The sequence below is a fragment of the Oryza sativa genome, chromosome 7, assembly GCF_034140825.1.
Source record: "Oryza sativa Japonica Group chromosome 7, ASM3414082v1".
NCBI classification, from domain to species: Eukaryota; Viridiplantae; Streptophyta; class Magnoliopsida; order Poales; family Poaceae; genus Oryza; species Oryza sativa.
In genome coordinates this window covers 15,883,435-16,026,849 of record NC_089041.1, presented here as the reverse complement: position 1 = coordinate 16,026,849, position 143,415 = coordinate 15,883,435, and the positions used below count along the sequence as shown (strand labels likewise).

The window sequence follows — 143,415 nt, the reverse complement described above, 5'->3', positions numbered from 1 at the left end:
ACCGCGGCTAGCCGGTCTGACCGCTCAACACAATCCGGTCTGACCGGCAACCTCCGCCCGGTCGGACCGGACCACATAAAATAACAGCACCTGTGAGTCCAATCATCCAAAACCACTTCGACAGTAATCACCAAATATCAAAACCAATAATCACAGATGCCAATTGTTCATCACTAAATAAGCATCAAAACACACTTTGATCTTACATTAACCCTACCTAAAAACCTAGTTTACAAATAGAACCCTTTTTCTTGGTGCTGGGGCAATGAGTTTGAGACCATGAGGTTCAATGTCTCAACGACAGTGGTATTGGTGCTGACGCTTTCACCCCTTATAATAGTGAACTCATTGATATGAATGGGTCAGCACCAAAAACACTTACGCTGAGAACCTATTTATAAAATATTTTTTAAAAAAGAATTAAATATAAATATTTTTTACAAATAGATCCTTAGTACCTGTCTCTCTAGCATCCCTATTTTTAAGAAAAGATAATTGCATTTTAATTATTTTATAAAAAATGTTTTATAAATAGGTCCTCGACGCAATCCCTCTGTCTCAACGGTTAGGGAGACGAGGGTGTTGTCACGCCCTGAAGTTCCCCTCCTTTGCTTTAAATTCATAAAATAAATCGTCCAAAGAAATGGTTTAATTTAACCTAGAGCTAATTCCCTAATTAATAAATGCAATCAATAATTGGAAATGGCGTGGTGGAATTTTTCTTGAGTTCCCCATGTCTTAATGCATTAACAGGATTTTTAGTGAAATTTTCAGAGCCTTATAAGTAATTTTGACCAATTAAAATCATCAAAGTGCAATTTTAAATCCCAGGAATTCATTTTCCCTTTTTCCTCTTTTTCTTTTTCCTTCTTTTTCTTTCTTGGGCCGTCGGCCCGGTCCAGCTCGCCCAACCGCGCTCGACCTCCTTCTTTTGGGCTGGCCCACGCCCCTCCCTTTCTCCCTAGGGTCACCGACAAGTGGGGCCCACCTGTCGGTTGTCCCTAACCTCCCGCCGCCCGCGCCTCGGCAGCAACCGCCGCAGCCGCCCACGCCGCCTCGCCCACGCGGCTCCTCCGCGCCCATCCCGCGCCTCTCCCGCGCTCGTGCCCACTTCGCCGCCCACTCCTCCACCTCTCCCGCACGCGCGCGCGCCCCGCACCGACCGGGATTCAAATTTGAACCCCAGTCTCTCTCTCTCTCCACCCCCACGTCACCGGCGAAATCGGGGGCTTTCCCAGCCACGTCCGCCCCTCCCGTGCCCTATAAATCACTCCTCCGAGCCTCCTCTCCCTCTTTCCGCTCTCGCCGCGCCCTCCCGTGTTCTCTACCGCGCCCGCGCCGCTTGCCGCTAGCGCCGCCGCTTGCCGCCACATCCAGCCATGCGCCGCCGCCGCTAGAGCTGCCGCATCCAGCCACGCGCCGCCGCCGCTTGCTTCGTCGTCGCGTGGGTCATCTCGGCCACCGCCTCGCGTCGCCGTAACCTCACCGGAACCCTATCTCCCTCGCGAGCCAGTGAGATATCCATCCCCCTCCGTCTCCGGTCAACAATGGTGGCCGCCGTGGTCACTTACCCCACCCCTAACCCATCTCTGCTCTCTCCTAGGGTGCCGCCGCCGCACGTCCACGCCTCCGCATCGCCGGGTCGTCGTCGCCGCCTTCGCCTCCCGCTCCGGCCGTTGTGTTGCCGGTGAGGACACCCTTCTCCCCTTTTTCCTTTCCTCTCCCTCGTAGCACCGAGCCGCGCCGCCGCTTCGGCTGTGCGCCGCCTCCCGCGTCGCCGCTTGCCATCGCTGGCGGTCGTGCGCCGCCGCCGCCCCGCCATGGCAGGCCGGCCGGCTTTGAAGCCGAGCCAAGCCCGGCGGCTGCCTCTCCGCGCCGTCCAATCGGCTTTGGCCGATCTGGACCATTGGTCCCATGGACCGGCGGTGGACCACTCTCGTGGTCCCGATCCACGGTAGACCGGCCGCCCTTTGAGCCGCTGACATAGGGGGCCCGCTTGCCGGCGCCGCCCCCTCCCCCCTACTGATGTAAGCGCTGGGTTTATTGCGCAATAAAATTGATTAAAGATTTTTCTTTATTAGTAAAAACACAGAGAATCTTCTAAAATTCATAACTAATTCATCCGAGCTCCGTTTAAGTCCATTAAAGTATCAGTAAATCAAGAAAAATGCAAAGAATCCATTAAAAATGGTTTTGTTTCCTGTTTCAATAGTCTTATAGCATGTTTTTCTTGTGTGCTTTGTTTGTCGCTTAGATTTCGGCTGTTTCGTCGAGCCGCGGTTCTTCGAAGACGTTGCTGAGGTCTCATCAGTGCGAGAGCAAGGCAAGTCATGCATTACATTTGATCATATTATACCCAATTTACAAATATCCCGCATTTCTATTAAATGTTGCATTCTTTTACAATGTCATGTGGGATGGGTCCTATTACTCAGCCATTTATTGTTTACCTTATGCCATTGATAACTTGGGTATCAAAATGATTAGATGTTGGTTTAAGGAATGCTTAGCCATGCTTAATTCAACTAGTAGACAAATGTGGATCACACTATTACATGGACTTTGACTATTAGCATAGCTTTGGATTGGTGCCACCGCAATGGTGTCAGTTAATTAAAATACACTGAATGGTGGGCTGTGGGTGCATGGTTTTGCTGGTCGCACCCATGGCAATTAAGGACTGGTTCACGGGAAACCCTGGGAGACTTACCATGCTTACCACAAGCGGGGGTGGGTAACTGCTTGATCTGATGTATAGCTCGACCCTTTCCTAGGCACCGGCGGCGAGGGTGGGCGTGATGGAATTGGGTCGGCCGGGGTGTCCGGTTGTCCAGCTGCCGGATTCACCACGGCGTACGAGGGGACTGCCCACTGCCTTTTGAGGGGTGGGGGTGAAACCTTAGCGTGGTGTGGATGGTTAGGGGCGGGTTATGCGAAGGGTCTTGTCACGATTTTCCCCATTTGTAGTATCATGGTGATACTTCGGGGCATGGCGATATGTATGGAATCGTGTCTTGTGGGTACAATTGTACACCTCTGGCCAGAGTAAAACTATTCGAATAGCCATGCCCACGGTTATGGGTGATCAACCAGATTCACCGTAATTAGTCTCACCTCTAGTTTAGCTTAATGAACTGGTCTAGTTCAGGTGGTTGGTTGGGCCTGTTGCAACGTGGTGTAGCGTTGGACAGCGATTGGTTAATATTTCTTAATTACTACAACTGGTTTACTGCTTTCAACTACTATTTTTAAATGCCTGCTTTATTGCAAATGAACCCTTTAGCCTCCTTTAGTTATATCCTGCATCATATCTCCTTTTCCGGTATGACTTGCTGAGTACAGTGGGTAGTACTCAGTCTTGCTCTCTTTTCCCCCACACCAGAGCGGAAGTTCTTCCCAGTTGAAGCTGTCTCAGAAAGGTTGGTTTGTCGCTGCCATCAAGGATGCCTGTGGAGTGGAGTCGTCCGCTGTAGAAGTCAAGTTTTCCAGTTTAGCTCGTTTTATCTTTTCCGCTGCATATATAATCTTTTATATTTTTGTAAGACGTGGATCTGTATGTCAAAAATTATCGTTTGTGTACCCTGGCTGGTCCTGGACAGTGGTTTAATGCACATTCAGCTTAGAAATTCTGGTTCATGAATTTCTGGGCGTGACAGTGTTGACACCAAAATCACTGGCGTCAAGATGTTGGACCTCAGCCAGGGTCACTTGCATTGAGAAAATGATATAACCCTGACTAAGTTTATCTAGTGGTTTATTTGTAAAATATGTTTCAAGAAGGGCCAAATGTAAAAAGTGCAGCACACATGAAACATGACACGCACATTTTAGTATAGTTAGCAGCTATAGCGTCCACATGCTCGCCATCAGTCCGCCATTTTGACTTTCACCAGGCTTGTAAGTACAACAAACGCCGTCGTTGTCCTTAGGAGCAAATATACGGCCATAGCGATGTAAACAATGAAAACCACCGTATATAAAAAAACTGACAAACAGCGGAGAGAAAAATTAAAAACAGGAATAATGCTTTATATTTATAATTTATTAATTTTATAACTCGCAAACGAAGTTGACTTTGTTATAATTGTCTTTTTTTTTGGGGAACTTTTTTTTATGACTTTGTTATATTTATCTTTCCCGCATATGCGATTTTCTTTAGAATGTTTTTGAGAACTTCTAAAAAAAACTTTCATAATATGTTTTTCTTGGGATCGGCCACTACAGGATGCCACCTAGATATGGATATCGAGTTAGCTCGGCTCGATTCGGCTTATGTCAACTCGTGAAGATACATACAAAGCTGGTTTGGCTGGTGCATGATTCGGGCTTTGTTTCATAGCAATTGTGGTTCGCAATCGTATGGGTTATCACTTTTTTGTCGGTCCAATGCTATTGAATCTCAGACTTCATGCCGAAACCCGAAAGAGAGAGTTGGAAAGGTGGAGTCATGGTGAAAGAGTGTCAAAGTTGTACTCTCATCGACTCAACCACACCGATTTCAAGAGGGTTCTCAGGACCTCCCCGCTCCGTGAGGGTTCACCGGCATCTTACCTTCCATTGGCATTGGTTGTCTAGCTGTCCGGCGCCTAGAGGTGCGTTATCATCTAGTCTCAAGAAAAAAAAAATCTCGCATATAGCAAAGGTGATATTATACATGTAAATTTAGAAGAATAAACTCAACTACATTTGTTAAATACAAATTTGACAAACAATGGAGAAAATAATAAAAAAGGGAATAATTCTTTATATTTTCAATTTGTTAATTTTACAAACGAAGTTATATATGTTTGTTCTTACAACTTTTGTTGCCTATTTACATCTTCCTTGCATACGCGATTTTCTTTAGATTGTTTTTTAAATTTCTTAAAAAAAGTTCGTATCATATATATTTCCCATGGGATCGGCCACTACAAGATGGTACCTACTAAGGGATAGATATCGAGCATTCGAGCCAGCTAGCTTGACTCAATGAACAAACAAGCTAAACAGCTAGTAGCTCATCTCGGCTCTTCAATAGCTCCAGTAGAGTGAGTAGGTAAGAATAGAATCAACAGCTTACTTTTTTAAAAAAAAAGCTTTGTCTCGTCCAGCAAATGTTATCTCATACAGAGTAGTACTACCACCAGGTACAAAATCAAATCGAGCCGTTGATTGTGGAGGGAGCGGGGTACATTGGCATCGTTCGTCAGCACGAAATCAAGTTTAGCGAGACCTTTGTGGGAGTGCCTGACTGAGCCCACTCCACCACATGTCCACATTCGATTTTTTTTTATTTTTTGAACTTTTTCAATTTTTAATTTTTTTGGGAAACTTTTAATTTAAAAATAAGCACTTTCAAAACTTATTTTCAAAATTTGAATCTTTTGGCGTGGCTGGTGCAATAAAATAACGCTGTAACGTGTAGTCTGGCTAGATTGACAAACGTTATATATTTAGTCACGTCGATCTGGCTGGCGTGATGGTGTTATTTAGCCCGTTATATGTGATGTGTCAATATTGTTTTGCTAGCCAGACGAGCTGATGTGGTCAAAATGTTTAGATTCTAAAAATAAGTTTTAGAAATATTTATTTTTAAAATCTCTACTATTATAAAAATTAAAGATGTTTTTGCTGGTACTTTGGTATGTCATCCGTGTATGAGTCGAATTTTAAGTTTGTTCGTTTTTGGAAATACATATCCGTATTTGAGTCGGGTTTTATATTTGTTCGCTTTTGAAAATACAGGAGTAATCATATATATAAGAAATCTCTTTAAAAAAACTTATATGCTAACTTGAGATGATCGGACTCCTAATTGCAACTCATGATTTTCTAGAAAAAATATATATCCAAGCGAATCTCACAATGAATTGTAGAAAAAAAAACAATAACAGAATTAAAATAGCCTTCACCGTAGCAACACATAGGTATTTTTTCTAGTAAATAAAAGTTCAAAAAAAAAAAAATTCCACCACATCCTCACCTCCCAGCGCAGATTATACTGAATCCGCAGTTCTCTCTCCCCACGGCGATGGGGGAGGGGGCGGAGGCGGATGCATGGTACGCAACGGCGGCGGCTGCATAGATGCACGGCCATGGCGACACACACTCGCGCGGCGCGGCGGCGGTGGAGGGGGAGACTGCGTCACTCGTCGAAATCGGTGGCGTCAGCGGAGCTAGGATGCACAGATACGGTGCGCATGCAGGTCACGTATCCCGTATCGGATACGTGTAGGATACGGATACGTATCCGATACGCACGGATACGTATCCCGTACGTATCGCCGATTAACAAGATTTTCAAATAAAAAAAATAATTCCGGATACTTCCCGATACGTCCAAGCCCTAGCATCGATCTTCTCCAGACAACCTCGTGCGCCGCCGTCGTTCACCCTCACGAAGTGCAGCGAGGCCCAGCAGCAGCTAGCCCCATTCCCAGCTCCAGGATACGTGAGGGAGCGTGTATGCCGAGCGAACGACGGAGCTGCTGTCTGACGCGATGCCTCCGCCGTCCACCTGCTGGTGCCGCAGCTTCGCTCTCCGGCGCGCAGCGCCTCCGCGGGCCGCTGGGTGCCGTAGCCCGCAGCCAGCAGCTTCGCTGCCGGGCACGCCGCCATGGCCGCCAGTAACCCTCTCACCACCCTGTCACTTGTTCGTCCACTCCAGTTCAAGCCTCTTCAAATCTTCAATGATCTTTTATGTGCCCCCATTCTGCTAGTATGACTGCTAACGCAACTGCAACTTCATAGCGTTGGTGGAGATAGCTGTGAGAATTATTGAGATGTTTCATTTTCCTGTTGATTTTCTCTGGCTTTGCGAACTCCAACTCTCAATCACAGTAAGTGTGTATAACCTTAAGACAGTCCTAGAAGATCTTGCAGCGTTTGATCTATCTGATGATGCAAGCAACAATTAAATTGATCTAGCTCTCTAGATATTGAGTTGAACATGAAGTTCTGAACAAGTCTATTCTAATTTGTCATTGATTTTTTTTCTGCACTATACGTAGTCTTGCACTTATATGATTTTCTGTATGTGTTATATATATATATACATATATATATATATATATGTATATATATGTATATATATATATGTATGTATATATATATACACACACACATATCCCTGTATCAAGGTAACGTAGCATCGGAGTGCTCGCGTCGCGGCGTTGGCCAAGCGTGAAAAGACACCTCTTCCCATCCCATCCAATGTGAAAATACAATATGAGGTGTTCAATTATATGGCACCACCTCAATGACACAAATGGTACTCACTGTACTAACCTCCAACCGTTGGATCCGATTGTACCACCGGTTGAGATTTGGTACCACCCTACTGTGTTGGGCGATAAAAAATCTAAAAAGAAAAAACTAAATCAACAGCATGCAAATTAAGGTTTAGTTATGAAAAATAAAACAAAGAAAATACTCTCATATTGAAAAACACATAACTTCTTTTAGAACTGATTTATTGAAGGGCGTACATATATAAAACTGATACAAAACAGACGAAAACTGAAGTCGCAGTAATAATATCAACGCAACATTTACTGGTACTATATTACAAACACTATAATCGTGGCAAGGCTCGATCCGTCGGCTTGCCGTTGCCGGCCGCGCCGCGCCGTCGAGCAAGCTAGTCTTCAAACAGCAGTGGCACCGGCCGGCGGCGCAGCAGCTTCAGGGTCACGGTCGAGGATGCCGGCGTGCGTGAGCAGCGCCCAGATGTGCGTCATGAACTCGCCGCCGCGGGCGAGGCTCTCGGCGTGGGCGTCGGCGTTCTCCGACGGCGCCAGGAAGAGCACCAGCTCGGCCCAGACCTCCGCGAGCAGCTTCCACCGCCGGCGGGTGTCGTAGCTGGCGGCCATCAGCTGGCTCCCCAGCCTCGCTCCGTCCATCAGTATCCCGTCGCGGCCTCCGCCGCTGCTCTCGCCGAGGACACGCAGCTTCTTGCACTTGTTCGCCATGGCCGTGGCGTCGACGAGGTGTTTCCGGGCCTCCTGCACGGCGGCGTCCAGGACCAGCGTGGCCATGTAGCTGTGGTCCGGCAGCATCTCCGGGACGAAAGCCAGCAGGTAGGCGCAGTACCCTGACAGGCGGGTCGCGACGAGGCGGTCGGCGCCGTTCTCGTCGTCGTCTGCGGCGGCGGCGGCGTCCAGGTGGTCGCACATCGTGGTGGCGATGTGCCACACGAGGACGGTGTGCGTGTGAGCTCGCGTCTTCCAGTGCGTGTCGCTCTGCAGCTGCGTCGACGGCGGCAGGAAGCGGTCGCACGCCCACCGCAACCGGCTGTCCAGCGACCGGCCGACGGCGAGACGGCCGCCGCTCTCCTTGAACGAACGGAGGACTGCCACCTTCACCTCGCGCGGAAGCCTGACGACCTTCGGCTCCAGCAGGCGCCCGGTCAGCCATGACAGGCAGTTGCCAGCTGACGAATGGTAGAGGAGAGAGTACTGGCCGAGCTTGTTCTGCCAGTGCCTCGACGTCCTCGCCCGGCGAGTCGCCAACCGCTTGATCACCGCTTGCCGGAAGCCGAAGCCGCCGCCGTGCCGCTTCTTGTTGTTCTTGTCGACGCGCCTGACGTAGTCGCAGACGAAGTGGACGACCGCCCAGTCGGAGTATCCGGTGGACAGCTGCTGCATGACCTCGACGCCGAGGATCATGGAGATGAAGAGGAAGTCGTTGAAGGAGGAGAAGATGCCGACGGCGCTTATGTCTTTGAAAATCTTAGCTGTGTAGCTGGCCGTGTAGGTGAAGTCGTAGAAGAGCTTGAGGAAGGCGAGGAGGGAGACGAAGCGGGCGACGTGGAGCACGGCGCTGGTGGGGAACAGCGCCGGGTACTTGGTGTAGAAGAAGTCGTGGGCGAACGACAGCTCGAGCTCCACGACGCGGAACGCGCGCTCTTAGTCGTCGCCGGCGAGGAGGCCGGCGACGACGAAGTCCCTCGCCTTCTGGTGCCCCGTCTCCGCGACCTCGAGCCCGCAGAACCGCCGCTTCAGCAGCTTGAACAGCGCGAAGGAGAGGCACGTGTCCTTGAGCGCCCGCGCACGCGCCCGCCGCTTGTCGCCGACGACGCCGTCGCCGGAGCTCACCAGCAGCTCGCCGTCGCAGCGCCAGATCTTGTCAATGGTGACGACAGTGCCGTCTTCTGGAACACGTGTCCGGTAGTCCGTCTGCTCCGACGGCGGCGTGGAGCGCCCTTCCTCGCCGTGGACCAGATACTTGTACGGGCCCATGTCCACGGAGTCGAGGTCACGAGCGGCGGTCCCGCCGTCGCCGCCATGGCCGCAGTCGCGGTCCCACGCGTCGACGGTGTCGTGCATGTAGTCGGCGACCACCTTGGCGGCGCGCACGAGGCCGTGCGAGGAGCTCGCCATGCGCATCGCCTTGATCCGCTGCCCCATCTTGACGATGCTGTAGAGCCAGCAGACGGAGAGCGTGATGGTCCACTCCCAGTTGACGCCGCGGGGAGGAGGATTCGAGCAGGATGGCGTTGTTGGCCCGGGTGACGAGCACCCAGAGCACGAGCACGGTCTGCACGGCGTGCTGGGCCATCATCCCCTTGCTCTGCTCGGCGTCGCCGCGGGTGAAGGCGGACATGGTGTCGGCGCTGCCGAGGAGGAGGAGCAGCCCGACGGCCCACCACTGCTGCACGCTGTAGCGGTCGGGCTCGGCGACGGACTGGACGAGGCCGACGGTGTAGGAGACGACGTTGGAGGAGACGGTGTAGGCGGCCCAGAGCAGGACGAGGAAGAGCTTGTTGCTGCTGCGCCGGCGCCGGTAGCCCAGCAGCGCCTGGAAGCCGAGCAGCGCGCCGCCCACCGTGGCGAGGATCTGGATGTGCGTCGTGCGGTCGCTGCCGATCTGGTTGAGAAGGTACCGGACGCTCATGGAGTCCATGGTCGTGTTGGGAGGAGGGCCTAGCTCCAGCTCGAACGCCATGGTTCACACTAGCTAGTTGAGGCCTCGGAGGCTAGCAGCAGGTTGTGTACTGCGCTGCGCAGTTTCCACGGGGGCTTTTAACAGGCCCGCCCGGAACCTACATGGCTTGACTCAGCTCAGGCGGTCAATATTAACAATAGTTTCTGCATAGTGCTAAGGCATACTCCCTCTCCCTGTGTCAAAAAAAAAAATCAAATTATAGTGGTAAATCTCAATGCAGAAGAATAAGACTGTAGGAATGAGTCTGGAACTGTTGCACTACTGGAGAATGCATCTTCTATCCCGGCTCATAACCCATGTAGTCTCGGTTGCAGACCGAGAGAAGAAATTCAAGACTAAAGATGACGATCTTTAGTTCCAATTTAAATACCCGAGAGTAAAGATGCTTGTGGATCATTGTTTTTATCTATTTGCACTTTTTTCAGTTGAACTCATCCACGGTTCATCTCCCAACATCCCAAGTCATCCACAATCCCAAATTATTCATAACAACAAAATCATCATCCATAATCCCAAATCATTCACAACAACAAAATCATCATCCACAAAACATATATAGTCAAAAAAAATCATCCACAAATTAAGAGGGAAAAAAGGGGGGAAAAAAAAGAAAAACATTGGCCGGCCGACCCTCCGCGTGCGCCCGGCCGCCTGCCGCCACGCCCCTCCGCGCCGCCCGCCACCGAGCGCCGCTGCCCGCCGCGCCTCCCCGCGTCCACTGCACGCTCACCCACTGCCGCAATCGTGCGTGAGAGGATAGGATAGAGAGAGAGACAGAGAGAGGAAAGGGATAGGATAAGGGAAGATATGGTTGCTAGAGGATAAGTGCGAGGGATTATATATACTATGCATCGATTTTTAGTCCCGGTTGGTGTTTTCAACCGGGAATAAAAAGAGTAGGGGGCGGACACTTTTTCAACCGGGTTGGTGTTACCAACCAGGACTAAAGATCATAGAATGGCTGTGTGGTTTTTAACCGGGGCTAAAGATGATTTTTAGTCCCGGTTCTTTTTGGAACCGGGACTATTGTGGTTTTCGGCCAACCTAGCAAAGATCAGTTCTCCAGTAGTGTTGGTTTTTCTTAACGACGATACTAGAAATATAATTCCCAGCAATAGCGTCGAGATAATCTCGGAATATTTTACTATTACAAATATAATCCAAAAGCACACAGATATACCGATGTAGCATTTCACCTAGAAGTATTCCAACGGTATCGTATTTATTTAATCCCAATGGAACATATGATAAGAGAGTACTTTGCTAATAATTTATATCACTTATATAGATCGAAGTCTATGCAGAGGTTAGGCAATATTTATGGGTAGAGATATGTGACACAAAGAAGTAACCTTATTACTCTCATTAAAATAAAGTCTAAGCTAAGTGGAGAAAGAAAAAGAAAAGAATCATTTTTGTACTTTTAGTATATAGCCATTTTAATATACACTTGCTAGTATATAATAATGCAACCAAATTTCCCTAACTATGCCTTCCTGGTGTTTCGAGAGACTACCCCTGATTGCCGAGTTTCTTACGGCAACCCATCATGGCCATTCATCGGTAATGAATACGGAGGAGTACCCATACCAGAAAATTGTCTTAATACTATATACCCACGTAGAGGAATACCCGTAACGAGCTGTCACCATCAGCAGCTCACCTCTACCAAGGTTGTCAGGATCGGGATACTACATAGTATCATTTTGTTTAAAGTAATATCGTATCGTAGTATCAGGATACTATGATATTTTCTTTTTTAAGTTTAATTAATATTTATATTAATTATATATAGCCATTCTATATAAAAAAGTAGTAATTATATATGTCATGCAAATAGAGACATTTATCAAGAGAAACCACGTTGGTTTTGATATATTTAACTGATTTTTATATAAATTTGAGCATTTTATTTACATTATTTTCAAACCATGTTATTTTAAATAATATTTTGTAGTATCGTAGAATCGGGATACCACCTAAAATTTCATAGGATCGTGTAGTAATGAATATTAGGATCGAGATACTATAAAAAATAGGATACTAGGTGGGATCGGTATCATTTCGGCTTGGTAGGATCGTAGTATCGTAAGATACTAGGATACGAATCAGGATACTGACAACCTTGACCTCTACTGCCTCGTGGCATATAATACCAATTAATGATATGTAATAATTTAAGCACCACACTGACATTACTAAATAGTACTCCATATCGCTGCAGCAGACGTAGAGCAATCATCGAAATGAATATTAAACCACACCATTGCATATCTCTGGTAAGTTAGCCACATCATTATATCGAGACAAGTATAATATAAAGTTGGTACTTAGATAATATAAATGAAGTAAAGGATCGAAGCTATATAAAGAAGAATATTTCACTAATAATAGTATAAGTCTTACAAAAGAAGGAAGAGCTACTAGAGCCATACCTGAAATCTCCTGAAGATTCAAGGAAAATATTCTATTCCTACTCCACTAGCAATAGAACAGATAACTAAACTTGAGAGAGCTCTTGATTCTTCTTCTTGAGTGTGTGTTGGAGTGGAGTGAGGCCTACTCCTTAAATAGGTTGCCAATGACAGTTGTGGCGGTTGAAATTGTCGGAAATGGCCCGCAACCGTCATTGGGGAGCAATCCTGGACATCCACGTGGAAGGCCGGGATGAGAGGCCTCGGCTAAGGTTCGACCAAACCTGGTCCAGCCCCTCTGGCCTCCAATTTTGGCCGAGGACTTCCTTGTTAGGACTTATTCTTCGTGACATGGCAGTTGGGCTTATTTGCAGATGTTAAATAAGTTTTGTAAGCCCAAGCATCATAAGTCTACCAGTCGGCGGTCATTGATTATTTCCTGCTGATTTTCCTCCGTTTATGTAGAGGTCGTTGTGTTCAAATAAAATTTCAAGCACAAGTGGAAATAGATTATTTCTAACAAATTATGCATTGCAAGCATAGCTAGTTCTCCTTTATTCCGGTTATATTGACAGTCAAAATTGGTCTATAACGACCGTCAACAGGCATAGGACAAGTTTGATTCTTTCTGGGCAGAAAGATTAGTTTTTTATTCAACTCAAAACTTTAACTTACTCCTTAATTTTCTGTTAGTATGTTTTTTAAACTGTTAAATGATGTTAAATGATGTGTTTGTTGCAAAAAGTTTATGTATAGAAGTTATTTTTAAAAATAAAATAATTTCATTTTTTAAGTTTGTAATAATTAATACTTAATTAATCATGTGCTAATCATCTTTCTCGTTTCATGTTTTTCCTCCAAAATCACTATGTTTTTCCTCCAAATCAAAGGGGCCTAAGTGTGTAAATAAAATTCGAGCTTGCCTCGTTTGAGCTCGTTATCTTAACGAGCCAGTTCGGCTCAGATTGTTAACCTCCATAGGAGTAAAAACTTAGAGCGTGTTCTAGGGGATGAAAAAGGAGAATATTAAGAAGAAACTTAAAACGATGTGAGCCATTAATACAAGATTAAATAAGTACCACCTTTGTTTGTTATAACCTCCTTATCTTTTCGTATGACGTTTGACCATTTGTTTTATTAAAAATTATTATAAATATGTAAAATTATGAGTTAAGATTATAGTTTCCGTGATGGTAAACAATTCACAACAAAATAAATGATATTTATATAATTTTTTGAAATAAAATCTAGGGTCAAACGTCACATCAAAAGTCAACGGCATCATACATTGAAAATGAGGGAGTATTAATTACTTCAAACTTAAAAATAGATTATATGACTTTTTTAAAGCAAATTTTCTATAAATATATATTTTTTAAAAAACCATTTAATAGTTCGGGAATCGTGCCAGTAGAAAACAAGCAAGTTTTTTCACTCTTTGTGCTGCTTCCGAACGCAGCCTTTGATTTATGAGTATAATCTTGGGCTCTTGGGCTGGTTCTTTAAGCTCTAATTTATTTATATAATCTTAACAATTTAATAATTTATCAATTTATTATATACTAACATAATATTTCCTTTGTTTTACACTATGAGACATTTTGAGTTTTAAATAGATTCATAGAGGGATCTATGTATGTACTTCATATATGTCAAAATTCATATAGATATTAGTAAATCTAAGACGAGAGATGAAGAGGCTAAAAGAAGTCACCAAATATAAATAATCACCAAATGTGAAATAGATCGAGGGAGTAATAAACATAACCAAATATAAGTAGTTTGGATGCTACTAAAAGATTAAGCATTAGTGAAGAAGCAATAAGAATATGAAGATATAGCGATCTTTTGTATTAGCAAGCTAGAGTCGTTCGTGAGTTAAAAGGTCAACTTGGCTCGGCTCATTGAGATTACTAGTTCGAGTAGATCCAAGTCATGAGCTTCAATGTCGCTAATTAATCGTACTGCTGGATGTTCTCTGGTTACCTAAAATTTAAGAAGTTACCGAGTTTATCTCAATAGTTTATTGGAAATAGCCTTGCCTTCTAATTTGATGTCAGGCACAAAATTACCTATGTAATCATCCACCTAATGGCCCACATTTTTGCTACATTTCCATAGCTACCTCTTGTTATATATCGTCAGATTACAAGCGATCAATGGATATAATGCCTCTCAAGCACCTTAGAAAATCTCAATATTATAATTTCTGGACCGTTCAATCACTTTAAGATTCATTATCTTCTTATTGTCCCTCTCCTCATTGTCCGATACCCCTCCCCCCCTCCCCCTCCTCTTCCCCGTCGTCATATCCCTCACCACCAGTTGTCGCCTTCTAACCTCTCGCTCCACTTTGCCGCCATTGCCAACACCCGTTTCATTGCTGACCAACGATCCACCACCTCCCACGGCCATCCTCTACCCTTTTTTTCTTTCCTTCGCCCCCCTCCCCCAGACCGTAACCCTGATTTCAAAACCTTAACTCGTCATGCTATTGTTAGTCGCTGGAGCTAGAGGAGTTTTGAGCATGATATCTTCAAACAAATCAAGTGATTCTAATCTATAAGAAATCTCCCTGATTTTAATTGAATGCCATTTAGACCTAGCAGGTCGTTTGGAAAGACGGAGGGAGGGAGAATAAGGTTATTGTTCACATACAAATCTCCATAACAACGCTAGTTGTCAAAAGGTGACCGGATATGAGGGTTCTGTCAAACATGTTATGAGCAGTAAAAAAGCTGATATGCTCACCCTCCCTGATATATATCCTCACCCAACGATATCTCAGTAATCATATGGAAATAAAACTTTTCGTCCTTATTTTTGTTCTTAAGAAACACAGTACAAATAAAGAAGCTTACAACACCCTATGAACACACGCGCACACCTACCCCTATGAGTATCTCTGAAAAACTAGATGGATATATCTTTAGATTTAATGAAGTCATCACGAATACCTCGCTGCTAACGGATACTCCCTCCGTCCCATAAAAAACTAACATACTACCGGATGTGACACATCCTAGTCTATGTCCAGATTCATAGTACTAGAATATACCATATCCGGTCATAGATTCGTTTTTTATGGGACGAAGGGAGTACGTTGCCTACCATTGAAAAAATAATTAGCTATAAATACGAACCACATATCAAGTCTAGAATTTAAACCGGATAGGCTGCTTCCATTACAAAGAATCTAACTAATTGTGCTATGCTTACTTCGTATCATCCCTTTCTATACACACATCGTCCGATACATCGCTCAACACACTGTTGGTCGGGTGAGTAAACAAATTAACGACAGCTAGGAAGATGCTGAGGCTTGCTTCCTTCTCATGTTGTATGGTAAAAATAAGGACTTGGCATGTCAGACTCACGTCAAGTGATCACAGAGTGTGCACACAACAAGCATATCATTAATTCTGTCACTCTACATACAATATATCACGTTGAGTGGTTGAGGTACGACTACACACCTTGTCTGAGTACTGGCGTGGTAGTGATCCCACCACCTCTACGAGTGATCGAGGTATGACAACACAACTGGTCCGAGTACCAGCGTGTGTTGACGAGAAACACAGCGGCATAGGAGATTTGCTTTACTCCAGTGTAGGTCCAAGGCTTGCCTCGAGTGTCAAGAGCGTGCCAGATGGTTTGATCTTGCAACAACAAGAAAGACAAAAAAATCGTAATTAGATGAACGATAGCCGATTGGCTGACAGAGCCGATGACGTATCGTCAGAATCCCGCCGATACGGTTAAACCAAATCGGTTGCGGCTTTGAGATGGATAAATAAAACAGAACCCTAAATATGTCTTATCGTCTGTAACGCTATCTCTTTTATTTTTGTCAATCACTTTTAGAAATATTATAGAAATAACCGATAATCTAATATTTAGAGCCAGAATAGATAATGTATTGGCTATTACTCCAATAGAGACTTACATAAACAGATTAATCTAGATAAATATACCAAATAATGATCAATCTCAGATACAATGATTTGATCCAGATTGATTAAGACTTGATATATATAGAGTGATCTATCTGTATAAGTGGCAAATATACATAAAAATAGATTATGAGACGTGCACTATTATGTATATTAGGTAAGATCGACTGAAACTCTGATACTATCATTAATTATAATTAATTCCAGGTTAGTATCTAAGATTCTAAACAAGACTAGGGTTGATGCAACTCAAAGTATGTAAAGAAATCTAAAGTCTAAACAATCAAGTTATTAACTACTTTTCAAGATGGTAAATACCTAACTAATCTAATCTTGTAAAGCGATTGAGCCGATACCGGCATAAACCCTAAAGCAAGAATCAGCCGATATAACTAAATCAAAATACTAACTAGATTAACTAAGATATATGATAGTGATGACCACAATAAAAAGACTAATACATCTAAAATGACGTAATAGCCCCGATAGTGCAAACTATTGAGACAAGGTACCTCTTGTCGAGAGATCGCAACCGATACCCGACTCAAAGCAAGAACTCGTCGAAAAAAATAAAAGAAAAGGGTAGCGATACGCCAAAAGTTGTATTGATTGGATTGTCGTTCCTTATTACAATGATCTGGGGTTTATATTTATACCCGGAGTACAAAATTCTTCCATTATGGACACGACTCAAACCTTCCTAAAGATAAAAACAAACAAGTCTACATGACAGACTCTTACCATATCTCTAATTCAAAACGACATTAAAATCCTAATTAATAGATACAGTTGCCTTAAATAAGCTCTATCTCTATACAACAATGATGGTTATCTCAATCGAGGCCCAAACCGAGCCCAAGTTGAGCTATATCGGCTGCTTTCCATATCGGCTCAATCAAACTCCGAATATGTTTCTAGCCGATGCACAATCTGTTTTGGCAAGATTCAATCTCCTTCAAATCCGCTTCGGTATCCAACTCCAAATCCTAGTCTATCTTGCCAAATTTCACTGTTAACAGCGTGGTAGCGATCCCACCGCTCTACGAGTCCTCTACGAGTGGTAGAGGTACGACTACACACCTGGTCCGAGTACCAGCGTGATAGCGATCTCACCTCCTCTATGAGTTCTTTACGAGTGGTCAAGGTACAACTACACACCTGGATTGAGTACTGGTGTGGTATCGACCCCACCACCTCTATGAGTCCTCTATAAGTGGACAAGGTACCACTACACACCTGGTCTGAGTACCAGTGTAGTAGCGATCCCGTCGCCTCTATTAGTGGTCGAGGTACAACTACACGTCTGGTTCGAGTACCAGCGTTGTAGTGATCTTCGAGCCGCCTCTATGAGTGGTCGGGTTGTAGAGGGTACGACTACAACCTGGTCCTCGACTAGCGTTGTAGCGATCCTCGAGCCGCCTTCACGAGCGGTCGAGTATGACTACAACCTGATCCTCGACTAGCATTGTAGCAATCCTCGAGTCGCCTCCATGAGTGGTTGGGTACGACTACAACTTTGTCCTCGACAGCGTTGTAATGATTCTCGACCCGCCTCTATGAGTGGTCGGGTACAACTACGTACACCTTGTCCTTGGCCAGTGGTTGTAGTGATTCTCCCACCACATCTACAAGTGGTCGGGTATGACTACACTAGTTCTCGGCTAGTGGTTATAGCGATCAGCCCACCACTTCTACGAGTGGCCGAGTACAACTACACATATGGTCCTCGCTCGACCAGTATGTGTAGCGATCCTACTACCCCCATGAATTAATCCATGTAAGTTTTTATACATATCAAATGTGCAATATTTGTCAGAGTATCATGTTTTCTCATATCGCTACTGGTTGGATTCAATTCTTATACTCGTATTATGTTAAGTCCGACAAGTCATCGGGTTCCCTAAACCTTGGCCGAGGATGCTCGGTGCTATTGGACTAGTCGGGTTGCTAAGGGTCAGACAACCAGTGAAATGTGTAGTGGCTTGATTTTTTGTTGTAAGATAGCCAATGATGAGTAATGTTGCTGATTATTTGTGATGCTTATGAACATATTTTTCCTGCTGATTTGTGTTATGCCATTGTATCTATGGCTACAAATAGAAGTTATTGATAAGGCCAGATACAATAGTGCGTTCTTTTAAATTGATACTGACAGATACACACTTGATTAATAGTGCTTATTTGTGATGCATAAGAACAGATATGCCTGCACTTGACCCTTATTCGATATGGTCAGGCAACCAAACATGTTTCTGTCTTTCTGTGATTTTTCTCAGTATTTTATAGTTCAAATGATCTCAGCGGAACTGAGGCCACCTCTACACTTGAACTGAGCAGAATTTATGTGAGTACATGAACATATTTTTCTACACTTGTTTTTTTGCTTGCTGTTAGGCTGGGTAAGACAGCAAATGATGATATATGCTGCTGTTTGTGATGCATGTGAATAGATTTTGTTCTACACTTGTTCTCTTTTTCTTGCTGTTTCTTTTTTCCTGCGCTTGGTCTTATTTTCCTTTTCCTAGCTTGTACCTTTTCTTTTGCTACATTTGATAGATACTGGTAAGAACAGATACAAATGATAGTAGCTACTTCCTCCGTTTCACAGTGTAAGTCATTCTAGCATTTCCCACATTCATATTAATGTTGATAAATCTAGACATATATATCTATCTAGATTCATTAACATCAATATGAATGTGGGAAATGCTAGAATGACTTATATTGTGAAACGGAGGAAGTAATTCACATTCTTCATATATCTGAGGCCATTGTTCTGCATTTATTTACTTGTTGGAAATGAGGCTCAATGATGTCAAATTTCTGCGCATATTTGCTACATTTTCGAGTTATTGATGTTAGGAAAATACTATCAAGTTCCTTGTTCATCTTTTCATATCAACATATGTACTCATTTCTTTTAGTAACCACACTTGATTTTGACATGATCAAGTTTTTGATAAGAAACCGATATACTCTGCACTTGCTCTTTTTGGTAAAGATCATACTACTATTAAGTGTTGATGCTCTTGCACCCTGATCTCTGCAACTCAGATCCTGTATTATTTCAAAGGTACAGGTTATCCTGTTTACTTTTACTATGTTTCAGGAAAATGTGATAATGGAAAAACTTGTGAGACCAAGTGTAGATATACTAAGGTTGATGTGTTTGAAGCAATCTGTACAAAAGCTTGCAAGCAGAACATAGCTGAAACAGATGGTTTTAGTTTTGTATGCGGTTACTAATTTGCTTATCAAATTGGTTCCTTGTTTTAAAAAACTTGCCATGGGCACGTATATTTGTATGTTTGTTTTGAATTGTCAAATGTACCAGTGTTGTCAATGAAATTATGTACATGATTTTTGCTATAATAATCACTCTCTTGCGTGTTCATCTAGTAAGCCAGGCCATTCCGTAACATTTGTTAAAAAAAAATGATCATCAGTGCTGCTCATTGGTTTTAAAAAATGACAATATCATTAAAACGTACATACACATTACATCGATTCTCCATGAGAAAAATGAGCTCCGAAGTATTAGTAGGTGGGCATACCCACAGAGTGACACAATTTAATCTATAACCTCTACTACAGATTAACTTTACCACACATAAATAGATTTAGGGACTTAGAAAAAACCTCGCATCACAAACTTTATGGGGTAACCTCACCACCCACAAGAATAGGTATTGTCATAATACCACATACCTAATAGTAGTTAACTAAGCTCGGCAGGGCCCACCATGTAACAAGTCTTATACGAAATCATACCTCGTATATAGAAGGAGTTCCGGATAAGGAAGGACAAATAGAGTTCTATATTAAAACTATAAGGACTACTCGGATTATATCCATATTGGTCTCTCTAGTTCTACTTGTATAAGGGGACACCTATGGGTATAAATAGACCCCCTAGGAGGAGGGGGAGGAAACAACAACAACAACAGATCGACACACAATACACACGCCAAGACAAGCCGCCGGTTATCGACATCAGAGATAAGCCTAGACAAACCCAATATGGTGTCTGTGGAGGCCAACAAGAGGGATCTAGCGCTATATCTGATCTTGCTGAGTTTGGATTCAAGGAAGACTACCCCATTGTCGACTACGTGATAGTATTTCAGGCAGTCAAGTCGACAACGGTTAGATAGGTTATCCCAAATATTATACTAGTGTGATTATGATGAATAAGAGCAACACCGGCTTTGGCCAATAGGAGTATTACTGTCAGATAAGGGACCCGAACATGTATAAAAATCCTTGTCTCCATCTCTTTTACTTCAATCTCGTATATACCCTGGTACCAACGATCCCCATACTATGCAAAATACCATAGTTGCGATCTCAAACGTCGACAGGTATTTGCACACAAGATGTATCCATCCAACCAAACAACATCTCCTGCATGCTACCGTTTCATCCGCCCCTTGCTGCAACCAACCAAACAACATCTCATCATATCCAGGTTTATCTCATGCAAGCAACCAAACACATGCATGTGTATCCCCTAAACCAGGCTAAACTTAGCCTGGATGAGAGAGATGAGCCAGACTAGAGGGATAAGAGCAACCAAACACACCCGTAATATTGTACGTGAGATAGAGAAAGAAAAGTCTATTGTGCGAATATGAGCATGCATTCTTATCACAAGAATGCCCCACTCTTTCCTTTCTTGGCACCATGTTTTTTCTTTCTTGGTAAGTTTGTACGGTGAAAGTTTATGTCCGATTCAGAATGGAAAGTTTTACAAACCAAAAGTTTTGTATGTATGATTCTGATTTGGAGTAAAAAAAATATGTATAATGTTTCTCTATAAAAAAAATTGCATGTATAAATTTTCTACGTATAAATTTTTATGATGGGATAACGCTCACGATAGATCAGAAGCACGTGAGCTAGCCTGAGCCTTTGGGTTCTTTTTTATAGATCCGCCCCTATAGGCAACCAAACACGGAATTCCTGTTTGGCGGGTGATCGCTGCTCCATCCACCCAGCGATCACCCCCTGCCTCCTTCCTATACTATATACTCCTCCCTCCTCTCCTCCCTTCCTCCTCTCCTTCTTCTCTTTCTACTAGAGTACACCACACAAAATATTTTAAAAAACAAAAGTTAGAAAAATTTATGTATAGAAATACTATATAAAAAAAATTTGAATTCAAATTTAAATTTGAATTGGGCATGTAATTTTTTGACTTATAAACTTTGGATTTATAAACTTTAGGTGTATAAACTTTAGATGTATAGAAATACTATATATAGAAAATATTTGAATTCAAATTTTGAATATAATTCAAATTCAAATTTGAATCGGGTATATAAACTTTAGGTCTTTAAATTTAGGTGTATAAACTTTAGATGTATAGAAATACTATATATGAAAAATATTTGAATTCAAATTCAAATTTGAATCGGATATTTGAATTCAAATTCAAATTCAAATTTAAATCGGATATAATTCAAATTTAAATTTGAATAGGATATATAAACTTTTAACTTATAAACTTTAGGTCTATAAACTTTAGGTGTATAAACTTTAGATGTACAAAAATACTATATATATAAAAAAATATTTAAATTTAAATTCAAATTTGAATCGGATATATAAACTTTTGACTTATAAACTTTTGGTCTCTAAACTTTAGATGTGTAAACTTGAGATGTATAAACTTTAGATGCATAAATTTACTAAAATAGAAAAGTAATACGGTAAAAAAAAGGAAACCAGGTGGAGGGAGGGAGGGGGAGGAGGGGACCTACCCGATCGCTACCAGGTAGGTAGGGCGATCGATCGCCCATTAGAACTACCCAACCAAACATGTCCTACGTGATTTGAGGCCGAAGGGGTGGCGAGAATGAAATTGAGCTTTTTATTAAAGTAGATATTTTTGATTCGTTTTACAATTCAGATGCAACAGCTGTATCACTGACATACAATTTGACTTACAAAGTCTCTTTTATAAGATGCATCATGGAAAGAAAATAGCGCATTTGGGACCGTATGGAGTATGATGCAATATATATGCTTGTTTGTCCAAGCATTCGGGACCAATTGACCAGATCAAGTCTTTATGTACTTCAGCTGCATAGTCCAATTATAACACATGTTTTATTAAGGGACTTTCTAGACAAAGGTCAGTTTTTTTTTGAAGTCCCTCAAGCTGCGCGTGCGCAGCAACTACTCTTACTCAAATACTTGGTTCTCTAGGGTCCAATCTTCTATTGATTTTTTTTCATTCATTTCAGCGCTTGTAGCGGTAATCCTTCGGATAATCTTGAAGAGCCTTTATATATAGTATATATATATTCACTCTGTCCTAAAATATAAAATATAAGTACTTTTAGACTCTAACGCGGTCTCCGAAATACTACTTTGACCAATAATATCTATAAAAATAAATAAAATAAGTTATATATTACGATAGTTTATTTAACGATAAATCTAGTAACATCAATTTCACATAATTGATTATTTTCTTTTTGCTATTAATAGTTAAAGTTGAAAATGTTTGAACTTGTCACTATGCTAAAAATGTTTATATTTCGTAACGGAGGGATTAAAAAAAAACAACGGACGGAAGGTTCTCGTTGTCTAATCATGTGCCGCGTAGTAACACATATATAGTCACTCACTGACATCTCTAAAATTCAGCCCTCGAATCATATGGAAACATATGGAAACCACATGACTTTCCATCGTTGTCTGCTCAACACACCGTTGGTTGGGAGAGTATAATACGTACGACTCCTGAGACTTTGCTTCCGACCTGCTACGCGATAACACCAAAAACAATTACTTTGGGCTCGTTTGGTTTGGAGTTAATTTTTGCCCTATCAAAATCTTGTTAGTGTCAAAATATTGACAAATATTGACACTACCAAATTAAGTAGTATTCAATTTAAATTATTATGAGTAAAATTTGATAGCAAACCAAACATGCTACTATTGAAATTAGTAAAATTTTGGTATGGTAATAATTTAGAATCAAACCAAACAGGCCCTTCATTTCCATGTCGAGTCTCATGCTCACTTAACCCACAAGTGAAGTAGATCCCAAAATATTACTAGGAGAAAATTTAACCCATCGTAGAATAACGAATATGGATAGACCTCTGTCTAGATTCATGGTTCTAGGATAGATTAAATCTCATCATAAATTGTAAAATTTTGGGATGAACAAAATAACTACATAGCCGAAAGTTCAACTGATAGAAAACTAATATAATTGCAATAAAACCGAGCAATCAAATGGGTAGGGAGTAGGGATGGACAGAAAGGTCATGACTTTTGTTAGCTCGCTCAGTTTAGCTCGACTCGTTTCATTTTCTTAAAGAGCTAAGCTGACATTTAAGCTCGGTATAGACAACGAGCCAGCTCAGCTCGTGAGTCTTAATGAGCTAGGGTAGACAACACCTCAGCATGCCACAGGTGGGTTGTTTCTGCTTCTGGGCTGTCGGCCCAAACAAAGAGTAACAAAACACGCTCAACCCAAGCCACTAGGCACCAGCGCCGCTCGTCGCCCGCTCATTACGCTGGCAATGCCGCTCACGAATTTTTTTTATTAAAAGTTTTACAAAAAATAATTTTCTATTTTAAAAATTAATAAAAGTGGTCGCCCGCCGCCCTCTGGATCGCCCTTCCAGAGGGCGGCAAATGTGACATGGCAGACGGCCATCGCCCTTTGCAGGCGGCCCCCTTACCGCCCTCCGCAAGGGCGATTTTACACTATGCGGGGGGCCGCCTGCAAATAGGCGGCGAGGGGGCCTGGAATTTTGCAGGCGGCCCTCTTGCCGTCCTGGGGAAGGGCGATTTTACACTGTGCATTGGATATTTTTATAATTATTAATAGGTATACAATCTTTTATATTGAAAACTCAATACAAGATTTTAGTCTCCAAGATTGGTGAAATCTGTAGCGCCCGTTCCGTCGTGGCGCCTAGCTGGAAAATTATCTCTTAAAAACCCTAATTGCGAAATTGTTTCCTTGCTTGTTGTTTAGTGTCTGTGCCATCTCAGATCTCAAATCCCCGATCTATCGTCGAGTTCAATCCCGAATCCAAATACTTCCAAATCAAATCCCTCCGCAAAAGTCTATTTTGCCTCCCCGGGGTCGATGGGCCGAATTTCTCTCGGCCCATCTCCCCCTCCCTCCCGGCGCTCGCTCTATTTCTCTCTCGCTCTCTCTCCCTCCTCTTCCTCCGCTCCGCTCCGCTCCGCTCCGCTCCGCCCGCGCGCTGCACGCGCGAGCGCCCCTCCTCCGCTCCCTCCGCTCTGTCCGCGCGTGCGTGAGCCGCCGCGCCGAGCGCCTCCCTCCCCCCTCCGCTCTGCCCGCGCGCGAGCGCGTGAGCCGCCCGCGCCGAGCCGAGCCCTCCTTTCTGCTCCCTCGCTGCCGCTCCCCGCGCGTCGTTCGCGTGCGCGCCCGCGTGGTCGTCGCCCGCGTCGCGTCTGCGCCGCCCGGCCCCGCTGCCCTGCCGCGCCTGCAGCCGCTCGGCCCCGCAGCCAGCGCGCGTGCCCGAGCCGCGCCACTCCATCCGCCGCGCCTCCCGTTGCAAGCCGCGCGCGCGTGCCGAGTGGCCGACCGCCTGGTCACCGCCATCGTCAGCGCCTGCCCGCGCCTGTCGCCCGTGTCGCCGTTCCGCTCCACACCGCCCCGCCGTCATCGCCGTCGTCATCGCCTCGGCCCCGCCACTCCGCGCGCAAGCCGCCAAGGGACGGAGGCAGAGCCCTCCTCCCTCTGCCGCGACGCCCCCGCTCCCCTCCTCCTTTTCCCAAAGTGGCAAGGAGGCAAGCCCCCTTTCTCTCCCTCCTTTTCCCCTTTTTCCTCCCGCCGGCGTCATCCTCCCTCCGCCCTGTCGCCGATTTGGACGCGAGCGCCGAGCGCCAGCTCGCGCCTTGACCGCCCAAAGTCGGTTTCCAAAACCGACATTGCCGCCCTTTAAAGCCCCGGGCGCCCTCCCTCTCTTCTTCTCTCGTTGTCCCATCACCTCCACTCCATTGTTGCCGCCCCTCTGTTTCGCCGTCGCCGTTCGTCGTTGCGCGTGTCGGAGGAGCCGGCACGAGCGAGGACGCGGAAGGGGACTCCGGGCGCTCGTCTTCCTCCTCTTCCCCGGCCCGAGGCCGGAGAGATTACTCCCGCGCCGTCGGCCTCTCGTCACAGCGCCCCTCCTCATCTCGGTAGTGCCTCCCTCCGTTCTTCCTCCTCGCTCCATCTCCTCCCCTTAGTTTTCGGTAGTAGCTCGAGTAGCCTCCCCGTAGCTAGCCGGCACCGCCCCGACCGTTGCCGCCGCTTGCCGTGTGCTCGCCGCCGTCGCCGCCCGTGTTCCGTAGCACCCGCTCGTCGCCGGCCTCGCTCGGGGTAGCTCCGCTCAATCCGACGCTAGCAACGAATTCCCGTGGCCGCGTAGATACTCTCACCGCCGGGAATTGGCCCCTCGTGACCTCGTCGCCGTTTTCCCCTTTTGCTCTCCGCCGGTTACCGCCGCCGAAATCCGCCGCCGACGGACTCCCTCCGGCGAATCCAAGCCGTTGGCTCGCTCCCTCTCATTCTTCCTCGTCATCCCGGTGTACGCCCCGTCGCCCCTCATCGTCGCAAGGCGCCCCGGAGAAACCGCCGCCGCCCGCCGTCCATTCGCGGCCGGCGCCTTCGTCTTCCTCCCTCCAGCCCACGTGGCAGCCACGTAGGCGCCACGTCGGCGCCAGCTCGGCCGAAATCGGGTCGGGCCGACCCCGGTCAGCCCCTCCCGTGCGCGCGTTCCACCGCGAGCCGTGAGGCTGCGCGTGGGCCCGCCGCATCCTTTCCACCGCGAACCGCGCGCGTGCACCGCGTCCCTCCCCCGCCCGCGCGCGTACGCCGCGTGCTCACTCCGCACGGTGAACCGAGTCACCGTCAAGCGGGTCCCACTCGGGACCGCGCGTGGTGAGCCCGGTCCACCGGCTCTCTCTCTCCTCCCTCCCGCGCGCGCGCGCCTTGGGCCGCCTTGGGCCGGCCGGCCCATTTAGCTCGGCCGGACCGCTCCATTTCTCTCGGGCCGCGCCCTAGCCGCCTGAGGAAAAGTCTATTTTCCCTCCCTCTTTTCTTTTCTTTTCTTTTTTTTTTCAAAAAGGATTTAATTAAATCCTTTTTCTTTAGACCAAAAATCCAATAATCTTAGAAATTCAATATCTTCCCAACCGTAAATCCGTTTGACTCCGTTCAACTTCCAAAATTCCTCAAATCTCGAGATCTATCTAATGGCACGCTTAGAGGTCATTAATAGGGCTTTATTTTCGCCGTTTGTTGAGTTGTCCCGTTTCGCGTGTAGTTTCGGAGCCCGAAGACCCGCAGTGCGAGGATTTCGAGGATCAAGCTCCAGATCTCGAGCAAGGCAAGCCACCTTTGAACATATTGAGCCTATATTTGAAATTTAATTATGTTACTTGAAAAATATTATGCATTGATAGGATCGCACTTAATCTGTTGTCCCGTCTGCAAGGCAGATTGGCGGACCTACCTAGTTTGTTGCATTTGATCCTTGTTAATTGTTATGTCATGTCCCCTTGTAACCATCTAGTTGCGTCTCGATATTCGTGCATCCTGTGCGAGTATCGACGGACGCCTCCAAACTTAAAATCTGAATAACAACTTGGGTAAAACTTGGGTTTTACAAAAGACTTGGAAAACCCGACACCTGGGTCGGTGCTTGCGAACTAAATGATGTTCCAAAACCGCGGACCGGGGAACGTACCGGGTGTACGGTTTCCCGCTCTTGCACTTAAGGACCGTTTCCTTGGAATTTCATTCAAACATAAGACAAGTACAACCACATGGGTGGAATGGGACACCCCTGGCTGAGTAACTAGCTTATCAGGGGAGCCTTGATGCCGAGAGACATGTGGATTCGCCGGGGTGGTGTCGGGGAGGACCCCTGGGCTTCCTGGCACAGTATGGTCTGGGACCTAACCTGTTGTTGGTCTGGGACCCCTCTCGTCGGCATATGGTAAACCTGTGTCGGCTTTGGAAATGCCTTGTCATGAAAGCTTGGAGGTCTCCCGACGTGGCTGATCCCCACGGGCTGGGTGATCCGGGTTAGTAATGTCGTGTGGGTAAAGTGTACCCCCTCTGTAGAGGTTAACAATCTGTTCGAACAGCCGTGCCCACGGTCATGGGCGGATGTGAGGTGATTCCTAGCGTAGTTTTGGTTGACTACTGCTTGTGAAATTGCTGTTGTGGAAAGGAGTTCGATGTTTGAAAAATCTGCAGCTGATGGGATCAGCTAGGCCCGGGTGGCCGTTTGAAAGTTGTTGGCTCGGGTGGCCGTTTGAAAAGCTATTGGCCGGGTGCCAACCTTGTTTCAATTCTAAAGACTGATACATTGCACATACTCCGACCGGACGAGACGCCCTGTCTCATCCGCGTCGTTTGAGAAGCACTCACTTAGTTGTTTTTAGAAAAGAGTTTAAATAAAATCAATTGCAAAAACAACAGCCTTTCTTTGAAGCCTGCATTAAACACTTATTCCCCATGGCTTGCTGAGTACTCTCGTACTCACCCTTACTCTATATAAATAATTCCCCCCTAGTTGCTGAAGAAGATGAAGCGGATCCTGCTGTTGAGGAGTTCTTCCAGGAGCAAGCCGGCTACGATGAGTTTTAGGGTTTCGACCTAGTTCCCAAGTCGCGCCTGTGTTGTTTGGTCCAAGTCCTGGCTTCCGTTTCCCTTTTGTAATGCAGTTGTGAGCTCGGGATCTGTCCGCAGCCCAAAATGACTGTACCTCTACTCTATAATAAAGAGACCTCTGTTGCTGTGATATCCTGTCTCCCTGTGATACCAGCACTGTTTCCTGGGACTGGTATCGATTAACAGGTTAATTTGGAGCGTCACGAGCTAGTTCCGGTCGGGACTAGTTCGGGGCGTGACAAAATCCAATTTTATCAATTTTTTATTCTTATGCATACAAAAATACACCATCATAATTAAACATTGTAATGATAAGATAGTTAAGAAGTGCCATCGATACACGATACAAATTTAACATTGTGCCTGATGAAAACAATATCTGAAATCGCCCTCCCCCAGGGCGACAAGGGGGCCGCCTGCAAAATTCCAGGCCCCTCGCTGCCCATTTGCAGGCGGCCCCCCGCACAGTATAAAATCGCCCTTGCGGAGGGCGGCAAGGGGGCCGCCTGCAAATTTGCTTGACGGCCGTCGCCCGAGAGCGAACGGCCGTCTGCCACGTCACATTTGCCGTCCTATGTGAGGACGATTTGTGGGCGACTACTTTTGTCAATTTTTGAAATAGAAAATTGTTTTTTAAAACTTTTAATAAAAAAAATTAAAAATAAAAAAAATTCTGCCGCTCACTGCCTGTGATGCACGTCTTCGGCCCACCGCACGCCTCTCTCTCTCATCAAACTGTCACGGCGTGCTCCTGTCTCTCATCTCGAACTTTCACGCAACGCCTCTCTCTCTCATCTCGAACCGCTGGCCCACCACCCCCACCGTGCCATTCACGGCCCGCCGCTGGTTGTGTGGCCGCGCCATTCACACGGATTGCTCCAGACAAGGTTGGCCGTAGTCGACGATCCGTACTGCTAGTGGGGCAATAGCAATGCTCACTTTTAGGGAAACCATCTTTCCTTCCGATTTGTAACCCTCATTTAGTCCCGGTTATTCAACTAGCACTATGAATCCGAGATTAAAAATAATGATCTTTAGTCCCGGGTAAAATAACTAGAACTAAAGATCGATCTTAACACCAACCTAAACAAAAAGATCCCTATCTTTAGTCCCGGTTGGAGTTACCAACCGGGACTAAAGAGAGGATAACAGCAGTCCAGATGATCCCATTTCTTCTTTTTTTTTTATTTTCTCCTGAATCAAGTGGCATGCATATCTCCAAATCCCAAATCAAAGTAGCATCCCAAATCCACATCACAAATCTTAAAGTTATTTATACACATAAATCAAATACATCGCATATCCTAAAAAAAAATTACATACAAATCAAATTACATCACAAGTTCTATAAAATTCATTGTAAATACATCACAAATTCATATCGCACACAAATCAAATACATCACAGGATCATGCAATAAATCATAAATTCTAAAAAAAAAAACCACAGAGGCGCCGCCCGGCTGGCCGCTGCCGCCTTCTCTCCGCGCCGGCCGGCCACTGCCGTGCAGCGTCGCCCGCCACTGCGTCACCGCCCGCTGCCGCGCTGCCGCGTCGGCCGCCGCCCCACCGTGCGGCCCTGCGCGCTGCCGCCCGCTGCCGCGCCATCCGCCCCCCGGCCGACCCGCTCTCTCGCTCGATCCAAAAAAAAGAGGAAGGAAGAAAGAGATAAGGCAGGAGTTAGAGAGGAAGAAAGAAAGAAAGAGATAGAGTTTGTTGTGTGGACGAGAGAGAGGATAAGTAATAGGGATTATATAGTACGTGATGATTTTTATTCCCGTTAGTAACACCAACAGGACTAAAGTTAAATCTTTAGTCCCGGTTGGTGTTATAAACCGGGACTAAAGATCCTAGGCGCCTGACACGGTCTGACATGGAACCAACTAGGACTAAAAATAATCTTTAGTCCCGGTTGGTTTTACCAATCGGGACTAAAGATCATTTTTAGTCCTGGTTGGTAACACCAACCGGGAATAAAGATCATCTAGTCCTGTTGTTCTTATAAACCGGGACTAAAAATCATTTTTAGTCCCGATTTTTAATAGAACCGGGACTATTGTAGATTTGGGTCGACCGACCAAAGATGGTTTCTCCACCAGTGGGTGGCTTCAGTATCACGAGTTAATGCCTCCATGTCCTTGGTGTGATATCCGAATTCCATAATCACTTTCCTTTATGGTTTATCCAAGTATCCTAGACTTTTAGTCTCTTAGATTTGTGCAGTACCACTCATGTAGTGATGTACTCATGTGAACTCAATCTGAAATTATTTAGCTTTGAATTAATATCACTTTACCTAGGCACCTAGCACTCCACCAGCTAATAATTAGTTTATCTGTGTATGAATTTGGGCATGAAATGGTGGTCGTGTCAAATGGGGGGAGGGGGAGGATGAAGAGAACAACTTTGAGATGGACGAAAGATGTCAGTAAGCCTACCTTCTTAGCGTAAGTGAGGGAGAGAATGGAGATAAGAAGTCAAAGGCTCATAGATTAGGAGTAAAAAGGCCAAAGGGAGGTATTTCACTGTCTCCTTCCAAGTGCAAAGTAACGAGAGGAAAGCGGGCTGGTTGTTGGAAATAATTTAAGGTGATCAATGTTCCCTACAAGAAGGAGAATGGGAAAATGGAAACAAAGGCAAAGTGCATGTTTTGTCATCATGCTATGCTTGTCACGTCCCGACTTTCGTTCGGGATTAAAAATCAATTAATAATGTATTTCTAGAAATTAAATTAAAAGTTTAAGCAATTTAATCAAGTGAAAGATTGGGAGAATTAAAGATTTTCCTCTAAAAATCATGGCCAGGAGTATTTTGAAATATTCTTTGTGCCCTAAAAATACTCTCCAGATTTTTCCGTGAATTTTCGGAGCTCAAGAAGTAATTATAATAATAAAAAGTTCATTTAATCAATTTAAATAAAAAGAAAACAAATTAAACCGGCCTCCTCTCCCCGAGCCACCGACAGGTGGGCCCCACCCGTCGGGGCCATCCCCTACCTCCGGCTACCCCTCAACCGCCGCCATGGTCTCCCCACGTCGCCGCCGATTCCGCCCTCTCCTCCACCCGCGCGCTCACCCTCATCGCGGGGCCACGTCGCCCCACCTCCTCCACACTCCTTCCCCCACTTGCCCCCAAAATCCGGCACCTAATCGCCGCCGCCACCCCTCGATGTCGCCCCACTTCCTCGCCGGTTGTTGCCGCCCTTCCCCGGCCATGCCCGTGACTCCCGAGCGCTATAAAAAGCTTCCCTGTGCCATCCTCTCTCTTTTTCCCCATTCGCCCGAGCTCCCATCGCGCCCTCTCGAGCTCCCCGTGTCGCTCCTCTCTCTCCGCCGTTGCTGGTGATCTCCAGCCACCACTCGCCGCCATCCTAGCCATCGTCGCGTCGCGCGGCCACCACCACCGGCTTCGCCGCCGCGAGATCAAGCTTGGCCACCACATTTCCTCCCCAAACCGCCGCCCGAACGCCGCTCCCACTGCCGACCCGAGCCCCACCACCACCCGCCGTCTCCGGCCGCCTATTGCCGCCATCCCCGTCCACCTCAGGCTGTGCCACCATGTTGACGACCAAATTTGGAAATATCAGTATCGGAGATGAAGATTAGATCGAAGCGGAATCAAAGATAAGGGTTATCGCGGAAACAGAGTAAGAATCGGCTGGAGTCCGGATCGGCTACGATTGGGATCGGCTAAGTCCGAGTCAGACTGGGTTAGGTGATGCAGCCGATTCTGACAATACGACTTGTGTACAACATCGGGTTGAGTTGATATGCTTCAAGATGATTGCCACGCATGGATAGAGTCCTGAGAAGACAATTATATCTATTAATTAGGATATTTTATGTAATTTCCTTAGAGATAAGTGTCACGCCCAGAAATTCACGAACCAGAATTTCTAAGCTGAATGTGCATTAAATCCCTGTCCAGGACTAGCCAGGGTACACAAACGACAATTGTTGACATACAGATCCATGTCTTACAAAAATATAAAAGTTTACAAATGCAGCGGAAAAGATAAAACGAAGTAAACTCGGAAGCTTGACTTCAGCAGAGGGGCGACTCCATTCCACAGGCAATCCTTGACGACAGCGACGAAACCAACCTCTCTGAGACGGCTCCAACTAGAAAGATCTTCAGCTCTGGTGTGGGGGAAAAGAGAGCAAGACTGAGTACTACCCACTGTACTCAGCAAGTCATACCGGAAGAGGAGGTATAATGCAGGATATAACCAAAGGAAGCTAGGGGTTCTTTTGCATAAAGCAGGCATTTCAAAGCAGTAGTTGAAAGCAGTACAACAGTTGTAGTAATTAATCAATATTAACCAATCACTGTCCAACGCTACACCACGTTGCAACAGGCCCAACCAACCACCTGAACTACACCAGTTCATTAAGCTAAACTAGGGGTGAGACTAATCACGGTGAATCTGGTTGATCACCTATAACCGCGGGCACGGCTATTCGAATAGTTTTACTCTGGCCAGAGGTGTACAACTGTACCCACAAGACACGATTCCACACATGTCGCCATGCCCCGAAGTATCACCATGATATTGCAAAGGGGGAAATCGTGACAAAACCCTCCACATAACCCTCCCCTAACCATCCACACCACGCTAAGGTTTCACCCCCACCCCTCAAAAGGCAGTGGGCGGTCCCCTCTTGCGCCGCGGTGAATCCGGTAGCTGGATAACCGGACACCCCGGCCGACCCAACTCCATCACGCCCACCCTCGCCACCGGTGCCTAGGAAAGGGTCGAGCTATACTTCAGATCAAGCAGTTACCCACTCCCGCTTGTGGTAAGCACGGTAAGTCTCCCAGGGTTTCCCGTGAACCGGTCCTTAACTGCCATGGGTGCGACCAGCAAAACCATGCACCCACAACCCACCATTCAGTGTATTTTAATTAACTAACACCATTGCGGTGGCACCAATCCAAAACTATGCTCATAGCCAAAGTCTATGTAATAATGTGATCTCCATTTGTGTACTAGTTGAGCTAAGCATGGCTAAGCATTTCCTAAACCAACATCTAATCATTTTGATACCCAAGTTATCAATGGCATATGGTAAACAATAAATGGCTGAGTAATAGGACCCATCCCACATTACATTGTAAAAGAATGCAACATTTAATAGAAATGCGGGATATTTGTAAATTGGGTACAATATGATCAATTGTAATGCATGACTTGCCTTGCTCTCGCACTGATGAGACCACAGCAACGTCTTCGAGAAACCGCGGATCGACGAAATGGCCGAAAACTACGCGACAAACAAAGCACACAAGCAAAACATGCTATAAGACTACTGAAACAGGAAACAAAACCATTTTTAATGGATTCTTTGTATTTTTCTTGATTTACTGAGACTTGAATGGACTTAAACGGAGCTCGGATGAATTACTTATGAATTTTAGAAGATAAACTGTGTTTTTACTAATAAAGAAAAAGTCTTTAATTAATTATTGCGCAATAACACCCAGGGCTGACGTCATCCAAGGGGGGGCGGTGCCGACAGGTGGGGCCCACGGGTCAGCGGCTCAAAGGGGGTCGGTCCACCGTGGACCGGGACCACGCGGGTGGTCCACCGCCGGTCCACTGGACCGACGGTCCAGATCGGCCGGGAGGCCGATCGGACGGCACGGCGGCGGCTAGGCACGGCTCGGCTCGGCTTCAAAACCGGCCGGCCGGCCATGACAACCGGCGGCGACGCGCACGGTCGCCGGCGATGGCAATCGGCGGCGCGGGAAGCGACGGCGGACGGGGTACAGGACTGCGGCATCGACCAAAGGCGACGGCGAGCGCGTGGAGAGAGGCGGCGCAAACGAGAGAGAGGGGAAGAGGTAGGAGGGGGGATCCTCACCGGCGAGTATGTCGGCCGGAGCGGAGGATGAAGGTGGCGGCGACGACCCAGCGATGTGGAGGGGCGGACGGGCGGCGGCGGCACCTACGGAGGGAGTTGAGAAGGATTAGGAGTAGAGAGAGTGACCACGGTGGCCACCATTGTTGGCCGGAGACGAAGGAGAATGGATAGCTCACCGTCGTGCGAGGAGAACCGGGCTCCGGTGGGGTTTAGCGGAAACCGAGCGGCGACCGAGGTGGCTCACGCGGCGGCAATGCTAATGGCGGCAGCGGCTTGGCGCGGCGGCGGCTCTAGCGGCTACGGCGCGCGACCGGATGTGGCGGCAAGCGGCGGCGCTAGTGGCGAGCGGCGCGGCGGCGGTAGGAGGCACGGGAGAGCGCGGCGAAAAAAGGAAAAGGGAGAGGGGGATGCAGGGAAGCTTTATAGGGGCTCGAGAGGGGCGGACTTGGCCGGGAAACCCCCCGATTTGGCCGGCGACGTGGGGGAAGAGAGAGAGAGAGTGGGGGGTGGGAATTCAAATCGAATCCCACCCATTTGCGGGCGCGCGCGCGGGCGAGAATGGCGGGGAGGGCGGCGACGTGGGGACGTGGAGTGGGGGCGTGGCGTGGAGCAGAGAAGGCGGCGACGCGGACGGTTTCGGCGGCGGTTGCCGTCGTGGGGCGGGCGGCTAGAGGAAGGGGACGACCTGACAGGTGGGCCCCACCTGTCAGCGTCCCGGAGAGAGGGGAAAGGGGAACGGGCCGGCCCAAAGGAAGGAGGCCGAGCGCGGGAGGGAGTGGGCCGACGGCCCAATAGAGAAAAAAGAAGGAAAAGAAAAAGAAAAAGAAGAAAGGATTTTTCCTGGGATTTAAAATTGCACTTTGGTGATTTTTAATTGGTTAAAATTATTTTCAAGGCTCTGAAAATTCCACTAAAAATCCTGTTAATATATTGGAGCATGGGGGAACTCAAGAAAAATTCCACCACGCTATTTCCGATTATTAATTGCATTTATTAATTATGGAATTAGCTCTAGGTTAATTAAACAATTTCTTTGCGCAATTTATTTAACCAATTCTTAAAGCAAGAAAAAGGGGAAACTTCTGGGCGTGACAATAAGTGTGGGCAAAAGTCTGCCGTAAAGACTTATGGTATCTTAGAGTTTGTTTGAGATAATAGTTGTGTCCGATATGGACATATCTTGTAATTCTCGGGTATAAATAGACCCCGAACCCCATGTATCAATTAATTGACGTTCAATACAATCTCGGCGCATCACCACCCTTTTTACTTTCGTTTTGTTTCGACGAGTTTTTGTTTTCAGGTTGAGCTGCATCGGTTTCAATCTTCAACAAGAGGTAAAACTTGTTATGGCGGCTTGCGTTCTCGAGATTAGTGCTTCCATCTTAATGATAATCTAATCTTGTCTATGTAATTCGTCGAGTTATCATATATCTTATATAATCTTTGATAATATCGTCATCTAACCTATAATCGGCTAACATCTGTTAGTAGAAGGCAGCCGATTAGGTTAAATAGCGACGTTAGCTTAGATTATGTAGGATATCTACCACTCTATGAAACTTCCAATGGCTTGATTGTCTAGATATCGTCCTTCTTTTCATACTTATAGCTACATCAGTTGAGTTTGATCTTATAAGTCGTGATTAGAATCTCAATCTCTAGCCTGCTTCTTGGTTGCCGATTAGGGTATTATCGGGGTTTCAGCCGATCTTACCTGATTTAACTATAATTATTCTATATGCTTGATTGACATGTTAAATCTGCCCTTTATATTAAGATCTTGTTGCATTTAAGTATATTAGGCCATCATTTAATATATTCTATCCGCTTTAATATCTTAATATAGAGTGGTATCGGAGTATTAGCCGATACATGCTAGATCTATCTGATCGGCTATGCTATGAATGTATATAATCTCATTATTAATATATATTTTGATCTAAGTGATTCATACTCTCTCAGCAAGGTGACCGATCTATCCCAATCACTTGATTTAAGTATATGTCGATATAAGGATTATATATCGTTAATATCTACAGCCGATCGTGTAGATTTAGTTCTGATTTGTTTATTAATGCTTGCCGATCGATGTATATATGACATCGGCCCAAAGGTGAATGATATGTCATCGGCACCTAGCCGATCGGCTATCATTTATGGATTTAACCGCTGTTTCTTTGTTTTTGTTTCTTGTTGATTGCAGGATCAAATCAACTGGCACGCTAGCATATCCGAAGGCGAGTTTTGGACCTGCACTGGAGTTAAGCAGATCTCCTAGGCCTCATGTTTTCTGTCAACACGCTTTTGGCACGCCCGGTGGGACCGATTAGAAGTCAGAGTCACAACAGCAATTTTCTCCATGGCCGAGAAGCAACCAGGATCGCCATCGCCGAACTCGGCTAGTCCTGGCTCTTTTAAAGAGAAGATCTAGAAGCTGGGCTTATCTGAGTTGATGAAGCTAACATTGTGACCATCACTCTGGATAAATTGACACCTGAGCAGCAAAAAGATCTTGATACGATGATGCAGCAAGCGCGAAATCAGTTCTTGGGCTCATTCACAGAGACCTGCTTGGGAACACTTGTTTAGAAATACAAAGTGAAGGTAGTTGCTGATGTTCCTGGGACCAGTTCTTCTAAAGATGGAGAAGGGAAACAAGCTCCAAATGGCTCGGCTCAGTCGAGTGATAAAGGTGCTATAGATGGTTCTCAAGGAGACCAAGGTGACGGCTCTCAAGGAGTGCAAGGTGTTCAAGGTGATGGTGCTCAGGGAGTTCAAGGTGAAGGCCTTAATCAAGGCAGCAATGTGGCACAGTTGCAGTTCAATAACTTCCAAGATCAGGTTGACTATGTTGTGCACCATGCTTTGATCAATCAGTCTGGAATATTAGTCAACACTTTGTCAAACATGGTGAAGTCGATGGTTGATGGTTCAATAGCTGAATATCAAGCTACGGGACCAGTTTATCTGCAAGGAGGTACTTTCCCGAATTATCAGCTCTTAATCACTGATAATCAGCAAGCCGTTCAGTCGGTTCCCCCTAATGCACCATCGGCTCAGCCGACGGCACAAGCATCGGCTCCCGCACCTGCTGCACCATCATCGGCACCGGGCCAGTTAGTCAATCCCCGGTTGTTGGTTAGAGATCAACCACAGCATAGTGGACAGAATGTGAATCGGCTAACGCAAGATCAGATTGCGGCTTTGTTCTTACCTCCTCAATCTACTGTTGACCCACCCCAGCAACAGTAGATTCAGCAAACGCCACCAAGGCAACAGGTTGTACAGCCGATTCAGCAAACACCTCCGATCCAACAGGTTGTGCAGCCAATTCAGTAGACGCCACCAGGACGACAGGTTTTGCAACCAATTCAGCAAGCGCCATTAAGGCAACAGGTCATTCAGCCGATTCAACAGCAAGGCTTGATGAATGCATCGGCTGGGTTCGCAACACCTGGTGGTCAGCCTAGGCAACATGATGCGAATCAAGTTGTCTCCGAGCATTTGGTTCATCACGTACAACCAGATCAAACGGTGATACCTCAAATTGTTCCCGAGCATTTGGTGCACAATATTCAATAAGACTTTCAAAATTACCAAGGGGGCAATTTGAATTATCAGTATCAACCTCCGTCACCGCAAGTTCAATATCAGCAGGGAGGGTCGGCTCAGCCTCAGTTTGTTCCTCAATACAATCAATTCGAGCCCATGCCACAACAACCTCAAGTTGCACCTCAGCAACGACCATGGGCCGATATGATTGTGGATGTGATGAAGGAGCAGTTTGGGCTTAGGCCGAAGGATGTTGGAAATTTGTAGCGACAGCCTTATCATGAATGGTTTGAGAGAGTTCCTTTGCCTACTCGGTTTAAGGTTCCAGACTTTTCAAAGTTCTCAAGGCAAGATAGTACATCGACTTATGAAGACATCAACCGATTTTTGGCCAAGTGCGGTGAAGCATCGGCTGTGGACGCCTTAAGGGTTAGGTTGTTCCAATTATCCTTGTCTGGATCGGCCTTTACTTGGTTTTCCTCTTTACCATATGGATCAATTAATAGTTGGGCCGATTTAGAGAAGCAATTTCATAGCTATTTCTACAGTGGGATTCATGAGATGAAATTGTCTGATCTAATAGCGATCAAGCAAAGATATGATGAGCCTGTGCATGAGTATATTCAGAGGTTTCGAGAGATGAGGAATAAGTGCTACAGCTTGAGTTTGACTGATGCCCAATTAGCCGATTTGGCTTTTCAGGGTATGATTCTTCCGATCAGGGAGAAGTTCTCATCTGAAGACTTTGATAGCTTGTCGCATCTTACACAGAAGGTAACCTTGCATGAACAGAGGTTTGCAGAAGCCATGAAGAACTCAAGAAGGTTAACCATGTCTGTCCTTACATATATGGGTCGGATAATGATGATGATGATGATTCTGAAATAGCAGCAGCCGAGTGGGTAAGAAGCAAAAAAGTTATACCATGCCAATGGGTGAAGAATTCTGGAAAAGAGGAGAGGTATGACTTTGATATTACCAAGGCTGACAAGATTTTTGATTTGCTACTCCGAGAGAAGCAGATTCAACTTCCCGCTGGTCACACAATTCCGTCGGCTGAAGAATTGGGCAAGAAGAGGTACTGCAAATGGCATAATTCCGGGTCTCATACTACCAACGATTGCAAAGTCTTTAGGCAGCAGATTCAAGCGGCTATTGAGGGAGGCAAGATCAAATTTGATGATTCTAAGAAGCCGATGAAGGTTGATGGCAATCCTTTTCCTGTCAATATGGTGCATACAGCTGGCCGAACAGCCGATGGAGGTCGTGCAAGAGGTTTTCAGGTGAATTCGACTAAAATTATTAATAAATATCAGAGGAAGTATAACAAATAGCAGGAAAAACATTATGGAGAAGATGATGATGGCTTTGATCCTCATTAGGGTTGGGAGTTCCTTAGATTTTGTTGGAATGAAGGTATGAGACTGCCATCTATCGAGGACTGTCCCGGATGCAGTGATATTGCGGAGAGCTCGAGCCGATCGTATAGTACGGGCAATCGGCTGAGGCAAACAAGAGTTCCTGTTCATCAAAGATTGGGTCCCGTGAACCAAGATCGTGGCCAGGAGGACAATGAAAACATGAAAACTCAATTGTGTCCTTCTGGTATCTTTACAAAGAATCAGAAGAGGAGGGTTGAAAGATTGAGGAACAGGGAGCGCTTTCAGGAGGTCGAACAAGAAATCAATCATCGGCTGAAGAAGACAAAGCCGAGGCAGGAATGAAGCGTTAAGAATCAAGCTCCTGAAGCCGATGAGGCAAAGAAGTTGGCAAAAGGGAAAAGTGTTGTAATGGCATCAGTTAACATGGTTTTTACCTTGTCAGCTGAATTTGGGATCAAGCAAGCCGATGTTGACGAAGTGGAAGAAGAATGGCTAAGTTGGTTCTATCACCAGAACAAGCAGTCTTTGAGAAGCCTCAGGGGACAGAGAATCGGCATCTTAAACCATTGTATATAAATGGCTATGTCAATGGGAAGCCGATGTCTAAGATGATGGTCGATGGTGGGGCTGCGGTAAATTTGATGCCTTATGCTACGTTCAGGAAGTTGGGCAGAAACGCTGAAGATCTCATCAAGACAAAAATGGTGCTCAAAGACTTTGGTGGCAATCCATCGGAAACCAAAGGGGTTCTAAATGTGGAGCTGACAGTCGGCAGCAAAACTATCCCTACCACATTTTTTGTCGTCGATGGGAAGGGTTCTTACAGTTTGTTGCATGGAAGGGATTGGATTCATGCCAATTGTGGTATTCCTTCAACCATGCATCAATGCTTGATTCAATGGCAAGGCGACAAGATTGAGATCGTGCCAGCCGACAGGCCAGTCAATGTTGCCAGTGCCGATTTAGCTCTTTGGGAGATGGATGGTCTCAATTGCTTATCTGGAAAAGTTTGGGATGGAGATTTTTTAAAAGTGTCCGATTCCGATATACAGCCAATTGAAGATGGAAAACCCAAGCTATTATTTTGAGGATGTCATGGAGGGTTCAAATGTCTACACCAAGGACAAAGTAGATGATCTCGATGACAAACAAGGACAGGGCTTCATGTCGGCCGATGATTTGGAAGAAATTGATATAGGTCCAGGTGATCGACCGAGGCCGACATTTATTAGTAAGAATTTATCTTCAGAATTCAGAACCAAGTTGATAGAACTGTTGAAAGAATTCAGAGATTGCTTCGCTTGAGATAACTCAAAGGAGTGTTAATGCAATCAAGAAGATTCAGCCTCCGGTGAACAAGACAGAACTACAAGAGATGATCGGCAAGATAAATTTTGTTAGAAGGTTTATTTCTAATTTGTCTGGACGGTTAGAGCCTTTTACACCATTGTTGAGATTGAAAGCCGATCAACAGTTTACTTGGGGGGCAGAGCAACAGAAAGCCTTGGACAATATTAAGGGATATCTTAGCTCTCCTCCGGTTTTGATTCCTCCGCAGAAAGGGATACCTTTTCAGTTATATTTGTCGGCCGGTGAGAAGTCAATCGGCTCGGTCTTGATTCAGGAGCTTGAAGGGAAAGAAAGAGTTGTATTCTGCTTGAGTCGTCGGCTCTTGGACGTAGAAACTAGATATTCCCCTGTGGAGAAGTTGTGCTTGTGCTTATATTTTTCATGTACAAGGTTAATGCATTATCTATTGTCCAATGAATGCACTGTCATATGCAAAGCCGATGTTGTTAAATATATGTTATCGGCTCCAATTTTGAAAGGAAGGGTTGGAAAATGGATATTTTCCTTAACTGAGTTTGATCTTCGGTATGAGTCACCGAAGGCGATCAAAGGGCAAGCTATAGCCGATTTCATTGTTGATCATCATGATGATTCAATCGGCTCAGTTGAGATTGTGCCATGGACTTTATTCTTTGATGGATCAGTATGTACTCATGGTTGCGGTATCGGCTTAGTTATAATTTCCCCTCGGGGGGCATGTTTTGAGTTTGCTTATACTATTAAATCTTATGTGACCAATAATTAAGCTGAGTATGAAGCAGTTCTCAAAGGGTTGCAGTTGTTCAAGGAAGTTGAAGCCGATGCTATTGAAATCATGGGGGATTCTTTGCTAGTAATCAGTCAATTGGCAGGAGAATATGAGTGCAAGAATGATACATTGATGGTTTATAATGAAAAGTGCCAAGAACTGATGAAGGGATTTCGGCTGGTTACTTTGAAGCATGTATCTCGAGAGCAGAATATTGAAGCTAATGATTTGGCTCAAGGGGCATCAGGGTATAAGCCGATGATCAAACACGTTAAGGTTGAGGTTGCTACAATAACAGCCGATGATTGGAGATATAATGTACATTGATATTTGCAGAATCAATCTCAATCGGCTTCTCGGAAGTTAAGATATAAAGCGTTGAAGTATACTTTGTTGGATGATGAGCTCTATTATCGGACGATTGATGGGGTGTTGCTTAAATGTTTGAGTGCCAATCAGGCTAAGGTTGCAATCGGAGAGGTTTATGAGGGAACTTGTGGCACTCATCAATCGGCTCATAAGATGAAGTGGTTGCTTCGGCGTGCAGGGTATTTTTGGCCGACGATGCTAGACGATTGTTTCAGGTATTACAAAGGATGTCAAGATTGTCAGAAATTTGAAGCGATTCAGCGAGCACCGGCGTCGGCTATGAATCCTATCATTAAACCATGGCCATTTAGAGGTTGGGGAATTGATATGATCAGGATGATTAATCCACCATCAAGTAAAGGACATAAGTTTATATTGGTGGCAACCGATTATTTCACCAAGTGGGTAGAGGCAATTCCTTTGAAGAAGGTTGATTCTGGGGATGCTATACAATTTGTTCAAGAGCATATAATCTATCGATTTGGTATTCCTCAAACCATTACAACTGATCAAGGTTCGATTTTCATGTCCGATGAGTTTGTTCAGTTTGCCGATAGCATGGGTATCAAATTGTTGAATTCTTCACCATATTATGCGCAAACTAATGGGCAAGCCGAGGCTTCTAATAAGAGCTTGATTAAGTTGATTAAGAGAAAAATTCCTGATTATCCTCGGCAATGGCATACTCGTCTAGCCGAAGCATATCGGATGGCTTGTCATGGATCGATCCAAGTCCCTCCCTATAAGCCTATTTATGGACATGAGGCTGTCTTGCCATGGGAAGTTAGAATCGGCTCGAGAAGAACGGAGTTGCAAGATGATTTGACAGCCGATGAGTATTATAATCTTATGGCTGATGAAATAGAGGATTTGGTTCAATCACGGATGCGAGCCCTTGCAAAGGTTACTAGGGATAAGGAACGAATTACTCGGCATTATAATAAGAAAGTGGTGCCCAAAGATTTTTCGGAAGGAGAACTTGTGTGGAAGTTGATTTTGCCGATTGGGACTCGGGATAGCAAATTCAGCAAGTGGTCGCCGAATTGGGAAGGACCGTTCCAAATCTATAAAGTTGTATCTAAGGGAGCTTACATGTTGCAAGGACTCGATGGAGAAGTTTATGGCAGAGCGCTAAATGGCAAGTACTTGAAGAAATATTACCCAAGTGTTTGGGTTAATGCATGATCGGCTGATGTTGCCGATACATGATAGCCGATGTATTTGCATCGCCTTGAGATGGCCGATATTGTCATATCGCCCTTAGTTGTTTTTCTATTGTAATCGGTTGTGGTTTGCCGATGTACAAATGGCCGATATTGTTGTATTGCCCTTAGTTGTTTTTATAATTTTATCAATGCTTTTGACATTGTAAAATTAGGGGTGCACATATATAAAATTGCAAAGTACCAGAGTATCTTTGCTGATTAAAAAAATTTCTAAGGCCTATTACACAGAGAGTCACCGAGACAAATATTGCTGGATAGCAGAAATAGCCCTTTGTCTGATTTGTTCTACTTCTTCAATGGCTTGGGCATCTTGAGCATCGGTTCCAGGAATTACTTTTAAAGACTTGTGAGCTCGGCAACATTCTTGGTAGCTGATTTTAGTCTTGCCTTCTGCTCTTCGACGAATTTTGGGAGGTCGGCCAGCTTCTTATGTTCTATATCTAGCTCAGCATTGCATTCTTCAAGTTGTGCCAAGAGCTCAATCTTGCGAGTCTCGAGCCGATCAATGTTGGATTTGATCGGACCCTCAGATAGCTGATCAAGCTTGGACTTCTCGTCGTGCACAAGTTGTCGATTGGCTTGGATTGTGGCTTCAATATCCTTGCGCTCCCGACGTTCGGCTAGTCTTAGCCTAGCTTTCTCCAGCTTGAATTGATGCTGCTCAAGATAAACGGCTGGAGTAAGGATATCGGCTAGCTCATCTGGGATTAGAGCTTGGATCTCGTGTAACCGAGTCCTGATCGGCCCACAGTTTACCACCAAGTTGTCTAGCGATGATGCTTCTAGCCGATGAGAGAAGTCTTCAAGGGTTTTCTTTACATCATCGGACAAGGGAACTAAAGACTTGCTGGTGGTGTCTTCTTCTGTTTCTTCGTCCAGATAATCTTTAATGTCGAAAGAGAACAGATCGGCTAAGGCCTGCAAGAAGGAATTTGAGAATAGATGAGTATCAGCATGAGTTATATGGCCGATATAAATTCTTGTGTTAAAAGACAAGACTTACCGGGATTGCAGGAGCAGCTGGTTGTGTTTCTTCCTCAACATGGTGACTCCCTGTTGACAGAAAACTCCAGTGCAGGTCCAAAACTCACCTTCGGATGTATGAGCATGCCAGTTGATTTGATCCTACAATCAACAAGAAACAAAGGCAACGAAACCGTGATTAAATCCATAAATGATAGCCGATCGGCTAGGTGCCGATGACATATCATTTATCTTTAGGCCGATGTCATATGTGCATCGATCGGCAAATATTAATAAGCAAATCAGAACTAAATCTACTCAGTCGGTTGTAGATATAAATGATATATAACCCTTATATCAATATATACTTAAATCAAGTGATTGGGATAGATCGGTCACCTTGCCGAGATAGTATAAATCACTTAGATCGAAATATATATTAATGGTGGGATTATATATATTCATAGCATAGCCGATCAGATAGATCTAGCATGTATCGGCTAATACTCCGATACTACTCTATATTAAGATATTAAAGCAACCAGAATATACCAAACAGGGGCTTAATATACTTAGATGCAACAAGATCTTAATATAAATGGCAGATTTAACATATCAATTAAGCATGTAGAATAGAATTAGTTAAATCAGGTAAGATCGGCTGAAACTCCGATACTAATCTAATCAGCAACCAGAAGGCAGGCTAGATATTATGGTTCTAAGCATGACTTAATAGATCAAACTCAACTAATGCAGCATTAAGTATGAAAAGAACAACAATATCTAGACAATCAAGCCGCTGGATGTTTCATAGAGTGATAGATATATCACATAGTCTAAGTCAACATCGTTATTTAACCTAATCAGCTGCCTTCTATTGACAAATGCTAGCCGATTATAGGTTAGATCACGATATTATCAAAGATTATGTGAGATATATGATAGCTCGACGAATTACATAAACAAGATTAGAGTGTCATGAAGATGGAAGCACTAATCTCGATAACTCAAGTCGTCATAACAAGTTTTACCTCTTGTTGAAGATCGAAACCGATGCAGCTCAACCCGAAAGCAAGAACTCCTCGAAACAAAGCAAAAGTAAAAGGGTGGCGATGCGCCGAAATTGTATTGAATGTGTGTTCATATTTACATAGGGCTCGGGGTCTATTTATACCCGAGAATTACAAGATACGTCCATACCGGACACGACTATTATCTCTAACAAACTGTAAGATACCGTAAGTCTTTGCGGCAGACTTTTGCCCACATTTATCTCTAAGGAATTTACATGAAATATCCTAATTAATAGATACAATTGCCTTCTCAGGACTCTATCCATGTACGACAATCATCTTCAAGCACATCAACTCAGACCCGGCGTCATAAATGAGTCATATTGTCGTAATCGGCCGTATCACTTAACCTAGTCTGACTCTGACTTAGCCGACCTCATCCGTGGCCGATCTGGACTCAGCCGATTCATGCTCTGTTCTTGAATCGATCTTCACCTCTAACTCCGCTTCGATCCAACCACCCTTTCCGATACTGATATTACCAAATTTGGTCGTTAACACATGCCCCCCAAGTCCGGGATATTTGATAATGTTTCGGATTGGCTGTATACATACTCCGAACCGGTTTCGCACTTTGCTGTTTTCTGACCGTTATCCAAGCGCTTTAAATACTAACCGCTGCCCCTGAGTAATCTCACACCGTTACTCCCGTTTTCACCGCTCAAGCGAAGCTCTACCTTCTCTCTCTCCGGCGATTCCTCCGGCGCAAAAGCGATTTCCAAGTGACTCCATCTTCAGCGAGATCTCCGCCCGCAGCGATGTCGTCCTCTGCCAGCCCATCTGATGCGCCATCAGCCGAGTATGCTGAGGTAAGTCCCCATCGGCTCAATCCCTTTTCTTAGCAGCAAATCAATTTTATTTTGCCTTATATCGCTTTCCTCTTCTCGACCGCTTTGGATTTGTAGCATCTCTCCAACCTAGTTGTGATTCCCAGTCTATCGCATGAAATCTACTACTTTCTCGGCCCAGTCGGCAATCCTGATCCCACTGAGTTCATCATAGGTGAAACCAATAGGATTCCCTTCAGATTAACCAACCCAGATCTAAGCCACTAGAAGAACACCTTTAAATCTTGGCCGTCTCTAGAGAAAACTTCACCCGAGAAAATTTGGACTACATGGTTCAAGCGCATGTCGGCCAGCAAAAGAGTTCACTAGGACGAAATCGGAATCGGGCAAGCACTCGACCTTACCATAGCCAACTCAGCTAAGGACGAACCCCTGATGGCAGCTGCCTCTTATTTCTGGTCAAACACCATCAATGCCTTCTTGTTTAACCATGGGCCGATGACTCCAACTCTCATAGATATCAGCATGATTACGGGTTTGGACGTCACTTCATCGGCTAACGCTATGGGCTTAAACACAAAGAATCAATACGACTTCAAGACCAAGAGCATAGGCGGCTGGTCAGGCTATGTAGCAGCATACATGGGCCAGGATTCGATCACCCCTCGAGAACATGTGGCTTTCTTGTTAATGTGGCTAGAGAAATTTCTCTTTTGTGGATCCAGCTGCGGTCCTACAACCAATTGGCAGTTCGTAACCGAAGCCTTGGAAACGAAAAGACAATTTCCTTTAGGCAAAATCCTCCTCGGCTACTTGTACCAAATGCTAAATAATGCATCGGCTAAGCTAGCTGTCGGCTCAGTAGTCGGAGCAGGTGGACCATGGTGGCTACTGCAATCCTGGCTAAATCTGGTAGTCATGAAAGTTGTCAATCGGCCATCCGTGACAGAAGCAGAATTCCCAAGACTGGAGCCGATCACAGATGATGATGGAGAAGAACACACTCATCGCCGATGTATGTCATATGGAGAATATGCATCCACACCGGCCGATGCTGGAGCAAAGTTATCAGCCGAACTGCTCAAAGACTGGTTTTGCAGCTTCTATGAGGGTATTCAAAAAGATGCTCGAGTTTGTGGTTTCTTTATGGAGACTCAACAGACCTCGAGCTCCCATAGGACTTCAGATTCGAAGACATCAATCATGAAAGATACCAAAAATCCAGGGAAGTCTTCACAGTTGCAATCACTCCGTGCATCCTTCCCGTCGGCATTCATCAAGGGAGAAACATCCAAGTTTCCTATGAGTTTTATCATCCAATGAGTTCTGCCAGGCAATTTGGAATGGGCCAACTCCCAATCGGCTTATTCTTTGCCGATAAGATCCAATGCCGAGGAGAAATCTCATCAACTTTAATGATGGATCGGCTGCTCAATCTCCAAGGACCTCCTCTAGGCAGCATTGACAACATAAAGCTAGCAACCTTTAGGAGCAAAGTATTTGACAGATGGTGGGGCGAATGGAAGTTGCACTTATTCCATCAATCAACTTCTATGTATATGACAGACCTCTTTCTAGATGTTGTCCCTTAAATAAGTCTTAACTCACTTAATTTTCATTTGAATAACTGCTTAGCCGATTAATCCTTGGCTAACTTTCCTTTTGACTTGCAGACAACAGAATCCTCTCCCCCTCACCAGAGCAACAGCGGCAAGGATATTGAGTATGCCCCAGGATTGATCCCTAACGGAGGTGGGCCATCTCCCCCCGTCATCGGCTATAATGCCCCCAAGACTTCAGCTCTTCTTCAAGGGCTCATCAGAGAACCAGCCGATGCCGGCAAGAAGAGGAAAACCAGATCTTCGGCCGTAAATATTTCAGCCCTAGCTCCAAAGAAGAAAACTAAGACAAAGAAAACCACACCAGCTGATGATCTGCCTGCTCTAGATCCATCCATTGAACAAGCTCTGGATGAAGAAGTAATTGAAGATGATGTTGATGAGGCCGCAGCCGAAGTAAGTGATACAGAACAAACACCATCGGCTTCACCCAAACAGACCCCTCTAACTCCTTCTGCTCCAGTCCACTTTTCAAGAGTAAGCAGCTCTCTTTGATCCCTTTTATAATCATTTTATCTTATGGCCGATTACTTACAGATTTAGTAATTGCAGAAAAAGAAGACTGCTATGAAGAAGAAATCGGCTGCAACAACATCTAAACCAGCTCCACCAGTAAGATAGTCTCAGTTTTTCATTAGTCAATTCTCAGCCCATTTTGTCTAACACTTGTCTCTTTTTAGCCTCCTCCTCCTCCTTCCCCTTCTATACATCAATCATCAAGTGACCAGACTCCATCAGCTGTAGGAAGTCACCATGTGGAAGAAGAAGTTCAACCAACTGCTCCTGCTATCCCAGTAGGTTTTTTTTACAAAAAACATTCAAATCGGCTATGCCCATTTAATCTCTAACTCTCTTTAAATCATTGCTGCAGGTCTTAGCCGATTTTTTCTCTTTTGAAATCAGAGATTATCTTGATGAAAGAGAAGAAGACACCATAAGCAAAGCCTTAGCCCCTTTATCCGATGATGTGAAGAAAGTTCTAGAAGATATTTCTCATCGGCTAGAAGCATCATCGCTAGATAGCTTGGTAGTTGATTGTGGCTCAGTTAAGACTCGGCTTCATGAGATTCAAGCTCTAATCCCAGATGAGCTAGCCGATATCCTCACTCCAGCCGTTTACCTTGAGCAACACCAATTCAAACTGGAGAAAGCCAAGTTGAGACTGGCTGAACGACGGGAGCGCAAAGACATTGAAGCCACAATCCAAGCTAATCGGCAACTTGTGCACGAAGAGAAGTCCAAGCTTGATCAACTATCTGAGGGCCCAATCAAATCCAATATTGATCGGCTCAAGGCTCGCAAGATTGAACTCTTGGCACAACTTGAAGAATGCAACGCCGAGCTAGACATAGAGCACAAAAAACTAGCCGATCTCCCAAAGTCTATCGAAGAGCAGAAAGCAAGACTCAAATCGGCTATCAAGCATGTTGCTGATCTGACCAAGTCTTTAAAAGTCATCCCTGTAACCGATGCTCAAGACGCCCAAGCCATAGAAGAAGTAGAACAAATTAGGCGAAAATCTATATCGGCTATCCAGCGCTATCTATCTCAATGACTTTCTATGTAATAGACCTTAGAAATTTTTGTAATTGGCAAAGATACTTCTAATGTTTATCTTGACAATCCTTTGTGCCAATTAATAAAACTTCCAAATTTGCTCAAAAATTGTCAAAATGTGCAACTTGTGGATATATGTGCCCCCTAATTTTACAATGTCATAAGCATTGATAAAATTATACTTTGAACTAAGGGCGATATAACAATATCGGCCATTGTACATCGGCAAACCACAACCGATTACAATACAAAAACAACTAAGGGCGATATAACAATATCGGCCATTGTACATCGGCAAACCATAATCGATTACAATACAAAAACAACTAAGAGTGATATAACAATATCGGCCATCTCGAGGCGATATAAACACATCGGCTATCATGCATCGGCAACACTAGCCGATCATACGTTAACCCAAACACTTGGGTAATATTTCTTCAAGTATTTGCCATTGAGCGCTCGTCCATAGACCTCACCATCAAGCCCTTGCAACATATACACCCCTTTAGACACAACCTTATATATTTGGAACGGTCCTTCCCAATTCGGTGACCACTTGCCGAATTTGTTATCCCAAGTTCTAATCGGCAAAATTAACTTCCATACAAGTTCACCTTCCGAAAAGGTCTTGGGTACCACTTTCTTATTATAATGCCGAGCAACTCGTTCCTTATCTTTAGTCACCTTAGCAAGGGCTCGCAAACGCGATTGAACCAAGTCCTCCCTTTCATCGGCCATAAGGTTATAATACTCATCGGCTGTCAAACCATCTTGCAACTCTATTCGTCGTGAGCCAATTCTAACTTCCCATGGCAAAACAACCTCATGCCCATAAACAAGCTTAGAAGGAGTAACTTAGATTTATCCATGACAAGCCATCCGATAAGACCACAATGCTTCGGCTAAACGAGTATGCCATTGCCGAGGATAATCAGAAATTTTCCTCTTAATCAACTTGATTAAGCTCTTGTTAGATGCCTGGGCCTGCCCATTAGCTTGTGCATAATATGGTGAAGAATTCAACAATTTGATATCCATGCTATCGGCAAACTGAACAAACTCATCGGACACGAAGATTGAACCTTGATCGGTCGTAATGGTTTGAGCAATACCAAATCTATAAATAATATATTCTTCAACAAATTGAATAGCATCCCCAGAATCAACCTTCTTCAAAGGGATCGCCTCTACCCACTTGGTAAAATAATCGGTTGCCACCAATATAAACTTATGTCTTTTGCTCGATGGTGAATTAATCATACCGATCATATCAATTCCCCAACCTCTAAATGGCCATTGTTTAATAATAGGATTCATAGCCAATGCCGGCGCTCGCTGGATCGCCCCAAATATCTGACAATCTTGACATCCTTTATAATATTTGAAACAATCCTCCAGCATCGTCGGCAAAAAATATCCAGCACGTCGAAGCAACCACTTCATTTTATGAGCCGATTGATGAGTACCACATATCCCTTCATGGACTTCACCGATTGCAACTTTTGCTTGATCGACACTCAAACATTTGAGCAACACCCCATCAATCGTCCGATAATAAAGCTCATCATCCAATAGTGTATACTTCAATGCTTTATATCTTAACTTCCGTGAAGCCGATTGAGATGGATCCTGTAAATACCGATAGACATCATACCTCTAATCATCGGCTGTTATGGCAGCAACTTCAACCTTAACATCCTTGATCATCGGCTTATATCCCGATGCCCCTTGGGCTAAATCATTAGCTTTAATATTCTGCTCTCGAGATACATGCTTCAACGTTACCAGCCGAAATTCCTTCATCAGTTCTTGGCATTTCTCATTATAAACCATTAACGTGTCATTCTTGCACTCATATTCTCTAGCCAATTGACTGATTACCAACAAAGAATCCCCCATGATTTCGATAGCATCGGCTTCAACTTCCTTGAGTAACTGCAACCCCTTGAGAACCGCCTCATACTTAGCTTGATTATTAGTCGCATAAGGTTTAATAGTATAAGCGAACTCAAAGCATGCCCCCCGAGGGGAAATTATAACTAAGTCGATGCTGCAACCATGAGTACAAACTGACCCATCAAAGAATAAAGTCCATGGCACAATCTCAACCGAGCCGATTGAATCATCACGATGATCAACAATAAAAATCGGCTATAGCCTGCCCTTTGATCGCCTTCGGTGACTCATACCGAAGATCAAATTCCGTCAAGGAAAATATCCACTTTCCAACCCTTCCTTTCAAAATAGGAGCCGATAACATATACTTGACAACATCGGCCTTGCATATAACAGTGCATTCATTGGATAGTAAATAATGCCTTAACCTTGTACATGAAAAATATAAACACAAGCATAACTTCTCCACAGGAGAATATCTAGTTTCTGCATCCAAGAGCCGACAGCTCAAATAGAACACCACTCTCTCTTTTCCTTCTAGCTCCTGAATCAAGACCGAGCCGATTGACTTATCACCGACCGACAAATATAACCGAAAAGGAATCCCTTTTTGTGGAGGAATCAAAACTGGAGGAGAACTCAAGTATTCCTTAATATTATCCTAAGCTTTCTGTTGTTCTGCCCCCCAAGTAAATTGTTGATCGGCCTTCAATCGCAACAATGGCGTAAAAGGTCCTAACTTTCCAAACAAATTAGAAATAAACTTTCGAACAAAATTAATCTTGCCGATCATCTCCTGCAATTCTGTCTTGTTTTCTTGAGGCTTAATCTTCTTCATCGCACTGACACTTCTCTAAGTTATCTCAATCCCCTTCTCATGAAGAAGAAATCCCAAGAACTGGCCAGTCGATACACCAAAAGCACACTTCGTCAGATTCATCTTCAAGCCATACGTACTGGTCCTCTCGAAAACTTTTCTCAAATCGGCTATGTGATCCTCTATTTCCTTAGATTTAACAACCACATCATCAATATAGACCTCAACCAGCCAGCCGATCTGATCATGATAAATGTAATTCATGGCCCTTTGATACGTGGCTCCAGCACTTTTTAATCCAAAAGTCATTACTACCCATTCAAACAAGCCAATAGCACCAGGACATCTAAAAGCCGTTTTATGAATATCTTCCTCAGCCATAAAGATCTGATTATATCCTGCATTTCCATCCATAAAACTTAATATCTTATGTCCTGAAGCAGCATCAACCAACTGATCGGCCACTGGCATTGGATATTCTTCCTTTGGGGTAGCTTTATTCAAATCTCTAAAATCAATGCATACCCTCACCTTGCCGTTCTTCTTGATGACCGGAACTATACTAGAAACCCATTCAGCATATCGGCAAGGACGAATAAAACCAGTATCATATAAACGTTCGATCTCAGCCTTGACGGGTTCGAGCATATCGGCTTTGCATCTCCTCGGGGGCTGCTGGTGCGGCCTAACCCCTGGTTTAATAGGTAGCTGATGTTCAACGATTGATCGGCTGAGCCCTGGCATCTCATAATACTCCCAAGCGAAGGAATCTCTAAACTCTTTCAAGAGCTCTATCAGCTTGGTTCTAAACTCTGGAGATAAGTTCTTACTAATAAATGTCGGCCTCCGCCGATCGCCTGGACCTATATCTATTTCTTCCAAATCATCGGCCGACATAAAACCTTGACCTTGCTTGTCATCGAGATCATCTACCGTGTCCTTGGTGTAGATGTTTGAACCCTCCACGACGCCCTCAAAATAATAGCTTGGGTTCTCCATCTTCAATTGGTTGTATATCAGAATCAGACACTTTTAGAAAATCTTCATCCCAAACTTTTCCAGATAAACAATCAAGGCCATCCATCTCCCAAAGAGCTAAATCGGCACTGGCAACATTGACTGACCTGTTGGCTGGCACGATCTCTATCTTGTCGCCTTGCCACTGAATCAAGCATTGATGCATGGTTGAAGGAATACAACAATTGGCATGAATCCAATCCCTTCCAAGCAGCAAGCTGTAAGAACCCTTCCCATCGATGACAAAAAACGTGGTAGGAATAGTCTTACTGCCGACTGTCAGCTCCACATTTAGAACACCTTTGGTTTCCGATGGATTGCCACCAAAGTCTTTGAGCACCATGTTTGTCTTGATGAGATCCTCGGCATTTCTACCCAACTTCCTGAACGTAGCATAAGGCATCAAATTTACCGCGGCCCCACCATCAACCATCATCTTAGACATCGGCTTCCCATTGACATAGCCGTTTATATACAATGGTTTAAAATGCCGATTTTCTGTCCCTTCAGGCTTTTCAAAGACTGCCTATTCTGGTGATAGAACCAACTTAGTCGATTCCCTCTCCACTTCATCGACATCGGCTTGGTCGATCCCAAAATCGGCTGGCAAGGTAAAAACCATGTTAACTGATGCCGTTACAACACTCTTCCCTTTTGCCAACCTCTTTGCTTAATCGGCTGCAACATCATCGGCTCCAGGAGCTTGATTCTTAACGCGCCACTCCTGCCTCGGTTTTGCCTTCTTCAGCCGATGATTAATTTCTTGCTCGACCTCCTGGAAGTGTTCCCTACTCCTCAACCTTTGAACCCTTCTTTTCTGATTCTTTGTAAAAATGCCAGAAGGACACCACTGAGTCTTCCTATTTTCGTCGTCCTCCGAGTCACCATGTTGGTTTACTGGGCCCAATCTTTGATGAACAGGAACTATTGTTTGCTTTGGTCGATTGCCTCCATTGTACGATCGGCTTGAACCCCCTGCAACATCACTGCATCTAGGACAATCCTCGATAGATGGTAGCCTCATACCCTCATTCCAGTAGAACCTAAAGAACTCACAGCCTTAATGAGGATCAAAACCACCACTATCTTCTTCATGACGCCTCTCCTGTTGCTTGTCATATTTTCTTTCATATTTGTTTATAATTTTAGCCAAATTCCCCTGAAAACCTCTCACACGTCCCGTATCGGCCAGCTGTGTGTACCATGTTAACAAGAAAAGGATTGCCATCGACCTTCATCGGCCTTCTGGAATCATCAAACTTAATCTAGCCTATCAATGGCCACCTGAATCTGCTGTCTGAAAACCTTGCAATCGTTAGTAGAATGAGATCCAGAATTGTGCCATTTGCAATACCTCTTTTTGCCTAATTCCTCAGCCGATGGAATCGTATGACCAGCAGGGAGTTGAATTTGCTTCTCTCGGAGTAGCAGATCAAAAATCTTGTCAGCTTTAGTAATATCAAAATTGTACTTCTCCTCTTTTCCAGAACTCTTTACCCACTGGCACGGTATGACCTTTTTACTCCCTACCCATTCCGCTGCAGCTATTTCAGAGTCATCATCATCATCATCCGACCCATACATGTAAGGACAAACATGATTAACCTTCTTAAAGTTCTTCCTAGCTTCTGCAGACCTATGCTCGAGCAAGGTTACCTTCTGTATCAGATTTGACAAGTTATCAAAGTCTTCATATGAGAATTTCTCCCTAATCGGAGCAATCATACCCTGAAAGGCCAGATCGGCTAACTGGGCGTCAGTCAAACTCAAGCTGAAGCACTTGTTCCTCATCTCCCTGAATCTCTGAATATACTCGTGCACAGGTTCATCATGCCGTTGCTTAATCGTTGTCAAGTCAGACAATTTCATCTCATGAACCCCACTGTAGAAATAGCTGTGAAATTGCTTCTCTAAATCGGCCCAACTATTGATCGACCCATATGGCAAAGAAGAAAACCAAGTAAAAGCTGATCCCGACAAGGACAACCGGAACAACCTAACCCTCAGAGCGTCCACAGCCGATGCTTCACCACACTGAGCTAAAAGTCGGCTAATGTGCTCATAAGTTGACACACCATCTTGTCCCGAAAATTTGGAGAAGTCTGGAACCTTGAACCGATTGGGAAGAGGAACTCTCTCAAACCACTCAGGGTAAGGTTGCCGATACAAGCTTCTAGTATCTTTTGGTTTAAGCCCAAATTGCTCCCTCATCACGTCAGCAATCACATCGACCCACGGTCGTTGCTGAGCTGCTCCCTGTGACTATTGTTGCATGGGCTCGAATTGACCATACTGAGAAGCTAACTTAGGTTGAGTTAGCCCCCCTTGCTTATATTGGGCTTGCGGGGAAGGAGGCTGATATTGATAATTCAAATTGCCCCCTAGTAATTCTGAAGGTTTGGCTGAATACTACGTACCAGATGCTCAGGAATAACTTGAGGCATCACTGTGCCATCTGGCTGTACGTGGTGAACCAAGTGTTCTGGGACAACTTGATTTAAAACTTGCTGCACAGGCTGACCACCAGGTGTCGCAAACCCAGCCGATGCATTCATTGAGCCTTGCTGCTGAATCGGCTGAACGACTTGCTGTCTTAATGGCGTCTGCTGAATTGGCCGCAAAGCCTGCTGCCTTGGTGGCGTTTGTTGAACTGACTGCACGACTTGTTGCTGGATTGGTTGTACAACCTGTTGGATCGGGGGTGTCTGTTGAATCAGCTACTGCTGGATTGGATCAACAGTAGGTTGAGGTGGTAGAAACATGGCAGCAACCTGATCTTGCGTCAGCCGATTCGCAATCTGCCCACTATGCTGTGGCTGCTCTCTCATCAACAGCCGAGGGTTAACCAGCTGGCCTGGTGTCGACGTTGCTGGAGCAGGTGGGGAAGTCGATACCGGCACCGTCGGCTGAGCTGGTGATGCAATGGGAGGAACTAATTGAACAGGTGGATGAATATCAGTGATCAAAGGCCGAGAATTTGGAAAAGTACCTCCTTGCAAATAAACCGGGCCTGCAGCCTGATGTTCAACTATCGAACCATCGGCTATTGATTTCATCATGTTTGACAAGGTATTGACTAACACCCCAGACTGATTGATCAAGGCATTGTGCACGGCATAGTCAACCCGGTCCTGGAAATTATTGAAAAAATCCTGTGCTGCATCACAATCTTGATTAAGATTTCCTCCTTGTGGCCCATGGGTACCATCACCTTGAACCCCATGTACCCCTTGAGAGTGATCACCCTGATTCTCCTGAGCCGATCCATCTGTAGCACCTTTGTCACTCGGCTGAGCCGAGCCATCTAGAACTTTTTTCTTTTCTCCCTCCTTAGAAGAACTGGTCTCAGGGTCATCAGGAACTACTTTCATCTTGTATTTCTGAACAAGCGTTCCCTTGCGAGTCTACATGAATGAGTTTAAGAATTGGTCTCGCGCTTGTTGCATCATTGCTTCAAAATCTTTCTTTTGATCAGGTGTGAACTTTTCTGGATCGATAGCCACAATATTTCCTTCATTGACGTCAGTCAAGCCTAGCCTCTGGATTTTTTCCTTAATGGAACCTGGGCTAGTTGAGGATGGTGATGGTTGTGGCTTCTCGGCCATAAAAAAGATTGTTTTCTGACTTCTAATCAGTCCCACCGGGCGTGCCAAAAGCGTGTTGACAGAAAACACGAGGTCTGGGAGATCTACTTAACTCCAGTGCTGGTCCAAAACTCGCCTTCGGATGTATGAGCGTGCTAGTTGATTTGATCCTACAATCAACAAGAAACAAAGACAACAAAACCGTGATTAAATCCATAAATGATAGCCGATCGGCTAGGTGCCGATGACATATCATTTATCTTTAGGCCGATGTCATATGTGCATCGATCGGCAAATATTAATAAGCAAATCAGAACTAAATCTACTCAGTCGGCTGTAGATATAAATGATATATAACCCTTATATCGATATATACTTAAATCAAGTGATTGGGATAGATCGGTCACCTTGCCGAGACAGTATAAATCACTTAGATCGAAATATATATTAATGGTGGGATTATATATATTCATAGCATAGCCGATCAGATAGATCTAGCATGTATCGGCTAATACTCCGATACTACTCTATATTAAGATATTAAAGTAACCAGAATATACCAAACAGGGGCTTAATATACTTAGATGCAACAAGATCTTAATATAAAGGGCAGATTTAACATATCAATTAAGCATGTAGAATAGAATTAGTTAAATCAGGTAAGATCGGCTGAAACTCCGATACTAATCTAATCGGCAACCAGAAGGCAGGCTAGATATTATGGTTCTAAGCATGACTTAATAGGTCAAACTCAACTGATGCAGCATTAAGTATGAAAAGAAGAACAATATCTAGACAATCAAGCCGCTGGATGTTTCATAGAGTGGTAGATATATCACATAGTCTAAGTCAACATCGTTATTTAACCTAATCGGCTGCCTTCTATTGATAAATGCTAGCCGATTATAGGTTAGATAACGATATTATCAAAGATTATGTGAGATATATGATAGCTCGACGAATTACATAAACAAGATTAGAGCCTCATGAAGATGGAAGCACTAATCTCGATAACAAGTCGTCATAACAAGTTTTACCTCTTGTTGAAGATCGAAACCGATGCAGCTCAACCCGAAAGCAAGAACTTGTAGAAACAAAGCAAAAGTAAAAGGGTGGCGATGCGCCAAGATTGTATTGAATGTGTGTTCATATTTACATAGGGCTCGGGGTCTATTTATACCCGAGAATTACAAGATACGTCCATACCGGACACGACTATTATCTCCAACAAACTCTAAGATACCGGAAGTCTTTGCGGCAGACTTTTTGCCCACATTTATCTCTAAGGAATTTACATGAAATATCCTAATTAATAGATACAATTGCCTTCTCAGGACTCTATCCATCTATGGCAATCATCTTGAAGCACATCAACTCAGACCCGGCGTCATAAACGAGTCATATTGTCGTAATCGGCCGTATCACTTAACCTAGTCTGACTCTGACTTAGCCGATCTCATCTGTGGCCGATCCGGACTCAGCCGATTCATGCTCTGTTCTTGAATCGATCTTCGCCTCTGACTCCGCTTCGATCCATCCTCCCTTTCCGATACTGATATTACCAAATTTGGTCGTTAACACTCCCCACAGCCGATGGAGTTCGGTCACTTGATGATTGTTGTACATAAGGAGAAGGAGGAGGAGGAGACTGTAAAAGAGACAAGTGTTAGACAAAATCGGTTGAGATCAACTAATAAAAGAATTAAAATATCTTACTTGTGGAGCCGGTTTGAGTGTTGCTGTTGATTTCTTCTTCACAGCAGTTTTCTTCTTCTGCAACTATAAAGTCTGTGAGTAATCGGCTGAAAAGTAAAATGATTACAGAAGGGATAAAAAAAGCTTCTTACTCTTGAAAAATGAACTGGGGCAGAAGGAGTTGGAGGAGTCCGCTTGGGCGAAGCCGATAGTGTTCTCTCTATATCGCTTACTTCGGCTGCGGCTTGATCATCATCTTCGATGTCTTCTTCATCCAGAGCTTGTTCGATGGATGGATCTAGGGCAGGCAGATCATCAACTAGCTTGATCTTCTTTGGCTTGGTTTGTTTTTTGGGAGCTGGGGCTGAAGTATCTGCAGCCGATGATCTGGTTTTTCTCTTCTTGCCGGCATCGGCTGGTTCTCTGATGAGCCCTTGAAGAAGAGTTGAAGTCTTGGGGGCATTAAAGCCAATGACAGGAGGAGATGGTCCACCCCCGTTAGGAATTAGTCCCGGAGCATATTCAATATTTCTGCCACTGTTGCTCTGGCGAGGAGGAGAGAACTCTGTTGTCTGCAAATCAAAAGGAAAATTAGTCAAGATTAGTCGGCTAAGCAACTATTCAAATGAAATTAAGTAAATCAAGACATACCTGAGGGACAACATCTGGAAAGAGGTCTGTCATGTACATAGAAGTCGATTGGTGGAATAGGTGCAGTTTCCATTCGCCCCACCATCTGTCGAATGCTTTGCTCCTGAAGGTTGCCAGCTCTATATTGTCAATGCTGCCTAGAGGGGGTCCTTGGAGATTAAGCACCCGATCCATCATTAAGGTTGATGAAATTTCCCCTCGGTACTGGATCTTGTCAGCAAAGAATAAGCCGATTGGGAGTTGGCCCATTCCTAGTTGCCTGGCTGAGCTCATTGGATGATAGAACTCATAAGAAACTTGGATATTTCTTCCTTGATGAATGCCAACTGGAAGGATGCATGGACTGATTGCAGCTGAAAAGATTTCTCTAGGTTTCTGATATCTTTCATGGTTGATATCTTCAAATCTAAAGTCCAATGGGTTCTCCAGAAGTGCTGAATCTTCATAGAGGAACCAAACTCGAGTGTCTTTTTGGAAACCCTCGTAAAAGCTGCAAAACCAGTCCTTGAGCAGCTCAGCCGATAGTTTTGCTTCTGCATCGGTTGGTGTGGAGGCATATTCTCCATAGGATGTGCATCTGCGATGAGTGCGTTCTTCTCCATCATTGTCTACAATCGGCTCTAGTCTTGAGAATTCGGCTTCTGTTACAGACGGCCGATTGACAAACTTCATGACTACTAAATTCAGCCAAGATTGTAATAGCCACCACGGTCCACCTACTCCGATTACTGAGCCGACGGCTAACTTAGCCGATGCATTGTTTAACATTTGGTACAAGTAGCCGAGGAGGATTTTGCCCAAAGGAAATTGTCTTTTTGTTTCCAAGGATTCGGCTACGAACTGCCAGTTGGTTGTAAAGCCACAGCTTGATCCACAAAAGAGGAATTTCTCTAGCCACATCAGCAGAAAGGCTACATGTTCTGGAGGAGTGACAGATCCTTGGCCCATATATGCTGCCACATAGCCTAACCAGCCGCCTATGCTCTTGGTCTTGAACTCATATTGGTTCTTCGTGTTCAAACTCATGGGGTTAGCCGATGAAGTGACATCCAGACCGGTGATTATGATGATATCTACTAGAGTTGGGGTCATCGGCCCTTAATTGAACAAGAAGGCATTGATAGTGTTGGACCAAAAATAGGAGGCAGCTACCATTAAGGGCTCGTCTTTAGCTGAGTTGGCTATGGTAAGGTCAAGTGCCTGGCCGATTCCAATTCCGTCCCAATGAGTTCTCTTGCTAGCCGACATGCGCCTGAACCATGTAATCCAACTTTTCTCGGGTGGGGTTTTCTCGAGAGATGGCAAGATTTGAAGGTGTTTTTCCAATGACCTAGATCTGGGTTGGTTAATCTGAAAGGAATCCTATTGGTTTCACCAATGATGAACTTGGTGGGATCAGGGTTACCGACTGGGCCGAGAAAGTAGTAATTTTCATGCAACAGGCTGGGAATTGCAACCAGATTGGAGAGATGCTACAAATACAAAAGGACCGAGAAGGGGAGAACAAGATGAGGAGTTGGAGAATCAATCTGATGCAAAGAAAAGGGATCTAGCCGATGAGAACTTACCTCAGCATACTCGGTTGACGGTGCAGCAGATGGGCTAGCGGAGGACGACATCGCCGCGGACGGAGATCTGGCCGGAGATGAAGTCGCTTGGAGTTCGCCGTGTGCGTCGGGGAAATCGCCAGAGAGAAAGAGGACAAGGTTGGCTTCAGCGGTGAAAACGAAAGTAACGGGGTGAAGATTTTTCAGGACGGCAGTTAGTATTTAAAGCACTGAGGATAACGGTCGGAAAACGGCAGAGTGCGAAATTTGCTCGGAGTCGATATACGGCAAATCCGAAACATTACCAAATATTCCAGACTTAGGGGGCATGTGTTGACGACCAAATTTGGTAATATCAGTATCGGAGATGAAGATTAGATCGAAGCAGAATCAAAGATAAGGGTTATCGCGGAAACATAGTAAGAATCGGCTGGAGTCCGGATCGGCTACAATTGGGATCGGCTAAGTCCGAGTCAGACTGGGTTAGGTGATGCAGCCGATTCTGACCATACGACTTGTGTACGACATCGGGTTGAGTTGATATGCTTCAAGATGATTGCCACGCATGGATAGAGTCCTGAGAAGGCAATTGTATCTATTAATTAGGATATTTTATGTAATTTCCTTAGAGATAAGTGTGGGCAAAAGTCTGCCGCAAAGACTTATGGTATCTTAGAGTTTGTTAGAGATAATAGTCGTGTCCGATATGGACATATCTTGTAATTCTCGGGTATAAATAGACCCCGAACCCCATGTATCAATTAACAGACGTTCAATATAATCTCGGCGCATCACCACCCTTTTTACTTTCATTTTGTTTCAACGAGTTCTTGCTTTCGGGTTGAGCTGCATCGGTTTCGATCTTCAACAAGAGGTAAAACTTGTTATGGCGGCTTGCGTTCTCGAGATTAGTGCTTCCATCTTTATGATACTCTAATATTGTCTATGTAATTTGTCGAGTCATCATATATCTTATATAATCTTTGATAATATCGTCATCTAACCTATAATCGGCTAACATCTGTTAGTAGAAGGCAGCCGATTAGGTTAAATAGCGACATTAGCTTAGATTATGTAGGATATCTACCACTCTATGAAACTTCCAATGGCTTGATTGTCTATACATCGTCCTTCTTTTCATACTTATAGCTGCATCAGTTGAGTTTGATCTTATAAGTCGTGATTAGAATCTCAATCTCTAGCATGCTTCTTGGTTGCCGATTAGGGTAGTGTTGACAGAAAACACGAGGCCTGGGAGATCTGCTTAACTCCAGTGCAGGTCCAAAGCTCGCCTTCGGATGTATGAGCGTACCAGTTGATTTAATCCTGCAATCAACAAGAAACAAAGACAAAGAAACCGTGGTTAAATCTATAAATGATAGCCGATCGGCTGATTGCCGATGACATATCATTTATCTCTGAGTCGATGTCATATGTGAATCAATCGGCGATCATCAATAAGTCACAAAACACCAATCCTACTAGATCGGCTGTAGATATCAACAATATATAATCTTTATATCAATATATACTTAAATCAAGTGATTGGGATAGATCGGTTGCCATACCGAGACAATATAAATCACTTAAATCGAAATATATATTAATAACGAGATTATATACATGTTTATAGCATAGCCGATCAAATTGATCTGGCATGTATCGGCTAATACTCCGATACCACTTTATATTAAGATATTGATGCAGGTAAAATACTCAAGCAGATGCCTTATATACTTAGATGCGACAGGATCTTGATATAAAGGACAGATTTAACATGTCAATGAAACATATAAAGCAAATATAGTTAAATCAGGTAAGATCAGCTGAAACTCCGATGTTACCCTAATCGGCAACTAGAAGGTAGGCTAGAGATTATAATTCTAAGCACGACTTAATAGATTCAAACTCAACTGATGCAGCATTAAGTATGAAGAGAAGAACAATATCTAGACAATCAAAGCGCTTGATGTTTCATAGGGTGGTAGATATCTTATATAATCTGAATCAACATCGAAATATAACCTAATCGACTGCCTTCCTCGATAGATGTTAGCCGATTTAGGTTAGATAGCGATATTGCAAGAGATTATGTAAGATATATGATAACTCGACGAATTACATAAACAAGATTAGAGTATCACGAGGATGGAAGCACTAATCCCGAGAACGTAAGTCATCATAACAAGTTTTACCTCTTGTTGAAGATCGAAACCGATGCAGCTCAACCCGAAAGCAAGAACTCGTCGAAATAAAACTAAAGCAAAAGGTGGCGATGCGCCGGAATTGTATTGAACGTGTGTTAAAAATTACATAGGGCTCGGGGTCTATTTATACCCGAGAATTACAAGATATGCCCATACCAGACACGACTACTATCTCTAACAAACTCTAAGATACCATAAGTCTTTGCGGCAGACTTTTGCCCACATTTATCTCTAAGGAATTTACATCAAATATCCTAATTAATAGATACAATTGCCTTCCCAGAACTCTATCCATGCGTGGCAATCATCTTGAAGCACATCAACTCGAACCCGATGTCGTACACAAGTCGTATTGCCGGAATCGGATGTCTCACTTAATCCAGTCTAACTCGGACTTAGCCGATCCCAAACATAGCCAATCCGGACTCCATCTGATCTTACTTTGTTTCCGCAACAACCTTCATCTTCGATTCCGCTTCGACCCCATCTTTATCTCCGATGCTGATATTACCAAATTCGGTCGTTAACAGGTAGTATCGGGGTTTCAGCCGATCTTACCTGATTTAACTATAATTATTCTATATGCTTGATTGACATGTTAAGTCTGCCCTTTATATTAAGATCTTGTTGCATTTAAGTATATTAGACCTTCATTTAATATATTCTATCTACTTTAATATCTTAATATAGAGTGGTATCGGAGTATTAGCCGATACATGCTAGATCTATCTGATCGGCTATGCTATGAATGTATATAATCTCATTATTAATATATATATTTCGATCTAAGTGATTCATACTGTCTAGGCAAGGTGACCGATCTATCCCAATCACTTGATTTAAGTATATGTCGATATAAGGATTATATATCGTTAATATCTACAGCCGATCGAGTAGATTTAGTTCTGATTTGTTTATTAATGCTTGCCAATCGATGTATATATGACATCGGGCCTGGTCAATGATATGTCATCGACACCTAGCCGATCAGCTATCATTTATGGATTTAACCGCGGTTTCTTTGTTTTTGTTTCTTGTTGATTGCAGGATCAAATCAACTGGCATGCTAGCACATCCGAAGGCGAGTTTTGGACCTGCACTGGAGTTAAGCAGATCTCCCAGGCCTCGTGTTTTCTGTCAACACACTGCTACCGCCGGTGTCGCCACAGCAAGGGCAAGCCCGGGCGCCGCCCATTTCCCCTTCTCCACCACCGAATCACCACTTCCACCGCAAACCCAAGGCCGTCGCCGCATTCGTCGCCCCCGTTCACCATTTGCTGCCGCTACCAACCACTCCACGCAGTGTCATCGCCTCCGTCGGCTCCACCATACCGCACAGCCCCTCGGTCACCCCTCCGCAAGCTCCAATCGCTGTCGGAACTCCGTCCTCTCCGCTCGAGGTGAGCATCCACCGTCCTCTCTAGTCTTCGGCTGGCGATTCACGTCGCCGTGAGCCTCATCTTCAAATCCTAATCCCTCCGCCATTTCGCCCAGGTCGCACCGCTTCTCGGTCACTCTTTCGTCTTCGCCGGAAGCCATCGGGCCGCCATCCGCGTCGCCTTCCCGAGGAGCGCCGCCGTCTCCCTCCGCCGGCCGTTCCCGTCGTCGCCGTGCCTCTCGGTGAGCCGCCTCCCTCCTCTTCTCTTTTTCCCCTCCTTTGCCGCCTCCCATGCCGTGCGCCACCGCTCCTTGCTTCGTCGGCCGTCGCCGCCGCTACCACGCGCTGCCCAGCACCATCGCTCGGCCGGTCGGCTTTGACTCGTGCCATGCCCAAACCACGCCGCCCATGGCTGTTGAATCGGCTTTGGGCCGATCCAGGCCGTCAGTCCCGTGGACCACTCCCGTGGTCCGGGTCCACGGTGCCGCCCCAGCCGCGGTGGACCGTGTCAACCGTGCACCCTCCCCTTGTGCCGCAGACGTGCAGGGCCCACCTGTCGGCGTGCCTATCCCCTTGATGACGTCAGCGCCCCCTTTTTCCTTTGATAAAATAATTAATAATTGTGCAATAATTCGGATTTAATTCTAGAAAATCATTTAAATGGCCCAAAAGCTTCTAAAATTCATAACTAATTCATACGAACTCCAAATTGGGCCATTCAACTTGCAAAATTCATCTAAAATTGAGCTCTACATGTTTGTTTACTTTTTATGTACTATTTACTTGGTGTTTATTAGAGTTTTTCCTCGTTTTGCGTGCTAGCGAGTAGATTCCGTTGTTTCAGAAGATCGCGGTCACGAGGAAAAGAGTACGAAAGATTATTTTGAAGAAGCAAGGCAAGTCACACATTACCCTTGAGCATTTTGATTCTAATTTACAAATGTTTTACCGTTTGCAAATAAATATGCATGTTTATCTAATTACATGGGATCAGGGTTTTCCTATCTACTTGCTTGTGCCATATTATTTGATATATGTCCTTTGTCAACCTTGGGTGATAAATCGACTAGCTTGTGTTACTTTGATGACCTAGCTAGAACTGTATGCTTAGCCATGTTTAATTACCACTAGCTCAGTTGATGGGATAATTGCAGTATTAGACCTTTTTAGTATCATAACGAGTTGCGTGCTTGAGACACCCGGCCATGTTTCATTGGTCGTAATTATCCAACTAAAATGCGACTTAAAGGTGGGTTGTGGGTACATGGTTTTGCTAGTCGCACCCATGGCAGTTAAGGACCGGTTAGCGGGATGCACTGGAAGACATACAGCGCTTGCCACAAGCGGGAATGGGTAACTGCCTGACTTGAAGTATAGCTTTCCTCGGGCTGACGCATCCAGGCAAGGGTGAGCATTATGGAGTTCGGATGGGCCCTGCGACAGCCTATGCGGCTTGCAGATTCGCCTAGGCACGAGGGGGGGCTGCTCGCTGCCTGCTGGGGGCGGGGGAGAAACCTGAGGTGTGGTGTGCTTGGTCGGAGTGGGTTATATGAAGGGTCTTGTCACAATCACTCGATATGGTGACGTGTCCGGCCAGGCGTGGTGACATGCCGGTGGATTGTGTCTTGTGGGTACAGTTGTGCACCTCTGGCCAGAGTAAAACTATTCGAATAGTCGTGCCTGCAGTTATGGGCGATCAACCATAATCAACGTGATTAGTCTTACCATAAATTGGCTTAATGAACAGATGTAGTTCAGGTGGGATGGTTGGGCCTGTTCAACATGGTGTAGCATTGCTCAGTGGAGATATATTGTTTTGCTCAATAAAATGTTTTACAACTGCCTTTATGCAAATAGCCACAAATCCCTCTTTGTATCCCCTTGCACGAATGCATCGTTTCCCCTTGCACGAATGCATCGTTGGTGTGGCTTGCTGAGTACGGTGGTTGTACTCAGTCTTGCTATTGTTCCCCCTTTTCAGAAGTGTAGTGCTTCTGAGCTGAAGACGAAGTTAGAGGACCAAGGCTCTTACCCTAGTTGAGTTTTGCCTGTGGAGTGGAGCTGAAGCCCCGCTAGGATCGCCTTTTCCGCTGCTGCCGTTCTCTTTCGGTGTGAGGACTAAGTACCTCTGCTGTAAGTATTTTACGCTCTATTTACGTTTGGAACTGTATATTACTTGTCGTTTTGTGTACCCTAGCTGATTCCTGGACAGGGATTTAATACGCAAAATAGTCTGGAAATTTAGGCTAAATTTCTGGGCGTGACAATACCGCCCTAGGGAACCATTACAACAATGAACCATCACCTAGATAAGTGCACACTACATCTGAACAAGCTTGCAAGGGCTAAAGCTCAAGGTACACTTAACTTTCCTTTAGTTGATGGTTCTATGATTGTCCATCCTAGTGAGTATGATCATGATCACGCTAAATTTTTTATTGCTCATATTATAACTCAACATGATTACTTGTTTATAGGATGGTTGAGCATAAAGGGTTTAGTGCTTTGATGAAATGGATGAACAATAACTATGAATTCATTGGCAAGAAGTCCATAAATAATGAAAGAATGAAATTTTATGGATCTGAAAAGGACCAACTCATAAAACGTCTTAGGGAGGCTGAGTCCATAAGGTTAACTATAGATATGTGGACATCCAATCAAAACCGTCAGCATATGTTTTTGGTGGCTCATTACATAAATGCTGTTTGGGTTCTGCAATATCGTGTCCTAAACTTTGTTGAGGTGGATCCTCCTCACACCAATATTGTGATAGCCCATGCTATTTTTGATTGGTTGGTTAAATGGAAAATAGAAGATAAGGTCATGACAATAACCGTTGATAATGCTTCAAACAATGACACTTTGTTTCAAATTTGAAGTTTAAGCTTGCTGGTAGAAAGAATACACATTTTGATTCTGAATATTTTCATGTTCGTTGTGCTGCCCACATAGTCAATTTGGTTGTTAATGATGGCCCGCAACCAACTCAACCTTCAATAAACAATCTTAGAAACACTGTGAAATATTGCCTCCAGCCCAAAAAGTTAGACATATTACTTTTGTCACCAATACCGAGAAGAAATTAACTCATCTTGCATGTAACAAAGATCAAGAGTGTATGCATGCATGCAACCAATGAGTATTAAGATGACTCCTCGGGTTCCGATCAAACATTTAATTTATATGTTAATTTAAGTCTTGCATACATGGAGCCTACAAATAAGACCAACTTATTTGAAAAAAAAACAAAATATGAATTAAGTCTAACACTTTTGGATAAAGAGAGTACTTTAAGAGGTCTCAAGCCCGTACGTTGGAGAAATTCAATAAATATTGGGAGAACACAAACAATATCATTCTTATTGCTACAATCCTTTACCCTAGGTTCAAAATGAGGTATATTAAATGGTGCTTTGGTCAATTTTTTCACAAGAGAAGGTGTGAAACAAAGGTTGCTATTATGACTATGAGTTGGATAAGCTCTACAACAAGTATGAGATAATATGTCGCCACAAGCAAGGTGAGAACAACCGACATAATGTTCACTTGGCCTCATCGTAAAGGGATACTAGCAGCTCATTGGCTTCAATTGTTCCAAGTGGATTCTAGTCCTTTTTGAATCAAATGCTACATAATCCTCAAATTCTGAGTTACTCACCTATCTAGATGAACCAAATGTTCCATGGATGATAACACATTCAACTAACTCAATTACTGGAAGGTAAATGCTCATAAGTTTCCTCTTGTGTCCAACATGAGAAAAATGTTCTTGGTTTGTTCCAATAGTAGTGTGTCATCAGAATCCATTGTTAGCACTGGAGGAAGAATTTTTTATGACTATAGGAGTTCTTTGAAACTAGACAATGTTTAGGCTTTGATTTGTACATCAAGTTGAATAAGAGCCTCTCAATATGACAATTATGCACCTATTCTTGTGGTATGTATTTTTTTTTGTCAAGCCTTTTTATAAATTGCTCATTTTGAACTATTTTTGTAGGAAGATGGAGATGTTGACATTGAAACAATGGAGTTCCCTAATTATGTAGTGGCAAGCAACTAGTAAGTACCTTTTATATTCAACTTAGGCACTAGCAACATAGATTAACAATGTACAGCTAGTAAGTTTTTGACTTGACCAGTTGATCAATTGTAAGTTGGAACTTGAAAGTTGGAACCTGAGTGTGAGTGTGTCTATGTGGTTGTGTACATGATGGAAGTAAGGAACATTGTTGGTTTAGCCTGTGAATATGTGATTTGTTGGCTTCATGCTTAGGTACAATTGCATTTGATTTGCATAGTTAAACTACATGTGTATGTGTTTCCATTGTAAACTTGCTGGGTTTAGTGGTTTCGATGGTGTGGCTCATGAGCCAAACGTGCTATCTCAAGCTTTCAAACGAGTTGAGCCAAGCTAGGTTTTTAGCTCATTAGGATAACAAGTTGAGCCGACCCATCTTGTTATCTTAATGAGCTAGACTGAGCCAAGCTGAGCTAGCTTGTTGTCCAACCATAGTAGGGATTATTCTAGACCTAGAGTCACCGATACACTGGCACATGGAAACTAGGCAAGAAACTCGGTTTGATGTTCTTTTCTACCTTTACAATGGTATAAACACTACCAAGCAGCGCCATGCCATGTCATATGAAAACTACTTAGATCACTATTATCCCCTATGCATATTGTCAATCCATAACTAAACATTAATTAATCACTCAAATCTCTTTCATCTCCACCCATCTTCTGCCTATCAAGAAGACATTCATAAACCTAGCGGCCCCGAAGGCCCAACCTAGATTACCCATATGAATAGAGCATCCCTAAATATGGAAACAATAAATCAGAATATTATCCCCTTTCATATAAATGTGTCTCTCTTTAATTTTTAGTATACGATCCTTTGGAGTACCTAGTATATCCTGGGGTTGTATAGCAGACACTACCCCCATCAATGCAAAATTCGATAGTGTCAGTGCATTAGTTTTTGCATTGAAATTTCTTCCTCTTTTCCTTCTCTCTCAACCAATATAATGGCACATCACCTAAAAGTCTATATGACAATATAATTTAAGGCTATAGACACCATCCTAGTTGGAGTACAAAGAAAAAGGAGATTAGCGCAATTTGCATGTTACCCTCGAATATAAGAGAAGGGGATATTTAACTATGTATCCACTATTACCGTTGTTCCTATTTCATTCCCACTAGAGCTCTATTAAATGTCCATGTTTCCCCTACTCTCCCTTTCTTCTCTATCTCTCCTTTCTTTGTGCAAAAACTGGGTGGTGGCACAACAATGGAGCTCGAGCCCAACAAGGCAACTGTGGTGGTTAGGGGTTTAGGGCCCCTGCCCTTCATTTCACAACAGACAGATGGATCACGGATGCGGCCTTGTAGTTAGCGGAAGTTGGACATGGGTGTGGAGATGAGAGGAGGTTGATGGTGTTTGTATTTATTACGATCACAAAAAAATCCGCAAGCGTACATATATTGTTGTAACTTTCACCGAAAAGTATTCTAGGGTATCGTATCCACAGGGAACGTGTGTGTATAATCTAATAATATGATTCTTCCAAGGACAACAACTAAATGGTAGGCTTGGGATAGAGACGATTCATATGGGTTAATTATCTTAATTTAAGTTTAAGATAAAACTCTATCAATTGCTTCGGGCACCAGCTTACACCTGATCTACCCGGGAGACTTCGGCCTAAAGCTCTATGATGTATCCGAACATGGAGGATTATGAAGAACGGACATGACTGTCATCACCTGCCGCCTACCTCTACAATCCGTGGATCACACAACAAACAAAGATAACCTCCAGCCTAGACATCGCGTCTATGCTATTAATTATTACCCTAATCTCGGTGCCACGCTTATAGAAGATTAAGGTACTCTACCTAGGCAGTGCGATGACCGCAACGATGAGAATACATCTTAAATAAGAAAAGTAAATACCAAAGGAGATCACGAATACTCACTTATAAAAGAAGCATCTGTTGAGGTAGAAGATCGGAGAGAGTGCCGACATCTCCGGCACTCCTCCGAAACTCCCCTAGAAGAATGTCGACATCTCTAGCACTCCTCCGGAACTTCCCGAAGAGAACTCTGACATTTGGGGCACTCCTTTTGGAGCTTCCTCTCACTCTCTTTCTATATTCTAACTCTACTAGAGAGTAGCCTAAATGTGTAAGTGAGTTGTACTCCACTTGTGCAATTTGAGTGAGAGCTTCTTCTCCTTTCGTACCTCCCAATGATGGTGGTTTAAGTCAGTAACTGCTGGGGAACCAGGCATAACCGCAATTTGGGAGGCCTAAGGAAGTGACTCATGGCATAATGTGATAAATGTCAACAAGTCAAATAGCTCAAGTACCACTACTAGTAGTAGTGATGCTTGCTTTGCTGATGTCGTTAGAGACTTGCACGCAAGACAACGGTCCATAGTAGTAGGCTAGTAGCCCCTCAACAGCAATGCTTTTGCAGACAGAGCTAGCCCAAATTTGATTCGTGTGGAGAGAAATCCTATAACCAGTTGCAATCTCAACCTGTTTGGAGAGCTTCTAACTGTTGCGGCTTCTACTAGAATTAGAAGCTTCCCCAAACATTTTAGCTTTTGGTCCAAATTCTGAGAAGCTGTAGTTGTAGATTCCAGAAAATAGACTAAAAGTCAGAAGTTGGATTCCTACCTTTTCCTGATTCCCACCAGCTAGCTTCTCACCAGTTGCTTCTCACAATCTTAAGCTCCCCCAAATAGGTCCTAGAAGTCAGAAGCGGGGAAACCCAGCTTTTTCCAGATTCTCAGAAGTTGGCTACCAATCAGCTACTTCTCAGAATCTTAAGCTCCCCAAACAAACCCTATATCAGTTTCAAGCCTTGAACCCGATGGATTGCGAGTTCGTTCGGTGAATGGTGGATCGAGCTTATAAAGGCATGGCGCCTCCTCAATGCTCCTAGAAGATGATAAGTTAAGAAATAATTAAAACATGATTATTATCCCTTTATAATGGTGATGGTTTATTTTTTAAGGGAATAATGGTTACAGTTTTTAATCTTTATCCAATGCAGATGCCCACCTCCTCATATGATGCCCTTACAGATATGGATGTTGATAATTAAGCAACAACTACAATATAACTATTATCCCTGAATTTATAATGGTGACGGTTCTCACTTTACATACTATAGATGCCCATCAGACTTCCATCTTTGTAGGAGATACTCCCTCCGTCCTTAAAAAAACTTACTTATGGGTTTGAATTTGTAACGTATATCCAAATTCAAACCCATAACTGAGTTCTTTTTAGGACGGAGGGAGTATGTGGGTTGCATCGTGGCCCATGGGGCAGGCAGTTTATTCAAATAAAAAACTAAGTCCATAGCAGGTGCCTCCAAGCAGTCTAATATGAAAGTAACTATTGCTCATTTGATACTACTTTGAAGCCTAACTACTAATTTGACCATACGTTTTTAGTTTGTTCATTTGAACTCTTTTTCAAAACTGAAGATCAAAGTTGTTCCTATTATGTGAAGACCAAATAACAGTGTTCGCTAAGGGGCAAATTGTCTGTTTTACCTTTGTTCATTTGATCATGTTATATCAAAGCTCTTTATTATTTGGAACTTTTTGAAATATTTGTAAGGAATTTGTCTTCAGTTTAACAAGTTTGTTTCAATTTGATAGATTTTTTTTTTGCAAAACTTTGATAACATATTGTCCAACAACAAATTCATCCACCACTCCCTCCCCACTCCATACAGTGGCACCGCCCCTCCCTCCCTCCATCCACGCATAGTAGCCACCGTCCTTCCTCACTCTGCGTACCGACGCTGATGCCGCTCCCTCCACCCTCTGCGTGTCGGCGCGGCCCCTTCCTCAGTCCTCACTCCACGCGCTGGCACCGTTGTCCCTCCCTCCGCGCGCCAGCACCGCCCCTTCCTCCCTCCTCACTCCGTGCATCAACACCGCCGTTCCTTCGTGTGCTGCAGCCGCTGTCGTCCCTCCCTTTTGTGCGCCGGTGCCCCCGCTCCCTCCAAGTGCTGCCCCTCCCTCCGAGCGCCGCTACTCCTTCGAGTGCAGCAACCGCCGCTGCTTCGATCTCCTTCCTCTGTGTGCCACAGCCACGGTCGTCCTTGCCTTCACGCATCGGTGCCATGCGCCGACCAACTGTATCGCCGAGAAATTGGATCGATTTTTCTGTTGGGATAGGGTTTGTATAACAAGGGGCATTTGGGTCAATTCACGCCAGCAAATTCATTTTTTTTTCTGTTTCCTAACTGAAACCCTGACGGACTAGTGAAAACAGGGTCAGATGACGGTTTTGATTTTAAACAGCAGGATCAAATGAGCAAACCTAAAAAAGTAGTGTCAGATTGGTAGTTAAACTTCAAAACAAGGTCGAATGAGCAATTGCTCCAATTTGAAACATCTGCAATCAATTCAACAACTACGATTAATTGGGATGATGTATTCTCTAGTGCTGGATAAATAGCACTAATTGTAGTTAGGGGGATGGTTTGTATAGGTACGTAGGATTCCCCTCAAAAATAATACTTGCCCAAGCAGCCCCAAACTCCCAAAGAGAATCTTCAGTGTATGTCATCCAATTTAGAGCACTTTTAGGATATGCCACTTAATTCGCAGCACTTTTAGATTGTGCCACTAAGAGTGCAAATTCCTTCTTTCCATGCCACTTCCGTCGTTTGATGTTAGTTCTCCGTCCTCGACTCGCCGGCAAGCTCATCTTTCCACCACACGTCGCCGCCGGTAGGACAGTCGACGATGAGAAGTTCATCCATCCTCCACACTGCTACCGAGGAGGGGGGGTCCTCTTCCTATCTTCCAAGCCATTGAGGAGGCTAGGATTGCCTCCACACTTCCCGGTCAACCTCTTTAACGGTTGCTCCAGCAAGGGATGGGCGAGAAGAAGTCGATGAGGCCATTCTCAAAGATGGAAACAGGAAGCAGGGCTGGGTCAACCTTGATGACGCAGCCCTCCTTGACGTCTCGGGCTGCTCTGGCGCAGGATTGGCCGGCGGACATAAGTCAAGAAGAACGTCCTCGGTGACGAAGACATGAAGCATGGGTTGGTCCAACCTCCGCTGCCTTGTGCTGCTCCGATGCTGTCGGTGAAATGGGCCCGGGGGTACGCACAGTAGAGGGAAGTATCCTTCCCGTCTAGTCGCATGGCTACGCGGCCTCGCCTTCCCCCGCCCCTCGGGTAGCGCTGAGGTGGCCAGGGGGCCTCGGGGTGCCACGTCGCACCCCTCGGGCTTTCGGGGCGTGCTACCCCGAGGCCCTCGCCCAACCACCACGTGGCAGGGAGAGCGGGCGGGGCGAAAGACACTGCTCCGCGCCTTTAATGCGGCGTGGAGGGACGTGCGGCGCCGCTCGATTGACCCATGTCAATCGAGCTTGACCAGCCTGTGATCGGTCACAGGCGACAGGACGGGGGTAGTGCCCCCACGTTCCGCCCTGTGTCAGGCGGAGTGGGGGCAGGTATGCCCTGTCCCGTCGGCACGCTGCCAGGGGCACCCTACGCGCGTGGTGAGCCGCCGAAGTCTTCATACAATTAATAGGGAATGACGGGGATGTCCCCTGTGTCAGGCAGGGGGCGGCGCTGGCCCCACCTGGAGCCAGGCGACCATGTCACTTCCGGTTGAAGCAAAAGATAGCGGTATGATTAGGGCCATGTGGGCCCCCGATGGAGGGGTAGGTGCAAACGGTGCATGTGGTATCCCCTTGGACTATAAAAGGAGGACCTCGCCCACCGAGAAAGGGGACGACTCTCAAAGAACTGGAGCTCGGAGGAAGAACAGCTAGGTTTCCCTTAGAGCTCAAAACCTATTGTAAAAATTCACCATAATCCCATACACAGGAGTAGGGTATTACGCTCAATAGCGGCCCGAACCTGTATAATCCTTGATCTCCCACATAGCCACGAGAGCGATCTAGCGATTAGACCGCAAACGGAAGTAGGCCCTTGATCATCGCGCCATTTCCCCCGGCCGAACTCACAAAGGGGGGGGTCTCACGGCCACCCGCTAGAGAGGATCGCTCCTCAACAGACGCCTCCCTCCCAGGCCTGGTTCTATGATTTTGAGGGCCCTAGGCGAACTCATCGCGATGGGCCCTCTAAGCTATATATAAAATTTATTGATATATATAGACGCTAATTTTATTTGCAAAATGAAAACAAATACATCCATATATTAAATAACATGCCTGGTAATTATCAAGAAATAAAGTCAACCAAAATAACAATATATTTGTAATTTGGAGCTAATATAATTATTCATAAACTTAATGAAGAATAGAACCCCATCATATCCATTGCTTCCTATGAAAAGATACTTCTTCGGGCATTTTTTGATGCAAAATCATCAAGAACGGTATTAAGATCAATCGTGTCCAAGATATCCTTCTCGATTGAGCACATAACCAAGCCATTTAACCTTTCTTGCGACATAGTTGATCTCAAATAGTTCTTCAACAACTTCAATTTTGAGAAACTTATTTCAACTGAAGCTCGTCACAAGTACGGTTAAGAGAATTCGATAGGCAACTGAAACATTTGGATATAAATCTGCATCCATAACAAACTTCAGAATCTCAGGCGCGGACATCGATGAATCTGGCAAACTCACTTGCAACACCTTTAATTCTGAATAAAAATAATTGATTTCAACATCGTATGAGGTACTAGACTACTAGTATTAGGTGTTGGCTCCCCACCATCATGGGCCCCCAGCGGTCGCCTCGGCTGCATAAGGCCAGGGCTGGCCTTGCTCCCTCCCATGACGTACCTTCTCCTTCCTCCCCTTCTCCATCCTCCGCATGACCGATGCCTCCCTCTTCCATGTCTCCGTGATGCTCACTGTGTCAGGCGACCGGAGAAGGCCCCTATTCTCCGTGATGATGCGATGGTCGCGGCAGACTAACGCAATGCTAAGGGCGGGTCCGGCTCGGCAATGGCGACGGGTTGGAATGGCACGGGGACGGCGGTGCTGAACAGTGGGTGAGCGGTGCTTACTGAAGGGCGGCTGGATAGGCGGGACCACAGTAGTGGAGTGGAAAGAAAAGAAGGAAATCATCACACTCTTATGCGCTGTTTAGTTCCCAAAACAAAAATTTTCACGCTATCACATCGAATGTTTGGACACATACATGGAGTATTAAATGTAGGAAAAAAACCAATTACACAGATTACGTGTAAATTGCGAGACAAATCTTTTAACCCTAATTGCCTCATGATTTGACAATGTGGTGCTACAGTAAACATTTGCTAATGACGTATTAATTAGGCTTAATAAATTTGTCTCACAGTTTCCTGGCAAAATCTGTAATTTGTTTTTTTAGACTACGTTTAATACTTCAAATGTGTCTCTGTATATCCGATATGACAATCACCCCAACTATGAATAGAGTGGCATATCCTGGAAGGGCTCGGGTTGGATGGCATATACTGAAAATTCTCATTACTCACCCAAGCGCCATTCCCTCCGTTGTGTAAAACCCTAAAGTCCTAAACCTCGCCGTCGCAGCCGTGCACCGCCATGGCGGCATCCCCGGCCCCTCCCGGCCCCACCTTCCTCCGCGAGGTCGAGCTCCGCCTCCTCCGCTGCACGCTCCCCTCCCCGGCCACCCTGCCTCCCCCGCCCTCGCCTCCCCCTCGCCACCCGCTCGCCCCGGTCGCCGCCTCCGCCGTCGCCGCCGTCGACGCCGGCGACTACGCGGCCGCCCTCGCCTCCGCCGCCCCGCACCTCCTCCCTCCCACCGCCCCCGCCGCGCCGGGGTCCGCGGCGCGGTTCTACGGCGACCTCGCCGCCGCCGCCGAGGGGTTCCTGCGCGGGGACGACGGCGGGGCGGCGGCGGCTGGCGAGGGGTTCGAGTGCAGGTGCGCCGTCGTTCTGTCGGCGGCGGTGGCCGCGATTCTCGCGTTCACGCAGCAGAACGTGACGGGGTGAGTTGGCTGGTTCCCCTCTGAATTCTTCTTGCTGAGTTGTGAGTTGTTTGTCCCCTGTTTCACCTTGTATGTGATTAGCTGAATTCAGCTTTAGAATATGTTCTCTTGCTGGAAAAATTGGTTTAAGTTCTTCAAAACGTAAAAAAAGAAATTGACACATTCATGAGAGCTTGAGCTTTAGGGGACCAAGTTATCGGAAATTTGGGTGCATGTTGAGATATGAAATGCTAAATTCAGAGTTTCCCGTTCCCTAGGATAAGCTGATGCGCAATGGCCAGGTCTTTAGAAGATATTCTTGCTATAATAGCCAAGCGCCTGTATGGCTGTATGCTGGAAATCTTCTTTTTTCTTTCTTTCTTTGTGATAAAAAAGACAGGTTATTAGGCAAATAATCTTCAAATAGTTGATTGGTTGAATCCGCTCAATTGATACACACAGTACCAGTGTGCACTCAATATGAAGTTTCCATGGTCTAATACGGAGATTCTGATGGCCCAAATAGAAAAGTCAAACAGGGGAAGAATCGTTCATACTCCCTTCATCTTAAATTATAAGGCACAACTACCCCTAAACCAAAGACAAAGAAAAAAAATTATTACCACTTCTTCGTTTGGATCACCCCAATAAATACAATGCATGCACCAATCTTGAGGATGAGGATTTTAAAAAAAAAGAATTTAGAGGAGGAGGAGCTACTAGTTAATTGCATGCACACATTATATTATGGGATATGAAAAAACGTGGTTACGCCCTATATATTGGCATGGAGGGAGTAACATGCTAATCCTCAATTGGCAAAAAAAAGAAAATAAAAAGAAAACTTGCTTCTACTGGGTCGAATTGAGCTTCTTCAGCAGAACCTTGTGTCCACCTGGTCAAGGAGCAGTGTCATGACTCGAAGGTCACCGGTATACAATAACGTGGATCAAGGGAGTGGTGCTCTTAACAAAGCAAGCATGGCTAGAGCAGCAGCGCCTCTGTCTTCCCAATCCCCTTCCCCTCTTTGGTCTTCTTAATCCATCATGAAGCAGCTTTGGAAGGAAGATATGTTTATCCATGATGAAGCAGCCTCGCTAACTTCTCAGGCTGCTTTTCCCCTCCTCTCCTCTCCTCTTGTCCCTCTCCCCTCCTCTGTTGTGCCTCTACCCAACTATCTGTGTCACACACATACCGTCTGTTCTCACCTCAGGATGCCGTCTTCTGCTGCCTCTTTACCCCTCCTGTCCTGGTCGATGAGAACGATGACCCTTTCAATGGTGATCTCCCTTGAGCTTCAGCTCCTGTAGAGCTTCCACTGCCAGTGTGCAAATTGATGACACACTGCAGCTTCTTCCATAGGTCTGGCTCTACTTCATGTTATTCAACGCCTATGGCTTCACCAACACATAGGTGATGTTCCTCATTGAGCATGCCCTGGTCTGTCATGACCTATTGAGCCACCACATTCTTCCTTGATGACACCGGCAACCCATTTTGCTGCAATTACCATGGCATGGTGGGGCGAGTTGGCCATAAGCCTGGATGCACGTGGAGTGAGGGCTGTCCAGGCCTCAGTAGGTGGGGCTTTGGGAGTGGACAGTGGTATAGACAGCAGGGTGCTCACATGTGGTGGGGCATTAAGCCACTAACCCTATGGTTCCTCCTGTTAAACACTGGCACGTTTGATGTCTGGATAGAACCTCTATCTTTCCTGACATGTTACATCCTCTTTGTGATACCGTTAACACCTACTAGTACATGTTTCTGTTAATTATGAAACACATGATGGTTGTGTTGTAAAGCAGAAAATTAACATCCAATTTGGTTCATTCTTTAGAAAATTAACATCCAATTTGGTTCATTCTTTCCTCAAAAATAGAATTGGTTTATTTTCTTTTCAATATTTTGAAATGAATGAAATTTCTTCAAAGATTTTGATGCAGCTAATATTTATGTGTAATTTTGTATTTGCTTTATATGAACTATTTGTAGGCCTCCAGGGAAGTATTCCCCTTTCCCTTTCTGGACTTCATCATTGGATGAAGGATGTTATAGTAATCTTGAAGATGAATGGGATGCATGGGCTTCTGCTCAGTTAGCTTCTATTGGTTCCCATGTTCATGGGAAATTCTCACTTATGCAGGTATGCCTTTGAGCCTTCGATTATTTTTTTGTCATGCAATTTACTATAGTGGTTTGCAAAGTATTTAAGGTGACTTACAACTTTTCTTCTTTTGAACTACTTGCACCTTATGGTCTTTCTTCACTCAGTTGATCTATGTTGAAATGACTTGTAGTGTAATGGATGGTAGGTGCCACTTATAGTTTATGATATATGTACTTTTTTGCTCCACTTAATGGACTACCAATCCAGGATACCTTGACCTGGCCAAATTTGTTAATTTTGATCATACAAGTACATAGTGCACGATTGAAATGCATGTTTAACATTGAGACATTATGTTATCTTAGGACATTAAACAATGTACAGTAATTGGATTGTGGACATTTTAAAAAAACAGAACACTGTACTTTTAAAGGGACAATATACTTTAGTCTACTGTATTGGTATAAATTTATCACAATAAATAAATGATACAAAGTTCAATAATACTAATAACGTTTGTTTCTGTTTCTTAAGGTTATAAATTTATAGTAACTGGTGGGCTGATCTCAGCTATTCATTGAATGCACGAAAGTTTAAAAGATCGAAATTTGTAACTTGTGCTTGTGTGTTTACTTATGTCAACTGTAGGTTCAATCGAGTTAAACATAGTGGTTTCATGGTTTTCTGCATATTGAGAATCATTATGGTAACAAAACAACTGACATTGTACCGATACCCCCCTTCAAAAAATTTTCTGCCAATTTACACATCAAATAATGTTGTATCAATTGCTTTGTTTCATAATCAGCACTGTGCACAAGGCTATGCTGGTTTCAGATTTTAGTCTGGCACATTTGCTCAGGTCTCCATATGTTACTTCTGACTTCAAGAGGGCAGATGAATTTGCCTTTCTTTTTGTATTTTCATTTTTCTAAATGTTGTAATGAGTTAGATTCTATCTTACTGTTTTGCAGTTCATTGTCTTTGCAGAACTTATGTTAACTTCTATAAAGAGTCTGGACCCCACAGATTGTTGTAGTGTGTCATGGTGGTTGTGTAGATTATCTATGGTCCGACAGAACATTGTAGACGAGTTATCATCCACTTTGTTTGATCAAGTACAAGAGTACAAGAATAAGACATTGGCCCACTTTGGTGAACTTGAAAATGTTTTTAGCTACTGGGGTCCTTTGTTGTGTGATGGAGAAGGCTCATATTTTGTCTCAGCTGCTTTCTTAGAAGCTGGAATTGCGGAATATAAATATGGCAGAATTGATCAATCAAGGTTGGTCTCCCTTTTACAATTCTTTATGTTAGGGCTTTTAAAAGTTTGTTAGAAGGTATTCATCATTTGTTTGTTTTCATTACAGCCTAAACAACTGATACTAAACCTTGATTGAGGCTGTTATTTAAGATCAATAGGATTAAACTCACAGTTAGTAAATAATAGAGAATTTGTATGGACATTTGCATTTGCAGATTACAAATACATGATTTCCAATTATCATTTTCTAATTGGTCTCAAGTTAATTTCTCGTCATTCGATATGTGCTGCATGGCCATACATGGTGCTCTTAAGTAACTGCAGATTGTGTTGAGCATAACTAAATTCAGTAGTTGCAGCAGTTAGATATTTGTAATGCAAATATTGATAAAAATGTTATGCCTTCTACATAGGTTTGTTTCACTTAATGAAATTAAGGTTGTCAGGAAAATCTAGTTACGATGCTGCGCATACACTTCAATAAAAAATGTGGATGCTTATTTACAATCATTATCTACTAGGGATGGATGTGGGTGACTCACGGGTACTCCATAATCCGCACCAAAAGTAAAATTGAGTTCATTTAGTTGAACTAGGACGGGACAAGGTCCAAGGAGTACCTTTCTGGTCGATCCACGCAAACCCCTATTATCTATTGTAATTTCAGCAACCTGGAGACCCTAGAGCCAAGCTGAGCATAATATCATCTTTAAATTATTTTGATTCTGTATTTGATTAGGCTGCATCTGGATAGTGCTCAAGAAGCATGTGGGCTGCATCTCTCTCTCACAGGGATGCTTGGTTTTCGAACAATACATCAGGTGGGATTTTACTTCACTACTTGTCCCTTAGCTTCTGCTATGCATATGAAACTTTTCATAGATAGATTGATAGATGAATTATTTTCATTTAGCAAAGAATGCTACTTAGATGTATTTTTTGAGTCTTGACATCTATTTTGTTTGTATCACATACTCCCTCCGTTTCATACTATAAGTCGTTTGACTTTTTTCCTTAGTCAAACATTGTTAATTTTGATCAAGTTCATAAAAAAAATTAGTAACATCTAAAATATCAATTTAGTTTCATTAAATCTAACATTGAATATATTTTGATAATATATTTGTTTTGGGTTGAAAATACTATTATATTTTTCTATAAATTGATCAAATTTAAAGAAGGTTCACTAAGAAAAAAGTCAAACGACTTATAATATGAAACGGAGGGAGTAACATATAACCCTTCTTCTGTATGCTTCTTCAATGCGTCGTTTATGAAAAATGAGAAAATTATATTGTATCTTTGTGGTACTTCAGCTACATGATTTTAATCGTGTGTCACATGCATGGGCTAGAGATGGGAGAACTTAACTTTGGAAGACAGCCGGACGAGGTTTGTTGTTGGCGGAATGATGAGATGCCTACATGTCATTGAAAAATCAGAAAACACTAGGTGCGGTAGGGCAGTATAGGACTGCTAGGGGAGATTAGGTTAATGGTTTGCGTTACTCAATATTGATCTGCTCTCCTTATATGCTGAAGAGTCCATCCCTAACATGAATATAAAAGTACCCAACTCTATTAAGAATATGTATCCTAACAGTGCCCTTACCTAGACTCAATACTTAATGTCTTGAACTCTATCCAAATACTTGATGGACTAGAACTTGCTGGCTACTGTGGGTGCTTCTTCCTGCATATGTGTGCCTCCTGATGGCCATACTGTCCCTTGGTGTAGGTGGATGCAAAGTCCCAAATGGTACTTGTTGCAAACACAAGTGGACCAGCATCTGGTGAGGGACAAGTAACAGAACTCACAGGAACTCAGGATGATGCTGCTGCTTTAAAAAATGCAAGGAGTTCCGTTCCTGGTGAAAGTGATGAATTTTGTGATATACTAAGAATGCCAAGGCTGGTTGAAAATGATAATGATTCGGGTAATGACGAGAAGAAAGATCCAAGCAAAAAGGCAGTACTGACGGCTATGCAACAAGCTGCTGTCCTAGCAGAATGTTTGCATGTGAGCCGAAGGAGTCGGCATGATGAAATGTCTGGTATGCCATATTTTCATTCATTTTGGACCAGTATTGATGAACTTTTGTCCTGTTCTGAACGTTAGAAAGGCATTAATTTTTGTATTACAAAACTCTTGGTAACCTTCTAGTTTTCAAATGCACAAGGCTACAAAGAAGGGTCATTTTCTCCATGATCGCAAAATACACAAGTTTAAAAGCATCATGTAAAGTTCATGTTCATATCTGATATCTTTGTTTTCATGATACATCATACATGTTGTAAGTAAGTACGAATGTTTTGTTTGACCTGCACATTTTAGCTTGGAAGGCATTCGTAAGTCTCAATTTACAGAAACTGCCTGTTGTGGCTAAAGCAATGTACAATATCTTGGAATAGCATTAATTTGCTCTTCTATGAAAGTTTAAAACTCGGAGCTGTGTTGCATCAACAATTCCATCTTCTGGCACTCACTTAATTCATTTCTGAATCTTTATTTTTTTATGTAATTTGCCAATATTCATATTGTTTCTCAATTGATGTGGATTGTATTTTGTACAGTGTCACTCAAATGAATTTATTCAGTGAAAATCCCTAGTGAGATATGAAGTTTCAACTAAAAATGCCTTTAAGTTTTAAACCTCTATCCAAACTTGTTTGAACTAGTTAGTGAATAAGATAAATTTGATAACCAAATAAATTCAAACTTCCATATGAGTTGTATAGGTTATAAATTTAACTTAAATGATGGTGCCTGGGCACTATATAGCCTAATAGCCCTATATAGAGTAAAATGTATATGGCCCAGACGATCTGAAAGGAAAAAAAGGTCTACCGAAAAGAAAAGTATGAAGATCTAAAACATATGTGAACTAATAACATCAAACACATTAGCAGGCATAAGAATGTTCTAAGCATTCTGCAACTAGTAAGAATGTTATACCCTGATACCCCTGCATTATGTGTAGCATAGCAGCCCCCTGATCAGATGGACATCGTGAGATATGACACGAATGTGCATGGTCAGCACTGAAGTTAATGAATTCTATAGAAATCACAACAGCAAAGAAATAATCCACAATAAAAGAGAAGATTTGGACCTCCAAAGAATACAAGGAAATCGTCTTGATCACATGGCCCTCTTGTCCCCTTTGGACCCTCAGATTCTTGCCCTATACAAGAATCTAATGCTAATGGATTTCTAAGCTCTAATCCTCTTATATGCCCTTTTTTCTTCTTTTTTTTATGACCAACCTCTCGCTTGATTTTGGCTTGGCTTCTTAGGGCCTTCTCCTTGGGTATTTATACCCCATGATAGTCCTCCAAAAGAAAGTAGGAACCCTAATCCTAATAGATTAGCTAGGAATCCTTTTGGCTTTCTTATCCCTTTTTTGCCTGAACAACGTTGGAGATCTGCTTGTTATTTATTGAGGAGGGGGAAAAGAAGTACAAAAACAGGATGTAAGCCCTGACCCAAACACATGCACGCGCACCCCTCAAACAGCATAAATAAAACACTGCACAAGCGCACATACACCCAAAAAAGGGAAACAACTGAGCTGCCTAAGGACTAAAGACCCTGAACGAGCAACCAATGCTGGAGAATTGCAAGGTCTTTAGCACCAGCCATTTCACCAAAGAGAGCCCTCATGGGCTACAGACCTCTCAACAAGATCAACACTAGTAGTCCTGTTAAACACAAAATCACATCTGTGCTTCCAAAGCTCCCATGCAACGAGAGTAACAAGGGAGTGAATCCTTTCCTGAGCTTCTTTGGGACTTGCTTGGCAGCACCACACACCAGCTAGAAAAACAGGTAGTGTCTAGCTGAGGAGCAAACACACTCAAACCCACTTTTTGCTCCAAATCCATATTTTCCTTATCCTTTTTACAATGTAAATTTCTTTGATGCTCTTTTATTCATTATATATATCACTCAAATGATATGCATAGTATTTTTCATGTGTTTTGCTATGCACATGTAAGTTATTTGGCATTTTTATTTACACAGGGTGGGAGATGGCACCGTTCATAGAGTCAATTGATTCTCAGGAGGATTCCTACTTTGTGGTATGCTTTAATTGCATCAAATGTCTTTGCTCAAAGCTTGTGCATCCTTAAAACACAGATGCATTATAAAAAATAGAACTGGCAAAGGTTGCTCTCTAACCATGTTTGTACCATTGTTCACTGAACCTTTTAACTCAATCTTACATGTGTACATAAACATGAAAAAGGCTACATTGCTGGATATTTTGCTGTGTATTGTCCAATTATGTTTATAGTTGTACCATTACCGCTCAGCTTTTGTCAAATGAAGTTCTGTTGTGCATTTATTATTTCAGGTCAGGAGCTTGTGTGATATTCTGCGTATTAGATGGGAGTCCACCCGCAATCGGACTAAGCAGAGGGCGCTATTGATGATGGAAAATATGGTAAATGCATTATTAATTACTACATTTACACAATTTTCCTATTAGGTTTCAATCATGTTTGTGTGTTAGACATGCATTTTGCTTTTAGTCTTACAAACTGATTAAAATCCATATGTCTGCTCATGCTTTAACCAAATCATCACCACAATACTACACTTTTAAGATACTTTTTTTTAACAGAATTACGTGTTCTTTGTCAATTTTCATACCCATCGCCAAGATATACTTATAATGAGCTCTAGTTAATGGGCTTCAACCAGCTGCAGCAGCGGAGCTACCTCCCTGGCAGGCACCGCTATGGTTGGCCTCAACCGCTGGAAATTTCTGTGGACTATCACTAGCTACTATGGGCCTCTTGTTGCCTGGACTCGAGATTTTCACTGGCTCCAGCACTGGTCAACTGGATGCTAGATATAAGCGTCACATGGTCTTCTGCCAATTAAAATGACTAAGATAGAGCTACTTTGTGGTCGTGTGGTCTAAGTAGTGCCTTGCTTCTACAACTCCACTGTAGAAAATCGACCAACATGTCGTACGCTTATTCGTCTAGTCCACATGGCACTCAACATGATGTGTTTGTCTTGTGGCAGCTTCCAGGATTTAATGGTCATTATAGGAAATAATGACATACTTGGATAATTGATTATAGTTTGATAGGGTATTGCAAAAACTTCCAGGATATGTTTCTTATTTGGCTGGAGGCAAAGCACAGTTCTTGCTATTCTCCACAACCCTACACTCCCAATTACACCCTGAGCCTTCTAGCTTGCAAACTGTTCACCCTCATGTAGTTAGGAGCCTTAACCATTTTTTGTTGGGTCATAAGGAAGCACTAATAGGAGTCCACCTGTTAGAACCTCGAACTTGCAGAGTTCTTTAATCTTCTGTACAGTATGGTGATCTGGTCCAGTTCTTTCTCTGCTATAGTTTTCATCCCAACATTAGCAGAATTCCTTCAAGGAAACACTCTTGAAACAATTTACCTAAAAAAAAGCGCTGTTGAAACATTAGTTTCTTCATTTACTTGATTGCTAGGCCAGTTCTTTGTTAGATCAAATTATTGTGCTGGCAATGGGTAGATGTTGCAAATATTAATCAGAACATAGTGTTTAAATCAGACAGGACAAACAACCAAATCCATGTTGCTAGTTCTGGTTGTGCATGGTGGTTGCTGTATGGATCTACAAATTTGTTTCATGGAGGAGAATCAATTTTTTTGCATGATTATCTTTAATCAGTTTATTAACTTTGTATGTTGATTGTTGAATATTTTCTTCTACTAGTAAGATGCCCATTCGTTGCAACGGGAAAAACTAAAATACTATTATGAAGGTTTAATTTTTGTGATTTGAGCCCTTTAAGAAGACATTCAGTTTACTTCAATTATTTGTGATTTAATTAGTTCATGGAGCATTTTGTGCCATGTAGATTAATTTGCAATTAACTATTTTGCACTCTACCACATGTAGCAATCATCTCTGTACCTTGTAGAATGTCCCATCGTAAGAACTGAAACAAAGATACAATTAACATTGTAGCAAGAACAGTATATCATGAGCACCAATCATCTAAATTCCGACAAACAATCAGCCCAAAGAAGTTGAATCGAATTCCAATGAACGTACAGAAACCTGCTGCTCAAGATTTCCCTGGAAATCTTTTCGACATCCAGGTCACAGGCTTGCATAGGCCTTGTGATGCAGCTTGCATAGGTCATTCTCTGCTCTGCTCTGCTCTGTCTCTCTCTCTCTCTCTCTTTGTCTCTCTCTCTCTCTCTATGTCTCTCTCTCTCTCTCTTCAAACCATCTACACACGCATGAAGAAATGGAAAGAGCAGGGTGTGCCGGAGACAGAAATCGACAAGATATGATGAAGCGGCCATTGAAGCACAACGATCACAGCTCCAAGCGCATACACGGCGAAGTGTTATCAGTCTGCCACAGCTTGTGGCCAGAGGCAGTTCACATTGAGAATTGCATAATCTAGAGTTAAAAAGTAGAGAAGGGTCTAACTATCTCTATATACCCTGACACGATCTCACTATCCAATATGTAACTATATATAGCATTAGGTATTCAGGTAGATGTGGTCATATAATTTACCATCGATTGGGAAAGCAAAAGCAAGACTATCATATGGACATGAAGATGAGCCACGATGCAACAGAATCGGATTGGAAAAGAAGACACGTTCTGGTGATGCGTGGAAGAATCCCAAAAAAGAAACAAAGCAAAATAAGCGCGGTGTATAATTAGAAACAGAATCAGAAAGAGAAAGTCACGAAGTGAATTTTTCCAACGCGGATGCGTAGTGGAAGAAACTAATCGACAGCCTATGTGGATGCATTGCAGCACAGATGACACGACTACGTGCGGGCGACGTACAAACGATCCAAAGGCCAGTTGGAAGCAGTTTTCGTTTTTTAAGTAGTAGAGATATCTAATTGATTTATCCGCATGTTTGTATGTTGAACACTTTGTGTTAGGTCAAATTGATTTACCCATTAATCATGATAATTAATTAGATCTTATTTTGACCTGATTTGGAAGCCAACAATCCTCAGCCCATCCCAGTGTTTCGGCTGGGGTTTCTGGGCTCCCAAAACAGGCCCTCAAGAAGGTTGGGGCAGGACTGGTACTTAAATTTGATCCATTTCCTTAGGTTGAAGATGTTGGCAATGATTTCCCTGTGGCTGCACAGAGAGCCAAACTGGTTTTTGGAGTTCAGATGCCAACTATCCCTGCATTAAGAAAGTATGTGCTGATAATCCTACTCCTTGCTCTCTTTTTTTTTTCTATTTATTTCTGGAAAACTAATGTGACTTGTTTTGCTACATATCAACTCAGAGAATATGGTGAGCTTTTGATAAGCTGTGGTATAGTTGGAGAAGCACTGGATATTTTTAAAGACCTTGAATTGTGGGATAATTTAATCTACTGCTATCGGTATGCATCCCATTTGAAATAGACCTGGCATACATTCAGTTAGTAGTGTACCTGTATAAGTTAACAGGTGTTGCTGTAAAAAAAGTTAACAGTTGTTCTTTTGCAGATTATTAGGTAAAGTTGCTGATGCCACTAGTCTAATAAATGCTCGAATCTCTGTTACACCCAATGACCCGAGATTATGGTAAGTAGATTTTGGAGATTTTGTTGGATTTACTTGAGATGTTCTAGGTTAGAGCTTGCAGATCCATTTTTCATGTTATTTTAGCAATTGTCTACTACTTAATAAACTCTGTAGCATATCTTCTACAGTTCCATCCACAATTCTGTATCATTTTTATTTGGAGCCAGTATGGAGCATTTATTTTTAAATAAATGTCAAAAAAATTATACACATACTTTGATCAGAATATCCTAAATTACATATTTACACTTCAAAAAAATTGCAATGTCTAACTATGACACTAGGTAGCTGACCACCCTCACAACTTTCTTGAAGGCATTCCATTTGATTTTCGTCTGACATGTTGCTGTAGCCATAAACTATACATATTATGGAATGCCTCGTTGGCTGATGGAAATTATTTTCATCTAGGTGTTCACTTGGCGATGTTACTAACAATGATGATCATTACAAAAAAGCATTGGAAGTCTCAAATAACAAATCTGCTCGAGCTCTGGTATTTTCCTTCCTCAGGCGCATTTCTCATAAACCTGTTACTAGTGCATGTTTTCATATATTGAGTATTTGTCTCAAGAGTTGTTTATCTATCGGTGTAGCGTTCACTGGCTCGCAGTGCTTACAACAGGAATGATTTCCATGCATCCAAAATGCTCTGGTATGATACTAACTTCGAGAGAATTGTTTATTTACATTTTCACTAAAAATTTTCCTAATATTTGAATTTTGGGTAGGGAATCTGCATTGGCGTTGAATTCTTTGTTTCCAGATGGCTGGTTTGCATACGGTACAGTGGCATGGAAGGTAACTTTTCAAAGTTTGTATTTATTTTGTGCATCAATTTTTTTTGAGAGGTACAGTTAATTGCCCACTAATCGATAATATTGAAACTGAAATTTGGCTGTCGGTACTATGAGCCATAATTTGTGTTGTATTTACTTCCCTTCTTTGTAAATGCATACTAAATACTATAAACATGTATTTTACTCTGGTTCAATGATACCTCCGTGTGTTTTACCAGTAGTATTAACTTTTGGGGGCATGGGCATGATAGGCGTGGATAATTTGATGAGTTGTATAACAAATGCAAAGTAATCGTCCTCCTGTATAATGTTCCTGTTCAGTGTTCACGATCTCATATCAGATGGGTATGAAAAGGAACCAGGAGAATGAAAATTGTCTGCATACCTGTCACATGTTTAGGCATTTATATGCACTTGTGAATAACCAAGAACTTATACAATTAAGTTTTCTTTTTATTGTCTTAGTGGGATGACTTTGCTACATGCAGACTTTTAGTTGCAAACATTTTTTTAAAGACCTTTCCTCTTTCACTTCCTTCCACTCTGCTTCCACTTGGATGGTTATTGGATATTTGGATGCTGTAAAAATTGTATGTATTTGGCATAAGTATGCATAAACTTGTAACTGTGACATAGTAATTCTCTTCTAACGCAGGATAAAATATCATCTAGCATTAATGTGTAAGAGAAGCTTTGCTTGCCTAAATGTTTGTTCTAGTATAATGTCTATTTCCCCATTATCATTCAACTTAGTTCACCATGATATTAATGGCCATCTGAGCTGCAACCATGACTGCATTGTAGTAGTTCTTCTGCCCGTAGCTCTGTTAACAGATTTGCTCCTTTATAACATATATGGTAGATGGACACTATTGAAAGTTATTTTCAAATAATTAAGGACTTGGAGAACTGAAATAATCTACTGTTTTGTTTTGTGCGTACAGGATAAAGATCTTGAGAAAGCTGTGGACGCTTTTACTCGTTCTGTGCAGATAGATCCTGAAAATGGAGAAGCATGGAACAACATAGCCTGCCTGTATGCTCACTTTTCATATTTATTTTCTTCATTATTGTGCCCTGATTTCATTTATTCACCTCAAAGTTTCAGTAAATTTTCCTCTGTACCGGTAATACTATTTCATTTGGAAAATTTTAAGTCGCCAGATCAACCTAATTTTGCAGAGTTTTTTTTTATTTACTTAAGAGTTATTTATTTATTTATTTCACTTTAGTCATCAATTCTTGGGTATAGATATATTTGATTAGAAACCATCACCTTAAAAACAACTGCATGGAGAGACTTGTGTACTTAAGTGTTGAGAAGTTATGGTATTGGTGTAGTAAGTATGCAAATAAGTAACTACTATGCAAGCTTTAGTCGTTAGGTGGAGTTAACATGTTCTGGAGATGGAAAAGCTAGCCTTGTTGGTCTGAGGAAGTATTTGGACATTATGTTATCACGAAGCTTGGGTTTTCTAGTGTTATAGGTTCACTCTTGGAATATATCTCTAATGTAGTTTACTATCCAGGCACATGATTAGAGGAAGGAGCCAAGCAGCAGTCCAAGCATTCAAAGAAGCTGTAAAGTTCAAGTGCGTATAACATCATATTGTACAAAATTTATTACTTTAATTCTGTAAAGTTTCTGATTAAAAATAAGTCAATTGTTTTTAGGAGGAATAGTTGGGAGGTTTGGGATAATTACAGTAAGGTTCTTTTGGACACAGGAAGTATTCAACAGGTGAGCTGTGTATTGATGTCAAAGACTCAGTTTATATTTCTTTCTTGAAGCTTGCATTTAAATTTTTAGGTGATGTTTATTTGAGACTCATCACATGCATAAGTTTCTTATATATTCGAGAGCTCATCTCCTAATTTTATACCCACTTTTATTGCTTTCACGCAATCTCCTTGTTAACAATGGTCTATTTCTTCATTTGTCTTTTTTTTGGTCTCATTCATTACGAAATGTTGATAATCATCTTTTTAAAGATAGTTTTCCATACTTTACCATACCATGAAGAAAAAAAACCCATTGGTTGTTCAATTTGTTGCAAGAAATCATGTAGGCGCCAAAGCTCTACAATTGCACTTTCTAAGTCCAAACTACATATGGTTCTATCCTACAAGCGATCTGACACCTGCCCTTGGTCCTCCAAGGTGGTCACCACCCAGTGGAGAGCAATTTACTTTGGATGCCGAAATGGCCAACATAAATCATAAACCAAAAGGACAAGGAATCCACAACAGTCAACCAACCTAATTTAGGTCTCTACTGCAGAACACCACTTTCTCGCCTTGTCTTGTCCAGATCCGAGGCACGGGAAAGCCATAAGGATAGAGAAAAGAGGCCAAAACATTGTGATGCCATGTTGGCAAGTAATATGATGCCTAAGATGTTGTGAGATGCAGCCACGTGTAATTTGGATCGTACTATAAACCCTTCAAACAAGTTTAGTTACATGTGTTTTTCCTGAGCATTTAGCTCGATGAGGATTTTTATCTCATTTGAATATCTCAGACCTATATGCGAGCTAGTATGATTTTTTTAATTTGTTTATCATGATTATTGAGATAATATGAGGTACCCTGTGCAGACACTAGAGGCTGTCAAAATGGTACTAAACCTATCCTCGAACAAACGTTTCAACATTGATTTGTTGGAAAAGGTGATGGCCATGCTTGAAGAACAACCTACACATCTCTCTGATACTCAAGAAGCTGAATCTTCCAGAAGCACCTCAGATGATGCAAATCAAGAGACCAGGAAGTACAACCAGTTGTTAGATATAATTGGTGATATCCTTCAGCAGGTTTGTAAGCTCTATGAGTTGCATTTCATCTTAATTCCAACATCTCTTTGATATTATAAGTCTGATTGGTATTGTTTGTAGATTGTACGAAGTGGGGGTAGCAATTCGGAGATATGGGGTTTATATGCGAGGTGGCATAAGACGAAGGGTAACCTTATCGCATGCTCTGAAGCTATGTTGAAGCAAGTTCGGTCTCTCCAGGTGCGTATGCTATGCTTATGCTGACAGTGATAATGCCTTTTCCTCTTGCCTATATTGGGGAGCCTTCTAGTACCAAGTACCAACAAAACAGTGTGTTGGCTCATTGTAAGACGGGGTGCCCTATCTGCTACTACCTCCGTCCAACAAAAAATGCAATCATATCTTTCAAATTTTGTCCCACAAAAAGTACAATTCTAGAGTACTACATGTCCCATCAATCATCTCTCATTCAAATTTCTCCCCATCTTACCCCTAATCTCCCTCCCACAGTCCCACTCCTAAGCACCCTTTATTTAATTAGGGACATTTAGGCCATTTCACTTTCCTACTAATTTGTCCTTCAAATGCTAGGATTGCATTCTTTGTTGGACAGAGTTTTTTTTTTTGTGTGTAATGGAGATCGCGTATCAAATTTTCACAAATCTGTCCTGAGTTATTGAGACAACATTCCAGATCTCGATTGGAAGTAGAATTTGGACCTGTCCACTGGGAAAATTGGATTCCAGTGTATCTAGTAGAGAGCATAAGTTTTATGATGCTTGGAGTTTTGGGTAGAAACCATTTGCCAGAAAAAGAAAAAAAGAAAGGTCCATTTGGACCCCTTAAATTTTTGTAGTTGTCTGATCGGAACTATCCATCGTACACCCAATACTCTAATGGACCCCTTGACCAAACCATGCTCCTTCTGATTGACCGGGATCACTATCTATCGTACATTTTTTTATATGCAAGCATTGAGCAAAAGATATGATGAATGAACAAACAAATTAAGAAAATTGTATGCCCACGTGTTATCATCTTTTTAAAATCTTCATGCACTTTGGCATTGGCTATCTCTTGCTGGCTTATCAAAAGGTACTTGAGCAAGGAGCCAACAGCCACGACCATCACATGCTACTGCTTGAGCATAGCATATTGTTTGTCTGCCTACCATTAAAAGTTTCACTGATTTCTCCTATTTCTGTGTTTCACCTCCTCATGGCCCCGAGTCCCTGACATACCTTGCTTGGATGATAGTTATGGCAGGTGGCTTAACTGTTGCTCTACTAGAAAATCTGCTTGAGCATAGCATGCTAGTGTTGTATTGTCGCAGTGATCTTGCGGTCTGTTGAGTTCATGCATGACATGCTTGAATGGACACTGGCTTTCTTTTGCTACTTTCTTTTTGCAAAAGTCAGGATGGTAATTTTACCGGATCCGGATCCTCTGCATTTTGAACTGCTAATGCAAGGTGCTACAGTGTTTTGCATTAGCACTTGAGCATTAAAAACAAACGGCTCAGATCAGTTAGGTACTGTAGCATCAGTATTTATCAGTCAGCTAGTACTATCACATTCGAGCTGTGGATGTTGACCATTGGCATAGGATTGTGAGTGGATGGTGCAGATTTCTCTTAATGCAATTTACTGTAGCATTTCTCCATTTTCTATACTCCTTTATAAGGTAGCGGTGGTGGCCCTGAATCTGCCACCCCACCTACTTCCATTGCAAATTATCCCTTGAACTTCTTAATATTAAAAAACAAACAAATCTAAATGGATGGCCACATATAAATTGAATTGAGGTGAACATTCCTTGTAGAAAAAAAAATGTGTAACACACAATTTTATACTCTAATGCAGAGGATCACTATCCAATTTTACCATGTTGACCCCTAGCAGCAAGTCTGCGGATGTAGAATGCAGATTTCTGCTTCATTTTCATCTCAGGAAATCATTTAATGCTGGCTGTTTTATATTTGATGTATATTTAATCTTGTGGTACCTTGTCCTGTCATATTATTAATTTATTATTGTACTCGCAGGGTTCTGGACTATGGCATGACCAGACGAAGTTCACTAAGTATGCTCAAGCTTCCCTGCAGCTTTGCAAGATCTATATGGAAATTTCTTCTTCGACTGGAAGCCAAAGAGAGTTATTTTCAGCTGAGATGCACCTTAAAAGCTCCTTAAAACAGGTATCTTTTTTTTTTTGCACTGTTCCTCTTCCCTGGTATGAAATTAGTAGGTTGGACATGACTTTAGGATCATTGACTAGAACAAGGGGTTATTGTGGGATGCTAAGATTACCTGCAACAAATGGCTCGGAAACAACATTATAAAAAGAAAAAATATACCATTTCTAAACCATTTAAGTCTGTTTGTTTTTAATGTTCAATTCCTCCAGATTGCTCATTGTTGGAACTTTTCTTGTCTAGGCTTCAGACTTCTTACATACCCCTGAGTATAAAGCTCTCGATGACTGCCTTGCAGAAATAAAAAACCTTATTGGCCCTGCCTAGAGTTATTAAGGTGGGTTTGAGCTATCTTAATTTTCATTTCCTTAATGAAGTTTTGACTGTGGTACTGAAATTCGATAGTAACTGCTCTAGAGACAATAGTGAATGTCTAATTTCTGTGAACCTCTGGAAGTAATTATTTCTCTCTGTAGATTGGGTAGCAGTCCAGCGAGCAGAATTATGTTTAATTACTGTAAATACCTTTTCTTCCCATTGACATATTTTGTTAGAAACATGGAAAGGTATTCATTAGAAATCACAATTAGGTAGTCCCCGGCTTACCTAGTCAAGTTATTGCTGCCATGAGCTTATTTTATGACTCGCTTAGTCTGGTGGTGTTGCCTACCATCAGTATTTGCCATCACTGCATATCTGTCGTGTGATATAAATATGCTCCAGGAAAAATGCTCAGCTTAGAGCAAGTCTAATAGTGTAGTAAGCTATTAGCTCCAAAAATGACCATGTCAGGAAAATATTTGGCTTTAAGATGGTTTATACAATAGTTGGGCTTTAGCTTGTCTATATTCACGAATTCAATTTTTTAATCAGACCATAACTGCACCATTCACTCATCCTCCTGCTGTATTGGCTGCATGCCAGTGAAAATTAATGTTGCATCTTGTAGCGCGCGAGGAGCTAGGTCACTCTTGCTCTCTCGTTCTTCTAATCTCTTTTCCAGGTCACCAGCAAAACTGAGATGGCACTCCTATCGTGGGCTGACGTCCTTCTTTAGCCCAGTCCATGATTCAGTTCCTGTTTCCTTGTAGATCTCGTCGTGAATCAAGATCACCTCGTCAGAATATTCCTGAGTTCCCATTGAAGAAATGACGACAAGCATCATCACGGGAGACGGTTCTTAACACATGCAACTTAAAAGTTATACTCCTGTGCCAGGAAACCATGGTGGAAGAGTACCTGTTGTAATCTTAATATGTAATTTTAGCAGCATATGTGGTCATATGAGGAAGAAGGTCTGCGCAATTTTGTTATAGCTATGTTTTAACTGCCAGTACTTGTTATCTGAATAGTTGCACTCTGAAGTCTGAACACCCTTTTTCTTTTGCATCAGCCATCTGATATGCTGGGAACATTTATTTTACTACCCTGGTTTCGAAGTCAAGCTAAGCGACATCAAATTCAAACAACCTATGGCCATCTGATGACTCATACTGGTGTCTCCCTTGCAGCATGCCTTATGGTGTCCACTGTGGCATACTCTGATACCCAAGCCCTGTCTTGTTTTTCTGTCACCTTGGTCTGCCTACTTTGAGTTTGAGAAAGATAACCGAGGGCACGTAGCATAGAAACCAGAATTTTGGCTCTTTTTATTTTCTTTTTAGCTACTTCATCGGATTATTATTGTCACATTATTTGCTACAAACTTTAAAAAATATGTTTCCTGAAAAAAAAAACTTGTATGGCATTTTCTTGGATCAATCTTTTTCAGACTGGGCCTTACGAGTATCTTCAAGACGAGGAATAGGTGTTGTGAGGGAACTGTCAATCTTGATGATTCGCTCAAACAAATATTGGACAATTTTCCAATGCCTGATCAGTTGGTGTGGACAAGTAACTCGAAATCTGGTTTGTCCTATATGCGAAACAACATTCCCGCTTTCATTACTCCCTTTGCCCTTAAGCCTTTGCTGGACTGCTACCGAAGGAGTACTGGAATAGGAAGGCATACTTAGTTCATAATAGTCCCACCCATACCGGTTCTCTGTTTTCCCTTTTTTTTTTCCTCCTCGGAGAGATTAACACGTGGTTGGCTGTTTTGCAAAAAACCTATCGTGTTTACACGGAATATCACAATATCATGAATATACCTCGTATTTCAGAGAAATACAACACGAAGAATTCTAGGGGTAGCATTGTAAATATAAAAAAATAAAGGGGCTTTTCCAAAACAAAACCACATCTACCCCACCTGACTGTGCCCCGCGCCGCCGCCGTCCTAAGGCTGCTGCCACCGCCATCTGCCCTCCCCTATTGCCATCATCGACCGTCCTCCCCTAGCCACCGCCGTCGTTGACTACCCTCCCCCCCTCCTCGCCGCCGCCGCGTCCCTGTTTTGTCACACCACCGTGTGTCGCCCTCCTTGCCAACGAATCCGGCCACCTAGGGAAATGGGACGGTTGCAAGCCGTTGCCGCCCCCTTCTCCCTTCTCGCCATCTCCACTCCATTATGCTAGATCTAGCTCGGGGGCGGTCGGAGTCGGTCTCCTCACCGGTGCATCCGGTCACCCAGAACCACCTTCGACCATGGGTGTCCTCGTTGGTGGATCCGGTCCCTAGAGGGCGACGCACGGGTATCTCCGCCATTATCGTCTTCTCTCCCTCTCCACCCCACCAGCGGCCCTCTCTCATTCTCCGCTCTTTTCCTCTCCCTCTCCACCTCGATACCGGATCTGGCTCAGGGGCCGTCGGATTTGTTAAGAGGAGGGTGTTTACACCCAAATTTGGCACCTATGGACGAAATAGGGGAAAATTGCCAAAGTTTGGAAAGTGACGGGTTTTTTTTATAGGGCCGGTCAGACCACAGCTGTGTGGGCGGTCTGACCGGTTAGTAGGGCCGGTCTGACCGCAGGTATGTGGGCAGTCAGACCGGCAGGGTCCGAGTCCGAGTTTGTTTCGTCAGGTCTCGGGTTTCCTTGCTCGAGAAGGCATGTTTCGTGTTTCCTTTGGTTTCTATCCCAAGTTGGGCGTGGAGAAGGGCCTGTAGAGGGCAAGACCAACCCCTATTTAAGGGACAAGGCCGGTTCATTGTAAAACCCCCGAATACAATTTACTTGAATCGTTCTTTTACTACATTTTCTATTTTACCCTAGTTTTAGTCCATATTTGTCGGTTTGCGCCGTAAACCGTCCGCCGCCGCTGCGAGAGTGCGACACCTCTTTATAGGTTTGTCCTGAAAACCTTCCGTTTTGCCCACGAGACGGGTAGTTATCCTCATATCGATCTAAATCGAACTAGAGGCTGATTTTGATCTCTAAATTGGCTCTGCTAGCCGGTTTAGCTATTTTTCTACAAAACCCATCTTGATTTGGCCCTTTGGCTAGATCGAGGTGGTTGGCGACTCTATATCACCGCAAGACGTTTAGGTGTTGTGATCATGCTTGTCGACTTGTCACAAAAAGTTGCCAACACGATTTTTGGTGACTTCGCTGGGGAACGATCTAATCGGCCATACTACGGCCAAATTTCGTTTAATCTAATAATTACTGTTTCGTCGAATCATCGAATTAGTTTCGGCTAAACAGCCGGAATTAACCTACACTGTAATTATTATTGTCGCCGACATTGGTTTTGTCTTCAAGCTTAAGCTTAATTGTTCTGTTCGATCACGGCTAGACGTTAAACTGTGTTCACACAGGGAGCAGCAGCCGGATTAGCAACATTGTTTCCTTTTTGTTCCACACGGCAACAGAAAGATTTGATTGACCAAAGCTTACTGTACACGGGTTAGAAAAGATCAGGCTATTCAAGCCGATCTATTACTATTCACATTAAAAAAAGAAAGACAAAAACCGATTCAATTTGTATCGGTTACACTGTGAAGCTTTAGATTAGTTTCCAAATTTTGCTAAGTCTACTCGGTTGATTACCAAATAAATCAAATACTTTTGCCGAGTACACCAAATAAATCAAATACTTTTGCCGAGTACAGTAGCATACAAGGAAAATTTTAAGACCGTATATTAATTTATTCGGTCAAATATTTTGGCTATGAGCTATATGGCCGAAATTAATCAAGGATTTTCTTCATCAACTATGATAAGCGGGAACGGGTTCAACAATACTATTACACAATACATTAGGACCGACCACGGCGTCGTGAGAGGAAACGCCCCGCTACCTCAAGTTGTAGTTTCACCAAAAGGTAACCTCCGATTCGCCCAACCCATACTTTGCTATTCAAAAGGTTAATGATCGTTGTGTAGATGCATATGCTACTTCTAGTTTTGCTTCTATACAATATGCTTATAATGCTATGGGGGTCAATGGGTGTTTATATGGCCAATTACACAGGAATCGGCTATATGCAAAATCTAGCTAACGGTATGACTGGTCATGGCACCGGTCTAACCGCATCCTATGCCGGTCAGACCGTGCCCACCATGGCCGGTCAGACCGTGTGCTACGCCGGTCAGACCGTGCCTACCATAGCCGGTCAGACCGTGCTCTATCCTGGCCAGATCGCGCCTCCTGTGGCCGGTCTGACCGCACCACTGACTACCGGTCAGACCGGGCTATCTATAGCCGGTCAGACCGGTTCCCTGGGAATTTCTCTAGGTTTTCATACCACGACTAGCAGTACTGATTTTAATTATTATTCATCACCTGTTAATACTGCTAGTCATGCTATTCCACATATCCCTAATGCCTACAATGATATTAATAGGGGATATCCTCCCGATACTAGGTATGGCCAATATAACAATATTGTGCCGCAACAACCACCTTCTAGGCCACCAAGTCCACCACCAGATCCACCAAGGCCTAAAACTGTGGAGGATTGGTTTAGAAATACTATCAGGGAGAATTTCGCAAAGCTAAGGAATCTTGCTAGGGAGTACCAAAAGGCGTATCCTGATTATTATGACATTATCCCATATCCTCGTGGTTATAAAATTCCTGAATTTACCAAGTTTAGTGGTGAGGATAGTAGGACCACATGGGAGCATGTAGATCAATTTTTAGCGCAATGTGGTGAGGCTAATTGGGATACATGTAAATTGCGCTTGTTTTCTTTATCTTTGTCCGGTACTGCTTTTACATGGTTTACTTCTTTACCGGTAAATTCTATTTCTACTTGGGCTCAATTAGAACAAAAAATTCATGATTATTTTCACACTAATGAAACTGAGCTTAGGTTGTCTGATTTAACATCGGTTAGGCATAAATACAATGAATCTGTTGCTGATTATATCAAGAGATTTAGGGATGTTAAAAACCGATGTTTTAGTTTGAAAATAACTGACAAAGATTTGGCCGACATTGCATATGATGGATTGCTTGATTCTATTAAAGAGAAATTGAATGGCCAGATATTTCTTGATGTTGATCATGTGTTGCATGAAGCTCTGGCTCAGGAAAGCCGAGTGGATGACAATAGCTTACGTGCTAGTATAGATGAAAGTGCAATATCATGTATAGCCGAACCAAGCAATGGTTCGGATTGTGTTAATAATTTGTGCAATGATGCCATAACAATTATAGCCGAACCAAATGTTGGTTCAAATTGTCTTGCTAGCTTGGATAATAATGCAACAACCATTATAGCCAAACCAAGCGATGGTTCGGATTGTGTTACTAGTTTAGACAAATATGGAATAGCCGAAACAAGTGATGATTCGGATTGTGTTGCTAGCTTAGAGAATAGCATCATTGAAAATATAGCTGAACTAAGTGACGGTTCGGATTGTATCACAAGCGAAAGTGAAATAGTGTTGTCACCTAAAACCGAATCACAAATCGGTCATGTGGATGTTGGAAAAGATGATGATAATGTCTTGCGGGATAGTAGTGAAATAGAATCCAAAGTAGCAATGCATACATATCAAAGGCCGTATCCTGAACACGTAGATTCGGTCCCATACCCGCAAGGATTTGAAGTGCCCAATTTCACAAAATTCACAAGTGAGGATACTAGAACAACAAAGGAGCATATCGGCCAATTCATCGATCAATGTGGTAAGGCCGGTAATGATGATTTGCTTAAGTTAAAATTGCTTCCTCTTTCTTTGTCAAACTTTTCATCTACATGGTTTAGTTCGCTTGCTCCTAATTCAATTTCTACATGGTCACAAATGGAACATGAGTTTCATGGTTATTTCAAAGATGCAAGCTTGATGGAGCAAAGACCGGTTGATACTTCATCGGTCACTTGTGAAACAATTTCGGTTACATCTATGCCATAGACCGAAATTTTTAGTAATCCTCTCCCTATTAGTCCTATTGATGTTGACAAAAAGAAAGGGAAAAGTGTTATTATTGGGGATCCTCGGCCCAAGAATAGGATCAAAAATGCGAAGGCCGAAGATCATAAAGTTGCAAAGGATGAGTCATCTAGTTTCCAAATGACCAAAAAGCCGAAGCTCACTTTTGAGATGTTTATGGCTAAGTACAAGAAAGGATTAGCCGGTCAACGATTTGATAATCAAACTAGTGATTCAAAAAGACCAAGATTATCTCGTAGGAAGAGATTTGGTCAAACATCAAACCAATCGGAGCCATCAACTATACCAACTCCATACAAACCTCCAGTTGTGATGCCATGGTATCCATATTCAATGTCACTATATGGTTATCCTTTTATGTATTATATGCCATGGATGCCTCAACCACCTATGCCGTATTATCAAGGATGGAAGGAATCACCTAAGTCAGTACCAAGTCATTCATCTAATCCAAGACAAGACCGTTTCCCACAAAAGAATCGGTCCGGTGGATCAAAGGTGGAAAAAGTGAAAAAGGTGAAGAAGGTGTGGGTGAGGAAAGAAGCCAAAGCTCCAGAGGTCGTTGATGTCAAAGAGGAGTCTCAAGATGCTCAAGTACCTACTGGAGATGCGGTGGAAACCATACAAGCAAAGGAGATCGAAGCCGACACCGTGATTGTCAAAAGTGGAGGTTTGATCGAGGCATCTAGCCGGTCTGATCGCCAACCTGTGGCCGGTCTGACCGACCCTATTGGCTGGTCTGACCGACGGCTTGTGGCCGGTCTGACCGAGGGGCATTGGAGAAGAATGGGAAAATTGAGAGCAATACGGGAGCTTCTACTTCGACCAAAAATATCAAGAGTCATTGCTTAGCTCTTGGAAAACAACCACAGCCGAAGTGGATACCTTCTGGCTTATCTCGCTCTCAAAAGAGGAGGCTACAGCGTCTTCGGGCCATAGGTCAAAAAGAAAAAGAGACCGAAGATATGGAGAACAAAACATGTGAGAATTTAGAGCCTCGAACGACACCTAAGCGAGTGTGGAGACCTTAAGAAGTAGAAGTTAAAAGATCGGTGATTTCACGGAGTAGTGATGGATTCAATTTGATGAGAGAAGAATCATCGGTCATTAGAGATAAGTCTCCTTCACATGATGCTATGGGTGTTAGTGCGGTATTCATCTTGCCTTCGAAATCGCGCAACCAAGAAAGCCGATTTTGCTTGGGGGGCAAGACATCAATATGCTTATGAGGAAATCAAGAGAGATGAACGGCGATGGATACGACATCACATCTTTGAGCTGTCGTTTGTTGGATGCTAAGGCAAGGTATGAGTTTATTGTGTTTACCGTTATATGCCTATGCCATGTTAGAACATTGCTTGCTATCTAGCACATGTGTGTTTTTGCTTATCAAATTGATATTATACATACATGTTGCAAATGCCAGTTCTAAGTAGAGGAATTGGTAGGTTGGCATATAATTTGTTTGAAGTATGATTTGGCTCATGACTCTTTGATATTTATTTAAAGCCAAATCATATGTGTTTTTATGGATCACCATATAAGATATAGATTTCATATTTATTGCAACATGAAAGTTTTGCTTACTAGTAATTCGGCTAATGTCAATGGTCAATGTGATGATTTGCTCTAGAGTGGTTTTCTTTAGGAACATTGGCATTGTTAATATTTTACATACATGCTCAAGCCGATTACTTATATTTGTAGTTTATTGGAATCTATGCATGTGACACATATGATTTTGGTGATTCATTATTGTTCATACTTCAATTGGCTAAGTGTTTTGATGACATGATGATTATTGTTTCAAAAGCCACTTGAATTAGTATTCATCTAGACATATTTGTTGGATATTATAATTTTTAATATGTCTAGAGAGGAGGAATTTTGGTCCGATAATTTGATACACCAAGCATCTGGCTATTATGTGAAGAAAACATATATACTTAAGGCCGATGCTTGATTTCAAAAGTTTGGACGAAATTGGCGAAGTCATAGACCAGGGGCGGTCTAACCGGCATTGCACGACCGGTCTGACCGGTGGTACCAGCGGTCTGACCGGGTAGGCATTGCGTCGCCGGTCTGATCGATCTCGGGGAGAGAGCCAGGGGGCACGTTACAATTGATTAAAAGGCTGAATTAATTGTGAATTCGGACATTTGTGCCCATGAGTTAGAAATAGCTTGGAGAATTCCTTTGATTAGATATTTGAAAGATCCTACACTTAAGGTTGATCGAAAGATTCGGCGGCAAGCGCTCAAATATTATATCGCCGAAAAATAGATGGAGTATTACTTAGATAATGATCAATCTAAAGTTGCTAGGAGAGTAGTACATGAAGGGATTTGTGAAATTCATCAATCAGCCCGTAAGATAAATTGGTTGCTTAGGAGAGTGGGGTTTCATTGGCCGAAAATAATTGATGATTGTTTCAAATGTTACAGAGGGAGTGAAGCTTGTTAACGGATCGGCAATGTTCAATTAGCGCCTACCGCTGTGTTGAATCCTATCATTAAACTATGGCCGTTCCGAGGTTGGGCTTTGGATTTCATTGGTCAAATTTATTCTTCGTCATCAAAAGGGCATTGGTTCATGCTAGTTGCAGTGGATTACTTCACTAAGTGGGCCGAAGCCGTGCCGCTCGAGAATATTACTTGTACGGAGATAATTGACTTTATTTTAAAGCATATTGTTCATAGATTCGGTATTCCTCAAACGTTAAAGGAGCTTCTTTTATGTCCAAAGAAGTGATAAGTTTTGCCGAATCTTATGATATTAAGTTGTTGAGTTCCTCTCTTTACTACGCTCAGGCTAATGGATAAGCCAAGTCGAGTAATAAAACATTGTTGAAATTGCCGTTTTGCCAGTTGAGGTAAATCTTGGCTCTCTTCGGTATTTCAAACAAGACGACTTGTCGGTTGAAGATTACAAGACCTTGATGGGAAGTAATTTTGAAGACGTCATCGACAAACGTTTGAAGACTTTGAAGGAGATGAAGACACTTCAAGACAGTGTTTTCGGAGAGCAATTAATGGTAAATACTTGAAGAAATACTTCGAGCATTTGGCAAGATGCTTAGGAAGTCCTATGGCCGGTAATTGGATTATCGCCCTGAGATAAAATGTTCTATGCTTTTAGGTTCACGTATGTTCACCAAAAAGGCAGGGGGGCATGTGTTTACACCCAAATTTGGCACCTAAGGACGAAATAGGAGAAAATTGCCAATGTTTGGAAAGTGACGGGTTTCCTTCACATGGCCGGTCAGACCACAGGTGTGTGGGCGGTCTGACCAGCTAGTAGGGCCGGTCTGACCGCCGGTATGTGGGCGGTCAGACCGGCAGGGTCCGAGTCCGAGTCTGTTTTCGTCGGGTCTCGGGTCTCCTTGCTCGGGAAGGCATGTTTCGTGTTTCCTTTGGTTTCTATCCCGAGTTTGGCGTGGAGAAGGGCCTGTAGAGGGCAAGACCAACCCCTATTTAAGGGACAAGGCCAGTTCATTGTAAAACCCCCCAATACAATTTACTTTGAATCGTTATTTTACTACGTTTTCTATTTTACCCTAGTTTTAGTCCATCTTTGTCGGTTTGCGCCATAAACCGTCCGCCGCCGCTGCGAGAGTGCGACACCTCTTTGTAGGTTTGTCCTGAAAACCTTCCGTTTTGCCCACGAGATGGGTAGTTATCCTCATATCGATCTAAATCGGCCTAGAGGCTGATTTTGATCTCTAAATCGGCTCTGCTAGCCGGTTTAGCTGTTTTTCTACAAAACCCATCTTGATTTGGCCCTTTGGCTAGATCGAGGTGGTTGGCGACTCTATATCACCGTAAGGCGTTTAGGTGTTGCGATCGTGCTTGTCGACTTGTCACAAAAAGTTGCCAACAGAGGGTGTAGGACCAGGGGGAAGAGTGATTGCTTGACGGCAACGATGGCGGCAAGATATAGTGACAGCGGTAGCAGTAGCTCAGTCTTTCCTGTTCTCGTCTTACTTTTCTTGTGGAGAGGCATACAATGCACATAGAAGGGAGCCAGCCATTAAGATTCTAACAATGGTATAGTGTTGATTTTATTCACTGAAGGAAATAGTGTGAACCCTCAACCCTAACCTTTACCCTTAAAATTTCAGGAGCTCCATATCAGGACCTTACTGATGCATACGATGAGGAACGATGAAATGTGGCGGGAGATCGCAGAGGTTGGCCACACGCGCCACCGGCTTCAGGCCTCCACACCACCATCGTCCGCCAACACCATTGCCCACATTTTCACCGGCATCGTCAGCCACCATTGCCCCTATCTCCGCCTCTGCATCCCTGTCAAAAACTCGTTGTTGGGCCTCCTCTCTACCAGTTACGACGAGTGCAGGTCCAGTGCAGGTCCTAAATTATCAGGTTCAGACGTGGCAGTCAGTTTGATCCTGCAAATGAAACAAGATAGATAAACTAATGATCAAAGAGCTAATCGGCCAACAAGCTAATGTAGCGATGCTAGCCGATGTCAATAGGTTTTGAAAATTCGGCTATATATTAGATATAGATTTTGACACTTAGATACACTACAACAGTCACCCACATCTCAATCAGGCAGCAACCCCATCTGTGACAGGTATGGCATCCGTCACAGCATAGAAGTCACTGATGTGAGAAGTTATCTCAATCGGGCATACGAGCATTACGAATGAAGTTATCTCAATCGGGCCCCAAGTAAAGCCCGTCACCGATAGCTTTGACCCAGACGACTAGTCAAACTAGAGCCCGTCACGGATGACCTATCTCAATTGGGCCCCAACTAGCGCCCATCACCGATGACTACTAATTTCAATCGGGCCTAGACTAAAGAATGTCATGAATGACTCTAACCTCAATCGGCCGTAGACTATAACCCGTCACGGATGACTCTAATCTCAATCGGGCCTAAACTATCGCCCGTCACGGATGACTCTAATCTCAATCGGGCCTAAACTTATGCCCTTCACGGATGACTATAACTCAAACGGACTTTAAGGTAAAGCCCGTCACCGATGAGTATAACCCACAAAAAAAATAAATTTTGTTTTTTGCTAGCCTCAGGCCTTTGCTAGCCATGCCCACTGCAAAATGGCAGGCTTTGATTGATTTCATGGGTGTAGGTAAGCCGATAGATCTATGCTCAGCGTGATGGATATAACTAATCCATTTAAAATAGCATTGTGATTGTAGAGATATATCGACTAAGATAAAAGATTGGACCTAACCGAGACAATCTCAACTAAACCGATGTGTTTCTAAACACAATACAATTAAAGATAGAATTGAAATATCAGGTAGACAAATATACCAACTGAACAAGAGCAATCCAAGATATCGAAACGATGCAGCCTTGAACAATGCCAATATAGCAGATACAATTGCCAGAGCCAGCGGAAGTTAGGGCTTGCCCCTTTGCCGGAGATCAAAGCAATGTAGAACCGCGTCGAGGTGCCAAGTTCTGCCGGTGATAAAACCTTAGGAAAGAGGGTGGCGATGCGCTGAAATTTGTATTGATCGAGAGATAGATTACAATGAACCTGCGTATAAATATTTATACCCATGGGTAGATACTAGTCCTTATTGGACATGACACATACTTTCCTAAAGATAAAGTAAAATATATAAGTCATGATCAGACTCTAAACAAGTTTTCCTAAAAGTAAAAAAAGAAACTTACTCTGTCTTGAATTGTTATGTCGCATCCTTCTTGAACTCGACCTCTTCTGAGTAAGCTTCTTCTAATTGATTAATTTCCTTAATCGAATCCACTAAAAATCCTACTGTTGGTGACCGATAATTTCCATCGGCCAATTCCAGAGGCCGATACTAACTCTATATCGATGACGACTTCGGTGCTTACCAAAATTTGGCATTAACAGTATGCTTCAGCGCCTGTACATCCATTTGTTTTCTTCATGCAACCAGTGTTTGTTGGCAGGAGAAGATAAGTCCTAGATTGCAATGAGCACACTAATTCATTTACTTGAGAAATGTAAATTTCTGGAAAAAAAAAAGAAGAAGAAGAGGATTTTATATATGGATGATCAAATAAATCACCTATTCATCCGAAACTCATTTTCGGAATTTTCGAAAATGTCTGCAAGTCAAACATGCTTCTGGAAATTTTCGGACTTATCCGAAAGCAATTTTCAAAAGTTCCAAAAGTCTACTGAAGGTGTTTTTGGTTCTAGATATTTTCGGATTTGTCCAAAAAAAATTTCGGAATTTCCGAAAATCATCGTTCGCTTCCTGTTTTGCTGTTTTGGAAATTTTTGAAAGTTCCAAAATTAATTTTCCGAAAAATGCAATTATTGTACTCTAACGGGCAGATCTGGAGCTATGGCTATAAATAGCCCACTCTCTCCTCTTGAGAGGGCTGCTGGACTGATTGGATATTTTCATGCCCTTGGCTTTGCTTCACTTGAGATTCATTTGAGCCTTGTTTTCTTGTTTCCCCTTTCCACTCGGGTTTGATTCAGATTGTGTGTGTGTGTGAGGTGTGGATTCGAGTTTGTGTGGGTGTTTCTTGTTGTCTTTGTGAAGATTTGTGAGCACTTACATCATCTCCGGGAATTTGTTGCATCATTTTTTACTCTTAGAGGTTAAGGACTCCTAAACGGCTAGGTGTCGCTCTTGAGCCACCATTTTACATGTGGTTGGCTGGGAGAAGCTTGTGCAGGTTAGATCTCACCTCCGAAAGAGAAGTGTTTTGTGCAACCTCTTGAAGAAAGGGTTAGCTAAGGCCGGCTCTTTGTGAGCCCCTCAACAGAGAGTAGAATTCTCTCAAGAATTCGAACTCCAGGAATAACTTCGTGTGTAACATCTTTGGTGATATCACTTTCTCCCTCTCCTCTAGCTTTGCTTGATTGTGCCACTATAAATCTAGTTGTTGTTTGTGCTAGCATTTTCCTGTGGTAGGCTGTTAGATCTAGAATCTACTTTGATTCACGCCTGCTCTGTTATTTTCAGAAATTCCGAAAACCATTTACGAAAATTCCGAAAATCCCTGCTTCCATGTTTACTTAAGTTTTTTAATTAGCCTATTCGACCCTCCCCCTAAAAAAAACTCTAGACCTAATTGACCCTTTCAGTCCATTTTATTTATAATGAAATACACTACCAACCCTTGGGAGTAAAAACTATAATTTGATCAGGTTGAACACATCAAGATGATATATAATCGTGCTTACTTCAAAAATCACTCCTGCGCCCCTTTTGAGTGCCATCACCACCAATTACATAAACCTGGACAACGCACAAACTTGTAATCAACGCTGATTGTAAGATGTTTCGATTAGGTAGAAGAATCTTCATACTATCCGTAAATTGATTCTTAAAACAGTGTCCGAAAAGTAATAAAATTGCATTCATTTCCTTTACCTGATTTATACCACGATCCTGGATGCTGTCAACAATCTTCATGGTATCATGGCCTCCACGTGATGTCCCAAGAACAGTTCCACCCCTTGAATGTCGTTTACACTCTTTGGAGTCTAATTCAATGGTGTTAGGGCCCCGAATCGCAGGAATGCCTATGTTTTCTCATTCCTACGATTCAAAGTGTAAAACAGAGGATTGCAAAATACAGAAAAAACAGGATTGGTCGTTTGATTGGACCGCAGAAAAAACACAGGAATTAGAGGAGAGATAAAGACTCAAAGGAAAGTTTCCAAGAGGTTTTACCTCATGTTAGAATTCCTCCAAAACATGCATGGCATTAGCCAATCCATAGGAATTTTATAGGATTCTATAAGATCTATTCCTTTGATTCAAAGGACTATATAGGAAAAAATCCTATAGGAATGAAATCCTCTAAAATTCTTATGAATTTTCTTTGAATCAAAGGGGCCTAAACCTCTATACCCAATATTAGAGGAAGACAGTGCTCCAATATTACATTTTAATTTTCTTAGCTTTTGTAATGTCATTGATCATTATTTTCCATACGACCCTTAATCGCACATACAAAAAATATTGCAGCACACAAGCGATTTTAAAGTTAAAGAATTAGTTTCGGTAGTATTCAGGATGTTATATTGAGTATAGAGATTGGTGCAAAACAAATTGCCCATTGTTCATATGTTCTCTTCAATAAGAATTCATTGCCAGATGCAAATGCAAATACGGGTGTGATGCACCTTCCTGAATTGGTTGGTGCGACTGGAAACATATAAAGTCCAAAATGGCACAAATGATACTTCAGGAATAAAGTAATTTTCAGAACTAGAAGGAATCGACTGCACACTGTATATGGACTTTGTGATGCAGTGTAATGACTTGCCTGAATTCCAAGTACCCTACTGACACCATACATGTCATATAAGCCACATACAAAGACATGGTGCGTCATGTTTTCTAAATGATTCATCGACCCAGAAGTGTGACGCGGTCCTTCTGAATGACCTGAGCCAGGTTGAGATCAAAAAGCTCACAACGAATTGGCATCTCCATCTCGTAGAATGGATTTTTCAGAACAAAATCCGTGTAGAGCTCGTATATGACTTTCAGTAGAGTCTCGATATTTTGAGCACCAGTTTCGCATACAGCAAAAAACTTTGTCCCTGATGAAACAGAAGCAAAATCATACAGATCAGCGGCAGGCAAGTGCAAACCACAAAAGGACAGTGAATTTTTTTTTGGTCTAACAATCAACAATTCGGAAAAACACCTGCCCCATGAAACAGAAGTGGGTCACTATGTTTACAATTGAACCAATTTAGCAACATTCCTTTCAGTCACCAAATAAAGTATAACTGGATAACTAACTCTAGAGATGTACCAGGGCCTACTTAAAGATCAAAAGGCACAATATAGTCAAGAAAGTATGTTCTCTAACATTCCAATTAAATTGTTTTGCATAGAAAAAGATATACTGAGCAGGACAGCATATCCCAATGCTTTCATTGTCTTTTTTGCTGTATATATCTGCACCTAGTATAGATTAAGAAATATCTCACTTCTGTCAGACATTCACACTTAAGTTCAATAAACATTGCAATCCGGCTCCATAAGCCACACTTATTATTGAAGTATCAGATTAATACTATTGTCTCACACATTAACTCCCTTGTATCAAAGTTTTCGAGAATTTTGGAAGGACAGAACTCTAGGATCTTGCTGCTGAAAAATGACTAGAAACTAGAAAACACAATACCCAATAGAATCAAGCACTAAATTTAATTAGTTTGGCCAAACTTGTTTCATCATTATTTATACTTCCCGTGAACTGAAGTCTTGGCATGGCTTGAACACATATATCAATGTAACTCGTCCAAACTTCCATTTATAGGAGTGTGCTATTGTTAGTTTGTTAGTTTAATATATTTTGTCCATCAAGCAAGCTACGAGTGAGAGTGATCATGCTCACAACGCATACAACTGAGAATGCTGCCCACTTCAAGGAACAGGCCCCAAGTACCCAACTGCCAAGCCACAAGTACAAAAACATTATTTCAGCAAATGCAAAGCCTGTAAATCACACTCAGACTATGCTTGCAACCGCAAGATAGAAGCCCATGATTATGTGCTTATAATTCATGCGACTATCTCCACAACATTCAGAAAACAGAACAACTAAAGAGTAACTTAGTGAAAGATTAGAGATAGGATGCATACTTATAGAAAAAACGACAAACTGTAATAATTGACTTCCAACCCAATAATACTAAAAACTTTGCAGTTATAAGCATCCAGGTCAGATTTTCACGCAAATTTACAACAGAGGAGGATGATAAAAGACCTGTGAGGGACTGGAAGCAATGGAGATCAAAGTTGTGGGCTTGTAGAAGGTCAATGCCTTCACAGCCAGGTGTAGGGGACAGCTGCTGGGAGATAGCATGCATGGAATGCCAAAGACTTGCCAAGCGTAGACTGTCATTGGTGTCCGTCCTCCCTGCTGAGCCATAGTCCTGGATAAATGAGAGGTGCAAGGTGTTCAGACTCCAGCTTTGAAAGAACAAAGAGAAACAGGAGTACAGTAAACAATACCTTGTAGTATATAAGGCCGCCAGATTTGTTAATGATGAAAAGGCTGTAGATTGCTGCTAACGCCATTATCACACAAGAATGCTGAGTAGAAACTAAAGTAATTTTCCTGTATTAGCTGCAGAGAAGCCTAATAAAAATTCGACACATGTAAAAGGGAAAATGGAATTAGTGAAAGGATGACCTTCCTACAAAGTGGTTAGTAGGCTATCTTGAACTAGCAAATGAGAAGATAATATGCAAGACAAATTATGGACCGATTGCCCTCTTTTCAAACTGCACATAACTTTGTTGAATGCTGATACACCATAAACTAATACTCCAAGTTTACAACCATAAATTGAAATTGGGACTTGAAGCCTTCGAATGACAAGGAATTTTCATTCCAACTAATTGAAGTGGAACATGAAGACTTAAAATTGACAAAGGGTCACCATTCTAACTAAAAGCATTCCATTTTCTTACAGGACATGTGCATTTCTAAGAAAATTGCTTATGGCCTAATCCATGCGGTGGCACATTTGAAGGTTGAAAGGCCTGAGGAGACAGACGGGAAAAATCCAGGATGGAAGGAGGGAGGAGAGGCGTCGCCAATCACGCAAAGGCTTCGTGCGCATGCGGCACGAGGGGATCGGGTGAGCAGAAGAGGGGAAGAGATCCACAATCTGAAGAAAACTATGGAATACCAATTGCCCCAACCTGAGAGCAAATTCTGGGCTATCTGCGTGGTCTCCCACTGATCTCCACACACACACACTCATCCACACACACACACACACACACACACACAGGGTCGGCGAGAGCGAGCGTCAGCCATGTACCTAGCACCACGGCGAGACGACGGCTCCGAGGCAAGGATTCCAGCAAGTGGTGGTGCGTGCATGCGGCCTGGCGAGGTCATTGCTCCCGCTCAGACTAACTATTGTCACTGGCATTTGAATTTTATTTCTAAATCCATGCACACACTAAAGGAAACAAATAAATTGACCAAACGAGGCATTCTAGTTAGATTAATGATCGTTGATTTATCTGAAACAACTCCCACCGTCCTGTGCTTAGGCGCCATAAAAAAATTTCAGTCCCTCCAAGGGGTACAATAATTGAGACCATATCAGTTACGTCAAAATTTTACATCACTTAAAAAATATTTGTTTTACTAAAAAGTACTATTCCAACAATTTAACCAAGTCGTGGCAACAATTTTGGTATGTTGTAAAGAGTCCAAAATTACTGGAACAGTAATATATTGTGGCTAGAGAAAATACACTAATTGCCATGAAAAAAAACTAAAGTATAACAACAATACTAAATTGTTGTAATATAATTTACTACTTGCCACAAGGCGACCGGACATGGCAATAGAATAATGCACTGGCCACGAATAAAAGTTTGTTGCAATATTTTTGTGGCAATAGCATAATTCTCTTGTAGTGCACATGCAGCGAGATTGATGTAAACTATCAGCATACTAATTCCTGTAGAATAAATGTAGTGCATGGAGTTTAATTCAGACCAACATATTCCAACAAGGAATACTTGAATAGAAGGCTCATGTTAGACCTCATAGCTCTTTCTCATTTGTGCTGCTCTAAAAAGAAAGGAAACGATGTGGTTTATGTTTCTTTCTTGTTAGACCTCATAGCTCTCTCATTTGTGCTATGATGGAATTACAAAATTATAGGTGAAAAATTGATTAATTGGGTTATTCAAACATCAGTCTTATAGGATCTTTTTTTTTTGCCATTGGTCAATGACATTATTAGTTGAGCTATTGATTTGCTACTATAAGTACAGAAAAAGGATGGACAATTTACATATAGGTTTCTCATTCTTCTCAAATAATGCCCAGGCAGTGCTATTGCGTCTCTTATTTCTCTACTATGAGTGAATCAAAGCCCAAAAAAATAATAATTGGAAATAGAGGATGAATTTTGCTTTGAAGATCTGTTCTCTATGAACAGAGCCAAAATTCTGTAAACAGTGCTTGTGATGCATGATTCGTTCAATTTTTGTAAATTGGCATTGTACTAATACCACAGTATTGTATGTCTTTGATCATTTTTAGGGTTTATTTGTGGCTTCACCAAAAATGAAGTGTGGTTTCTTCATACATGGACTCAAGGATTTATATCAGTTGGTTTTGTGGTTGCCAAATCAACTCCAGATTTGCATATATTTAGCTCAATGGTCTTTTAGATTGATATCATAAGCTCCAAGGTTTCCACTAAAGCTTACTTCCCTGAAGTGAATAGCAAACTCATCGTTCACAGGTTCAAACTAATGATGACACATGTGTTGAGGTGTTCCAGTCAAAGTGGAGGAGTAACTGATGTTAGCATGGGCCAAGGTAATGAATGCTCCCCTGATCGTTTTCAAAGATAGTGACTGTAGTGCTAATATTACTCCAAGCTCTAAGGAATTTCTGTTCATTATGTGTTCCATTAGCGGATTTAGTGGTCGTCCTAATTGCTCCTTTATTTCACCAACTTGATGGGGGTAATCTGTTCCAATCCTCTCCAGTATTTGATTCCGTTATGTTGATGGATTCAATATTGCACTTGAGTGTCCAGTGAATCAAAGGGATTTGGTGAGTATGAGCAAAATTATTATTTCTAAGTGCACATAACTTTGAATTCCAAATTACATGATTGTATCAGTCTCTAGAACTTGCAAGAATCAAACTGGAAAAGGAAAAGACCAGTAGGGGAGGAGGGTTTCTGCACCTCCCTGCGGAGGGGATCGGCTTGGCGACGACGAGCCCGGCGACTCAGGCCGACGGTGATCTAGGGGCGCGGAGGCGGGTGCCCAGGCGTAGATCGGGGGCGGAGGGGCGGGGACGGCAACGGAGACGAGCAGCGGGATGGCGACGGCGACAGCGGCGTGATGGGGGTGGTGGAGGCGATGCGTGGTGGGGGGGGGGGGGGTGCGGCCGGGAGATGTCTGGGACGTTGGATCTAACTCATCAGTGTCTGCATAGAATTAAAAAAAAAATTGGCATTTTTAGTGAGTCTATTCGCAAGCTGCCAACAGGTCGTGGGGGCTCTACATACTAAGAGCACCCGTAATGGTTATCTATATGCTCTCTACAAGAGATCCATGTCATCATATTTTCCTACTTGGAAGAGATTAAATGAAGAGAGAGAGTAAAACTATCTACTAACTTAGAGATAGTCTATAGAGAAAAACGAGGCAATGGATGAGAGAGCTATAGATATCCATGTAGACATACTATTGAGGTGATTTACTATTAATCTAATCTATTGCTGAGATGTACATGTTTTATAGAGAGCACCTTACTTTACCATTGCGGGTGCTCTAAGGAATTTAGAGCATTAACCAGAAATACAGCATTAACATGTGAATTTATGCACAGTAAAATTAAAATTTGAATGTAATTTGATTACATTCAATGTACAAAAGAATGGATTGCACTCTATATTCCTATATAAATTATAACTGCTTGGCGTTGGCCTGACAGTATTCCCAATTGATTGATTCTGATTAGCTGGAGACTGTAATATAGTGAGTGTAAATTTCATAGTAATTTATATAGTTTGGCAATGGCTCTTTCCTTTCAACTTTGGTGCATACATTGATTGGCTACAGCCTTATACTTGTCAACATTTGAGATAGGTAGGCTACAATAATTTTTATTATATATTTAAGTTGATTGGGTTCGAGTGTTCCATCAAGATCGTGTTCCTTCACAATGTCTATATTATGGTCTAATTACAATCTTTTTTGTTTCCAAAACCAAATTACAACACACGACACACATGATCCAGTTTGCTAACCATGTTAGTGTCTAATTTTGGCTCTGCTCTTCTCTTGCTCTCGTTGGTTAGAGTTAGGCGTGCCACTGCCTCGCCCCCTCTATCCTTGCTGCCATCACCACACTTGGCCGTCAGCCAACCACTCTCACTTTCTTAACTTCTTGATCACATGACAAGGCAAGGTCACATTAGACGAATCAAATGCACAATAACAACATGGAGCGAGTAAAAACATAGGGACAATAGAAGTTATGCCATGTTATTCATTTCAATAGTGCGGGAGTTTTTTTCCTAAATGATCTAAAGGTTATGTTACAATTTCTCGTTACTATTTTACAAGTTAAGATCCATAATAACAATATTTCTCTTAAAGGGATCGAATCACAAAGATTAACATGAATTATCTAACTTTTATTGTAATTATAGTTTCCTGTTGCAATGCACGTGCCCTTTTGCTAGTATAAGAAATAGATATAGAGTCTAGTTACAATTACAAAACGGAATTTTAACAAGTTATGTAACTAATCAAAGACTATAGATCTTAAAGGCTCATTCATCCTACACATATGCTTTGAAGTTTTGAAACCATTGATCCACCGATGGGTTGATATTATGGTAAATTCATTCCTCTGCTTCCAAATGTGCCAACATGCAATGCACATAATCTTTAGGAAACCTTTTCTTTTCAAGCCGATTCTTGGTAGAACAATCATTTGAAACAAATTTAAATTAATATTCCATCTGAATCCAGTTCTTGTCCCTTCAACTAAAAGGGCACATGAAAAAAGATGTATCAAGGTCTCCCTTATACTAGTTGAGCGCAGAACATAAGAGATGTTAGCATCTTTTGAAGCACAATTCTTTTTGTCAAGCATATCTTTGGTGTTCAATCTATCATAAAAGAGTAGCCATATGAAAACTTTGATTTTCATGACACACTTGGTTAGTTTGTTTTCCATAACAATTTAAATGGTCTTGAGGAGAACTAACAAAATTAGCCTTACAGAACTTTTGAGCTGTGTATCTTTATGCTCCCCAAATGTAGCTCCTAGAATCCCCAATTCCCCATTGGCATATGCAGAACTAACTAGATTTCCATTTGTAACAACTGAAATTCACTGTATGCTTCAGCTGTTATAAAGGCGTACTTGAAAGAATCTTCTAGAGGTTTTGCGCACATAGCCTTTACTGATTTATTTATGTTGAATGCATGATTGCATAAATGAGGGTATTTTTTTAGCTTCTGACTTCTGAATCATCCATTCCATAAATCATCCAAGAATAACACTGTATTTCTAGAGACAACAGTATGTGTAATTGCTCTATAAAAGCTAGCAAGGTTAATAATACTAGTTATAGCATGCTACTATAGGTTGCTAATAACTAAAGTTGTTACTGAATCTGTCAATCCTGAATACAGAGTAGTAACAGCTAACAAGTAGTCTTCACAAATAAAGGTGGGGCTCACTGACTTAGTGGCTTCTATATAAAGGAGATCAAGTTTCGCTACTCCTCTGTACCGTAAACCATAACATCAAATGGTAAGCTAGAAAGTCACAATGTGCAAAAATGATCATCGATCAGAGTCATCAAACAACAGATGAGTACAGATTAAGGAAATATAACTACCAGAACAAAAGTGACTTAAACTTAGTGAATTAGTAGTAAAACAACTAAAAATGCAGTTGCATTTTGTTTACGACATGAAAAAAAAACCATGTATCGTTCTAATTAATAGAAAAACAAAATTGTGCATTGAGCTAATATTGTTACCTAAGGATACTGGAAGTAAGAATATGGTCAATTGCAGTGGCAAAAGCCAAATGAATTCTAATAGCCACAACAGGAATAATGAAACGGCACCAAAGCATTCATGTGACAACTGCTTTTTTCCTGTTTGTGTAGCAGCGATGTCTTGGGATCTAAATTAACAAATTCCAATAAAATTTGCCACCGCGTGTGGCACATAAGGCAATGAATAAATTAAAGAGAGCTTATATGCCACATAAGTTTTCCCATTAAAAGCTCCCTGAAATTGCATCAATGACTAACAAATTAATGCTTTGCTGATAAACGATACTATTAAACACAAATTCGTCCACTCCACCCAGCTAAATAGGCCAACAACAGAAAGTTACCAATTTTGCCGCGGTGATTAGGTACCGGATTAGACAGAGCAAGGAGGGAGTTTCTCACCCGAGGAAAGTTAATGAAGAGGCGAGCCGCTCGACTTCGGCGTTAGGGAAGTTCGGCTCGGGCTCCCCGGCTGTGAGCTCCGAGATGGCGTGCACCGCTCTGGAGAAGACCTCTGGTGATTCGTCAAATACGCAGACCTCGACGCCGTCCTTCAGTCTGGGGCGGCGCCCTCGTCGCCTCCGGCGGCACCGCCATCACCGGCGAATCGAGCGAAGAGAGAGAGAGAGCACTATCTAGGGCTTGATGAGCGGTTGAGCCGTGCGAAACGAGAATATAGGGGGAATTGACCCAATTAGGCCTTGTTTGGGTTTTTTGGTCGAGAAGTGCAAGTTCCTTCTAGGGCTTGAGATCGGCCCAATTAAGCTCTTGTTTGGGGTGGAAGAGACGTGAAGCCAAGTAGCCAACCAATAACCGAAGAAGTAGACCACGCCAAATCCGGTGGCGAGCAACGTCGGCGGAGGCCTCCGCCATGGTCCAGGCTCTCGCGAGCCCCACACGACGGAGGCGCGGAGCAGCAGCCGCCCGCTGCTTGCGTGCGGAGCGGGAGACGACGGCGAGATGCATAGCTAGAGTTTAGGAAAGAAACGGAGAAATAGTTCGCTTCGGGGGAGCGATTCTGTCACCAGAGTTGCAGAAGAGGAGGCAACCGGCATCTGTATTCCCAGACCTCGCAGGTGGGGTTGTTCAATTGAGCCGGTGGCCCTCCATCCTCGGATATTCTGCCAGTTTCCAATTGAGATCTCTACGGGCCTGAAGTTATGGGCTGAAAGCATAATCCTATCTTACTATAAAGTTATCCCCCACTAACTGCTTAAGCTTAACATGCAAAGATACCACATCATCATCCACTAACAAGATGCCACATCATCATCCACTAATTAACAATATGCCACATTCATCATCCACTAACAACTATCGCATTTAAACATCATGCAAACATGCTATATCTTTATAGTTTTTATAATTTAAGAGCTTTTCAAATACAAACATGCTAAATTATCATCCAATATAATCGTTTCAATGTATATCTTTATTATGTTTTATGATATCCAATATACTTAGCTTTTCAAATACAAACATATTAAATTATCATCAAACATAATTTACATAATGTTTCAATGCATATCTTTATTATGTTTAAACCCATTATTGTACACTAGGGCAAAACTGTCTTTACACAGCCCCTAACACCTCTGTTATGTCTCCATCCATCCAAAATGGCACACGGGTCAACAAAAGTTGGGCTCATGGCATACAGCTAACTCAAAAAAGTTTTTGTGACACATAGTTTTTGAGATAGGGGTGGCAAATAGTTATTTGCTAAATCTAAAAGTGGCAAATAGTTATTTGCTAGGCTGTGTTTAGTTGAATCCAAAGTTTGGATTTTGGTTGAAATTAGAGATGATATGACTAAAAAGTTATGTGTGTATGACAGATTGATGTGATAGAAAAGAACTGAAGTTTGGATCCAAACTTAGGATCTGAACACAGCCTAAAAGCCCCCCAGATAATAGGGTAAAAGACTCTCGACACGTTGAGAGCGACGGAAAAACGGCGCACGCTCCTCCGCCTCCTCCAGAACGAAAACAAAAACCTGACGCCTCGACGCCCCCCAATCCGGAGAGTCACCCGCCGCCGCCGACAAAACCCTAGACCAGCGCCGCCCTCGACTGCCGCTCCCGTCGTCCCAACCCACCGCCCCCCTGCCGTCGTCCCATCCCGCCCGTCGTCGCATCTCGTCGCCCCCCCCCAATCCATCCTCCGGACTCCCCCACATAGCCACGCCGGCCCCCACATCGTCACCGTCGACCGTTGGACACCGCCGCCCTCCTCTCGCTCGCACTCACCCCGTCACCCGACGCCGCCGACTCCTCCCTCATCGCGCCTTCCTCTACTCGTACCACTGCCGAAACCCTAGACCCGCACCGCCCTCGACCGCCGCCCGTCGCGTCCCGCCTCCTCCCCGAGTCCGCGACAACTATTCCCAAGGTTGGTGTACTCCCCATCCTCTTCCTCCTAGGTCTCTAAATCTGCATATTCACATGTTAATTAGTCTCATCGACTCATCCGTATGGTAGTTTTTTTTTTTTTTTGGTTTCATTGCCGTCAACTAGTAAAGAAGATAAAGGAAGCTTACCAGCCGATTGGTTGTTCATTGCCTTGCAGAAAGTCAGAAGCTATATGGGCCTAATGCATTGTTACGCTTTCAGCCCATAACTACAGGCCCGTAGAGATCTCAATTGGAAACCGGCAGAATATTCGGGGATGGCGGGCCGCCGGCTCGATTGAACAACCCCACCTGCGAGGGCCGATTCCCCCCATTCTCGTTTTCCACGGCTCAACCGCTCTCTTCGCTCGATTCGCCGGTGATGGCGGCGCTGCCGGAGGCGACGGGGGCGCTGCCCCAGACTGAAGGAGAGGAGGTTAAGGATGGCGTCGAGGTCTGCGTATTTGACGAGTCACCGGAGGTCTTCTCCAGAGCGGTGCACGCCATCTCGGAGCTCACAGCCGGGGAGCCCGAGCCGAACTTCCCTGACGCCGAAGTAGAGCGGCTCGCCTCTTCAATAACTTTCCTCAGGTGAGAAACTCCCTTGCTCTGTCTAATCCGGTACCTAATCACCGCGGCAAAATTGGTAACTTTCTGTTGTTGGCCTATTTAGCTGGGTGGAGTGGACGAATTTGTGTTTAATAGTAGCGTTTATCAGCAAAGCATTAATTTGTTAGTCATTGATGCAATTTCACGGAGCTTTTAATGGGAAAACTTATGTGGCATATAAGCTCTCTTTAATTTATTCATTGCCTTATGTGCCACACGCGGTGGCAAATTTTATTGGAATTTGTTAATTTAGATCCCAAGACATCGCTGCCACACAAACAGGAAAAAAGCAGTTGTCACAGGAATGCTTTGGTGCCGTTTCATTATTCCTGTTGTGGCTATTAGAATTCATTTGGCTTTTGCCACTGCAATTGGCTATATTCTTACTTCCAGTGTCCTTAGGTAACAATATTAGCTCAATGCACAATTCTGTTTTTCTATTGATTAGAACGATACAAGGTTTTTTTTTTCATGTCATGAACAAAATGCAGTTGCACTGTTACTTGTTTTATTACTAATTCATTAAGTTTAAGTCACTTTTGTTCTGGTAGATGTATTTCCTTAATCTGTACTCATCTGTTGTTTGATGACTCTGATCGATGATCATTTATGCACATTGTGACTTTCTAGCTTACCATTTGATGTTATGGTTTAAGGTACAGAGGAGTAGCGAAACTTGATCCCCTTTATCTAGAAGCCACTAAGTCAGTGAGCCCCACCTTTATTTGTGAAGACTACTTGTTAGCTGTTACTTTGTATTCAGGATTGGCAGTTTCAGTAACAGCTTTAGTTATTAGCAACCTATAGTAGCATGCTATAACTAGTTAGTACTCTTTGATTTAATCACCAATTAAAGTAGAAGAAAAACTTAAGGGGCCCAGTGTTCACCAGAAAGATTTTTTTTTTTTTAAAAAAGCACCACTCACTGTGTTTTAGCACCCACCAATATAAGGCTGTTAAACTCAACTGAGATTGATCAGCTGGTACAGCCATACAAAGGCTGCTCAGAACGTTAGCTTTCTATCATCCATCTCACTGTATACTGATTTGCATCAATTGGAACTGCATATTTTCAACGTGCTGCATTGTTGGTTCTCCTTCTACATGCACCTTTTAAATTTTACTGACTAAAATTTCTACATTGTCACATATACTTGCTCCCTAAGTGCAATGATTGGTTTTTATCCAAATGTGTCAAGTGTCAACTATTAGCAGTTAACATTAGATAAATTATCTGCATTTATTATAACCATTAGCATTTTGTCCAGACAGACTATCTGCAATGATTGAATTTCTCCATGGATAGTGTTAGGCCACTTTCCTTGACATAGTATATAGTCTATAGTTGGGTCAGATTTAAGGTTTGCCATGTTCAGCTCGCTTATGCACATGAGGACGACTCCTTTCAGCATCAAGAGTAACAGATTGTGGAAAGTTCTAGCAGTCATTCTGAGCATCAATTAAATGGAATTCACAAGCTGCTTTTTCATTTGTCTAATCTGACTGCCTTCTTTTTTTTTAAAAAAAATAATATTATTTAGTACCTAATCTGCTAGTTGTTTCATATCTTTGCAGAGAATGGAGGCACCTCTCTTATGAGCCAAAAAATGTTAGTTTCACTTGTGACGCCAGATCAGCTCCATCCAGAGTTGACACACACAAGATAAACTTACCACAGTTCTCGTCTGCATCTGTTCCCCAGGTAACTTAGTTGCTGTTGGTGCCTTGTGCTAAGTTCTTGAGTCTATTTTTTGTTGTGTTCAGCTGAATGAGATTTCTTATATCATCTTTTGTTCCTTTTGGACCATATTCTCATAATTAAGTTCGGATCACACTGCAGATCACACACCTAGACGATGGGAAGGCTAAAACAGACAGTTATTGTTTATGGAGTTCTTTCTGTACTACTTTAGAATCTTGTCAATCTACTTATCTTGTTGTCTGTTTTTCCCCCATATTTGTCAATAAAGGTCATACTGTTAGTGGAGATAGGTTATGTTAAGTTTCTCAGTTGATATTAGGAATAACCCAAGATGTCTGCTTATGTATTATTTTAGCTCCTTTGGCAATTCACTAGTTGCTAATTTGCTGTAACATGACCAATAGGCTGACTAATTGGCAACATATATTGTATTCCTGCTATTGGTTAGTAGTTTTCAGGTTTCAGGGGATACCTCCTTTGATCTCTTTGAGTAGGTCTTCTATGAAACACGAGATGCGAGACTTGAATCTTATTTTGAAAACCTTCCAAACTTGTTTAAAGTCTTCAGTAGAGTCTCCAATCGACACCTGTGGCAATTGAAATATTTTTGTGCATGCTAGTTATTAAGGTTTTTTTAAATTGACTGCACACACTTCAAAACTACTAGCCACATCAACTTGGGAGTAGTGGGTCATTCTTTTGGTCCAGAAGAATAATCCTAGGGCCTGTTCACTTTGATGCCAAAAGAAATAAACCTTAGCAAATTTTGGCAATGTTGCCAAATTTTGGCAAGATAGCTATTTTGAATGTGTTCACTTTGTTGCCAACGTATATTCTACCAAATTTTGGTCATTACTGTACAGTTGCCAAATTTCTGGTGTTTTTACCAAAGTTTGGTAAGAAACCAAACATATGCACAATCTTGGCAACTTTGCCAAAAAATGGTATGGTTAGAAATGGCATCAAAGTGAACAGGCCCCTACATTGGGTTTGGCACGTTTGCCAAACCCTTCTTCCTTTTCCTTTTTGGGGTTGGGGGTTGGGGGGGGGGTGTTTTTTTTTTTTTGTGATTGATGAAAATAGATCTGATCTAATACTATTTTTGTGCCTTTGTGCTTCCCACTTTATTTAGTACCTGCCTCACAGTGTGATAAAACATTGTTAATACTTTTTACCTGCCATGTTATATATTCTTTCACTTCTCCTTGAAGCCATCTTGATTAAATTATGTTTAATAATTTTTTAGCTTTTGCAGCTCAGATTTTGTTATATTTGCCGGGGGCAATGTTTGGGCATTGGACTGGTGCCCTAGGTTGTGTGACAGGCCTCATTCTCCCATAAACTGTGAGGTTATAACTATGATAATACTGAAAGTTTTCTCTTGTTGTGGCTTCAAAATTGTTTTATATCAGCATAATTTTTGTTCCAATATCCACTACTTGCTGTGACTATGAACATGATGAGTGTTCTTTAGTTCATATGTCAATGGGAAAATTAACATGTTTCATTGAGCCACATACTTTATGGTGACATGAATTTAAAGACATCTCTTGCGGTACTCCCCACGTTTACTTATATTAGGCATATTTTGTTTTCTGTATTTGTATTTCCCATTTTAGATGCTCACAGGAATCAAAGTAAAATTTCTCATCTTTTCCAACTCTTGTTAAAGCAGTGAATCTGGTTCAACATTTCCAGTTCTATGTGCTGTGCATTGCAGGATGATAAAATGGCAGTTTACTTCTTTTTTACTTAATAAAACCTTGCGCTGAGATAAAGCATGTATAAGAAAATGACCGAAGGGAGTTCTTCCCAAGGACATCTTTGCATGCAGATTAATTGCATGATTGCATTGAATGTTCAGTGTCTATGAAAGTAGTATTATGTTCTTTTTATGGTTTATATCTTCAAGTATTTGCTGGTCTTGAAAAAAAGTATAGGACTAGGAGTAAAAGTTATTGAGAGCTGATAACCTTATTTGCACGTCTCCTATACATTGCAGTATCTTGCTGTTGCTGCTCACCCTCCTGGTTCTTCTTACCATAAAATTGGCATGCCATTAATCGGGAGAGGTATAATTCAAGTTTGGTGTCTCCTAGCACCATCTGAAGAGGGTCATCCTCATCAGTCATTGGTTGCATGCAATAAATATAATCCATCCAATCAACCAAAACGAAGGGGTAGACCAAGAAAGACCATCACAAATTCTGATCACTTGGAACCAAGTGTCAAAAGACCAAGGGGCAGACCAAGAAAATATCCGCTGCCAATTGCCAAATTGGAAGATTCATCCCAAAACGACACAAGTCAAGAGTTTGCTCTTATTGATCCTCTTGTCAGTTCAGCAGTTGTTTCATGTGACGTTGCAATAGCTTGTCCCATGCCAACTGTTAATCCTGTGGAATCAACTCCAAGAAAAGGTAGAGGGCGACCTAGGAAAAAACCTGTTGAAATAAAAGGTTTGTCTGGCATTAAACTAACAGAAGACTTGTCTACAGCTCTATCTCCAATAGCTTTAACCTGCATGGAGCCCAAGAAAAAAAGGGGGAGGCCCCGAAAGTATCCTGCTCCAAGCAACAGCAAGCATCTTCCAGGCACTGATACTGAATTAGGAAATGATTCTGTCTGTCTGTTGCCTGGTTCAATTGATTGTGGTTTGGGTCCCACTGAAAATACTGGGTCTGGTGCTAATATAACTCATGCTGCAGTTGATGCAGCCTCCCCAGTTCCATTGTCAGGTCAGAGGGGTAGAGAACAGCCAGAAAAGGAAGTAATTCATATTGATAATTCCATGCAATCTGGACAGTCTGACGTAGGATCCATGTTGCCTACGTATATTTTACCTGAATCAAGCAACAAGAGTAACTCAACTGGTCCGAGGCGGAGGGGACGACCTAGGAAGAAACCATTTCCGAGTACAACCAGTTGTGTATTTGCTCCTGGTACTGAGACCCCAAAGAAAGGTTCTACTTTGACCAATTCAAATAATCTCATGGTCTTGGCCAAGAGTAATTGTGACATTTTAGCAAATGACATTGGTCGATCAAGCTGTGCTATAGAGAACAGTGTCCATTTGAGTGTTGGAACATCTCGTGTTGCAACACCAGCACAGGGCATATGTCTTGCAAAATGCAAGGAAGAATCAAGTGCCAAGAAGGGTAGAGGCAGACCTAGAAAGCAGCCAATTTCAACGGAACGCGGTTGTTCTAAAGCATGCAGGGGTGAAGAACAAAAAACACAGACAATTCCCAAGTCAAGCGACAATGCGGCCTTAGTTGAAAATTGCAAGAAAGAATCATGTCCCGGAAAGGGCAGTGTTCAAGATAAAAAGAAATCTGTTTCAAATGAAAGAAGTTCAGTAGTGCTTAGTGTTGAAGTACAGAACATGGACGGATCTTCTGCATCAACTGCATATACTTCATGTTGTACTCCTGCTTGTAACTTTGAAAACGCAGAGAGAAATCAGGCTGTATCTGTTCCTTCTGAAAACAGTGCTCAGGTTATTGATGAACTAAAAGATACAGAAGTGGCTCGATTTAAAGAATCAACTAAAGATTATCATATGATTTGTTCTGCAGAAAAGACCCTTTCTCGTGTCCCAAAAGACATTTCTCTACCAAGGGTTGTCTTATGTTTAGCTCATAATGGAAAAGTTGCTTGGGACATAAAATGGAAACCTCCTTCAGCAAATCAGTCAGAACATAAATCATGTTTGGGTTTTCTTGCAGTACTCTTGGGGAATGGCTCGCTTGAAGTGTGAGTGTATGCTCTTGTAGATCCTTATTTATCTCATTTAAATATCTATCACCCCCTCTTATCATCTTGTAATTCATTTTTGTGCACAGATGGGAAGTTCCATCACCAAGCATGATTCAGAAAATATATTCCTCTTCTTCAAAGGAGGGTACTGACCCTCGATTTTTAAAGCTGAAGCCTGTGTTTAGCTCTGCCAAAGTAAAGTGTGGGAACAGACAAAGGTATTGGACCTGTAGACTTCTTTTTTTTTTTGCTAGTAGTAGCTCAAACTAGGTGGAAGATTTGGATATATTTCTTAATTCCTCAGCATGAACTTTAATTTTGAAGCCATTGCCTCTTTATAATGGTAAATAGCATTCCCTTGACAGTTGATTGGTCACCCTCTCATGATATGATATTGGCGGGATGTCACGATGGAACGGTACCTTTTCCTTACCCAGCAAAATTATTTTCTTAACTTAAATCCTGTGACCTTTGAGTCTTTCAAGTTGCTGTTCTGAAAGTTCTGTGATTGACTTTCTTATATTCCAGGTTGCTTTATGGAAGTTCTCAGCAAACTTGTCATTTCAAGGTATTTAGATAGTTTTGCCAACGACGTCACTCTTATCAGTTATCATTTACACTTTGCCTGACAACATGTCTGACTGTAGAACTGCTTTACTGGTTTAAAAGCAAGTTACTGGAGTTCCCAAATCTTCACATTTCTTATTCTGTTCTGTTTGCAAACAAAACTAAATCATGCGTTCTGTTGATAAACAGGTTCAAAACCTTTTATGTGTGTAACTGCTGAATCTGCTCCCATCAGAACCGTGTCGTGGACACCATCTGTGAGGTAGCCAGTTGTACCGTTACTTCTGGTCTATTCCAAAAGATAATTTTTGAGTTTTGACTCTTGTCATTCTATCAGTAAGGAAAACATGAATGCCTTTGTCACTGCTGGAGAGGATGGTCTGAAATTCTGGGATTTAAGGTAGGTGTTGGCCTTGTTGTGAACTGAAGCAATGTTTAAAACATCTTTCGAACTACTCTCTTTTCCTGCATGAATTTCTAATATTATGTATGGGTCCTCAGAGGTCTGAACATTGAGGGTAGTCTCTCCCCCTTCCTCTCTCAATTTGTGGCACCTCCCAATTTCTGAACCATTCATATTTGTTTCTGTTTGTTTCCTAATGGTAAAAATTCCGAGTTAACAAACAAAAGATAGGCACGATATGCAGAATATGTTATTATCACATGGACCAATGATGTCAGCAGGAGTTTCTTTATGAATCCAGTGCGATATACGGTTTTTTTTCTTTAGCTTTTCAATGGGCACTAAGAAACTTGTTCTAGAAGCTGCAGTGTGTTTGGCTATGGATATATTGATTGTTATGGTTAAATCACTACCTGTCACAGCCCCCTTGGATTTGCTGTTGTTTTCTACCGTTTTTGTTTTGTAATATTTGGGAATTTTAGTGCATCTCATAAGATATCTTTGCTGCAGAGATCCATATCGCCATCTTTGGGAGTTAACTACTGCTCGAAGGGCCGTAATAAGTCTTCAATGGTTGAAGGATGCAAGGTAATATTTGTAAAGCACTAAATGTACTTGTTTTTTTTTTCACTACAGAAGATTTTTCATCACTAACACGGTGTTTACGTTGTTTTCCTTGTCTTTGAAACACTGCACTAATTATAAATGGAGATGTATGTTTTCATTAATGTTGGAACACATACTAGAAACCATATTTGCTAGAATGTTGACAATTGTTTTAGTCATGTAATTTATGTTCATAGGGCCTGTACTTCTCTGTTAGTGTGTGCTAAGGTGGATATTGTCTTTGTTTATATAATTAGTTCCATTAAAGCATCAGCGTATTTTTTTAAGTAATTCTATTTGCACTTTTTTTTTTGCAAACGCTCTATTTGCACTTGTTTACGTAATTATTAATATAAATGTTTGTATTTGCCCACGTACCTTCTAAATATGCAAGCTTCCTTCACTGGACATGGTCTTGATGTGTTACTGGATCAAAGTAGACGTGATTAAATAGACCACATTGTTTCATTCATGGTGATATTGTGTGTATATATGCCAGACATACCCTTTTGTTTACAAGAATGGTAATGTTAACTGTTATATTTTTTATCTTTGTGTTCAGAGGTATTGTCATATCATTGGAAGATGGCACGTTAAAGTTCGTTAGCTTGTCGAGAATCGCAAATGATGTTCCTGTTACTGGAAGGCCATTTGTTGGAATGAAAACTCAGGGTGTTTCTACCTATCAATTGTCTGAATATTTGATCTGGAGTGTCCATGCCTCAGAAATTGCAGGTGCATTTCACCTCATGTCCAACCATAGTATATCTATGTCAAGTATCGGAATATCGGTTATAGCCTTATATCAATATTTAGTTCCACACATGTGAGCAGAGTAAAAATGTCAAATATTCATGATAATTCATGAATTTGTAATTTTGTTTTGCTGATATCCAGGCTATGCGGCTTATTGTGTGGCTGATGGAACTGCTGTTTGCTTTGAGGTAAACTAAACAGCACATATACTATTGATTTATGCATGCTATTGTGATTCTCTATAACATTGCTAAAGAAATATTCAACTTACTGTAGCTTACTCCGAGATTCTGGGAAAAGGAACCTGGGAGGAACCGTGTACCATATTTTCTTTGTGGTTCATTATCAGAGGAGGGAACAACCATTAAAATTGGTATTGCATTACCAAACTCTCCTTTGTCAAATGTTCCTCTGGGGACCAAACGGGCTACTAAAACTTGCAAAGATGTAGCTCAATTGCATGTTATAGAAGAAGGGGAACTTCTTGCCAACTCAGGTAATCTCTGTCGCCTGCAACTTGTATCATTTTGCTTGTACCTGACATGCCTGCTTAACCACCATACAGAATACAATTGTGCTATAAATCCGAGCATCAGAGATGGTCAACAAGATGAACCTGATGAAGGACAAGAAACTGGTGCCATAGTTTTAGCTGCTCCTTCAATGCAAGAGAATTTTGGCACAAGCACCAGCAGGGGTAGCGAATCCCCTGAAAATTTTGAGGTCTTTCCTCCTAAAGCTGTAGCATTGCATCGGTTGAGATGGAACATGAATAAAGGTAGCGAGAAATGGTTGTGCTATGGAGGTGCTGCAGGCATTATCCGGTGTCAGAGGATCTAAGGAACAAGAGCACACTTGAGGAATCTCCTTGCATATCAGGAAAATCTGCATGTGTCCATCTACACAATAAACTGTTGCATGCTGTGGTATGTTTCATCCGTTTCTTTCCTCTACTGTTATTTTGATCACCGTGTCCATTTTGGGTTATATGTATTAACTTCTTGCACTGTGCTTGCAATATACTCCCTCCATTCCATAATATAAGGCACAACCACTTTTTTAGATGTTCCATAATATAAGGCATCCATGCATGTAGGCCATTAACTATGACCATTTCTCCATTAAATTATTACTTTTTTAAATCCTCCATTATCATGTTCTATAATTCTATTGGATGCATGCATTGTATTTATTATAATGATCCAAACTACAAGATGATAATAATTATTTTCTTGGTCTTTGGATTAGGGATGGTTATGCCTTATATTTTGGAATGGAGGGAGTAACAGATTATCTTTGGAACTCCCGACAGAGATGTATAGCCTTATGGACTGAAGCTTTACCTGAGCAGCGAGGTTCTCTGTGTTTTGGGACCAGCAATTCATTGCAGGTTGGTTTGAAAATAGAAAATACTGTCACTCCATGCGATTCTTCCTCGACATTAGTCTGAAATAAGTGTAATAAGTGCCTTTGGTGATCCAGATTCGCAAAATCTGTTGTAATTGTAATTGATAGCTACTAGCATACAATGCTTGATTTCACCAGGGTGTACCCACATACTGCCCTCGTCTGGTATCGGTTGGTTCTCGAGGTAATCTGACTGTGAATTTGATCCAATTATTGTAGTGTGTAACAACTGTTATTTTGTTACTGATAGTGTAGGCTGCGTGTTCACGGTGGTATCATTTGCAGGGGTCCCTTGGTTCTTTGAGTTCATCCGGTAATCTCTGTCAGACCAGTGCTTCTGCAGATCAGCTCAATGTTGCTACATGGCAAGTGGTGCTCTAACTTCTCCAGAATATGCTTCCATGTTTGGTTTTGCTTATTGTGCCCACCATGCATAAATGATCGTTGTAATTTGCCATGTACAAGCTACGCAGCAGAATACTGTTGTTTCAGTTTAGTATCGGATTGCTTGTGCAAATGGGTTACAGAGTTAAATAAGCTTTTAGGTATCTACAGCTGGGGGATAATTCTGACAAATGGAGGAAGCATGTCTGCATTGTCAAAGAAAGCAGATAGCAAATATAGCAGCTTTGCTCTAGCAATGTTTGATTGATACAGTTCTAGGAAATTTCTGCAGCCTGAGAAAGCAATGAGCTGCTCTTAGGCTGATAATAAGGGAGCGATGGACTGGTAGTAATGATGCATATACCCATCCAGCTTCTGTGGAAGTGATGCATTGCATTTGCCTATTATTTTCGTAGAGTTGCATTCATCTTTTGGCCTGCTGTTGCTTGTTATGTGCTGCTGTCATTCATGCTATCAGTAACTATATGCTAATTTCATCGACGAGAATAGGACTAACTCTTGTATTCCTGTTAGGGGCACCTATATGTTGAATAATGTGTTGGGCTCATATATTACCATGATGATTTTTTCCTGGTTTATATAGGTCTGGAAATGTAACAAGATCAGTCTCAAAACCTCATGGGCGGAACTTGTTTCTGCAAAGCTTAGTTGAAGAAGGGCAGAATCCAAGCACTAGCAATGGTGCCAGCAACTCCCAGAAAAGTGTTGAAGATAAGGACCTGATCGACTGTCTAGAGAATGGCGTCAACTTTTGGACGGATTATTCAAAAGTTCAGTATCATCCTCAGAGTTTATATGAGTTACATGGGTCATGGACAGACTTTGACAAGTTTGATAACTATGGCAGCGCACAAGAGGTTGTTTCAGACTGGTCGCAAATAGAGGAAATGAATGAGAGGCTAAGGTTCTTTGTTGAAGAATGCGACCATATTCAGGTCCAACTTTTCCCCAGTAAATTATCAGCAAACTCTACTATAGTTTTGCAACAAGCTAATGTTCACTTATGCACATCATTTTCGATATCATGCATATTTTGAGACCATTATTTTTAGCATTATTGATTCATAATTTACCACAGGGCATCCAGTTTATTGTGGGTGATTCAGGAAGTTTTTCCAGTGTAGCTGCACAGTTTTTGGAGAACATTGCTGATGATTACACAAATACACCTGTATTGCTTTACTGTGTGAGGGATCCAATGACCCTTGGATCATCCAGGATGAATCAAAGGGAGTCCATTATGAGAGCTCTTCATGATGCTGTTTCATTTTCAAAACTTTCGTCCTTTTGCAACCTGATGGTCCCCATAGGACCGCCTTCATTAAGTAGAAGTATGCCCTTTGCCTGAACTCCACGATTTTAGTTTATTTTTTTATTCTTTTTTGAAAACTTTCCATTCGAACACTTTTAGGTCTGAGGAGTTCTCGTAAGTTGGCTAAATACACAGGAGGATACTAAATTGCGATGCTATTGTTATTCTGTGATTTTATAGGACTTCTTTCCGGTGGCCTAGTTTTGCCTTTGATTGCTTTCATGTATACTGATCTTGTGCCTTAAGATACTGCACTTGATTGCGTTTCCATTAAGAGAGAATCAACTCCTTTTGTTCATGCTGTATATTCACATTTGATTTCCATACAAAATTACTTTCATGAATTCCCTTAAAAAATATTTTCGTGAATGTACAGAAAGCTTATTCCGAATGAGATTTTCTCACAAATTTCCTTTCACTCTGTTTCATCAGGTTACATGTCACCGTATCTTTATATACAAGACGAGAAACCATTCCATGCTAGTGCTGTTTGTGCTGCAGCAATACATTCAATTACTGTTCCATTTAGATTGCAACGAACGGGCCCGAGTTCAGACTTAGCACATTCATCTGGTAATCTTGACATTGGTGAACTTCTGCACATTTTATCTGATCAAGGTCGGCAGAATATGGTTACTGCTCTGGATGTAGCGATGCCTGCCCCTTCTTTGACAGGTACACAACATAACATATGCCCTACTGTTATACCAACATTGGATGGAAATTTAATCTTGCTTGCTAATTGCACACATCTAATTTGCAGATAGAGATGCTATTGGGGAACATAGAGATGAAGCTGCACTCTTTGACCCCTGAAATCAGCGACGAGGACGAAGATCCTTATTCAGTTGAATCGCTGGTGGTTCATGGAGCTCTTGATAGAGGTCTGCACGTCTTATCTTTTGCCGTAGGGTCTGATTAAGGCTGTGTTCGGTACTGGAGGATGGGAACCTATCTCCTCCGCATGGAAAACGGAGTGGTCCATTAGCGCATGATTAATTAAGTATTAGCTTTTTTTTTTCAAAAATGAATCAATATGATTTTTTAAGCAACTTTCGTATAGAAACTTTTTGCAAAAAACGAACCGTTTAGCAGTTTGAAAAGCATGCGCGCGGAAAACTAGATGGGGAAGTTTTGTCATGCCAACAGAACTTATTTTTCTACTGTTATATTGTACAATATTGAACATTTCACAACATTATAGGCATGGTGGCTAAATTTTGGTTATACATGTAGAAGTACAAAGAATTAACAATTGAAATTTGTTTGCACAGGTGGGCAAAGGACTTCCATATCACAAGTGAAAGACTCGGTATGTTCAGTCTACGAAGCCAGAGAGACAAAGCCAAAATTTTCCCATCTCTCAGCATCTCTTTGCCCCCTCCCTGTCCCCCTTCCGTTCCCGTCAATCTTCAGAGGCAACATTGGCCGGCACGGGGAGATCCTTAGCGACCATGCAGAAGAATCCCAGCCAAAGGGCTCACTCGATATTGAATCGATACCGATGGCGGCACGATTACGATCAAGCAGCACTGTCCTGCCTTTCATAGAGAGGCGATCGGGGAGCCTCCAGAAGCACGGTGTCGCAAGAGGTGCCATCGGGTCTTTGGTCCTCCGTGACTGGGGCTTCGGGAGGGAGGAGGTGGATGACATGGGGGAGCACCTAGCAAAGTTACTCCGCCCGTTTCACCCTGAAATGGATCTTACTTCGGATTCTGACTAGATCATCTTCGAAAATCTTACTTGGAGAATCAAGCATGATCTATCTGTTGCAATGTTTGTGGATTGTTGCAATACTGAATTTGTTTTTAAGAGGGTTTTCATATACTGAAAATTCATGCTCATGTGGCTAGCTGTTGTGAAATCAAGAATGAGAGATCTGAATCTATGCTATGGTAGAATTTCTTTTTCTTGTGCATGTGCATTTGAGCATGGGTGCAGGCTGTGTATGCCACATGCTGCTGCCGTGACATTCTGCGGTGTTTCAGGTCAGGTCCTGATTTCTGTCAAGTCAAGCACTGGCTTAGCTAAATTTCCGTTCCATTTTCATTGTGATGCGAGGTCACATTCCGTCGGTCTATGGCAGTTTCACATGACACTATTTTATTTCTGTAAAATTTAACTAAAGTTACTTCATTGCAAACATAGGAGGTATGTATCTGGTTTTAGCCACACTAGCATATGCAATTGTATCACGGATTTTTTTTTTCGGTCAGATACAATTGCATGTAACACGGATTTTTTTTTTTGGGGGGTGGGGTGGGGTTGCAAAACATGGATAAATTACTTAAATTAAGAAGGAAATTCCAAGGCAAAACAAATAGCAGTGATGTTCTTCAAACCAGTGGCGTATAAGTGTCGCTTACCAGCCATTGAATCTTACCGGTCATTTGACCGAGCACCTGCAGAGCAGCGAGATGCCGATATCGTGGTTAGCTAGGCAATGCCATCTGCATGGTGCGCGACGACGGGAGCCGTGGCCACTACTACTTAAAAAAAACTATTTTTACAACCAACCTTTTTTTTTCATACCGAATTTTTTATTCATAATAATTAATAATGCAGAAATTAAATATATAATAAAGCAAAGTCAATTTTTACGAAAATAGGAAGGACGCTATTGCATAGGGCGTCCAGGTGTGGACGCTGTTGTAGAAAACGTCCAGATGGGGACGCTGCTTACAAGGGCGTCCATTGAAAACCCCAAAGAGCCGTCCAATTCACCGGACTAAGATTGGACTTTGGATCCAATCACACAATGGTCGAACTCTGCCTCGTTACTCCTATGCAGACTATTGTCTCTCGTTGATTGCTTGCTTGCTGAGCAGGCACCGCTCTCTACCTGATCTGCCAGACAGGGTCGCCATCCCCCGGCCCTCCTTCAATGCTTCCGCTGTTCCGCATGACGGACACTCTACTCGGGGTCATATGTGAACAGCCACCACTTTTATTTTGAGATATTTGATTAGTTTGGTTTTTGTGCTGGTCCATTGTTTACTACGCATCGAGCTCTTTGCTGACTGAATCTTGAGAAGCGGCCGCCAGATGTACTGCATGCGAGGTCTTCTATCGATGCTTTTTTTTTTCCTTTTGCAACAGGCCAGAGATTGGAAGTCATCGGGCGACAGATGATCTGATAGAAGGAGGATGTTTGCGTCCTACCCTTCATAATTTTGCATTCTTTGTAAACTTTCTATTGCAGAACATATACACCTGAATACCAAGATCTATGAACTGAGCATACTTGCTCGGCCAGCCACCTGGAGTGAGGCGATACCTGGTCTTGCTGTTAGGAACCAAGAGGGGCGGACAGACGACGCAATACAAGCCGGCATGAGTGGGTTATTGTTCCAGCATGACTCAACCAGAACGTGGATAGCGGCTGCGATCTCCCGGCGTGAAGGCAGAAAGCGGCGGCGTCCTCTCCAGATTCGAGAGCCTTCGAGGTGAGTTGAGGTGAACTGCAACGGCAGATTCCTGACGTTGTGGAGGCGGAAGCCGGAAGGCAGCCGTTGCAGTCTCCCAGAGTCGAGGTGAACGGCGGGGATGGCAGCACCTTGCCTGAGCCCTGCACCAACATTGGGCCCGAGGAGAGGAGAGTCGACGATGGCGCCTCTCCGCATGGCGGCATGGGCGCCCCAAACCGAGCCTGGACGTGCTTCGGTACAACGTCCACCTCTGGACACTTCTTAGAACAACGTCCAAATCTGGATGCCCTTTGAAACAACGTCCATCCTATTTTTACAAATTCAATTTAAGATTTACCACTTATTTAATTCAAGACTTATTAATTACTATAAATAAAAAATTAGTTTTTCATAGGCAGGGTAAAAAAAATATTGTATAAAAATCAGAATGGAGATGCATTTCTTACTTGTGAAACTCTACAATGTAGAGATGTGCTCAGGTGGGACTATTTGAAATTTTCCTAATAATCTCATCACCTTACGAGAGAGCATTGATGAAACTCAACTGCCACTAAGTATATGAGAGCACTGATGGGTCCATATTTCTCCTTTATCTGTTAATTCTCTGATAGAAAAATAATGGCTGGACAGGATAAAGTGGTAGACTAATATCCGATGGTACATTAAGTTTTTCAAAAATACATTTATATGCTTTTGTTGGCATGGTTCCTCGTCCACTCTTACCATGAACTATGAGCAAAACAGAAACCTACGGCCAGGCACATGCCTGCAATTAACACCAAATGCAACCAACGCTATCACCATTGTTCTGCTCACCGGCAGTCTTACCGTTGCCTAGTCACCCTTAAACTATGCCCAGTGCCCACCAATCACTGCCAAAGCCCAAGACATCAGGATCAGTAGTTGCAAAGCACTAGATGGGCCATGGCGCGGCGCCACGCCGCGCGCAAGATTATATCAGTAATAACATGAATAATACAGGATGGTACATTGCGATAAGAGCATTTACAATAATCATCTAGGCAAAACAGATAGGTACAAATAACTGACAAATTATTAATACATATACGCATGTCACAGTGGACATATTTTTGACAAACCACGCATTATGACAATTGCCATCTTCAAACAAGAGGCAACGAAATTGTCTTCAAACATGGTTACAACAGTATGACATCTTTTGCTTGGTTTCCAGCTGAAGACTAACAATGATCAGTCTTGTAAGCTCACCCTATTAGTGAGGTCTCTGAGAAACAACTCCACTTCAGTGAACAATGATTTGGATAAAAAAGGAGTTTGCTCTGTTCTTTTGTCATGTATATATCCCCAGTATGTTGACCTGACATTTAACAATATGAGATGTAGTAGGTACAACAAATTTAAATAAAAAGTGGTTTGTGGTGCAATCGTTTTTCAATTTACTTTAAAACTCTGTAATGTACAATTCTTCATGAATGGATAGCAAAGAAATTGTATTTTTCTTTCTGAACTGGAATGACCTCGATTGACGTTCTCCTGCCAAACAATACATCATATATAACGTGGGGTAAAATGGCAAGTAAGTTAGCAACCCTAAAAGGAACTATGGCAGAATACTCTCAAATACAAAAACGAGAAGGACCGGAGTCTGCTGCTATCTGCTTGTATCATGTAAGCGAAATTTTGAACTGAAGGGTATGGTACACATCAATGCAAACATCTGTGTTGTTTGGTACATTTGCACTGTCCTGAAAGTAAGGTGGAAAACAACAAAACCATGATATGACAGGTGAGGTGGCACCAAATATCAAGTGCCAAAATGAAATATGTGCTGACTGATTTATACTCCCTAGTGTCCTTTTTTACTTGTCTAGTACACTGCGAGAGTGTCGAATACCCATGTTTTTACCATTCTATTTTTCTAATCATATATCTATAAGAATTAGTAAAAAGATAACTACACTGCCAAGTCTTAATATTTTTTGATATTTTAGCTGGTAAAGAATCTGATGTTTGAATCTTTGATTGCATGTATCCTAATACAACATCTACAAAGAACAGAGGAGATATGTTTTGTGGTGCCTTGAATGGTTTGCACTCTCCAACACAGTACATGATGTTCTTCAATTTTGGCACCGGGCCATCCAAAGAGCTTGGGAATGCAATACTTTTGCAGATGATGGCTAACACTTCAAAGGAAAGATGATGCATCCAAATCCAGTAGGTCAGAATCCAGGAATCAAACAACATTTTCATTGCCATGTTTCATACATATGAAGCTAGTTTGTCCGTGAAAAGTAGCTATGGTTCAGATATATCAGTGGACATGTATTTAGAAACTACAATTCAAGTGGCAAAAAAGCCTAAGATCTTCATTTCACCATCTATTCGGTGATAGATGTTGCAGTCAATTACCTTACTTTCTGTTCAGAATTGCACTTGCTTGTTTGGATGGTTTAGTTCACCCTAGAAATAAACTCCCCTCCCCTATTACACAGAGGGATCATTTACCCTCTCGTAGCCCTGCAATATCCCATCTACCAATTACAACTATTATCCTAGACAACATCTCATCTTAGACGGTGGGCTAGGTGTTTCCATATCCCACTCTAGAAAAAAAAAAAAAAACAAAACAAGCCCATTCTCTTGATTATTTAGTATCGACTCCAAAATCAGAGATAGGTCGTTGTAGTCAATTTCCGCTACCCAAATCTCCAGATATGAAGCATCGAAGAGGTGCAAGAAACTATCTTTGAATTAAGATGCAATTTCTTTTATAAAGTTGGGAGATCTGAATGTGCTCACGTTGACGTTGTGGTGGGCAGGAAAGAGGTATGTGGTGCTGAGCTCGTCGAGGAACATACAGCATGCGTGCGCAATACGCACGGCCGCCACCATGTCGCTGTGGAGCATGTTGTACGCGTTCTGCAACATCACCACTCCACCACGTCGGTCAGAACAGGTACCCAGTAGCAACATGCCGGGGACAGCTCACAATGGAAAGGAAATGCATGGTTCCATGTGAGATAAAGTTTACTGGGCTCGCATGAGTATTGCTAGTACCGATCAGTGCACACTCAGTTTGCAGCAATTCAAGTTGCTGGACGATAATGACCCTGAACTGAGAAACCAAGATATGATAGGAAAAGTTAGTTATGGATTCAATTTTCAGTAAGTGTTGACACATGTTGTAATACTTGAAACTTTCAAAGTTTCAAGTAACAAAAAGAAATAGCTAACAATGTTCCATTCTAAACAGGTTGTTAATCGGATGATTGACATGGATTAATTACTCCATGCTTATAATGATTTGCTAAAAACTTTCTTAAACTACATCATTTGTTAGGTTGATAATGTGTAATATTAAATTTATCAATATGAACAAGTAGATCATCCATTTGATTTCATCCGCATTTCATCACTTTAGAATGTTGCCTGATGTAAATAAACTGGACAAGAGCTGCTACTATACAAAAATAGACCAGACTTTGGTTAATTTTTTAGATTTAATTTCTGCCCTGGATCAGTAAAGAGCAGGCCCTGTTATTCATCAGTCCTTCCCTAGCGCCGTTTAGAACTCCGAAAAAACGAATTTCGGCAGAGCATTTCAGAATAAAATTTTACCTAGCAGTTAGAATGAAAAAAGGAAATTAACCAAAATTTCCCCGATAGCAGTCAAAACGTGCACACACATACATTAAAATGATCAAAGAGCGGCTCCTTGAAAAGATCGATCAGCCAGGCAGGCATCTGGTCTGATACATGATTATAGCAGCGAGATGAGATCGATCGAAAGCAGGAAGGATTTGTATGGTCACCTTGTGTTGATGTCGGAGTCGATGAAGAGATAGTCGAGGACGCGGATGATGGTGCCGGCGCGGATGGCGCGTGCCCTGATGAGGTGAGCCATGGACGCGACCAGCACCCCCGCTCCGACATCGCCACCATCACCACTCCGCGCTCCCGATCGGTAGTGAGAGTGAGAGGAGGAGGAATGAAAGTGAAATACTCATATAGATTCCTCCCAACACCGCCACCGCCGGTACTACCTCCAAATCCATCGATCCAGAAGGGAGGACGGCACCGGGCGCCGGCTCCGACGCCGCCGCCAGGAGAGGAGCACGGGACGCGGCCGGCGCTCGTGCAGGCATGAGGTCGGGAAGAGGCCCGAGATAGGGGAGAAGGGGGGGGGGTGGCGACGACGGGTGGAGGACGGTCGACGACGGCCGCGGCGGGGGGAGCCACGCGTCGGTGAAGGCCAGCATCCCCCGCCGGGCAACCTCACCCCTTTCTCCATCGGCGTTGTCCTCTTCATCCTCCCATGCCGCCGTCCTCTCCCCTCATACCCTATTCAATCCGGCGCGGGGTTGGCTCGCGCAGATCGAGTCAGTGCAGATCGGGACGCCTTGTCCCCGCCCGTCACCAGCTCCTTTCTACCCGCACCTGACACCGCCACCACCACCGCGTTGCCGTCATCCCCGACGCCGTCGAAAGGGGATGGAAGAGGGAGGGGAGCACCGGAGCCGACTCAGACGCCGCCACGAGGGGAGGGGGAAACCGGCGCCGGTTACGCCACCGCCGCGAGGGGAGGGCGAAGAAGGGGGAAGGGGGACCGGCGCCAGATGACGCACGGCGGCGGCGGGGGATGGCGCACGGCGACCACGGGGGGAGAGCGAAAGGCGACGTCGAGGGGAGGACGGACGGCGGCGGCGGGGCTTGCGGCGGCGGCGGCGCTGAGGTGAGGGAACGAGGAGGGTTTGGGGATTGGGGGTAGGGGATGGATGTTTTTCATAAAAACCCCTAGAAGCGGAATTTTCTCTTCTTCACATTGTATTTCGCTGAAATACAAGGGGTTTTTCGGATAAAACATGTCGGGTTGTCAGTCGGTTTAAGGAACTGTGCGATATTTTCTACAAACACGAGGAGTTTTTTGCAAAAATAGCCAACCACGCTTATCCTCCCCGAGGAGCCGAAAAAAATTCCAAAAAAACGAGAAAATTCGTACGGTTAGGGGTGTTATTTAGATCCCTCCACCGGAACGAACCCTTGTTAAACAATAAATGAGGTACCATAGAACCATAATGAGAACTCCGTATCAATCTTGGCCAAGGTAAATTAGCAGCCATGTAAAACTTGCTTAGGTGTTTTAGCAGTAGAGCTATGTTATGTATCTACAAATCCTATATAACTATCCCCATTAGCTGTGATTTGGTGCAGCCACATTTCGATTAATTAAATGTGAGCATTGGATACTTATGTGATTGCTAGCAAAACTTTACTTCTCCACATAGGATACTCTCAATTAAAACAATGTCATTAATCATTGCTCTACTGGCCCTTTTGAATCATAGGAATGAAAAAACGGAGAAATAGAAAAAACACAGGATTCTGATAGGAATACAAGTGTAAAACAGATAATTGCAAAATACAGGAAAAATATAGGAACGACTGTTTGATTGAGCCGCAGAAAAAACACAGGAATTTGAGGAGAGATAAAGACTCAAATGATTCTTTCCATGAGGTTCTACCTCATGTTAAATTTCTTCCAAAACTTACATGGGAAGAGGCATTCCATAGGAATTTCATAGGATTCCATAGGATCCATTCCTTTGATTCAAAGGGCTATATAGGAAAAAATTCCTATAGGAATAAAATCCTCTAAAATTCCTATGAATTTCCTTTGAATCAAAAGGGCCCTAATGTTCTCTCTATTTAATCTGGGAACCAATATTGATTCAAGTTGTAAAATATGGTGATTTCATCCAATTTTGTCGTCTCAATCAATCACCGTACATCCATTCCATCCTCTTATCTAGTACACACCAAGCAAGAAATTATTCGCATCCCATCACATAAGTGTGTAAAACCATAAGATATTGTATACCCCTTTGAGTGCGTAAAACCATAAGGTATTGTATACCTCTTTGAATCATAGGAATGAAAAAACAAAGGAATAGGAAAAACATAGGATTCTGACAGGAATACAAGTGTAAAACAGGATTGCAAAACACAGAAAAAATATAGGAATGACTGTTTGATTGAGCCGCAGGAAAAACACAGGAATTTGAGGAGAGATAAAGACTGAGGGCCCCTTTGAATCGCAGGAATGAGAAAACATAGGAACAGGAAAAACACAGGATTTTGATAGGAATGTAGGAAAAACATAGGGCCCCTTTGATTTGTAGGAAAAATGTAGGAATTTTGGAGGATTTCAATCCTATGGAAAAAAAATCCTATGAAGGCCTTTGAGACAAAGGATTGAATCCTATCCAATCCTTTAAAATTCCTATGGAATGGGTAATCCTATGCACATTTTGGAGGAAAGTTAGCAAGAGGTCTAACCTCTTGGAACATTTCCTCTGAGTCTATCTCTCTCATCTGATTCCTGCGTTTTTCCTGTGGTCCAATCAAACAGCCATTCCTGTGTTTTTCCTGTGTTTTGCAATCCTCTGTTTTACAATTGTATTCCTGTCAGAATCCTGTGTTTTTCCTATTCCTCTGTTTTTTCATTCCTACGATTCAAAGGGGCCCTAAGTGTAAAACAGAGGATTGCAAAACACAGGAAAAACAGAGAAATGGTAGTTTGATTGGACCGCAGGAAAAACGCATGAATTAGAGGAGAGATAAAGACTTAAAGGAAAGTTTCCAAGAGGTTTTACCTTATGTTAGAATTCCTCCAAAACTTGCATGGTATTAGCCAATCCATAGGAATTTCATAGGATATCCATTCCTTTGATTCAAAGGGCTATAGGATTTTCAAAGGGCTATATAGGAAAAAATCCTATAGGAATGAAATCCTCTAAAATTCCTATGAATTTCCTTTGAATCAAAAGGGGCCTCAAAGGATTCTTTCCATGAGGTTCTACCTCATGTTAAATTTTTTCCAAAACTTGCATGGGAAAAGACAATCCATAGGAATTTCATAGGATTTTATAGGATCCATTCCATTGATTCAAAGAGCTATATAGGAAAAAAATTCTATGAATTTTCTTTTAATCAAAAGAGTCCTAAGTTGTATAAACTCCACTGCCAAGTGCGTATGGTCCACAAACTACCGTATAAAATGTGTACAGATTGCCCTCCAGGCTCCTGCGGTCTCAGTTGACAAGAGAGTTGCGTACCTAATCACCAAAGTGCACTCAGATGTGCACACATCAATGACGAAAATAATTTTAAAGCGAATCGTAATTTGAGTCATTTTTTATTACCAGATTTTTATTAATCTTGTTACTTTGAATTAAGTAATTTTGCTTTTTACATTTTGAACCACCCAACCCTATATTCTCAAGCACACATCGGCACACCCACGTCAACTATCTTACCCCAGCCACACTATATAGTTAGGGTGGTAAACCATAAAAAAGAAAACACAATTACTTGTTTGAAAGCGTAAAGATTGAGAAAAGGTAGTCCAAAGAAAACTTTGATTATAAAAAGTGACCGTTTTAAGACGTGCAACACAGTGATGTGTAGTACCACATATTCCCTCCGTCCAAAAAAACTCAACCTAGTACTGGATGTGATATTTTCTAATACAACGAATCTGGACATACTCCTATCCACATTCATTATACTAGAAAACATCTCATCTAATACTAGTTTTTTTTTAGACGGAGGGAGTAAAAAACAGCTAAAAATTTGATGTACATAGGGAGATAAAGAAAAGCATCATGTAAAGTAATGTGCACTATCGTGTACGGTTTGGAGCACAAAACTCGCCCTTCTTTGCTGCGCGTTCATCGAACCAAGTTATGTGGTGCTACATGGCACGTGTCGCACAAATCAAAAATATATATATTCAGCACCTTTTGTGTTTGGTAGTACGGCACTAAAAGAAACTATATTCTTTCAGATTACGCACGCAATGCTCTATAGTGCTTGTCAACGAAATTTTTGACTCGCAATTGCAACATCTCAATCAACCAACGGCCAAAGCGACATCAGAACTCTGAAGACACCAGCAGTAAAACTGAAACTCATACGAACCGCACCAGGCTGCAACGCAACGCACCACCATGCAAGTTAACATCTCTTTCTTTGGATTTCTATCGGTATGTATCCGGGGTAAACGAACTACAATGTCACATCACATGACATGGCATCCCAAGGTAAAATGTGCGCAACCACAGGGCCGGAAAAAATTGCAACGCCCACAAAAGCCAGAAATCCTTTTGGGAGGATTCTGCATCGGGGGAGCACCACCAATGCACCAATGGTAACTCGACGCTACTAAATAAGTATAGCTCTAGCAGCAGCTGCACTGCCATGAGCAGCTTCTCTATCTTGTCGAAAGCTTAGCTTTGCTTACTTGGACCTATCTTCCTTGTCTACGGTAATTCCTGTGGTGAGTATTACTGGGGCCATCTCTGGAAGATGGATGATACCTGCTCTTGCGTTCTTTGTACTCCGCAGCTTCATAGGCAGAAGCAGAGTGGTCATCAGGCTCAGAACTACAGCAAAAGATCAGAGTACGGTTTTTTTAACCAGTTCGAAGAGTAGGTGAAAGGATAGGAACACATGAAGCGTCAGAATATATATACCTTCGCTCATGAAAAGGTTTGGCCAACTGGTGACGAAGAGGCACCACTTGGGAGCTTGCGGGGGCTGCATCTTGTTCCTGACAAAAAAGAAGATTCTACAATCAGAATCAAGTATTACAAAGAAACTTCATTCCAAACACTAGTGCTGTAGTTTTGTGCTTACAACATAGCATTCGCCACAATTACACATCCCAGGGGAACTTGATGCCATCAACTTACGGCCCTGGGAAACATAAGATCAAATAGTTAGCATCACTCTGAAGCAACTGAATTTATAGGAGGAAGTGTAAAAACACAACCTGACTGAACGATTCCTCACAGTGGGATGCTACTTGGGAAGATGAAGGTGTTGGCTCATGGTCCTAAGAAAGTAAACCAGCTCCAATGAACATCAAGCAATGGATAATAAAACCAGATAGTGTTTATATAGTGTGCTTACTGTCTTATAGAAGGCACTGGAACTATGATCACTTGGATTACAATCTGGGCAAGAATCTCTGTGTGACCTCTCCAGGTAGGAGTGTCCATATTTACTCCTGTATGCATCTCGCTGGATGGATTCTTCATGCCTTGAGTGCCTATGTCTTGGGTATTCATTAGTATATCGACTATCAAGATATGCTTCCCTGGGCCTTGCCCTCTCATACCTGTGGATGTGGCCTACAACCAAGTATTGGAAATAAACATTCATTAGCCTTGGAGAGAAAGAAAAAAGAAAGAAGTTTATTTAGAGAAGATTAAAGGAAACCAACCAGATACTGCAGAATCTCTTCTATAATGAGATCTGTGTTCTCGTGATGAAACGGGCCTTTCTTCAACATCAATTGCCATACGATGCATGTGGCGATGGTATTTGTCATGAACATGATTGCTTGAGTAATCACGTCTTGCATGACCTGAAAACCCAAATCCCCTATCACCATAACGTTCTCTATTATGGTAACGTTCTCTATCATCATAGCGTTCCCTATCACCATAGTGTTCTCTATCACCATAACTTTTTCCAATAAATCCCCTCCTGATGCCCAACATGGGAGTAATCCCTTGCCATGAATGTTTTTTCAAAGTAGGTCTGGGCCTTTGTAAAGAAGCCTTGATTCGAACCTGAAAATATTGACCTACTAAGTAACAGTAGCTGGAGCAAATAAACCAGAAGAAAAGCACATCTAAAAACACCTCAAGTGATTACCTTTCCGCTACCTTCAACAATACCACCTTTACTAACTGTACTAATGCAATCTAAAGCTGATTGTCTTGAAGTAAAGCCAATGAAACCAAAATCTTTTCGTTTTGCTTTAAACATGTTCCTAGCAAGGTGTATACTATCGATTTCACCAAACTTTCCAAACACTTCTCTCACTTTGTCTTCATCCCAGTGAGGTGGTAAGCCATCCAAGAAAACAGATTTTACCTGCAATGCATAATCAAAGTTATAGCAGCTAAGTCAAAGCCAAGATATTCCAATACGTGTAACAGATTCATATAGTACAAAATATAGATGCCTTGTTTGTGTGACTACCTTTTCCATAATCTTATCATCCAGTGAAAGAGTTTTTGAAAAGGACACTTGGGCTCGAACATCCGTACCAAGATAAATATCTCTGTTCTGTAGTTTAAAAAAAGCATCCACACCATCAACATTTGTGCGGAAATCAAGAAACGCATAGCCTCTGTTTTTTCCTTTTCTTTCCGGATCCTCGACTAAATTAATATCCTCAAGGTTTTCCAACTTGTAAGTTTTCAGTTCCTCCGCTAACTGCACAGAAGAGAACCCTTGTAGAAAATAACAATATGCTTGTGACAAAAATTACAATCAATTAATTAAATAAGGATGAAAGCATACATCATCTTTTGTCCAATCAAAGCATATATTCCGCAGATGAAGGGTCTCGTTTGCATCATTCTTGCATATCATACAAGCTTCTCCCTTGACCTGGAAAAACATTATTACTGATCAATAAAGATATCATTATCGTCTAATAGAAGGGAAACTAAAACTAATGTGGAGTTCAACAGACTTGGATCTAATGATCTAACAGTTCATTGTGGGAGCAAACTTCACAATGAATTGGCAAATATCGCGGAGTATAATAAGCTTGGCACATTTGCATTGTGGCTCTAATTGTGACTCTTAACTAAAGTAACAACTTCAACAGAATAATTAGTTCATAAGTGCAGTTGTCCTCTAGTTTAGATACTTATTCGCATCACCATTTCAATAGAATAACTAGTATAGTGACCAGTGCTTAAACATAAAACCATAACATAAATGCAAGTATGCTAACTTGGACTTGTGCACACATTGGCAAAACACATTTTAGTAAATGGATGTTTGTGTGTGCACATATGGATCAATTGCAGATTTTTATCAAGTATGCAAGTTTATACATTTTACATTCAATTCAAACTGATGCTACAACAAGATAACTGAGATTCAATCAGTTTGAACTTATCCGGGAACATCGAAAAGTATTCATGTAAGTAGCATCTTTAATAACGATTGTCCTAGTGTTTGTCCTGAGCGTGAGGCAGTGTGGTACAAATTACTCCCTCCATCCCAAACAAAGGCAATCTAGTACTAGGATGTGTCACATCGTAGTACGAGGTTGAGTTTTTTTGGGACGGAGGGAGTAATTAACAGCATTTAAAATATTTATAAATAGCACAACAAATTATCAGGAATTTCCCATTTTCATTGGGTAAATCTAACTGAGTGCCTCTTTTTCCAATGACACCATGAATGAAATCATTGGCTATTACCATATTGGCTTAACAACCAAAAATATTTGCTCATTGCATTTAGAAAAATGAGCGCCAAAATATTTGCTAATTTAGTTTCAGCTTCTTTTAGATTGCCACGTCTTGGTCATTATTACCAGATATATGAAACACAAAACGCATTTAAGAAGGCATTCCAGCAGGAGTCGTCATTAAAACTATCCGAAGCATCAAGTACTGACAAATATGCCATTACAAGCTTAACGTAATATGACCATTAAAATTATGTTTGGATAAGGCACTTGGCGGGAAAGCAGGGTGGTGCATAGGACCTTAGTGGGAAGGTGACACCTAGCACCACAGCAGGTCACATCACAATTTAGAACAGTATTTTTCAAAACTAAGACTTTTAAATATCTCTACGACTTTAGTTCAATAGGTGAACCAGGCACATGCTATGAAATCAACTAAAAGGTACCATTTTCAACCTGGCTAATCTGTTTTTCCCCAATTTTGTGGTCTGATCGGTCACTTAGGCCTTGAAAAACAAGGGCACATACCATACATCTACTTCCTCAACACTAATCAAAAGCCCTGATACCACATCCACTAATTTAAATCTTGCAAGCCAACAACAAAATGAAATCACAAGGATAAATAATACCTAAATTTAGTAAACAAAAAACATTCCAGACCACTAATTTTATCAGCTCTACTTCAAGCATGACTAAAGCAACATCTTTTCCCAAACTACTTAATCTCATTATCTAATTCCACATCCACTAATTCAAATTTCACAAGCCAACAACAAAACGAGATTGCAAGGGCATAGATTACCTCAAATTAGTGAACAAGAAGCATCCCAGACCACTAACTTTATCAGCTCTACTTCAAGCATGACTAAAGCTAACACTTTTTCCCAAACTACTTATTCTCAACATATCAAATTCGCATTAGATACAACTCTATCCAAATCGAACGAGTCGGAGATACGAATCTAGTGCAGGGGGGGGGGGGGGGTGGACACAATACCATGGCCGTGCGGACGTCGTCGGCAGCCCACCGCGCCTGCCAGGCGGCGGCGAATCGCACGAAGGCG

At 42.6% G+C, this 143,415-nt stretch overlaps 6 protein-coding genes, 2 long non-coding RNA genes and 1 pseudogene across 19 annotated transcripts in view; 4 read left to right on the top strand and 5 right to left on the bottom strand.

The window, feature by feature from the left end:
* Nucleotides 1–7,625: 7,625 nt before the first annotated feature.
* On the bottom strand, nucleotides 7,626–9,924 carry LOC136357421 (uncharacterized). Its single transcript, XM_066312677.1, has 3 exons — nucleotides 9,467–9,924; nucleotides 8,931–9,396; nucleotides 7,626–8,822 (listed from the first exon to the last, which is right to left on the bottom strand). The coding sequence occupies exons 1-3, from the start codon at nucleotides 9,922–9,924 to the stop codon at nucleotides 7,626–7,628; spliced, it is 2,121 nt and encodes a 706-aa protein (XP_066168774.1).
* Nucleotides 9,925–45,237: 35,313 nt separating this feature from the next.
* On the top strand, nucleotides 45,238–48,441 carry LOC136357420 (uncharacterized; annotated as a pseudogene).
* A 26,246-nt stretch (nucleotides 48,442–74,687) lies between these two features.
* On the top strand, nucleotides 74,688–93,390 carry LOC4343142 (uncharacterized). 3 transcript variants are annotated; one of them, XR_001547151.3, is made up of 22 exons: nucleotides 74,688–75,202; nucleotides 77,177–77,327; nucleotides 78,266–78,576; nucleotides 79,295–79,376; nucleotides 80,293–80,608; nucleotides 82,579–82,637; nucleotides 82,913–83,002; nucleotides 85,664–85,755; nucleotides 85,849–85,947; nucleotides 86,054–86,131; nucleotides 86,543–86,627; nucleotides 86,728–86,786; nucleotides 86,863–86,932; nucleotides 87,876–87,967; nucleotides 88,461–88,523; nucleotides 88,606–88,672; nucleotides 89,529–89,744; nucleotides 89,826–89,945; nucleotides 91,750–91,902; nucleotides 92,143–92,236; nucleotides 92,991–93,194; nucleotides 93,293–93,390. XR_001547151.3 is itself a non-coding variant. In XM_015789195.3 (21 exons), exons 1-20 carry the CDS (start codon nucleotides 74,796–74,798, stop codon nucleotides 92,224–92,226), a joined length of 2,694 nt encoding a protein of 897 aa, XP_015644681.1. In that variant the 5' UTR covers nucleotides 74,688–74,795; the 3' UTR covers nucleotides 92,227–92,236; nucleotides 92,991–93,322. The 3 variants fall into 3 exon arrangements, 2 of the variants coding, with proteins under 2 accessions (XP_015644681.1, XP_015644682.1); XM_015789195.3 differs by having other exon boundaries at nucleotides 92,991–93,322; XM_015789196.3 differs by lacking the exon at nucleotides 92,143–92,236 and having other exon boundaries at nucleotides 92,991–93,322.
* Nucleotides 93,391–103,673: 10,283 nt separating this feature from the next.
* Nucleotides 103,674–105,776, bottom strand: LOC136357320 (uncharacterized). The gene is made up of 3 exons (XR_010742574.1): nucleotides 105,566–105,776; nucleotides 105,376–105,430; nucleotides 103,674–104,136 (listed from the first exon to the last, which is right to left on the bottom strand). It is a non-coding gene; the product is annotated as an uncharacterized lncRNA (long non-coding RNA).
* A 458-nt stretch (nucleotides 105,777–106,234) lies between these two features.
* On the bottom strand, nucleotides 106,235–111,079 carry LOC4343141 (uncharacterized). Of its 6 annotated transcripts, none has more exons than XM_066312487.1 (4): nucleotides 110,868–111,079; nucleotides 108,173–108,299; nucleotides 107,925–108,093; nucleotides 106,235–106,746 (listed from the first exon to the last, which is right to left on the bottom strand). In XM_066312487.1, the coding sequence occupies exons 2-4, from the start codon at nucleotides 108,236–108,238 to the stop codon at nucleotides 106,550–106,552; spliced, it is 432 nt and encodes a 143-aa protein (XP_066168584.1). In that variant the 5' UTR covers nucleotides 108,239–108,299; nucleotides 110,868–111,079; the 3' UTR covers nucleotides 106,235–106,549. The 6 variants fall into 6 exon arrangements, with proteins under 6 accessions (XP_066168584.1, XP_015647783.1, XP_015647784.1 ...); XM_015792297.3 differs by having other exon boundaries at nucleotides 110,893–111,079; XM_015792298.2 differs by having other exon boundaries at nucleotides 108,173–108,287; nucleotides 110,893–111,079.
* A 4,678-nt stretch (nucleotides 111,080–115,757) lies between these two features.
* LOC9269796 (uncharacterized) lies at nucleotides 115,758–125,924 on the top strand. Its single transcript, XM_066312676.1, has 17 exons — nucleotides 115,758–116,127; nucleotides 116,305–116,716; nucleotides 118,310–118,436; nucleotides 118,575–118,731; nucleotides 119,679–119,785; nucleotides 120,439–122,192; nucleotides 122,282–122,413; nucleotides 122,547–122,613; nucleotides 122,724–122,763; nucleotides 122,952–123,024; nucleotides 123,100–123,162; nucleotides 123,676–123,753; nucleotides 124,334–124,506; nucleotides 124,669–124,715; nucleotides 124,804–125,023; nucleotides 125,093–125,453; nucleotides 125,776–125,924. Exons 2-16 carry the CDS (start codon nucleotides 116,508–116,510, stop codon nucleotides 125,365–125,367), a joined length of 3,522 nt encoding a protein of 1,173 aa, XP_066168773.1. The 5' UTR covers nucleotides 115,758–116,127; nucleotides 116,305–116,507; the 3' UTR covers nucleotides 125,368–125,453; nucleotides 125,776–125,924.
* Nucleotides 125,925–127,132: 1,208 nt separating this feature from the next.
* On the top strand, nucleotides 127,133–129,569 carry LOC107275304 (uncharacterized). 2 transcript variants are annotated; one of them, XM_066312264.1, is made up of 4 exons: nucleotides 127,133–127,274; nucleotides 128,084–128,326; nucleotides 128,415–128,535; nucleotides 128,926–129,569. In XM_066312264.1, the coding sequence occupies exons 3-4, from the start codon at nucleotides 128,421–128,423 to the stop codon at nucleotides 129,372–129,374; spliced, it is 564 nt and encodes a 187-aa protein (XP_066168361.1). In that variant the 5' UTR covers nucleotides 127,133–127,274; nucleotides 128,084–128,326; nucleotides 128,415–128,420; the 3' UTR covers nucleotides 129,375–129,569. The 2 variants fall into 2 exon arrangements, with proteins under 2 accessions (XP_066168361.1, XP_066168360.1); XM_066312263.1 differs by lacking the exon at nucleotides 127,133–127,274 and adding an exon at nucleotides 127,427–127,670.
* Nucleotides 129,570–132,043: 2,474 nt separating this feature from the next.
* On the bottom strand, nucleotides 132,044–135,824 carry LOC107281795 (uncharacterized). 4 transcript variants are annotated; one of them, XR_010742570.1, is made up of 4 exons: nucleotides 134,877–135,824; nucleotides 133,864–134,179; nucleotides 132,502–132,806; nucleotides 132,044–132,418 (listed from the first exon to the last, which is right to left on the bottom strand). It is a non-coding gene; the product is annotated as an uncharacterized lncRNA (long non-coding RNA). The 4 variants fall into 4 exon arrangements; XR_010742571.1 differs by having other exon boundaries at nucleotides 132,502–132,594; XR_010742568.1 differs by lacking the exon at nucleotides 132,502–132,806.
* A 3,250-nt stretch (nucleotides 135,825–139,074) lies between these two features.
* LOC4343138 (uncharacterized) overlaps nucleotides 139,075–143,415 on the bottom strand; it is a 5,087-nt gene continuing 746 nt past the window's right edge. The window contains exons 1-10 of the mRNA XM_015789252.3: nucleotides 143,349–143,415; nucleotides 141,442–141,531; nucleotides 141,118–141,354; nucleotides 140,788–141,009; nucleotides 140,351–140,702; nucleotides 140,038–140,258; nucleotides 139,898–139,960; nucleotides 139,762–139,821; nucleotides 139,599–139,675; nucleotides 139,075–139,508 (exon numbers count right to left, since the gene is read on the bottom strand). The exon at nucleotides 143,349–143,415 is cut by the window's right edge and continues 746 nt beyond it. Coding sequence (XP_015644738.1) covers nucleotides 139,373–139,508; nucleotides 139,599–139,675; nucleotides 139,762–139,821; nucleotides 139,898–139,960; nucleotides 140,038–140,258; nucleotides 140,351–140,702; nucleotides 140,788–141,009; nucleotides 141,118–141,354; nucleotides 141,442–141,531; nucleotides 143,349–143,415 — 1,525 coding nt within the window. The 3' untranslated portion in view covers nucleotides 139,075–139,372. The remainder of the gene's footprint in view (nucleotides 139,509–139,598; nucleotides 139,676–139,761; nucleotides 139,822–139,897; nucleotides 139,961–140,037; nucleotides 140,259–140,350; nucleotides 140,703–140,787; nucleotides 141,010–141,117; nucleotides 141,355–141,441; nucleotides 141,532–143,348) is intronic.

What these genes read in the sequence shown, in the direction of transcription:
- LOC136357421 (XM_066312677.1), bottom strand. Translation starts at nt 9,924, where the DNA reads ATGGCGTTCGAGCTGGAGCTAGGCCCTCCTCCCAACACGACCATGGAC. An exon ending in CGGGCCAACAACGCCATCCT is followed by an intron (nt 9,397 to 9,466) that starts GCTCGAATCCTC and finishes CTGGCTCTACAG; the next exon opens with CATCGTCAAGATGGGGCAGC. An exon ending in CGGAGACGGGGCACCAGAAG is followed by an intron (nt 8,823 to 8,930) that starts GCGAGGGACTTC and finishes TTCTACACCAAG; the next exon opens with TACCCGGCGCTGTTCCCCAC.
- LOC4343142 (XM_015789195.3), top strand. Translation starts at nt 74,796, where the DNA reads ATGGCGGCATCCCCGGCCCCTCCCGGCCCCACCTTCCTCCGCGAGGTC. An exon ending in CATGCATCCAAAATGCTCTG is followed by an intron (nt 86,787 to 86,862) that starts GTATGATACTAA and finishes AATTTTGGGTAG; the next exon opens with GGAATCTGCATTGGCGTTGA. An exon ending in AAAGAAGCTGTAAAGTTCAA is followed by an intron (nt 88,524 to 88,605) that starts GTGCGTATAACA and finishes AATTGTTTTTAG; the next exon opens with GAGGAATAGTTGGGAGGTTT.
- LOC4343141 (XM_066312487.1), bottom strand. Translation starts at nt 108,238, where the DNA reads ATGGCGTTAGCAGCAATCTACAGCCTTTTCATCATTAACAAATCTGGC. An exon ending in GCGGCCTTATATACTACAAG is followed by an intron (nt 108,094 to 108,172) that starts GTATTGTTTACT and finishes TCATTTATCCAG; the next exon opens with GACTATGGCTCAGCAGGGAG. An exon ending in TTGCTTCCAGTCCCTCACAG is followed by an intron (nt 106,747 to 107,924) that starts GTCTTTTATCAT and finishes CTGTTTCATCAG; the next exon opens with GGACAAAGTTTTTTGCTGTA.
- LOC9269796 (XM_066312676.1), top strand. Translation starts at nt 116,508, where the DNA reads ATGGCGGCGCTGCCGGAGGCGACGGGGGCGCTGCCCCAGACTGAAGGA. An exon ending in AGCAAACTTGTCATTTCAAG is followed by an intron (nt 122,764 to 122,951) that starts GTATTTAGATAG and finishes GTTGATAAACAG; the next exon opens with GTTCAAAACCTTTTATGTGT. An exon ending in GGAACTTCTTGCCAACTCAG is followed by an intron (nt 125,024 to 125,092) that starts GTAATCTCTGTC and finishes ACCACCATACAG; the next exon opens with AATACAATTGTGCTATAAAT.
- LOC107275304 (XM_066312264.1), top strand. Translation starts at nt 128,421, where the DNA reads ATGCTATTGGGGAACATAGAGATGAAGCTGCACTCTTTGACCCCTGAA. An exon ending in TCATGGAGCTCTTGATAGAG is followed by an intron (nt 128,536 to 128,925) that starts GTCTGCACGTCT and finishes TTGTTTGCACAG; the next exon opens with GTGGGCAAAGGACTTCCATA.